General features: G+C 50.4%; 1 protein-coding gene across 6 annotated transcripts; it reads right to left on the bottom strand.

Annotated features, from left to right (window-relative positions):
- Positions 1-37,579: 37,579 nt before the first annotated feature.
- DDX3X (DEAD-box helicase 3 X-linked) lies at positions 37,580-143,334 on the bottom strand. Of its 6 annotated transcripts, XM_075335518.1 has the most exons (20): positions 143,005-143,334; positions 136,597-136,651; positions 136,443-136,493; positions 136,097-136,168; positions 133,584-133,697; positions 120,802-120,931; positions 120,449-120,475; positions 119,793-119,951; positions 119,524-119,623; positions 110,769-110,904; positions 110,214-110,299; positions 110,025-110,123; positions 109,793-109,953; positions 68,397-68,541; positions 67,948-68,092; positions 55,298-55,479; positions 55,097-55,214; positions 54,765-54,918; positions 54,431-54,552; positions 37,580-40,168 (listed from the first exon to the last, which is right to left on the bottom strand). In XM_075335518.1, the coding sequence occupies exons 1-20, from the start codon at positions 143,047-143,049 to the stop codon at positions 40,086-40,088; spliced, it is 2,184 nt and encodes a 727-aa protein (XP_075191633.1). In that variant the 5' UTR covers positions 143,050-143,334; the 3' UTR covers positions 37,580-40,085. The 6 variants fall into 6 exon arrangements, with proteins under 6 accessions (XP_075191633.1, XP_075191635.1, XP_075191636.1 ...); XM_075335520.1 differs by lacking the exon at positions 120,449-120,475 and having other exon boundaries at positions 143,005-143,333; XM_075335521.1 differs by lacking the exon at positions 136,097-136,168 and having other exon boundaries at positions 143,005-143,333.
- Positions 143,335-144,179: the final 845 nt, after the last annotated feature.

The raw sequence follows: 144,179 nt of genomic DNA, 5'->3' as shown, positions 1-144,179 counted from the left end.
AGACGGACGTGATGGAGGAGAGATGTCTGAGGGAGCGTATCCCGAGACAAAGGGTAGTTCTTTTCTCATCAGGTAGGAGAACTCTTGCTCATATTTTATTGATCAGCATTCCGAGGACCAATAGACACCTGGATCAGGATCAGAAATTACTTTTCCTTGTTGATGATCTATCTGCGACAAGATAAGAGTATCCAGTTGACCTGATGCTCTGAAAACATTCCGAATCAGAAGGAGCCTTGATCAGTATATTGTCCAGATATGGGATAACCAGGATCCTCCTGGCTCAGAGGATAGACATGACCACAGCCATGACCACAGCCATGATCTTTGTAAAGACATGCTAGGTCAAAGGGAAGATCCACAAACTGAAATGACGGTCTTGGACTGCAAAGCGAAGAAACCTCAGGTGGCCCGGAAAGATGAAAATGTGCAGGTAGACATCTTGAATATCCACTGAACAGAGGAATTAGTGGTGTTCTATTGAAGTTATCACCGAGCGAAGGGATTTCCATCATAAAGTGATGTACATGGACTTATGTGTTGAGGAGCTTGAGGTCCAAGTTTGATCGAATACAGCCAGCCTTCTTGAAAACAGCAAAGAGGTTTCTATAGAAACCTGTGAATCGCTCCTGGGTAGGAAAACGGATGATGACGTCTGCGTGGTGGAGAGCTATGATGGCTTTGAAAAATCCAGAGGCTAAGGATAGAGTCCTTGAAGGACAAGACTAGAAAAAACGATTTTGAGGGAAAGAGGAAAATTTTATTTTGTAACCAGAAGAGACGACCTCTCTGACCCAGGAATGGTTGACCATGGAGAGCCTGAAGTGAACTCTGTGTGGGAGCGCCCCATCATGCAGAGGACAACATGTTGGCTTCGGAGGATCTACCCTACTGAGCACATGGTCACCAAGAGAGAGCTGGTGTAAAAGCAGGCCTTTTATCCTGGAGTGATTGATCTATCATGAAAAGCTTGGAAACACCGATGGAAGAGATGTTGCGGAAAGAGCAAAACTGAAGGGTGACTTTCCTGGGGGATGAACAATTGGACTTGGGTTGAGGCAGCGAGGTGTGTATGCTGGCGGTGGCATCCAATATAAATGGATACAGCATTGCTCCAAAAAGATGTCACCCCTGGAATGGAAGACTGGGGGCAGATTTTTTTAGATGCTGAATTTGTATTACAAACTTTTAACCATAGGACCCTGCGAATGGCCATGATGTTGCTAGAGGCCACATCTTTACATCCGGTTGCATTGAGGGCCGCAGAGAGAAGATAATTCCTGCATGAGCAATCTGGTCTGCCAGGTCAGCTAGATCAGAAGGTGGGGTGTCAGCGAGAATGCCCTGATGTAGTTGCCTAAAAACTTGCAGAGACTCGCTTAGATACAGTGGTTTCAGACCATGCAATTTTTTTCAGAACCCATGACAGCACCACAGAGAGAGGGGTTCCACCCTTCAAGAACAGGAAACCTATTGAATAAAGGCCGGTACATTTCCCACGCATCAGTTGGATTACAGAGCATGAGAGGACCTTCAGATAGACATTGTTAACTTAAACTTACACCAAACACCCAATAGACTATGTTCACCTTGTCCATTATATTACATATATACATGTGTGTATCTCCCTTCTTTTTTTTTTCTTCTCCGTTTTAGAAACACCCCATACATGAAGGGAGGGAATATACGGATGCTGTCATTGGTTCCGAAAAAAAACACATTACTGGTAATAACGTATTTTTCCTACCACCCATGACAGCACCATGGAGAGAATTACAGACAATTTTTTAGGGAGGGACCACAGCCTGTAGGACCCTTCTGCTAAAAGTAAGATAAGAAGAGGAGGATAGGTCTAGCTGGTGGTGTTTATAGAAGGTAGAGGGCGAAGACCATGTTCTTGAATAACAAATGTGTTGGATGGAGACATCAGACTTCTCCGCCCAGGAGGTTGCCACGGCTCTTGTGGAATGAGCTTTCAATCCCTCCGGGACCGCCCTGCCTGCAGCCGCATAGGCTCAGCTAATGGCCTCTCTAATCCACCTATTTAGTGTAGATTTGGATGCTCTAAGTCCCTTCCCCTGGCCCTGAAAGGTAACAAATAAGAACCTATCTAGTCTCCAAGACTCCGTGGCCTCTAGGTATTTTATCAAGCATCTCCGGACATCTAGGGTATGTAGCTTGTCCTACTTCTGACTCCCGGGGCCATTGCAGAAGGATGGGAGAACCACCTCCTGAGACCTATGCAACTTGGATGCTACCTTAGGGAGATACACCTCAAAATGACCCTATCATGTAAAATCTGAGTGAAGGGAGGATCTGCCGACAAAGCCTTGATATCACTTACCCTACGGGCTGATATTAATGGGTTTTAAGGGAAAGCAGCTTAATTGGTGCCGCCGCTGCGGGTTCAAAGGGAGGCTTAGTCAGGGCTGACAGTACCAGATTTAGATCACACAGAAGCATTCTAGGTCTAACTATAGGCGTTGCCCTAGAGCGAGCCCTAATAAAGAAGGACACCCAGCGTTCATGTGCCAAATCATAATTATATAAAACCCCTAGTACTGACACCTGGACTTTTAGGGTGCTAGTGGAAAGCCCTAAATCTAGCCCTTTCTGCAGTAACGCTAACATGGAGCTGACAGGGACCCCTGGAGTAGACAAGAATCTATTTCAAGTTCTGGCACAGATATTGGTGGTTACTGGTTTTATACTCTGGAGCAGAGTTGAGACCAGATTAGGGGAAAAACCTTTACTCTCTAGCAATAACCTCTCAAATTCCATGCCGTTATATACAGGTTGGAAATTTGAGGATGTATGACTGGTTCCTTCGAGAGAAAATCCAGGATGTCCGGAAGCATCCACGGGTCGGAGATGCACATTCTTCTTAGCCAGGAAAACCATGGTCTTTTGGGCCAAAAGGGTGCTATCAGGATGACCCTTGCTCGATCTTCCCTGATCTTCCTCAGAACAGCTTGAATCAGTATCACTGGAGGGAAAGCATATGCCAGACTGAAGTCCCATCTGACTAGGAAGAAGTCTACTACATGGGGATACTCTCTGGGAACACTCTCTTTAGAGAACAGAATCTCCTTATCTTTCAGTTCTGCCTGTTTGAGAATAAGGATATCACTAGCTGACCCCACAAGTCCACTATTTGGGTAAACATGGATTGACTCAGAGCCCATTCCCCTTGTTTTAGCCAATTGCCGCTCAAAAAATCTACTTTGCAGTTTTCTCCTCCTTTGATGTGTAGGGCCGTCAGTGGCTGCAGGTGTTGCTCTGCCAGTTGAAATATATGGACAGTTGTCTCTTACAGGGCTCTGGAATGAGTTCCCTCTTGATGGTTGATGTAAGCCACTGTTACCGAATTGTCCAAGAGAATTTGCACATGGCACCCTACTATAAGGGCTAGAAAGCCTAACACCATGTGTTCTACTGCCATCAGTTCCGTTAGTTTTGAGGAGGCTGGTTTCTATCTCTCCGACCACTCCTCTTTAACTAGATGGTCCTGCAGATGAGCCTTCCAAACACTAGGCCTTGTGTCTGTAGTAACAACCTTTGAAACTGAATTCTTCCTGGCTAAACCCCTTGACAGATTTTCTGTGTTCTTCCACCAGAAAAGGGACTGAATTGTTGATGGTTTTAGCATTAACTCTGCTGATAATTGTCCATTTAGAGTCACTTCGCTTTCCAGAATATTCCACTGCAATTCTCTGGTAAGCATCTGAACCCAGGGAACTGCCGGGATGCATGAGGTTAGTGACCTCAGGAGAGACATGGCCCACCTGAGTGACATAAGAGGTGACGTAATTGCTCTCGAGACTTAGTTGTAGATATATAATACCTTGTCTTGTGGCAGACTACATTCCTGGGTGTTGGAATCTAGAATGAGCGCTAAGAACACTTGTACCCTGCGTGGCTCTAGTCTTGATTTTCTTAGGTTTAGTAGCCAACCCAGGTTCTCCATGGTGGTGCATACTTCTTTTATTTGGAGAATGTAATGATGATAATACATGTCCACTATTAGAAAATTGTCCAGGTATGGGATTAGTAGCGTGTTTCTCTCCCTTAGATGGGTGGTAACTTTCGCTATCAGCTTGGTGAAGACACGCAGAGCTACTGACAACCCGAAGGGGAGGGCTCTGTATTGGAAGTGTTGTATTCTTCCTTTGATGTATAGGGCCACTCTGAGGAATTTTTGCTATTCCTCATGTATAGGCACATGATAGTATGCATCCTTTATTCCAGGACGGCCATATAACATCCTGGAAATAGAATCATTTTTGTTGACCTCATTGTCTCAATTTTGAAGGTCTCCAATTTTATATATAAGAAAAATAAAAATAGAAGCTTGAAAGGGGCGCTGCGGACCAATACAAACCGGGGTTTTATTAAAAAATTGATGGATGATGAAACATGTGTAAGCACACAACGCGTTCCTCAGGAAGGGGACATTTGCATTGTGGGTCCGAGAAACGCGTTGTGTGCTTATACATGTTTCATCATCTAGCAATTTTTGAATAAAGCCCTGGTTTGTATTGGTCCGCAGCGCCTCTTTCAAGCTTCTATTTTTATTTTACATAGCTCTACACTTATCAGCAAGTGAGAGGCTTTGAGTGTAGCAGCGGCTCCAATTTAGCAAACCCATCGGACTTTACCTTACACGTCGGTTCATTAACTTAGGCTGTGTGCGTGTCTTGTTTCTGGCCTTAACAAAGCTGGTCACAGAGCTTTGAGAGATCCCACCCCCAGCTGTGAGAGCTGCACAAGTACTCCTTGGTTGGTTGAGTGTCAGCGCGTTCGTCTTGGGCTTTTCCTTAAACCTACGCCTGAGTGTGGGAGCTGCAGGAGAATTCCTCCGGACCCCCATGCTTACGACGCTGATACATTCCTGAGCTGACATCGCTTCCCTACCAGCTGGCCATTGCTTCACACGCTGACCGAAGTTGTGCAAGGGTACACAACTGTTGAGGGGAGACACTAGGGGTCTCTCAAGGTCTGACTGCTCTTTCAGATTATAATGTCATATGTCCACGGGTGGGGAGAAATAACAGACTTAAATCGGTTATGAGCTTCCTTTCATGACAGACACCAAAGGAATTCTGCTCATTTATTGTTACAAGGAAAATATATCTTTGTACCGTGTTAGCCAAAATATGTCGCTGTACAGTTGTGCGCGTTTCTTCAGAAGTGTCTTTTATTATAGCTCATTTATTGTTCACAAAACTTTTATAGTTCTAGATAAGAAAAGGGTGTAGACAAAATATAGTCCAATCAAGTATCGCAGGTCAGGCTCGGGGCATGTAGCAATTTGCATTGTCTCTATTGGATTGTTTGTTCCAAACTTTGGGTGTTTTCAATCTCCTTGTCACCTAAAGGCTGCTTTACATGTGTCGATTTCTTGTGCGATTGCATCTGCGATCGCACCCGCCCCCATCGTTTGTGCGGCATGGGGAATTTATTGCCCTTGACGTACAATGCTGTAACCCCCCGTCACACATACTTAACTTCCAAACGACCTCGCTGTGGGCGGTGAACATCCACTTCCTGAAGGGGGAGGGACGTTCGGCGTCACAGCGACGTCACACAGCGGCTGGCAAATAACAGCGGAGGGGCGGAGATGAGCGAGATGTAAACATCACGTCCACCTCCTTCCTTCAGCATTGCCGGCGGGACGCAGGTAAGCTGCAGTTCATCATTTCCGGGAGTGACATGTGCTGCCTCGGGAACAATGAACAACCGGACGTTTGATTTTTAGAAAATGAGCGACGTGTCAACGATGAACGAGAAGGTGAGTATTTCTGCTCGTTCACCGTCGCATGTAGCGTCGTTCACCGTCACACGCTACGATATCACTAACGATGCCGGATAAGCCTCACTTACGACGTGACCCCACCGACATCTCGTTAGATATATCGTAGCGTGTAAAAGCCCGCTTTAGGCGTTGTCCATGATGCAGGTGCCATCTTTGAGTTACATGTGCTGGCATTTTGTATTAAGGAAAATCACTGCATATATTTATATATGTGTTAGTAGAAAACAAAAGCATTCATAAATATGTATGTTAGGCTATATCAACTAAACTACATATTTGGGTCTGTGAAATGGCTGAATTAAGTATTTCAGGTTACTCAATACTTACCCTCAACACAACCACCATAGGTGAGCTGCTAACTATTGTGATTTTATATATGTTAAACGGATTTAACACAGGAGCGCCCTCCTTTATTTTTTTTCCACATTGTTTCTGATTTGATATGGCCCTTTAGGTTTATTATGGTCCTGAAGGACACATCTGTTTTTTTTTTTTTTTACTAAGAGAGGGGAATAATATCCCCTCCCCTGCTCCTGCACAGTGACATTTAGTAGGTCTGGAACCTCCACTTCTAATGCCTGTTTCTCCATCAGAGATGTACGGGGGGGATCATAGCACAAACCGCTGCAGCGGCAAGTTTTGAAATCCCAACTTTAGGCTGGACTTCACTAGAACAAGGATCCAGATGCTGGAAGACAGGAAGAAATAGGGAGAGTCTTCCCCCTACCTGGGGACGCCCATCACTAGAAAGATTTCTCCTCCTTTAGGGAAGGACCTTTAAACATGAGGCCTTGGTCTTTCCTTCCTCTGTCCATGTTCCATCTCCCCTAGTCTCTAGGGGGTCTTCTACGGGATCCTCTTCTTCTCAAAAAGGAACCTGGGTAAGTTGAAAGGGACATGCTTGGGAACCCTTTCTTCTTGTCTCAGGCCTTCTCCAAGATGTCATCCAATATGGGGCCGAACAGGAATTCCCCATCACAAGGAATGGAGCATAGTTTCGCTTTAGCCTGCATATCTCCCAGCTGGCATTTAAGCCAGAGAGCCCTACGAGCTGCGTTTGATAGCGCTGCTGATCTCGCTGGCAACCTCGATGAATCCGCTAACGCATCGGAAAGGAATGCCACACTTCAAAAGGATCCTGGACAGGATGTCCTCCCTGGTTACTTTTTTATGCAGTTTTTCGTCCAGGTGATTCAGCCAAACTGATAAGGACCTAGTGCACGTAGCAGCGATGGCCAGTTTTAGGACCTCTGCTGAAGCTTCCCAGGTCCTCTATAGGAAGCTTTCCACTCTCTTTTCCATCGGGTCCTTCAAGATTCCCAAACCCTCGAAGTGCAAGGTGGATCTTTTGGACGCTTTTGAGATAGCCACATCCAGCTTCGAAGAATTATTCCACTTTGTTGTGGTGGGCTAATTGAAGGGATATTTTCTCTTGAAGGACGATGGAAGAGGACCTCGCTTTTCCAGTTTCTTCCATTCAGTCTTGAAGAGGGAACTGATTTTCTCATTGATCAGGTAGACCCAATGCTTCTTCTGCTCAAGGCCTCCGAACATAACGTCCTCCACGGTCTAATGGGACTTTTCCTCCACTATGCCCATTGTGGACCTAACAGCTCTGACCAGCCTATCTGTATATTCTAGAGGGAAGCAGTGGCACACCCTGTATCGGTGTCAGAGGAAGAGGACTCACACTTCCCTTCCGACCTGTCTGATCCACTTGATAGAGGTGACAATTTTCCACGCATCCTCCTTCTTTTTCCTTCCTTCCCCTGAGATAGGGATTTAAGGGAGCTCTTCACCACAGATCTAATAATAGCCCTTAGATCAGAGGCGAAGAAAGGGGTTTCTTCACAGATTGTCTGCTGAATGCAAGACTGGCATAGACGCTCAGGCCAGGTGATGGGTAAGCCTTCCCTACAGATGGCGCACTCCCTGTGCTTAGTCTTTATAAGACTTTTCTTGGACCTCTCCTAAAAAAAACACTAAGAAAAAAAGAGAGGAATCCTTTAGAAGAAAGTTTCACATAGATCACTTACCAAAGAATATTGCTGATGGTACCGGATAAGGAGGATAAAATGGGTCGAGTGACGTGTTTCCACTGGAGGCAGTGGAATCAGTCTTCTTCCCCGGATCCTTTTTGCTGGAGCTGTGACTGTGTTGGCTGGTTTCATTTGCATTCCGCATCTACCACCCCTCAGAGCAGCTGCCATACTTACCACTTTGCGCCCGCTGCAGCTGGACCTTCTTCTGCTTTATATGGAGAGAGAGCAGCACAGCAATATTAAGAATAAGTAAAAGGATGCTCCATGCTAGTCAGTAGCTAAGCTAGCAGAGGGCAGAGGGGGCGGTTGCCCCGGGCCCCGTGCTCAGAGGGGGCCCACTAGGAGCTTACGACCTGTGAGTGCTGCAGGGGCAAAGCAGAAACTCTTGTCCAGATGATGAAAATACATGCTAGAGGTGCTGCCAGGACCTGCGATGATGTCGTGCCCATGTAACCGAGTGAGAGGAGCCACATTTGCCAGTCAGAAACCAAACATCAAACAACTGATTCCTGAAGGAGATGGGAGGTGTGAGCGGTAATGAGTTAAGAGGGATTGCAGGGTGAGTGGCATATGAGGGGTGCAGACTGTGACAAAATAGTGTGAAGGGGTGCAGGGTGTTTGAGATAGGGGTAAGTTGGGGTACAGGCTGGGTGACACATGGGGATGCAAGCAGGGCCAGCTACAGGTTTTTGTGAGCCCCGCGTGAAGGAGTCTCAGTGGGCCCCATCCTCACGTAGACCCACACATACAGATACGTACACATACAGGCATACGTACATATACATACATACCGTATTTTTCGGATGATAAGACGCACTTTTCCTACCAAAAATTTGGGAGGAAAATGAGAGGTGCATCTTAAAATCCGAATGTAGCTTATCGGGAGGTGGAGAGGGGTCAAAAAAGGCAGGGGCAATGCTATGCGGTGTGCTGCCAGCGCTGCTCTGTGCGTCAGGCAGCGCAGCTCTGCTCTGTGTGGCTCGCTCTGCATTGTGCGGCTCGTTTTGCAGCGCGGCTCTGCTCTGTGTGGCACGGCTCTGCTCAGTGCTGCACGGCTCTGCTCTGTGCACTGTGGCTCTGCTCTATGTTGGGGGCTTTGCTCTATGCGGGCTGTTCTGCTTGCCGCGGCTCTGCTCTGTGTGGCACGGTTCTGCTCTGTGCGGCATGGCTCTGCTCTATGTGGGGCAGCTCTGTTTGGTGCGAGGCTGTTCTGCTCGTTGCAGCTCTGCTCTGTGCGGGGCTCGGCTCTGTGTGGCTCGCTCTGCATTGTGCAACTCGCTCTGCGCAGTGCTGTTCTGCTCGCCACAGCTCTACTTTGTGTGTGGCTGCCTTATTGCTCAGTGTGGCGGGTGGTAGGGTACCGGCCATTCTAAAGATGTTGGCGGTGAGGGCTTCTTCAAATAATGGCCCCTAGAGTCGGCTCGTGCGCAGATGGAGCTCTCAGCTCAAGCTCTCATCTGCACACGCCCGGACTCCGGATGCTATTATTTGAAGAAGCTTTCACCGCCAACATCTTCAGGATGCCTTACCGCCGGCCACACAGAGAAGGCCGGCACCGAGCAGCCCCGCACAGATCAGCCCAGCACAGAGCAGCGCCTGTAGTGAGTATCTGGGCCCCCCTCTGTACCACTCACAGCATCGCCGTACTCCAGTACCGCCCCTTCCTCCTGTAACCCCTGCTCCTCTGCCAGCCCCCCTTCCTTGGTAAGGACAACATTTTTTTTTTTATCCCAAATTTGGGGAGCGTCTTTTAAAATGAAAAATACTATATTTTAAAGAGAAATTCAGAAAAATACATATAAACAGACATAAATCTATACCCAGTCATACACACATAGATACACATCATACATGAACACACAGACGCGTTACAGATATTATTAATTTTGTGAAGCCGGCAACAGCCTCATTCACCTTCCTCGCTTGTCTCCGTCCAGGTCCTCCTGGGCATGTGTCTGTGTTGCACTGCATGATGGTCGTTAATAACAGACGTGGCCGCGCACAGTGCAAACAGACTGCTGTATATACATGACAGGAAGGGCTAGGGCTACAGTATATACAACACAGAAAGGGCAAGGGCTACAGTATATATATCATAGGAAGGGCTAGGGCTAGAGTATATACATCACAGGAAGGGTTAGGGCTACAGTATATACATCACAAGAAGGGCTAGCACTACAGTATATACAGTTAGGTCCAGAAATATTTGGACAGTGACACAATTTTCGTGAGTTGGGCTCTGCATGCCACCACATTGGATTTGAAATGAAACCTCTACAACAGAATTCAAGTGCAGATTGTAACGTTTAATTTGAAGGTGTGAGGTAAATCCGGAGATATGACGATAAATCATGATATTCAAGTTATGTCAGGAAGCCCTCTCCTGGTGTCACCCCCCCTTTCCTTCACACAACTCCTTCAAGCAGAAAATTTACCACAGGGATAAACGGTTTGTTTAGCAGATAGGTGTCAAAGGAACTGGTCTGTGTTCCACTTACACCTCCAACAGCCATCTCCTGTGATATGGAGATTAGATGATGTGGGAACAATGGACACAGGATGACCCCCTGCCGTGACCCTGTGGTAGGGGCTGCTATCTAATTAGCAAGCTTGGAAGTATCCAGACAGAACGACTCCAGTAAAATATGGTTCATATCTCGCAAGCCATATTTCCGATAAATATGGCAACCATAAAAATGGTGTCTCTGCATGCGGACGATGCTGGCACACCTTTTTTATGGGAGTAGGACATTGGGAAGTACCCCAGGCGTGATATCAGCCAATGGGGAACTAGTAGACAAGTCATGAGTCCTCTCGTTCTGTAGCTAAATTCATAACTGTCACAATGAGAGCGTTGGCGTCCGCCTACGACGCTCCCAGGCAAAGTTATGGCCCATATTCCATGTTGTGGATATTGTCCATAACTCCAGCCAGGGGTGGAGCAGTGCTCCCTCTGAGGTCACTAAGGTAGGAGGGGACCTGGATTTGCCCAGGTTGATAACCCTACTTCGGCCATTTTCCAGGGTTCTTTCGCCGGGGGTCACGTGTAGGAAACATCTGTGGGAAAGATCCTAGAAACCTGGTCTACAGCGCCCCCCTGTGGCCAGACGCACAAGGTAACTGCTGGAACTGTGTATGCCTGTTTGTAAACCATGCTTTGATTGTAACTGTACTCTGACATAACTGTATATTCTGTAGATTCCCTATTGTATATATTGTAGTTCTAGTGTGCTTTAGGCTGATTAAATTATATAATTAATCTTGGGCTGTTCTGTTATCTCGATCTTGAATCCCACGTCTGTGTGTTCGGCTAATAGTTACCGTGAAGCGGTTGGTGGCAGCGAGTTGTGCCAAGGATTATTGTGGGGAGGCCAGTGAGATTCGGGGAGGTTTTATATATTCCGCCCGCGGAGGTCGGGGGAATATATACCCTACTCTCACCGGGGACCCTTCAATAATCGGCATAAGTAGTATAGCGGCCTCCTTGCTTATTGTCGGGCAATTCCATAATTGGCCTGACTATAAGAGGGGCGCTAGAGAGCGCGTCACGTGCTCTGTCTGTCGGTCGGGAGGTATAAAGGAGGGGTGACCCCCACTTGTTACCCCCCGATTGTGACGTACTGGTAGCCAGCGCGGGGGATTTCTGAGTGACCCCCCCGGTGGTTCGTGACATATTGGTGGCAAGCGGTGGGATCGAGATAATAGTGTGTGTGAGTGTGAGACCCATACTCCCAGACACTAAAGACTGCCTGCAGCAGCTGTGGCTGCTGGGGTCTTCAGACTAGCTCAACACTAGAGTGTCAGAGTGCAGATACTGTAAGGTGTGTGGGTGCATCAGGTGTCAGTTCTGTGTCAGTGACCAAAAGTCTGCAAGAATGGCTGATGGCACCAGGAGCAGAGCTATGCAACTGGCCAATGCTAAAGCAGGAGCCGAAGAGAGGGAGGACGGTGCTGTGGACAGTAATGAGGAGGTTGCCCACGAGTCCTCCAGGAGCTCGACGCCAGAAAACCGTTCTGCAGAGGACAGCGCACAACCTGGCAATTATGGACAAGATGAGGAGCAGCTCACCCAAGGGTCCTCAACGAGCCAGATGCCAGCCCTCCGCTCTGCAATGGACAGTGAATCACCAGGCTCCGCAGCGGGCCGCAGATCACCACGTGCCATTCCACCGAGCCTGGGAGGCTCGGATAGCCTTCTTCAAATGGCTATGGCCCTTCTCCAGGCTGGAGACCAGGAGGGCTACAAGGAACTCCTGGCAGAGCGCAGGGCAGAGCGGCAGGCAGCGCGTGAAGAGCGCCAGGCAGAGCGTGAGGCTGCGGAGCGACGGCAACAGGCAGACCGTGACCACCAGCTGCAGCTAGCTCAGCTCCGGCCCTCATCAGCCACACGTGACCTTCAAGACACCAAACTTCCAAAGGTCCGTGTTGAGGACTTCCCAGTGCTGGAGAAGGATGGAGACTTGGACTCTTTCTTGACTGCTTTTGAACGGACTTGCCTGCAGCACCATCTGGACAAGGACCAGTGGGCCAAATACCTGACCCCCCGTTTAAGGGGTAAGGCCCTGGATATCCTTGGGGACTTGCCTGCTGAGGCAGATCAGGGCTATGACACCATCAAGCGGGCCCTGATCCAACAGTACAACCTCACTCCAGAGTCCTACCGCAAGAAGTTACGGAGCCTACAGAAGGGACCAAAGGACTCCTGGGCTGACCACAGGCGGGCACTTGCCCGAGCTGCCGACCACTGGACCCAAGGCCTGCAGCTTTCCACCGGACCGGAGATCCTGGACTTGTTCATCACGGAGCAACTCTTGTGGAACTGCCCTGAGGATCTCCGCCAGTTCATCCGAGACCAGAAGCCAAAGGGGTCCACGGCTACAGCTGCCCTGGCCGATGACTACACCAACAATCGGGCTCCTGAGGCCAGGAGAGCAGCCACCAGCAGCACCTGGAGAGGGGGTAAGATGAATTCTGCGACTGCCCCACCTGCCCCTAGACTGCAGGGGGTGTCCCCCTCAACTCCCCTCTCCAGGCCCGTGGCAGAACCAAGACGGTGCCACCAGTGCAACTTACCTGGACACTTCAAGGCCATGTGCCCTCAGCGTCCCATGGCCCCGGCTCCGTCCCCGTCCCAAGGGCCGCCCAAGGTGTATTGTGTGGGTGGGGGTGGTGGTAGGTCCCTGGACAGCTTCCAACCTGTCACCGTCGGCCAGTCTGTGACCATAGGACTGCGAGACAGCGCCTCGGAGGTGACTCTGGTGCGGCCTGAGATGGTGTCCCCCCAAGACTTGATACCTGGAAAAACCCTCGCTGTCTCCGGGATTGGAGGCATTGACCCGGCGCTGCCTGTTGCTGGCATTTATGTGGACTGGGGCGCAGGGCGAGGGGTGAGGGAGGTAGGGGTAACTGATCGGATCCCTGCAAACGTGCTACTTGGGACAGATTTGGGGCAGATAACCTCCCAGTTTGGGCCCCCCCCAAGGGCTGAACCTTCAGCCAGTACTGACATGCCTCCGGACAATGTTGATGTGTTATCTATGAATGATGTAATGGAGGAGGGAGTGAGCTCTGATTTTTCTGCTTGCACAGACACAGCTGCAGCTGTGACAGGGGAGGGGGTCAGAGAAAGGTGTGACCATGCCTCTACAAGTGATCAGCCAGTGAGCTGGGATCTGCTGCCCTCTGCAGGGATAAGCAGAGAGCAGGGTGCTGCAGGGGGAGGACCAGTGTGTGGGGTGGGGGCTACCACAGCAAATGTGGGGTCCCCAGAGATTTCACAGCGGGGTTCTGTTGCTGCAGGGGGGGAACAGGCAGGTGAGATTGGGGCCGGTCCAGGAGCGGAAGTGCTCCCAGGTAAGATCTCGGTACATGGTTCCCCCACAACCGGGGTGTCAGGAAGCCAGGTAGGTCTGCCTGAACCGGCGACTTGGTCAGGAACGGAGGAGGAGCAGGCACGACCCACGGTCGCAGCGGCTGTGGCCGCTGTCACCCGCAGTGGGAGTGCTGGAAGCCAAGGGGCCTCCCGGAGGTCCGATAGCTCTTCCCCTTCTGACCAAGTGGCAGCCGAGTCAGGTGGAGGCCAGGACACAGGTCCCGGGGTACTGACCGAAGATGTGACAGTCTCGTCGATTCTGGCCACATCTAGTCAGGGGTTTCAGGCAGCGTTAGAAGCTGACGACAGCCTGAAAGCTCTAACGGAGCAGGCGGCACAGCCTCCCTCGGACTCGGACCCGGAGCGAGTGGTCTGGGACCAAGGACGGCTGTACCGGGTCACGGTCCAGCAGGGTTCACCGGAGGCGTGGCCCAGGGACCGACAGTTGGTGGTACCCTATCCGTTCCGGACGGAGTTGTTGCGGATCGCACATGAGATTCCGATGGCCGGACACCTAGGGATCGCTAAGACCAAGGCCAGGTTAAACCAGCATTTCTACTGGCCAAAAATGGGGGCCGATGTGGCTGCCTACTGCCGTTCGTGTGAAACCTGTCAGAGAGTGGGGAAGGCGGGGCCACACCCCAAAGCCCCACTGGTATCTCTGCCAATCATCGATGAGCCTTTCAGGAGGGTGGCTGTGGATCTGGTCGGCCCGCTGGCCATCCCCAGCAGCTCCGGGAAACGCTTCATACTGACGGTAGTGGACTATGCCACCCGGTACCCAGAAGCAGTGGCCTTGTCGTCCATTCGGGCTGACAAGGTGGCCACCGCATTGCTGGAGATTTTCTCCCGAGTGGGTTTTCCCCAGGAAATGCTCACTGACCGGGGGACCCAATTCATGTCCCAGCTGATGGAGGCCCTCTGTAAGCAAGTCCAGGTGCGACATCTGGTGGCCAGCCCGTACCATCCACAGACTAATGGCCTGTGCGAGCGGTTCAATGGCACCTTAAAGCAGATGCTTAAGATGTTGGTCGACTCCCATGGGCGTGACTGGGAGCGGTATCTCCCACACCTGTTATTTGCTTACCGGGAGGTTCCACAGGCCTCAACAGGATTCTCACCGTTTGAGCTCCTGTACGGGCGACGTGTGCGGGGCCCCCTGGCTCTGGTGAAAGAGGCTTGGGAAGGGGATTTGGCCACCCCTGGAGTGTCGGTTATCGAGTATGTCATGCGCTTCCGGGACAAAATGCAGGCCTTGACGCAACTGGTACACGACAATATGGCTCAAGCCCAGGCCGATCAGAAGCATTGGTACGACCAGAACGCTTGTGAGAGGACCTACCAAGTGGGTCAAAAGGTGTGGGTACTGGTCCCCGTACCACAGGACAAGCTTCAGGCAGCCTGGGAAGGCCCATACCTCGTGTACCAGCAGCTCAACCCTGTAACGTACCTGGTCACCCTGGACCCTGCCCGTGGAAGGCGGAAGCCCTTCCATGTGAACATGATGAAGGCACATCATGAGCGGGAGGCGTGTGCGCTCCCCGTGTGCAACCTGCCCGAGGAGGGAGAAGCGGAAACCCTCTTGGATATGCTAGCCCAGGTTAGGGCAGGCGGATCCATTGAGGATGTGGAGGTTGGCCACCAGCTCTTGGAAGACCAACGGTCCCAGCTGTGGGCCACCCTACACCCCTTCCGGGGGTTGTTTACCAACCAGCCCGGAAGGACTAACTTGGCTGTCCATCACGTGGACACTGGGGATCATCCCCCAATCCGGCGTTCAGCATACCGGGTCTCCCTGGAGGTGCAGCAACACATGCGCCAGGAGATTGACGAGATGCTGAAGCTGGGGGTGATCCAGGCATCCAACAGCGCTTGGGCCTCGCCTGTAGTCCTCGTCCCTAAGAAGGACCGAACCACTCGGTTCTGCGTGGACTACAGGGGGCTCAATGCTGTCACGGTCGCCGATGCGTACCCAATGCCACGCATCGATGACCTGCTCGATCAGTTGGCCGGGGCTCAGTACCTGACCATCATGGATCTGAGCCGGGGATATTGGCAGATCCCCCTGACTCGCAAGGCCAGGGAACGCTCTGCCTTTATTACCCCATTTGGACTGTACGAGTCCACGGTGATGCCATTCGGGATGAGGAATGCCCCTGCCACCTTCCAGCGGATGGTCAACACCCTGCTCAAGGGACTTGAAGGGTACGCGGCCGCGTACCTGGATGACATTGCCGTCTTCAGTCCCACCTGGGAAGATCACCTAGAGCATCTAGCACAGGTGCTCAGGCGGATCCACCAGGTAGGTTTGACCATCAAGCCGGGAAAGTGTCAGCTGGCCATGAGCGAGGTCCAGTACCTCGGTCACCGGGTAGGCGGGAGAACACTGAAGCCCGAGCCTGAGAAAGTGGAGGCCATCGCGTCCTGGCCCACCCCCAGGACCAAGAAGCAGGTGATGTCCTTCTTGGGGACCGCTGGGTACTATAGGAGGTTTGTTCCATGCTATAGTAGCCTGGCAAAGCCCTTGACGGACCTCACCAAGAAGAAGCTGCCCTCTGCAGTCGAATGGACAATGGACTGCGAGACAGCCTTCCGGGCCCTAAAGGACGCCCTGTCCAGCCCGCCCGTGCTACAGGCAGCCGACTTCACGCGGCCGTTTGTAGTACAGACCGACGCCAGTGACTTCGGCCTCGGTGCGGTGCTCAGCCAGGTGGACTCTGCGAGCCAAGAGCACCCAGTCTTGTACCTGAGCAGGAAGCTGTTACCAAGGGAAGTGGCCTATTCCACGATGGAAAAGGAGTGCCTGGCCATAGTGTGGGCCCTGCAGCGTCTGCAACCCTATCTATACGGGCGCCACTTCATCGTGGAGACGGACCACAATCCCCTCAGCTGGTTACACACTGTCTCCGGGACGAATGGCAGGTTGTTGCGATGGAGCCTGGCGCTCCAGCAATACAACTTCACCATTCGACACAAAAGGGGCCGTAACCACGGTAACGCAGACGGGCTGTCCCGACAAGGAGAGGTCGCGGACGGGCGCACGGGGGAACACTGGAGTGTGCTGCCCCCTAGCGCCCTCAAAAGGGGGGAGGTGTGAGGTAAATCCGGAGATATGACGATAAATCATGATATTCAAGTTATGTCAGGAAGCCCTCTCCTGGTGTCACCCCCCCTTTCCTTCACACAACTCCTTCAAGCAGAAAATTTACCACAGGGATAAACGGTTTGTTTAGCAGATAGGTGTCAAAGGAACTGGTCTGTGTTCCACTTACACCTCCAACAGCCATCTCCTGTGATATGGAGATTAGATGATGTGGGAACAATGGACACAGGATGACCCCCTGCCGTGACCCTGTGGTAGGGGCTGCTATCTAATTAGCAAGCTTGGAAGTATCCAGACAGAACGACTCCAGTAAAATATGGTTCATATCTCGCAAGCCATATTTCCGATAAATATGGCAACCATAAAAATGGTGTCTCTGCATGCGGACGATGCTGGCACACCTTTTTTATGGGAGTAGGACATTGGGAAGTACCCCAGGCGTGATATCAGCCAATGGGGAACTAGTAGACAAGTCATGAGTCCTCTCGTTCTGTAGCTAAATTCATAACTGTCACAATGAGAGCGTTGGCGTCCGCCTACGACGCTCCCAGGCAAAGTTATGGCCCATATTCCATGTTGTGGATATTGTCCATAACTCCAGCCAGGGGTGGAGCAGTGCTCCCTCTGAGGTCACTAAGGTAGGAGGGGACCTGGATTTGCCCAGGTTGATAACCCTACTTCGGCCATTTTCCAGGGTTCTTTCGCCGGGGGTCACGTGTAGGAAACATCTGTGGGAAAGATCCTAGAAACCTGGTCTACAGCGCCCCCCTGTGGCCAGACGCACAAGGTAACTGCTGGAACTGTGTATGCCTGTTTGTAAACCATGCTTTGATTGTAACTGTACTCTGACATAACTGTATATTCTGTAGATTCCCTATTGTATATATTGTAGTTCTAGTGTGCTTTAGGCTGATTAAATTATATAATTAATCTTGGGCTGTTCTGTTATCTCGATCTTGAATCCCACGTCTGTGTGTTCGGCTAATAGTTACCGTGAAGCGGTTGGTGGCAGCGAGTTGTGCCAAGGATTATTGTGGGGAGGCCAGTGAGATTCGGGGAGGTTTTATATATTCCGCCCGCGGAGGTCGGGGGAATATATACCCTACTCTCACCGGGGACCCTTCAATAATCGGCATAAGTAGTATAGCGGCCTCCTTGCTTATTGTCGGGCAATTCCATAATTGGCCTGACTATAAGAGGGGCGCTAGAGAGCGCGTCACGTGCTCTGTCTGTCGGTCGGGAGGTATAAAGGAGGGGTGACCCCCACTTGTTACCCCCCGATTGTGACGTACTGGTAGCCAGCGCGGGGGATTTCTGAGTGACCCCCCCGGTGGTTCGTGACAGAAGGTTTGAACAAAAATATCTGATAGAAATTGTAGGAATTGTACACATTTCTTTACAAACACTCCACATTTTAGGAGGTCAAAAGTAATTGGACAAATAAGCCAAACCCAAACAAAATATTTTTATTTTCAATATTTTGTTGCGAATCCTTTGGAGGCAATCACTGCCTTAAGTCTGGAACCCATGGACATCACCAAACGCTGGGTTTCCTCCTTCTTAATGCTTTGCCAGGCCTTTACAGCCGCAGCCTTCAGGTCTTGCTTGTTTGTGGGCCTTTCCGTCTTAAGTCTGGATTTGAGCAAGTGAAATGCATGCTCAATTGGGTTAAGATCTGGTGATTGACTTGGCCATTGCAGAATGTTCCACTTTTTTGCACTCATGAACTCCTGGGTAGCTTTGGCTGTATGCTTGGGGTCATTGTCCATCTGTACTATGAAGCGCCGTCCAATCAACTTTGTGGCATTTGGCTGAATCTGGGCTGAAAGTATATCCCGGTACACTTCAGAATTCATCCGGCTACTCTTGTCTGCTGTTATGTCATCAATAAACACAAGTGACCCAGTGCCATTGAAAGCCATGCATGCCCATGCCATCACGTTGCCTCCACCATGTTTTACAGAGGATGTGGTGTGCCTTGGATCATGTGCCGTTCCCTTTCTTCTCCAAACTTTTTTTTTCTTCCCATCATTCTGGTACAGGTTGATCTTGGTCTCATCTGTCCATAGAATACTTTTCCAGAACTGAGCTGGCTTCATGAGGTGTTTTTCAGCAAATTTAACTCTGGCCTGTCTATTTTTGGAATTGATGAATGGTTTGCATCTAGATGTGAACCCTTTGTATTTACTTTCATGGAGTCTTCTCTTTACTGTTGACTTAGAGACAGATACACCTACTTCACTGAGAGTGTTCTGGACTTCAGTTGATGTTGTGAACGGGTTCTTCTTCACCAAAGAAAGTATGCGGCGATCATCCACCACTGTTGTCATCCGTGGACGCCGAGGCCTTTTTGAGTTCCCAAGCTCACCAGTCAATTCCTTTTTTCTCAGAATGTACCCGACTGTTGATTTTGCTACTCCAAGCATGTCTGCTATCTCTCTGATGGTTTTTTTCTTTTTTTTCCAGCCTCAGGATGTTCTGCTTCACCTCAATTGAGAGTTCCTTAGACCGCATGTTGTCTGGTCACAGCAACAGCTTCCAAATGAAAAACCACACACCTGTAATCAACCCCAGACCTTTTAACTACTTCATTGATTACAGGTTAACGAGGGAGACGCCTTCCGAGTTAATTGCAGCCCTTAGAGTCCCTTGTCCAATTACTTTTGGTCTCTTGAAAAAGAGGAGGCTATGCATTACAGAGCTATGATTCCTAAACCCTTTCTCCGATTTGGATGTGAAAACTCTCATATTGCAACTGGGAGTGTGCACTTTCAGCCCATATTATTATTATAATTGTATTTCTGAACATGTTTTTGTAAACAGCTAAAATAACAAAACTTGTGTCACTGTCCAAATATTTCTGGACCTAACTGTATGCTGTGCTCAGTGTACTGGGGGATGATGGCTGGAGCTGCGCTGCGGCTCCTCTTCATATGTGGGACTGGAGCACACTGTGTGGTAGCTCCGCCCACAGATGAACTTCAATGCAGGAGGTGCACAGAGCATTCAACAGTGAATGCTGTGTGCCAGTGTGGATTAAAGGGCTGGCAACCGCACTATCCAGGATTCAGGATAGTGTGGCTCCCAACCCAAGCACTGCAGTCCCTGGAACTAAGCCCGGGGTCCGCAGGACTGAAGACGGCGAGTAGACCCCTCAGCTGTCCAGGGCTCCAGCATTTGCCCGGGTCTGCCAGATGCTGATGCCGCCCCTGAATGCAGGGTGTGTGGAATATGGGGGTTCAGGGTGTTTGAGAGAGGTGTAAGTTGGGATACATGCTGTGTGATATATAGGGATATGGGGTGCAGGGTCTCTGGGATATGGGGATGCAGTGTGTGGGATATGAGGGTACAGGCTGGGGTGAAGGGTTTGTGGGATATGGGGTGCAGGCTGTGTGGGATATGGGGTGCAGGCTGTGTGAGATATTGGGTTGCAGGGTGTGTGAGAGAGAGCACGACAAAGGAGGTAAAGATGAGGGACAAGGTAAGTGCTCCACCATGGAGCTGTAGATGCGAGGAACTTTTACTGTAAAGTGTGGGAGGGGGAATAGGAGTATTCACTCAGTATATAGAGTGACAGGACATTATGGGAGGCAGTAAGGACAGTGTGAGGGCACAGTATGAGAGGAGCAGTATACGAGGGACAATGTGAGGGCACATTGTGAAGGCTGTACAGAGTGAAAAGACAGCAGAGTATGGAGAGGGGGCCGTGTGGCAAGTGGCATGGAAGGTGTGGACAATGTGGAGGCCATTGTTTATATCACAGGTATATTATTTTGTATGGACAGCATATAGGGCATGGTTAATGAGGGGGGATGGTTTTATGGATATTTTTCATAAAGAAAGACAGTGTGGCGGCCATAATTCATGGTGGAGGGATGGTGCAGGGGTTGTAGCATATGAGAGACACAATGTGGAGGCCATGTATCATTAGGGGGACAGAGAGCACAGTGGGGGAAATATTTTTTCAGGTGCACAGTGTAATGGTTATTTAGTCCACAGTATGTGCGGATATTTTTTATTTAGATGTAATAATGACACTCATATTTTTTAGGGCATCATGTTGGGATATGTTGTGAAAAAACAGAGAAAATGGAAGTCTGTGGAAAGAAGCTGTATACATCCAAAGTCATCATGTTGTCTGAATCAGATGAAGAATAGAGTGAGACAAAGCCAATCAAAGAAGAAGTCACCAATACGGTACCTGGATCTAAGGGAGCATTTATACTGGACAATTCCTGCATTTAAAGGGAATATGTCACCAGGTTTTTGCTCCCCATTTGAGAGCAGCATAATGTATTGACTGAGACCCTAATTCCAGCGATGTGTCACTTACTGAGCTGTTTGAGGTCAATTTGATAAAATCAATGTTTTCTCTGCTGCAGCTATAGCAGTCATACAGAACTCATGAATATGCTGGACTACCTGCAGCATGCCAAGTAGTCCTGTAATGATGATCTACTGCTGATTAATCAGTAATTTTATCAAAACTACACTGAGCAGGTCAGTAAGTGACATCGCTGGGAATCAGGATCTCTGCCCCTATGTTATGCTGGTCTCAGATTAGAGGGCAAAAACCTGGTGACAGATTCCCTTTAAATGATAGTCGATTGTTTGGTTATATGAAGCAGATCGGCAGCTGTTTAATGGCCTGTGACTGCAGACTTGTGAATCCTCATAGCATGCACACAGTGCACTGTCAAGGTTTTCCAGTGCCGGTGGTGAGAGCGGCCATCATGTGAGCACAAGTGTGTGATTGGCATACTTCTAGCCACATCTACATGAGGCTTTAGTCTGACTTATTGGTAGGGTACGTGATCAATTTAAGTGCTTAGAACAGCATGATACCAGCTACGGTCCTGCCGCTACACTTAACCGTACCAGTCTGCGAATGCATGCTGCAATTTATTTTTTCCTCAGACCATTCGGTCCAAGGACAAAATCGAACATGTGCACTGCCTCATTTGATAACAGTGGTCTGAGTGTGATCCAATATTTTGTTGGATCGCACTTGGACCAAAAACACGGTTGTCTACACAAGCTATTAGGCTACGACACCATAGTTGTAAATATGGTTACCTGGTTAGGGGCCCACTCAGACATTTCGCCCCCTCTGAGCCGAACCCCTAGCTACGCCTCTGATGCTAGTGGAAGGTACATGTGCGGGTCCCTCCCTTCTATGGATTCTTCAATCATTTGAATAATTATTTCTACAGTGACATAGGTTGTTTTCTAGGAAGAATTACATCATTTCTGCACTTACATATTGTGTGGTTCTAAAGGATTTAGGTGTATATTTTATTATATTCACTTACTTTGCAGTGATGGTATTGGTCTCTATTTAATGTACCAAGGTTATACATGGTTTTACCTTTGTATTCATATGGTCATATGGAAAGGCACCCTGTGTTGCATTCTGGGCCATGGTGTGATTGTATTTCAGTTTTTTGGGCTAGGGACAATACTGTGGTGTTGTTCTTGGGGTTTTTTTTGGCATTTAAAGTGCTATTCCACTACACTTTTCACACTTCATTAAATGCAATCCCAAACTAACCATGATTGTTTATGTATAGGATTGTGTATGTCTACTGTATATCGACATATTTTTATTTATTTTGCGAGATACGACCATGGATTTTATTTTAAGTCCTATATTTTCATCTGTTTATTGCACTATTAATGTGACTACTAATTTTGGATCTGTAAGTTTACTATACATCGGGGTCGGGAACCTATGGCTTGAGAGCCAGATGTGGCTCTTTTGATGGCTGCATCTGGCTCGCAGACAAATCTTTAATAATAAAAAAATACCGTATTTTCCAGTTTGTAAGACGCACTTTTTTCCCCCAAAACTGGGGGGAAAAAATGGGAGTGCGTTTTACAAACTGCATATGGCTTTTTTTAATTCAATCTCGATGCGGGAGATTCAAAGCAGCCCGTTGGCAGATAAGTGGTCCTCGCTGCTGCGACACCCCACGAGCCTGCAGTATCGCCAATCCTCTGCTGTCGCACACTGAGCCACGACACCCCCTCTTCTGAACCCGCCGGCAGATCAATGGCGCCCGCCACTGTGTAAATCACTGATGTAATTTTCTGTGTCTCAAGAAGAGTTAAGGTGGTGTCACACATAGCGATACAGCAGCGATCACGACCAGCGATCTGACCTTATCAGGATCGCTGCTGCGTCGTTACATGGTCGCTGGTGAGCTGTCAAACAGGCAGATCTCACCAGCGACCAGCCACCAGCTAGCAGCGAACGCGTGGAAGCGTAACTAAGGTAAATATCGGGTAACCAAGGAAAGCACTTCTCTTGGTACCCGATATTTACATTAGTTACTAGCGTCCACCGCTCTCACGCTGCCAGTACCGGCTCCCTGTTCTCTGCACTCCTAGCCAGAGTACACATTGGGTTAATTACCCGATGTGTACTCCAGCTACGTGTGCAGGGAGCCGGCACTGGCAGCGTGAGAGCACACCGCTTAGCGCTGGCTCCCTGCACTCCTAGCCAGAGTACACATCGGGTTAATTACCCGATGTGTACTCCAGCTACATATGCAGGGAGCCGGCACTGACAGCGTGAGAGCGGCGGATGCTAGTAACTAAGGTAAATATCGGGTAACCAAGGAAAGGGCTTCTTGGTTACCCGATGTTTACCGTGGTTACAGCTTACCGCAGGCTGCCAGACGCCGGCTCCCTGCTCGCTTCAGTTCGTCGCTCTCTCGCTGTCATACACAGCGATGTGTGCTTCACAGCGGGAGAGCAACGTCCAAAAAATGAAGCAGCACATTCAGCAACGACCGGCAACCTCATAGCAGGGGCCAGGTCGTTGCTGGATGTCACACACAGCGACGGGACATCGCTGCTACGTCACAGAAAATGGTGACTTAGCAGCGACATCGTTGTCGTCGTCGTCGCAATGTGTGACACCACCTTTAGGCCCTGTGTGCACCCTTTGTTTTTCTGCTCCTTGCTTGTTATCTTGTTATAAGAGCTGACATCACCTCCTGTCATGCGCTTATCTCTCACTATGGAGACCACTCTGGACATCCTGAGGATCACTACACACTGGTAATCTCTTTTTTTTACCATGTATTTAAATTGTACTATATTGTTATTGCCTTTCCCTGTGCGTGTGGTGATACGCAAGGGATTTCCATGCCCCATTTTCCATCTTACTGCTCCTAGGTATTCACCAGGATTCTTATTTGCAACACATGTGGATGTTTTGTATTTTTCAGTGTTTTCCCAAAGTCCTTGCTCGCACTGCAATGTCAGCATATGCTGTGTGGGGTGCTCTGTTTTGGATTACCAGCCAAGGTGAAGCTGCCAGCTGTGGCCTGCAGGCTGCAGCCGTCTGCTTTACCTGAGCTGGCTACAAAAAAAAATAGGGGGGACCCCACGTCCTTTTTTTTTTAAATTATTTATTTTTTGGCTAAATATAAGGCTAAGCCTTTCATGTGGCACTAAAGGATGCAAGATTACAAAATGCTGGGGAATAGGACATTATATGTCTTTCTCATCTAAAAGTTTGTTTAAAAGAACTGAGAGTCCTCAGTGGTTGATACCTTTTAATGGCTAACTGAAAAGATGGTAATAATAGCAAGCTTTCGAGACTACTCAGGTCTCTTCATCAGGCTCAGTATAATACAAAATCTGAAGAGTCACATAGTTATACACAACAGGAGATAGAATAGAGCACTAAAGACGACAAGTTATGTGAAGCAGAACTATCACTATGGCAAGGGGGCAAACTGTTGTGGCCATAAATATTGCTGCAGTTCATAGATAAGCAGTGTGAAAGTTTTATTGTCCTCTGGTTGGGGTCTGGTCCGGGCTGTGATGCCCCCAGATGCTCTGAGGAACACATTTCTTAATTGATGTAAAAAGACATAAATCCATGCGACACATTCATTCCTGTTCTGAGTGTGTCAAAGGTCATGATAAGATTGTATTCCCAGACTCTCCTGTCTCTTTTGGACTTGAAATTTCCTTTCAATATCAGCAATTTCATGTCCATGATGCTGTGGTCTGGATTACAAAAATGTTTTGGCCACAGGTAGATCCTTTTTTCCCTAATTGTGTGGCGGTGAGAATTCATCCTTGTCCTGAGCTGTTGTCCTGTCTCCCCTACATACAGAACCCCAGTTGGACATTTGGTACATATAATCAAGTACACCACATTAGTTGTGGTGCAGTTGAAGGTACCTGGGATCTTGTAGCCCTGAAGTGATCTGGGAATTTTTATCTTGTCCGTTGTCAAAATAAATGGACAGGCCTTACATTTTTTCTGGTTGCATGGAAATGTTGCGGTTGTTGTTGGAGAGGACAGGGAGCTTCTGACAATCATGCTTCTTTGATTCGGGGGCTACCTAAAACAAAGAAGTGGGGGGTCTGGAAAAATAGATTTTAATCGGGTATCTTTTTGCAGTGATGGTTGTAGTTTCCGTGCAGCTCTTCTTAACACCTCCAGATTTGGATTGTAGATGATTACAAGAGGTACCCGGTTGTTTTCTTCTTTAGTTTTATAATGTAGGAGATGGTTTCTTGATATTCTGGTGGCTCTTGCAATCTGTTTTTCAATTGTTCTTGGGTGGTAGCCTTGATTCAAAAGGTCTTTCTGAGGCCCTCAAGGTGATTGTATCTATCTGTAGGGTTGGAACATATCCGATTGTACCTGATGGCCTGACAGTACACTAGAGTTTGTGTTTTGGATGACAGCTGTCCCATTTCAGGTATGTTGTACGGTCACAATTGGCTTCTTGTACAGGGATGTCTCTATTTCAGTTCTGTAGTTTAATGAAGGTGTCCAAAAAGTTGATCTCAGTGCAGGAGTAGTTGAGTGTTAGGTTGATGGTGGGATGAAACTGATTAAAGTGTTCATGGAAGGTCTTCAGCTGTTCCTCAGACTCTGTCCAGATGATTAAAATATCATCATTGTAACAGTAGTAGGCCAGAGGCCTGATAGAACAAGAGTATAAAAAGTCACTCAAGCTTGGCCATGAAAAGATTTGCATATTGTGGTGCCATTTTGCTTTCCCATTGCAGTCCGTCTCCTGTAGATATTTGTTATTGTCAAATGCAAAGTAATTATGGGTGAGGATGAATTTTGTAAGTTTCACCACAGAATCTGCATCAATTCCTGTATTTTCCAGGAAAACTTTACAAGCATTTAATCCATCCTGGTGTGGAATATTCGAGTACAAGGATTCCACATCCATGGTAGCAAGGACCTATTGCTGATAGTTTTTTTTTTCAATAGGTCAGTAGTGTCCTGGATGTAGCTGGTTGTATCCCTTACAAAGGGTTTAAGGATACCCTCTACCCATCCAGAGACTTGTTCAGTGAGGGTGCCCACACATGAAATGATGGGTCTTCCTGGATTTCCAGATTTGCAAAGTTTGGGAAGCATGTAGAATGTGCCTATTCTTGGACTCACCGGTATCAGTTCTTAAGAATATGTCAGGCAGACAAGCTGCCAACCTGTTAAGTTCCTTGTAATAATCCTGTGTAGGGTCAGACTGTAATTTTTTTATAGTAGCATGTGTCCATCAGTTGTCTGTGTGCTTCCTTCATGTAGACTGATTTGTTCATCATAACTATTGCACCCCCTTTGTCTGCAGGTTTAATGATTTCTTTGTTGGTTTTCAAAGATTTTATGGCCCTTCTCTCCTGGGCACTGATGTTGGATGGTTGCTTCCTGTGTGTGTCTAGGATAGTGGATTTTACTAAATGTCTGACAGTGTCTATATAGTTATCCAAATGAGGGTTGCGTCCAGGTGCAGGTGTCCAATCTGACCTTTTCTTGTTTGTCAAGATCTGTCTTCCTTCAGTCTGGGTGGATTCCGAATCCTCTGCATTGTTAAAATATTCCCTCAGGCGTAGTCTCTTGAAGTAATTTTCCATGTCACTGCAGAATTCAGTTTTGTCTAGAGCTTTAGTAGGACTTTATTGGGTTTATAATCAGAGATATTGATAACACAGTTAGATGCTTTTGTGTCTTGAATGTATTGGTTTATGGAATTAAAGACACTTCTGAAGCAACGCACACAACTGAACAGCGACATATCCCTGTTGAAATTCAGGTCCATACTATAATGCTTTGTGAAAGTATGTAGTGAAGACCATGTGGCTGCCTTGCAGATCTACTCGGGAGAAGTCCCTGCCTGTTCAGCCCAGTAGACAGAAGTAGCTCTGGTGGAATGTGCAGTAAATCCAGTCGGAGGTGACAGATGCTGGTTGAGGTAGACTTTTTAAATGGCTCACGCGATCCAGTTGGCTATAGTGCTTTTAGCCACCTTTTTGCCCTTATTCCAACTGAAGGGTAGGATGAATAGGTTGTGATCGGTACGCCAAGGCGCCGTCAGGTCTAGATAGTGTAACACTGTCCTGCGAACAGAACATCCAAAGAATGGAATACTTCCTCTCCTGGAGTTTGAGGATGCTGACAGAAGGAAGGAAGGAAGGAAGGAAGGAAGAACAATGGATTGAGAATGATGGAAGTCCGAGACCACCTTGGGAAGGTTCCAGCCGAAAGACAATGTGGTCATCTCTGATGGTCAAGTATGGTTGCCGGATGGATAATGCTTGAAGCTCCCCGACTCTCTGAGCAGAAGTAATTGCAACGAGAAATGCAGTCTTGTGAGAGAGAACGGATGCTACAGGATGACAGAGGTTCATACTGGACTTTCTCAGGCTCCTTAAGGACCACATTAAGGTCCCAGGATGGTGTGAGGACCCTCTGCTGTGGGAAAATCCTACTAGCATATACCATGAATCTGTGGATTCAGCGATGATTGGCTAGATTCGTATCGAAGACGGCACAGAGCTGACACCTGCACCTTCAAAGGGCTGGGTTTAAGGCCCAAGTGCAATCCACTCTGAAGGAAGTTGAGTATTTGAGCCATATTAGGCAGGAATGGGTCAGGAGGATGAGAACCACACCAGGAGGAAAATCTCATCCAGATTGCATTGTAAATACAATTAGTGACTGGCTTATGGTTCTTTTGTAGAGTAGCTACAACTTTTTCAGAAAGGCCCTGGGCCTTTAGTGCCTGGGCCTCAGAAGCAAGCCAGCCAATTTGAGCTTCATAGGATCCGGGTGGAATAGTGGACCCTGGCATAGTAAACTGGGGTTTGGACTCAGGCGGATCGGCCCATCGACTTCCAGAGCCATGATCAGCCTGTACCAACTCCTCCTTGGTCACAGAGGAGCTACTACTAGGATAGTTGTGATTCCATTCTCCCTGATCTTTTCGCAGGGTTCTTGCCAGAAGAGGGAAAGGCGGGAAGGCGTAGGCGAAACAAAAAAGGACCAAGGGAGGCAGAAAGTGTCCACCCCAATCACGTTGTCCGTGGATTCGGGGAGAAAAATGTTGCGACCTTTCGATTTCTCTCTGAAGGAAACGGGTCGATCTCCAGAGTCCCCCTCATTGCCACCAGAACACAGCTTGGTCCAGGCTCCATTCTCCTGGGTGAACATCCTGACAACTTAAAAAATCCGCTTGATGGTTTAGGGACCCTTTTAGGTGAGCCGCAAAGAGGGACTTTTGTGCCCAGAGAAAAATCCGGGAGGATACGGACCTCAGGGTGTCTGATTTTGTACTGCCCTGACGGCAGCGATGTGCCACCGTGATGACATTGTCAGAATAGACTAGGACGTGAGCATCCCTGACAAGATCCTGAGCTGCCAGGAGGGCTTCCTTGACTGCCTTCAGTTCCCGATACTGAAGGACTGGGAGCTAACGTAATTACTCCAGACACCTTGCAATGGGGTGTTGGCAACCATAGCCCCCCACCCCCTCTGACTGGCATCTGTGGTCAGGGTAACAAGAGGAGTCTTGGTCCATACAACCTGTACAAGCAGGTTGTTGGGATTCAACCATCAGAGAAGAGACGAGGTGAGTCCGACAGGTGAAATCTTTTGTTCAGTGAGGAAGTGAGTCTGTCCCAAATATGCCAGGATGTGATCCTGGAGACAACGAGAGTGGGCCTGAGCCCACATGACTGATTGAATGCAAGACGTCATTGAGCCCAGAGCCGACATCGCTGCTCAAAAGGGCGGACGTGCTTGCCAATGAAGAGCCGAAATTTTGGATAGAAGGGTCAACCTGTGATCTTCTGGGAGAAAAAAACTCAGGCAGGCGTCCTAACAATACCCCTAGAAAAAGTCGAGTGGAGGGTTGCAGCTGAGAATTCTTGAGATTGGGGATCCAGCCCAAGAATTGAAGAACGCTCAAAGACTTCTCCACATGGCTCTTGAGTGTCTGAGCAGAGGGAGCAATGAGAAGAAAGTCGTCCAAATATCGTACCAGAAAGACGCCTGAGACATCGATGAACGAAAAGACCGCTTCCTAGGAAGTCTTTGATCCGGAAGGGCCTTTCGATCAGTTGCCTTATCCAGAATATGAACCAGAGCTGGCCCAAATACTAAGTACCCTTTAAAGGGAGGAGAGCAGAGCCTCATTTTGGAAGTCGAGTCCCCACTCCAGGTTTTAAGCCACAAAGCTAGTCTGGCAGAATTGGATAATACTAAGGTCCTGGCTGCCAGGCGGACTGACTCTACAGAAGTATCCGCCAGGAAACTGGTAGCCTTCCTGAGTAAGGGATGGGAATCCAGTAGATCCTCCTTAGAGGCACCCTGGAAAACATGAGCTTCCAACTGGTCAAGCCACGTAAGTAGGAACCGGGAGACACAAGTGGAGGCAATGAAGGGAATTTTGTTTACTTACCGTAAATTCCTTTTCTTCTAGCTCCAATTGGGAGACCCAGACAATCGGGTGTATAGCTACTGCCTCCGGAGGCCACACAAAGTACTACACTTAAAAGTGTAAGGCCCCTCCCCTTCTGGCTATACACCCCCCCGTGGGATCACGGGCTCCTCAGTTTTAGTGCAAAAGCAAGAAGGAGGAAAGCCAATAACTGTTTTAAATACAAATTCAACCCGAGAAACAACCTCGGAGAACTGAACTGTTCAACATGAACAACATGTGCACCCGAAAAAAAACAAACTTCCTAAGAAAACAGGGCGGGTGCTGGGTCTCCCAATTGGAGCTAGAAGAAAAGGAATTTACGGTAAGTAAACAAAATTCCCTTCTTCTTTGTCGCTCCTAATTGGGAGACCCAGACAATCGGGACGTCCAAAAGCAGTCCCTGGGTGGGTAAAAGAATACCTCGTGATAGGGCCGTCAAACAGCCCTTTCCTACAGGTGAGCCACCGCCGCCTGAAGGACTTGTCTACCTAGGCCGGCATCCGCCGAAGCGTAGGTATGCACCTGATAATGCTTGGTAAAAGTGTGCAGACTCGACCAGGTAGCCGCCTGGCACACCTGCTGAGCCGTAGCCTGGTGCCGTAATGCCCAGGACGCACCCACGGCTCTGGTAGAATGGGCCTTCAGTCCTGATGGAATCGGAAGCCCAGCAGAACGGTAGGTGTGAAGAATTGGTTCCTTGATCCAACGCGCAAGGGTGGATTTGGAAGCTTGCGACCCTTTACGCTGACCAGCGACAAGGACGAAGAGTGCATCCGAGCGGCGCAGAGGCGCCGTGCGGGAAATGTAGATCCTGAGTGCTCTCACCAGATCCAATAAATGCAAACCTTTTTCAAATTGGTGAACTGGATGCGGACACAAAGACGGTAAAGTGATATCTTGATTGAGATGAAAGGAAGATACCACCTTGGGAAGAAATTCTGGAATTGGACGCAGAACTACCTTGTCCTGGTGAAACACCAGGAATGGAGATCTGCATGATAACGCCGCCAGCTCGGACACTCTCCGAAGAGACGTGACCGCCACTAGAAAGGCCACTTTCTGTGAAAGACGAGAAAGGGAAACCTCCTTCATAGGCTCGAAAGGCGGCTTTTGGAGAGCAATTAGAACCTTGTTCAGGTCCCAGGGCTCCAACGGCCGCTTGTAAGGGGGGACGATATGACAAACCCCTTGCAGGAACGTGCGTACCTGAGGAAGTCGCGCCAGGCGTTTCTGAAAAAATACGGATAGCGCGGAGACTTGACCCTTAAGGGAGCCAAGCGACAAACCTTTTTCCAACCCAGACTGCAGGAAGGAAAGAAAAGTAGGCAATGCAAAAGGCCAGGGAGAAACTCCCTGAGCAGAGCACCAAGATAGGAATATCCTCCACGTCCTGTGGTAGATCTTGGCGGAGGATGGCTTCCTAGCCTGTCTCATGGTGGCAACCACTTCATGAGATAAACCTGAGGCCGCTAGGATCCAGGACTCAATGGCCACACAGTCAGGTTCAGGGCCGCAGAATTCAGATGGAAAAACGGCCCTTGAGACAGCAAGTCTGGACGGTCTGGTAGTGCCCACGGATGGCCTACCGTGAGGTGCCACAGATCCGGGTACCACGACCTCCTTGGCCAGTCTGGAGCGACGAGAATGGCGCGGCGGCAGTCGGACCTGATTTTGCGGAGCACTCTGGGCAACAATGCCAGAGGTGGGAACACATACGGTAGCCGGAACTGCGACCAATCTTGAACTAAGGCGTCTGCCGCCAGAGCTCGGTGATCGTGAGACCGTGCCATGAAAACCGGGACCTTGTTGTTGTGCCGTGACGCCATCAGGTCGACGTCCGGCATCCCCCAGCGGCGACAGATCTCCTGAAACACGTCCGGGTGAAGAGACCATTCCCCTGCGTCCATGCCCTGGCGACTGAGAAAGTCTGCTTCCCAGTTTTCTACGCCTGGGATGTGAACTGCGGATATGGTGGATGCCGTGTCTTCCACCCACGTCAGAATCCACCGGACTTCCTGGAAGGCTTGCCGACTGCGTGTTCCCCCTTGGTGGTTGATGTATGCCACCGCTGTGGAGTTGTCCGACTGAATTCGGATCTGCTTGCCTTCCAGCCACTGTTGGAAGGCTTGTAGGGCAAGATAGACTGCTCTGATCTCCAGAACATTGATCTGAAGGGTGGACTCTTTCCGAGTCCACGTACCTTGAGCCCTGTGGTGGAGAAACACTGCTCCCCACCCTGATAGACTCGCATCTGTCGTGACCACCGCCCAGGATGGGGGTAGGAACGACTTTCCTTTTGACAATGAGGTGGGAAGAAGCCACCACCGGAGAGATTCCTTGGCTGCCTGAGAGAGGGAGACCTCCCTGTCGAGGGACGTCGACTTCCCGTCCCATTGGCGGAGAATGTCCCATTGTAGTGGACGCAGATGAAACTGCGCAAAAGGAACTGCTTCCATTGCTGCTACCATCTTCCCTAGGAAGTGCATGAGGCGCCTCAAGGGGTGCGACTGGCCCTGAAGGAGAGATTGCACCCCTATCTGTAGCGAGCACTGTTTGTCCAGTGGAAGTTTCACTATCGCTGAGAGAGTATGAAACTCCATGCCAAGATATGTTAGTGATTGGGTCGGGGTTAGATTTGACTTTGAAAAGTTGATAATCCACCCGAAACTCTGGAGAGTCTTCAGTGCCACGTTCAGGCTGTGTTGGCATGCCTCTTGAGAGGGTGCCTTGATAAGTAGATCGTCCAAATACGGGATCACGGAGTGACCTTGCGAGTGCAGGACTGCTACTACTGCTGCCATGACCTTGGTGAAGACCCGAGGGGCTGTCGCCAGCCCGAAAGGTAGAGCTACGAACTGCAGGTGTTCGCTTCCTATAACGAAGCGTAGAAAACGCTGATGCTCTGGCGCAATTGGCACGTGGAGATAAGCATCCTTGATGTCTATTGATGCTAGGAAATCTCCTTGAGACATTGAGGCGATAACGGAGCGGAGAGATTCCATCCGGAACCTCCTGGTTTTTACGCGTTTGTTGAGCAGCTTTAGATCCAGGACGGGACGGAACGACCCGTCTTTCTTTGGCACCACAAACAAATTGGAGTAAAAACCGTGACCTTGTTCCTGAAGAGGAACAGAAGTCACCACTCCTTCCGCCTTTAGAGCGGACACCGCTTGTAGCAGAGCATCGGCTCGGTCGGGCGGTGGGGAAGTTCTGAAGAAGCGAGTTGGAGGACGAGAGCTGAACTCTATCCTGTACCCGTGAGACAGAATGTCTCTCACCCAACGGTCTTTGACCTGTGACAGCCAAATGTCGCCAAAGCGGGAGAGCCTGCCACCGACCAAGGATGCGGAGAGAGGAGGCTGAGAGTCATGAGGAAGCCGTCTTGGTAACGGTTCTTCCGGCTGGCTTTTTTGGGCGTGATTGAGTCCGCCAAGAATCTGAGCCCCTCTGATCCTTTTGAGTCCTTTTGGACGAGTAGAATTGGGACCTGCCTGAGCCTCGAAAGGACCGAAAACCAGACTGTCCCCTCCTCTGTTGGGGTTTGTTTTGTCTGGGCTGAGGTAAGGATGAATCCTTACCCTTGGAGTGTTTAATGATTTCATCCAAACGCTCACCAAACAATCGGTCACGAGAAAAAGGCAAACTGGTTAAGCACTTCTTGGAAGAAGAATCTGCCTTCCATTCTCTCAACCACAGGGCTCTGCGTAAAACCACAGAGTTGGCTGACGCCACCGCCGTACGGCTCGTAGAGTCTAGGACAGCATTAATCGCGTAAGACGCGAATGCAGACATTTGAGAGGTCAAGGGTGCCACCTGCGGAGCAGATGTACGTGTGACCGTGTCGACCTGTGTAAGGCCAGCTGAAATAGCTTGGAGTGCCCATACGGCTGCGAATGCTGGCGCCAACGACGCTCCAATCGCTTCATAGATGGATTTTAACCAGAGCTCCATCTGTCTGTCAGTGGCATCTTTAAGTGCCGCCCCATCTTCCACTGCAACTAGAGATCTGGCTGCAAGCCTGGAGATTGGAGGGTCCACCTTGGGACACTGTGTCCAGCCCTTGACCACGTCAGGGGGAAAAGGATAGCGTGTATCTTTAAGCCGTTTGGAAAAACGCTTATCTGGATAAGCGTGGTGTTTCTGGATTGCGTCTCTAAAGTCAGAGTGGTCCAGAAAAGTGCTTAATTTACGCTTGGGATACCTGAAATGGAATTTCTCCTGCTGTGAAGCTGCCTCCTCCGCAAGAGGAGCTGGTGGAGAAATATCTAACATCTTATTGATGGACGCTATAAGATCATTCACTATGGCGTCACCATCCGGGGTATCTAGATTGAGAGCGGCCCCAGCATCAGACTCCTGATCAGTTACATCCGCCTCATCACACAGAGAGTCGTCCCGCTGGGACCCTGACCAGTGTGATGAAGTTGAGGGTCGCTCATAGCGAGCCCGCTTAGGTTGTCTGGGACTGTCGTCCGAGTCAGAGCCGTCACCCTGGGGTGCATGTGACACCCCCGGAGCTAGGAAGTGGTCCAGCTGAGGGGGACAAGGTGGCAATGAATCAACAGTGCCCATGGTCTGAGTTACTGGTCTAGACTGCAATGTTTCAAGAATTTTAGACATAGTCAGACAATCTGTCAGCAAAAGCTGCAAACTCCGTCCCTGTCACCTGGACAGCATTCACAGGTGGTTCTCCCTGGGTCACCTCTAGCAGCGGCCCCGGCTGAGCAATTGCCACAGGGGCCGAGCACTGCACACAATGGGGGTCAGTGGAACCTGCCGGTAGAGTAGCCCCACATGCGGTACAAGCAGCATATAAAGTCCGTGCCTTGGCACTTTTGCTTTTTGCGGACGACATGCTGTTGTCTCCTTGAGAAATCTAAGGAGGGTATATAGCAGAAAATCACCAGCGACCGTACAGTGTAAAGTATTGCCAGCACAAAATACAAAGTACACTATGGCACAAGTGGGGGAGAGCCCTTGAGGGCTGCTTACCGCCCGCTGAAAAGCGGGTGTGAGGTCGTAGAATCCCTTGTCTGAGTCTCCCCGTCTCCCCTCTGCAGCTCAGCGTGCAGGCAGGAATGGCTGCCGGCATCCTGTGAAGAGGGGCGGACCGTGGGCGTCACAAACAAAAGTGCGGGAAACTGCGTCCCACTGTGCCTAGTGTGAGGGCTGGAGTATGTAAAACAGACTCCAGCTCTTAGCGCTGCTGGTCTGTACAGCGTCCCGCCCTCCTCCTGACTGGCAGGTCTGGGGGCAGGAACGATACGAACTAGGCCGCAAAAGCCGGGGACTGTAGTAATCTAGCGCGGCCGTCATATATGCACGGCCAGCGCGGAAGTCCCCGGCGCACCACAAATCCCAGCCGCGACGCAGTAAAAACTGACCCCCGCGGCCGGATCGGCCGATCGTACTAAGTCACCTCACTCAGCAGAGCTGTAGTGAGTAACGGCACCAGCGCAGCAGCGCGGTTTACCCCGGCGCACTAACACACCCAGCAATGCTGCAGTGTGCGTGCGATAAGCACGGGGACACGGAGTACCTTGATGGAGCAGGGTCGTGTCCCTGAGGAAACTCCGCTCCGTATCCAGCAGATCCTCCAGGGGCTGTGGATGGAGCACGGCCTCAGTGCCCGGAGACCGGTAAAGTCCCACTTCACCCAGAGCCCTAATGGGGATGGGGAAGGAATCAGCATGTGGGCTCCAGCCTCCGTACCCGCAATGGGTACCTCAACCTTAACACCGCCGACAGAAAGTGGGGTGAGAAGGGAGCATGCTGGGGGCCCTAGTATGGGCCCTCTTTTCTTCCATCCGACATAGTCAGCAGCTGCTGCTGACTAAACAGTGGAGCTATGCGTGGATGTCTGGCCTCCTTCGCACAAAGCATAAAACTGAGGAGCCCGTGATCCCACGGGGGGGTGTATAGCCAGAAGGGGAGGGGCCTTACACTTTTAAGTGTAGTACTTTGTGTGGCCTCCGGAGGCAGTAGCTATACAGCCGATTGTCTGGGTCTCCCAATTAGGAGCGACAAAGAAATTTGCCTGTATGGTGGAAGAGGCCGCCTCCCAAGATTTTTTTTCATGAGGCTCTCGATTTTGCGGTCCATATGGTCCCTAAGCTGGGAAGTATCCTCAAAAGGGAGTGGTGTCCTTAGCGACCCTGGCTACCTGCACATCTACCTTAGGGACCTCCCAGTGCATTTCATTGGACTCTAGGGGAAACTTGCGTCTGATGTCACTCCTGAACCAGTTCTCAGGAAATTCCTATTCCTGAGAAATTAGATCCAAAATATTGGCATGGACCAGAAACCCGACTTGTTTAGTCGATTTCAGGCCAGCAAATATTTCATCCTGGACAGACGTAAGGACCTGCTCTTCTTCCAAACCCATATCGCTCCGAACTGCCACAGTAAGATCTCCCAAATCATCTGAGGGAAATAGCTTTGATTGGTCCGTCCTCCTGGAGAAAGAAGTTTCATCGGGTCCATCAGAAGTGGAATCGTGGGCATCCTCATGATCTGACGGGGTTATTTGGAGCTTCCTTTTCTTAGGGGAGGAAGGACCAGCACCAGGGAGGGAGGCTAGTGAGGCTTGAATGTTCCGCTTCACTATGGACCGCAGCTCATCTACCAGGGAAGGCTGTTCAGCCCTAACAATCTGGTCTATACACAGCTGGCAGATCTTTTTGTCCCAGACCTGAGGGAGTTTGTTTTTTTTTTTTTAGCACAAACTGGGCATTTTTTTTTATCTTTTCAAACTTAGGGGCCAGTTTGTCCTCCTGGGAAAAAGCACAGCAAAAGGAGCCATCAGTACCAGCCTACATATAACGCATAAGGGACCCACCCCTACCCCCCCAGACTTACTGCGGGCAGGGGGAACACTGGGCTCTGCAGATGCAGGGGAAGACATAACCGCGGAGCACAGCAGAATTCCTTACCGTGGTTCCGATGCCTTCAGGACAGCCTTTTATGTGGAAACGGCTACCCCCCCTCCCCCCCAGTGATAGGGAAATGTTCCCCGCATCGGTCCCTGGACAGGGTGCCAAAAACGTTAGAGAGTCCAGCACGATGTCCCTGCCACCGGAAACGCTCACCTCCAGGGGGAGCATGTGACCCGGAGGTCCGGCCCGCCGCAGCACTTCCAGGTCGCACAGGCCAGTGTGCATACAGGAGGCAGCTGGCGGGCTCATGGAGGTCATCGGTCGGGGAGCTCACAGCCCGCATCGCCCCATAGGGGGTCCGGAAGGCTGGAGTGGCAGTTCCCCACCGAGGTGAGGGAAGCAGCAGGAGGAGAAGCAGAGTCCGACCACCGCTGCCTGGCTGTAAAGGTTAAAAAAAAATAAAAAAAAAATAAAAAAAAAAATGTATGCTGCAGCTAGTCTGCCACCACAGCATAGGAAAAAAAAAAAATAAAGTAAAAAAAAAACAAAAACCAACAAAACCTTCTCCATGCCCCATGGGGACAGGAAAGACACTGGCTAATGGGAGGTGGAAGGGCCCTTTTAACCTCTCATGTGCGTGGTGAGACAACATCCTATGCTGTCGTGGAAGGGACTAGAGAAAAAACCCTGCAATGTAGGCACAGCAAATGTGAAATCTCACTTTGCTGGGGAAGGAAATGCAGTTTTGGTACAAAAAAACGTGCAAAAATGCAGCAAAAAAACCCCAAAAAAAATGCATGTTGCGCATTTAGCTTAAGACTTGCAACTTGAATTGTACTCATTTAGATGAATAGTTTTGTAGCTGAAAATTTACTGTATAGAGAGAACAAAACAATAAAAAAAAACCTAAATGGACGTACTCAGACAGACTTACACCTCAGCAAAAAAAAAACAAAAACGTTTTGTCATATTTTAAAGAGACCAATTAACACTATATACAGTTTATTCAAAGGGGAAAATAGCTCTTAACATATTTGACAAAGTGGTTCATTTGCTGAGATGCAAGTCAGTCAATTGAAGTTTTAGATATTTTATTGTGGGGGTGGTTAAGGAAAGCAATGAGACATTTATTGTTTGCCATTCAACTTTTATTTTAATAAAATCAGTAATGCACAGCACATGCAGTGCCAAGCATCTATACTAGTACAATAAGCAAAATCTAAACTAATGCGACTTGAGGGTCAATCTTGACATTTAGCAAGTTCAAATCCATTCTTTGCATATAAATGTGTGAACCTTATTCTTGTTAAAAAGGTATTGCCAAAGTTACTTGCTAATATGTAATCATTGAGGACACAAGTCACCAATTTTCAGTATGACAAAGATAAACCACATGTTTGAGGATTGCAATGTGCCAGACATTCACTGAAATTTAAAAAAAAAAAAAAAAAAACAAAAACAAAAAAACAAACTGAAAATAAAAAAGGAAAAGAAAAAAAAATATATAACCACACAACTAAACAAAACTCACGCAACAAACATCTGAGAATCTGGACACTTCACATCAGTGTTTCGAAGTGTTTCATTAATATCTTAAGACAAGTGTATCAAAACCTTGGCATGTTTAAATTTCAAGTTGCCAATTTTATTTTAATTACACCAGAACGTTATGGCCGCTCAGCCAATACTGGGTCTGCTTAATTTGACTTAAGAGTTTAATATGACTTAACATTAAAAGCTCACACTACCCCGAAATATATAATTTCACGCATACGTTGACATTCAACATTCAAGTGCCAGTGTTTTTGTACTGTCTTTTGGTCAAGTTTCTTTAAGCTTTCAAAGAATCACTTAGGCTTACAAAAATAAATATTTGTCAAAATGTTCAATAAATATTACACAAAACTAGCAGCAAAAAGTATCTAGAAATCCATTGTGTGCAAAATAGTTGCTTCCCCATCTATCACTCCCATGGTCCCAAATAAGTCTCAATCCTGCCCTAGACTCCAAGCAGTGTTTTTGCCATTGCAAAGAGACAAAAATAAGATTTGAGGTTAAAGGACACGTACACAAGACTTATATAAAAAATTCTCTGAATGTGCAATAAAAGAAGTTTTGTATAAAGTTATGGGCAAAAATGTACAAGGGCCACCTATATTTTAAATAGCACCATAACAATTACCTCAATACTGTCAAGTGCACCTACAAAAAGACTTGGAGCAAGGCACAAAACACTTGTAAAATCTATTGCACGTTAGATTTTTATTTTTTTTTTGCCATTCCTCTACCACCAGAGTTGTTTAAATTTAACTAGGTATAGTTAGCTAAATTTCAAGTGGCAGAGGTGTAAAAGGTGGGAATTACTCTTTGGCCAGATTTAGCATTGACATACTAAATACAATGGAAACCTATGCAACTAAAACTGACTAAACTGCACACGTCAGCAGATTTTACACCTTGTGCAGTCATGTACATTTGTTCCACCAAAGATCTTAAAAAGATTTCAATTTACTCATCTGGAGCCATTTTACAAAGTCTACAGTAAGCCAAGTATGTTTATAACCTCTCAGCGCAGCTTGAACAGAGTAATGTGAATCTGCGTTAAAATAAAGCCTGCTGCATAATTCTTCCTGTTCATTCCCTCTTGACCAAAAAACATTAACACTAGCATGCGTTATTAGACCAAAATCAGCCAGGCCTGTCACAGAACCACAAACTGCTGTGGTCAGCCATTCTGCCAGTTTTTATATTTTTTTTCACGACAGGCTTAAAAATTAATTTAAATGATGATACCTCCTAAAAACCTATTTCAAGTTTCAGATAGTTTAACGTTCCCTGTAATGTTCGGCCCATAGCTGGCTAGCTCACAAGTTACTCTTCTTGCCTAAACATTGTTAAAGGAATTGCTGTATTGCGCTCTCTGAAAAACAATGCCTAACGTGTACGAACATACTCATACACCTATGTGACTGGAATGGCTTATTATAAAGACTTCAGGTTCTAAGTACCTTTCCAGGATAGAGTGAGCAAATCAGAACTTAACTTCGTACAGTTTGCCACATTAGAAGCCATTCTGATATGCGTTAAGGTTTTGTTGCCTCAAGGAGGCAAACTTAACAGAAACCCTAATGCGGGCTGACTGCACGAGTTTTTCCCTTGTAATATTAAATGCATGGATGAAACGATTCCTGTTTTGAGTTGTATCACACCTGTGTGCCAAGGTTTGATTTCGCCCAAGTTCAATAAATTTATTTTCTTATAACAATTTATAGCTTGAGCAATACTGAGCCAACAGGACATCAAAATAAAAAGTTGTCTAAAGTTAAAGGCACAGTACATTAACAAACAAATTTATCCTCAGTCAAAAATAAATGCAGTTGTTGGGAAAGGGGTGGACTTGGAATTAATCCAACACTACAGCAATGAAATCTTCCAACACCATCAGAGTAGGTCTTTATTTCCTATTGTGTGTTTTCTTCATGGCCCAGAGCTCCCTTGAAAAAGAAAATTCAGTGGAGAATCACAGCTGGTAATGTACAAGTTCTTGAAGCTACACAAGGTATAGTCTGGCTAAAGTTACATGTGGTTTCCATATTAGCTTGTTTGGTTGAGTCTTTTTTGCTGTAGAGGATTTAGTTGCCCCACCAGTCAACTTGGGAGCTGCCACCGTAGTTTCCACCATAACCATCACTGTTATAGAAGCCACCATATCCACCTGTGATCAGAAAGATGCAACGTTAAATAAGAACCTATTCTTATTCTACACATACAAATGCAGCCATCGCTTCACACATTTGTTTGCAAACTACCAAGACATAGCCATAAAGATGTATATTCATTAAAAAGGAACCGGTCCTAACAAAATCGCCATTAACTTACAGATATGGGATTAATCTGCAGAATAAGGCTATGTGCGCACGTTGCGTTTTTTTCATGAGTTTCCGCAGCCTTTTGAACTGCAGCGTTTTGATTTCAAAGCAAAGTCTATGGGAAGTCGGCATATTGTGTGCGCACTATGCGTCCAAAAAACGCATTTTTTTGTGAGAAGAAGAAGGGAATTTTGTTACTTACCGTAAATTCCTTTTCTTCTAGCTCCTATTGGGAGACCCAGACGATTGACGATTGGGTGTATAGCTACTGCCTCCGGAGGCCACACAAAGCATTACACTAAAAAGTGTAAGGCCCCTCCCCTTCTGGCTATACACCCCCAGTGGGATCACTGGCTCACCAGTTTTAGTGCAAAAGCAAGAAGGAGGAAAGCCAATAACTTGGTTAAACAAATTCACTCCGAGTAACATCGGAGAACTGAAAAACCGTTCAACATGAACAACATGTGTACCCGAAAAAAACCAAAAATCCCGAAGGACAACAGGGCGGGTGCTGGGTCTCCCAATAGGAGCTAGAAGAAAAGGAATTTACAGTAAGTAACAAAATTCCCTTCTTCTTCGGCGCTCCATTGGGAGACCCAGACGATTGGGACGTCCAAAAGCTGTCCCTGGGTGGGTAAAGAAATACCTTATGTTAGAGCTGCGAAGACAGCCCTCCCCTACGGGGAGGCAACTGCCGCCTGCAGGACTCTTCTACCTAGGCTGGCGTCCGCCGAAGCATAGGTATGCACCTGATAATGTTTGGTGAAAGTGTGCAGACTCGACCAGGTAGCTGCCTGGCACACCTGTTGAGCCGTAGCCTGGTGTCGCAATGCCCAGGACGCACCCACGGCTCTGGTAGAATGGGCCTTCAGCCCTGATGGAACCGGAAGCCCAGCAGAACGGTAGGCTTCAAGAATTGGTTCTTTGATCCATCGAGCCAGGGTGGCTTTGGAAGCCTGCGACCCTTTGCGCTTACCAGCGACAAGGACAAAGAGTGCATCGGAGCGGCGCAGGGGCGCCGTGCGGGAAATGTAGATTCTGAGTGCTCTCACCAGATCTAACAAATGTAAATCCTTCTCATACCGATGAACTGCATGAGGACAAAAAGAAGGCAAAGAGATATCCTGATTAAGATGAAAAGAGGATACCACCTTCGGGAGAAACTCCTGAATGGGGCGCAGCACTACCTTGTCCTGGTGGAAGACCAGGAAAGGAGCCTTGGATGACAGCGCTGCTAGCTCAGACACTCTCCGAAGAGATGTGATCGCTACCAGAAAAGCCACTTTCTGTGATAGTCTAGAAAGTGAAACCTCCCTCAGAGGCTCGAAGGGCGGCTTCTGGAGGGCAACTAGTACCCTGTTCAGATCCCATGGATCTAACGGCCGCTTGTACGGGGGTACAATATGACAAACCCCCTGCAGGAACGTGCGCACCTTAGGAAGTCGTGCTAGACGCTTTTTAAAAAAGACGGATAGCGCCGAGACTTGCCCTTTAAGGGAGCCGAGCGACAAACCTTTTTCTAACCCAGATTGCAGGAAAGAAAGAAAGGTAGGCAATGCAAAAGGCCAGGGAGACACTCCCTGAGCAGAGCACCAGGATAAGAATATCCTCCACGTTCTGTGGTAGATCTTAGCGGACGTGGGCTTCCTAGCCTGTCTCATGGTGGCAACGACCCCTTGGGATAATCCTGAAGACCCTAGGATCCAGGGCTCAATGGCCACACAGTCAGGTTCAGGGCCGCAGAATTCCGACGGAAAAAACGGCCCTTGGGACAGTAAGTCTGGTCGGTCTGGTAGTGCCCACGGTTGGCCGACCGTGAGATGCCACAGATCCGGATACCACGCCCTCCTTGGCCAGTCTGGGGCGACGAGTATGACGCGGCTGCAGTCGGATCTGATCTTGCGTAGCACTCTGGGCAAGAGTGCCAGAGGTGGAAACACATAAGGGAGCCGGAACTGCGACCAATCTTGTACTAAGGCGTCTGCCGCCAGAGCTCTGTGATCGCGAGACCGTGCTATGAAGGTTGGGACCTTGTTGTTGTGCCTGGACGCCATTAGGTCGACGTCCGGCCTTCCCCAGCGGCTACAGATTTCCTGAAACACGTCCGGGTGAAGGGACCATTCCCCTGCGTCCATGCCCTGGCGGCTGAGGAAGTCTGCTTCCCAGTTTTCTACGCCGGGGATGTGAACTGCGGATACGGTGGAGGCCGTGGCTTCCACCCACATCAGAATCCGCCGGACTTCCTGGAAGGCTTGCCGACTGCGTGTCCCTCCTTGGTGATTGATGTATGCCACCGCTGTGGAGTTGTCCGACTGAATTCGGATCTGCTTTCCTTCCAGCCACTGCTGGAAGGCTAGTAGGGCAAGATACACTGCTCTGATTTCCAGAACATGGATCTGAAGGGTGGACTCCTGCTGAGTCCACGTACCCTGAGCCCTGTGGTGGAGAAAAACTGCTCCCCACCCTGACAGACTCGCGTCTGTCGTGACTACCGCCCAAGACGGTGGTAGGAAGGATCTTCCCTGTGATAATGAGGTGGGAAGAAGCCACCATTGCAGAGAGTCCTTGGCCGTCTGTGAAAGGGATACTTTCCTGTTCAGGGATGTTGACTTCCCGTCCCATTGGCGGAGAATGTCCCAATAAAGAGGACGCAGATGAAACTGCGCAAACGGAACCGCCTCCATTGCCGCCACCATCTTCCCGAGGAAGTGCATGAGGCGTCTTAAGGAGTGCGACTGACCTTGACGGAGAGTCTGCACCCCAGTCTGTAGTGACCGCTGCTTGTCCAGCGGAAGCTTCACTAGCGCTGAGAGGGTATGAAACTCCATGCCAAGATACGTTAGTGATTGGGTCGGTCACAGGTTTGACTTTGAGAAGTTGATGATCCACCCGAACGTCTGGAGAGTCTCCAGCGCAACATTCAGGCTGAGTTGGCATGCCTCTTGAGAGGGTGCCTTGACAAGTAGATCGTCCAAGTAAGGGATCACAGAGTGTCCCTGTGAGTGCAAGACTGCTACCACTGCCGCCATGACCTTGGTGAACACCCGTGGGGCTGTCGCCAGACCGAATGGCAGAGCTACGAACTGAAGATGGTCGTCTCCCATCACGAAACGTAGAAAACATTGGTGCTCTGTAGCAATCGGCACGTGGAGATAAGCATCTTTGATGTCTATTGATGCTAGGAAATATCCTTGAGACATTGAGGCAATGACGGAGCGGAGGGTTTCATCCGGAACCGCCTGGCCTCCACGTGCTTGTTGAGCAGTTTTAGGTCCAGAACGGAACGGAAAGAGCCATCCTTTTTTGGCACCACAACCAGATTGGAAGAAAACCGTGTCTTGTTCCTGAAGAGGAACAGTGATTACCACTCCTTCTGCCTGCAGAAGAGCATCGGCTCGGTGGGGAGGTGGGGACGTTCTGAAGAATCGAGTCGGAGGACGAGAACAGAACTCTGTCCTGTGCACGTGGGCACAATGTCCCTCACCCACCGGTCTGTGACCTGTGGCAGCTAAATGTCGCCAAAGGCGAGCGAGTCTGCCATCAACCGCGGATGCGGAGAGATGAGAGAGCTGAGAGTCATGAGGAGACCGCCTTGGTAGCGGTTCCTCCGGCTGCCTTCCTTGGGCGTGATTGAGCCCCCGGAAGCTGAGCCCCTCTGAGGCTTTTCAGCTCTTTTGGACGAGGACAATTGGGACCTGCCCGAGCTTGGGAAGGACCGAAACCTCGACTGTCCTTCCAGGACAGCATTAATAGGGTAAGTCGCAATGCAGACATTGCGAGGTTACGGACGCCCCTGCGGCACAAATGTACATATGCTCAAGACCAGCTGTGCAAGAACAGCTGAAAAGCTTAGGGTCCCCATACGGCTGTAAATGCCGGAGCAACCGACACGCCGATAGCCTCATAGACAGATTTCAACCAGAATCCATCTGTCTGGCATCTTTAAGTGAAGTCCCATCTCCACTGCAACTATGGATCTAGCCGCAAGCCTGGAGATTGGAGAATCCACCTTTGGACCCTGGGTCCCGCGCTTGACCACGTCAGGGGGAAAGAAGGGAATTTTGTTACTTACCGTAAATTCCTTTTCTTCTAGCTCTTATTGGGAGACCCAGACGATTGGGTGTATAGCACTGCCTCCGGAGGCCACACAAAGCAATTACACTAAAAAGTGTAAGGCCCCTCCCCTTCTGGCTATACACCCCCAGTGGGATCACTGGCTCACCAGTTTTAGTGCAAAAGCAAGAAGGAGGAAAGCCAATAACTGGTTTAAACAAATTCTCTCCGAGTAACATCGGAGAACTGAAAACCGTTCAACATGAACAACATGTGTACCCGCAAACAAACCAACAATCCCGAAGGACAACAGGGCGGGTGCTGGGTCTCCCAATAAGAGCTAGAAGAAAAGGAATTTACGGTAAGTAACAAAATTCCCTTCTTCTTCGGCGCTCTATTGGGAGACCCAGACGATTGGGACGTCCAAAAGCTGTCCCTGGGTGGGTAAAGAAATACCTCATGTTAGAGCTGCAAGACAGCCCTCCCCTACGGGGAGGCAACTGCCGCCTGCAGGACTCTTCTACCTAGGCTGGCGTCCGCCGAAGCATAGGTATGCACCTGATAATGTTTGGTGAAAGTGTGCAGACTCGACCAGGTAGCTGCCTGGCACACCTGTTGAGCCGTAGCCTGGTGTCGCAATGCCCAGGACGCACCCACGGCTCTGGTAGAATGGGCCTTCAGCCCTGATGGAACCTGAAGCCCCGCAGAACGGTAGGCTTCAAGAATTGGTTCTTGGATCCATCGAGCCAGGGTGGCCTTAGAAGCCTGCGACCCTTTGCGCTTACCAGCGACAAGGACAAAGAGTGCATCCGAACGGCGCAGGGGCGCTGTGCGGGAAATGTAGATTCTGAGTGCTCTCACCAGATCTAACAAATGTAAATCCTTCTCATACCGATGAACTGCATGAGGACAAAACGAAGGCAAAAAGATATCCTGATTAAGATGAAAAGAGGATACCACCTTCGGGAGAAACTCCTGAATGGGGCGCAGCACTACCTTGTCCTGGTGGAAGACCAGGAAGGGAGCCTTGGAAGACAACGCTGCTAGCTCAGACACTCTCCGAAGAGATGTGATCGCTACCAGAAAAGCCACTTTCTGTGAAAGTCTAGAAAGTGAAACCTCCTTCAGAGGCTCGAAGGGCGGCTTCTGGAGGGCAACTAGTACCCTGTTCAGATCCCATGGATCTAACGGCCGCTTGTACGGGGGAACTATATGGCAAACCCCCTGTAGGAACGTGCGCACCTTAGAAAGTCGTGCTAGACGCTTCTGAAAAAAGACGGATAGCGCCGAGACTTGCCCTTTAAGGGAGCCGAGCGACAAACCTTTTTCTAACCCAGATTGGAGGAAAGAAAGAAGGGTAGGTAATGCAAATGGCCAGGGAGACACTCTCTGAGCAGAGCACCAGGATAAGAATATCCTCCACGTTCTGTGGTAGATCTTAGCAGACGTGGGCTTCCTAGCCTGTCTCATGGTGGCAACGACCCCTTGGGATAAGCCTGAAGACGCTAGGATCCAGGACTCAATGGCCACGCAGTCAGGTTGAGGGCCGCAGAATTCCGATGGAAAAACGGCCCTTGGGACAGTAAGTCTGGTCGGTCTGGTAGTGCCCACGGTTGGCCGACCGTGAGATGCCACAGATCCGGATACCACGCCCTCCTCGGCCAGTCTGGAGCGACGAGTATGACGCGGCTGCAGTCGGATCTGATCTTGCGTAGCACTCTGGGCAAGAGTGCCAGAGGTGGAAACACATAAGGGAGCCGGAACTGCGACCAATCTTGCACTAGGGCGTCTGCTGCTAGAGCTCTTTGATCGCGAGACCGTGCCATGAATGTTGGGACCTTGTTGTTGTGCCGGGACGCCATTAGGTCGACGTCCGGCCTTCCCCATCGGCGACAGATTTCCTGAAACACGTCCGGGTGAAGGGACCATTCCCCCGCGTCCATGCCCTGGCGACTGAGGAAGTCTGCTTCCCAGTTTTCTACGCCGGGGATGTGAACTGCGGATATGGTGGAGGCCGTGGCTTCCACCCACATCATAATGCGCCGGACTTCCTGGAAGGCTTGCCGACTGCGAGTCCCTCCTTGGTGATTGATGTATGCCACCGCTGTGGAGTTGTCCGATTGAATTCGGATCTGCTTCCCTTCCAGCCACTGCTGGAAGGCTAGTAGGGCAAGAAACACTGCTCTGATTTCCAGAACATTGATCTGAAGGGTGGACTCCTGCTGAGTCCACGTACCCTGAGCCCTGTGGTGGAGAAACACTGCTCCCCACCCTGACAGACTCGCGTCTGTCGTGACCACCGCCCAGGACGGTGGTAGGAAGGATCTTCCCTGTGATAATGAGGTGGACAGGAGCCACCACTGCAGAGAGTCCTTGGCCGTCTGGGAAAGGGAGACTTTCCTGTCCAGGGATGTCGACTTCCCGTCCCATTGGCGGAGAATGTCCCATTGAAGTGGACGCAGATGAAACTGCGCAAACGGAACCGCCTCTATTGCCGCCACCATCTTCCCGAGGAAGTGCATGAGGCGTCTTAAGGAGTGCGACTGACTTTGAAGGAGAGCCTGCACCCCTGTCAGTAGTGACCGCTGCTTGCTCAGCGGAAGCTTCACTATCGCTGAGAGAGTATGAAACTCCATGCCAAGATACGTTAGTGATTGGGTCGGTGACAGATTTGACTTTGGGAAGTTGATGATCCACCCGAACGCCTGGAGAGTCTCCAGTGCAAAATTCAGGCTGAGTTGGCATGCCTCCTGAGAGGGTGCCTTGACCAGTAGATCGTCCAAGTAAGGGATCACAGAGTGTCCGTGAGAGTGCAAGACTGCTACCACTGCTGCCATGATCTTGGTGAACACCCGGGGGGCTGTCGCCAGACCAAATGGCAGAGCCACGAACTGAAGATGTTCGTCTCCTATGACGAAGCGCAGAAAGCGTTGGTGTTCCGTAGCAATCGGCACGTGGAGATAAGCATCTTTGATGTCTATTGATGCTAGGAAATCTCCTTGGGACATTGAGGCAATGACTGAGCGGAGGGATTCCATCCGGAACCGCCTGGCGTTCACATGCTTGTTGAGCAGTTTTAGGTCCAGAACAGGACGGAAGGAGCCGTCCTTTTTTGGAACCACAAAGAGATTGGAGTAAAATCCTCGCCCCCGTTCTAGAGGGGGGACAGGGATCACGACTCCTTCTGCTCTTAGAGAGTCCACCGCCTGCAGCAGGGCATCTGCTCGGTTGGGGTGTGGGGAGGTTCTGAAGAACCGAAGTGGAGGCCGAGAACTGAACTCGATTCTGTACCCGAGAGACAAAATGTCTGTTACCCACCGGTCTTTGACCTGAGACAGCCAAATGTCGCAAAAGCGGGAGAGCCTGCCACCGACCGAGGATGCGGAGGGAGGAGGCCGAAAGTCATGAGGCAGCCGCCTTGGAAGCGGTTCCTCCATTTGCTTTCCTGGGGCGTGAGTGAGCCCGCCAGGAATCTGAGCTCCCTTGTCCTTTCTGAGTCCCTTTGGACGAGGAGAATTGGGGCTTGCCCGAGCCTCGAAAGGACCGAAACCTCGACTGCCACTTTTTCTGTTGAGGTTTACTTGCTCTGGGCTGTGGTAAGGAAGAGTCCTTACCCTTGGACTGTTTTATGATTTCAGCCAATGGCTCACCAAACAGTCTGTCTCTAGATAATGGCAAGCTGGTTAAGCATTTTTTGGAACCAGCATCTGCTTTCCAGTCCTTTAACCATAAGGCTCTGCGCAAAACCACAGAATTGGCGGCCGCCATAGAGGTACGGCTCTAAGATTCTAGGACAGCATTGATAGCATAAGTCGCAAACGCAGACATTTGCGAAGTTAGGGACGCCACCTGTGGCACTGCTGGATGTATGATAGCATCCACCTGTGCTAAACCAGCTGAAATAGCTTGGAGTGCCCACACGGCCGCGAATGCTGGAGCAAACGACGCGCCGATAGCTTCATAGACAGATTTCAACCAAAGGTCCATCTGTCTGTCGTTGGCATCTTTAAGTGAAGCGCCATCCTCTACTGCGACTATGGATCTAGCCGCAAGCTTGGAAATTGGGGGATCAACCTTTGGGCACTGGGTCCAGCGTTTGGCCACTTCAGCGGGAAAAGGATAACGGGTATCCTTAGAACGTTTAGAGAAACGCTTGTCTGGATGAGCGTCGTGCTTCTGGATAGATTCTCTGAAGTCAGAGTGGTCCAAAAAAGCACTTAATTTACGCTTGGGATATAGGAAATGGAACTTCTCCTGCTGTGCAGCTGCCTCCTCTGCTGAAGGAGCTGGGGGAGAAATATCCAACAGTCTATTAATCGCCGATATAAGGTCATTAACCATGGCGTCACCCTCAGGGGCATCCAGATTGAGAGGGGCCTCAGGATTAGAATCCTGATCACCGTCCTCAGTCTCATCACAGAGAGATTCTTCTCTCTGAGACCCTGAGCAGTGTGATGACGTGGAGGGTCTTTCCCAGCGAGCTCGCTTAGGCTGCCTGGGACTGTCATCTGAGTCAGAGACTTCAGCTTGTGATGCTTGAGACCCCCTTGAAGTACGGATTAGTTCCAACTGAGGGGGACCAGAGAGCATAGCCACAGCAGTGTCCATGGTCTGAGGAACTGGCCTGGCCTGCAAGGTCTCCAGGATTGTTGTCATAGCCTCAGACATTTTATCAGCAAACACTGCAAAGTCTGTCCCCGTCACCGGGGCAGGGCTCACAGGCGTCTCTGCCTGGGCTACCACCACAATAGGCTCTGGCTGACGAAGTGCCACTGGGACTGAACATTGCACACAATGTGAATCATTGGAGCCTGCCGGTAGATCAGCCCCACATGCAGCACAAACAGTGCACACAGCCCGTGCCTTGGCAGCCTTGCGTTTTGCGGATGACATGTTGCTGCCTCCTCAGAGCAGTACAGGGTGTCCAGCCAAGAAGCGACCTACAGTGCAAATATATATATATATATATATATATATATATATGGTACCAAGACAAAAGTACACTATATATCACTGAGGCACTAGTGGGGCCAGCACTACTGTGCAGCTTACCGCCCGCTTAGGAGCGGTGTGTGGTCGCCAGAAATCCTTCTAGTCTGGGTCTCCCAGAGCCTGCTGCCTCTCCCCAGCCAGATCGCATGTGTAATGGCTGCCGGCGTCCTTGTGGAGAGGGGGGGCGGGCCCTTGGCGTACACCGACGAAGAGCGGGAAGTCTGCTTCCCCTTGTGCCTAGTGAGAGGGCTGGAGCATGTAAATAAAGCTCCAGCCCTCGGCGCTGCCTATTGAGCAGCGTCTCTCCCCTACCCTGATTGACAGGGTGGGGGCGGGAACGAAGCGGCGCTAGGCCGCAGAAGCCGGGGGCTAAAGTTAGAAGCGCCGCCGCCGTAAAAGCGCGGTCGGCGCAAAGCCCCCGGCGCACCACAAGTCGCAGCTGCGCCGCCGCTCCAGGAGCGGTCGGCGCAGTAGTTCCCAATACACAACGTCACTCAGCAAAGCTGCAGTGACCTAACCCCCAGCGTACAGCGCCACTGTCCCCGGCGCACTACAACGCTCAGCAAGCCCTGAGAGTGTCCGTGCCTGCCGGGGACACAGAGTACCTGAAAGTTGCAGGGCCTTGTCCCTGAACGGCACTCCCGCTCCACATCCAGCAGGTTCTATGGGTCTGTGGATGGAGCCGGCAAGATCCCACTTCCACAGAGCCCTAAGGGGATGTGGAAGGAAAGCAGCATGTGGGCTCCAGCCTCCGTACCAGCAATAGGTACCTCAACCTTACAAGCACCAACCGCGGGTGAGAAGGGAGCATGCTGGGGGCCCCATATGGGCCCTCTTTTCTTCCATCCGATAGAGCCAGCAGCTACTGCTGACTACAAACAGTGGAGCTATGCGTGGATGTCTGACCTCCTTCGCACAAAGCAGAAAACTGGTGAGCCAGTGATCCCACTGGGGGTGTATAGCCAGAAGGGGAGGGGCCTTACACTTTTTAGTGTAATTGCTTTGTGTGGCCTCCGGAGGCAGTGCTATACACCCAATCGTCTGGGTCTCCCAATAGAGCGCCGAAGAAAGGATAACGTGTATCCTTAATACGTTTGGAGAAAACGCTTATCTGGTAAGCGTGGTGTTCCTGGACTGCTTCTCTGAAGTCAGCGTGGCCAGAAAAATACTCAATATACGTTTGAGCTACTGAAATGGGACTTCTCCTGCTGTGAAGCTGACTCCTCCGCTGGGGGAGCTGAGGGAGAAAGATCCAACATTCCATTGATGGACGCTATAGGATCATTCCTTATGGCGTCACCATCCGGTGTATCCGGATTGAGAGCGGTGTCAGGATCAAAGTCCTGATGAGCTACGTCTGCCTCATCATACAGAGAGCCTCCTGGGACCCCCCCCCCGGAGCACCGATTTTATTCCCAATGAGGGTGGCCAGGGAGCAATGATCCAGATTGCCCATGGCCTGTCCGGACTGCAAGTCTCTATCCCATTGCAACTTCATCCCTGTCCTTGGACAGGGTTGACAGGTGGTTCCTTTGGCCACGTCTAGTAGAGACCCCGGCTGACCAAGTGCTCCAGGGGAGCATTGCACACAATGGGGTTCAGTGCCGTGGAACAGTATCACATGCAGTAAAAACAGCATCGAAAGCCTGTGTTGCTTATATGCTGCTGCCGACTAGCCATCTAGGATATAGAGCCAAGAATGGCGACCGTACAGTGCAATGTATAGCATACAAGCATAAAGTACAAATGAACACTGCAGCACATGCAATACAAGCAGCATAGAAAGCCTGTGCCTTGGCACCCCTGCTTTTCTGCTGCTGTAGACTAGCCATCTAGGGGAATATAGCCCAGAATATCGACCATACAGTGCAATGTATAGCATACAAGCATAAGTACAAATGAACACTGCAACCCCTGCAATACAAGCAGCATAGAAAAAACCTGTGCCTCAGCACCCTTGCTTTTCTGCTGCTGTAGTCTAGTCATTCTAGGCGAAAATAGCCCAGACTAGCGACCGTACAGTGCAGTGTATAGCATACAAGCATAAATACACATGAACACTTCAGTACATGCAATACAAGCAGCATAGAAAGCCTGTGCCTTAGCACCCCTGCTTTCCTGCTGCTGATGTGTCGCCATCTAAGAGGGCATATAGCCAAAAATAGCGACCTATGCAGTGTAAGCATAAAAATACAAATGGACAACTGCGGTATTTAGTGGGGGTCAGCACTTCAGGTGCCGCTTACCGCCCGCCTATAAGCGGGTGTGTGGTCGCCCTAGTCCTGTGCCTGGTTGCCCAGAGTCCGATCTCTCAGCTCGGACTGCAGGAATGGCTGCCGGCGTCCTTCTCCAGCTCGTGTGAGTAGGGGCGGGCCGTGGGCGTGCCCCCAAGTCAGAGCGGGAAACCGGCGTCCCACAGTGTCCAGTGAGAGGGCTGGAGCATGTAAATAAGGCTCCAGCCCTCGGCGCTGCTGATTGTACAGCGTCTCTCCCCTACCCTGATTGACAGGGTGGGGGCGGGAACGAAGCGGAGCTAGGCCGCAAAAGCCGGGGACTGGATTTATAAGCGCCGCCGCCGTAAAAGCGCGGTCGGCGCTAAGTCCCCGGCGCACTACAAGTCCCAGCCGCGCCGCCGCTCCCGGAGCGTCCGGCGCGGTAGTTCCCCATACATAAAGTCACTCAGCTAGGCTGCAGTGACTGTAACCCTTTACTGTCCCCGGCGCACTAGCACACCCAGCAAGTCTGGAGTGTGCTGTGCCTGTGTGTACGGGGACACAGAGTACCTGAATGGTGCAGGGCCATGTCCCTGAACGGTACCCAGCTCCGTATCCAGCAGGTTCAATGGGTCTGTGGATGGAGCCCGGCCTCAGGGCTTTGGGGCCGGTAAGATCCCACTTCCTCAGAGCCCCTCAGGGGGATGGGGAAGGAAAAACAGCATGTGGGCTCCAGCCGCCGTACCAGCAATAGGTACCTCAACCTTACAAACCACAAGCGGGGTGAGAAGGGAGCATGCTGGGGGCCCTATATGGGCCCTCTTTTCTTCCATCCGATATAGTCAGCAGCTACTGCTGACTAAACAGTGGAGCTATGCGTGGATGTCTGACCTCCTTCGCACAAAGCAGAAAACTGGTGAGCCAGTGATCCCACTGGGGGTGTATAGCCAGAAGGGGAGGGGCCTTACACTTTTTAGTGTAATGCTTTGTGTGGCCTCCGGAGGCAGTAGCTATACACCCAATCGTCAATCGTCTGGGTCTCCCAATGGAGCGCCGAAGAAAAAAAAATTTGTCTAAATCTTTGCCTTTGAAGAAGCAACATGGCAAATTATTTTGAGCGTTTTGGTAACATTGAAGTCAATGAGAATTATCAAAACGCATCCTAAAAGAAATTTCTAGCGTTTTAAATGCTTTTTTGATGCTAAACACCTGCTTTTTTTGTCAAAATCAAAGCATGCGATTTTGGCATAGTGAGGTCAAGAGGTTTCCATTTGCCCTCACATCCATTCAGACTTTAAAAAAAAAAAAAAAAAAAAAATATGAGTCAAACAATTTTACTTTATTTTGAACATAATTATTGAATCTCAATAATCATTTTCGGTAAATCATCATTATAGTGTATGATTTAAAGGTCTTTATTTTTTTTCCTACTGTTTGAATGTTCAAACTTTAGTTGTATTGAATTGTATTGAAAACACATCTGAATTTAAGCATTGAAAATGCATGTAAAACGTGGAAAAACGCTATAAAAACGCATGCGTATTTCCTGCGTTTTTGTGGTCAAAACCAAATTTGACAATGACAAATTCTGCCAGAGAATGCGTTCATTTCTGCAAGGTACTGGACACAACGTGTGCACATAGCCTAATAGTGTTCTGACGCCGTGAAATGATTATTCCTCCTGGCAGTCTCAGGCTCTCAGTCAGAGGCACGACAGACAGTTTCATTCACTGCTCTGCACATAGTGAGGCGGCTGTAACCAGACCACAGCACTGACTGACAGGCAGCTCACCATTGCATCAGTAGAGAGCCGGATGTCAGTCAGTGCGGGGGTGTGGTTACAGCTGCTCCTCACCCTTTACTAAGTGGTGACAAACCGCACCAGCAGCGCCTCTGACAAAGCCCGAGGCTGTCAGGAAGCACAATGATCTCAGTGCACTGGCCATATAGCAATACAACACTTATCCTGCAGATTAATAGCCTTTTTTACTGACAGGTTCATTTATAGTGATTAAAGCCATTCTGCTCTGAAGACTGCACCATATCTCTTCAACAATTCACCTGAAACATTGTACAAAACAGAAGCATTAAAAAGGGAAGCTCAGCCCAATTCACAGGCCGCATGCATGAGACACTGGTTGCATGATTTCAGAGATATAATATATATTATAGATAGAAATAATCAAATTGTCTCTCCAGTAAAGGAGACAAACTCTAGCACAGCGCCACCTATTGGAAGTAGCGATCCTAAAAGTCACAAGTGGATTTTTGACAATCCTTTGCAATATGACTCAGGATATATAAGCCAGATCAGAATCCCAATTTGCACATATTATAGATAGAGCACTCTGAAATGTGGTTAAAAAAAAAAAAAAAAAGTTTTTCAATAGCTGCTGTGGACAGAACAATATGGGAAACTAGTCTTGATAGGCAGGGAGAAGTTCCTAGGGACTTTTGTTTCCCTTGCGGTAATCGAGCTCTACTGACACAAGCTTGCAGGGAGAGACCTGTCACTCAAGGGTGCAGGTGAGTAGAAGCCACTCATTTGAGTGTAGTTTGTAGCTCAGGTGGGTCCATTATAGTCACTGAACTAGCATTTTCTCTGAATCGCCGCAGAATTTAGGAGTTAAACATATATGGCTGAAATAATGCAGCCAGTGTCTGATGCGTGCTGCCCGTCACTCAGGTAGCACGTATCAGCTGTCAGGTTGCCTTTATGGTTTTCATCATTGCTTGTGAGAATTAAAAGGACATAAAAAGTTTAACCTGTATAGTGTATGTTAATATACAAGTAAAGCACTGCAGATGTTGTGATTATGTACAAAAGATAACTAAACATTAACAACTCACCGCCTCCAAAACCACGGCTACCACCATGGCCACTGCTTCGACCTCCTCGACTGCTGCCAAAACCGCTGCTAGCACTGCTACTCTGCCTATAATCTCGGGCCCCAAATCCTCCACTAAATCGACTGGAAAGTAAAGAGGGAGGAAAAAACTAAATATTAGGACAATTCAGACGTCTGTGGAACTCAAGAGTCTATAGACCCAAACTTAACAGGCTCATTGGAATTTTGTGCATCATTTCATATTTCTTTTGCATTTGGGTTGGACCACATCCAGACTGTACATAGTGCGCATATCACGGACGTTTGAGCTCAGCATAACACAATACCCTTTTTACCTTTTCGACCGTCCTCTGCTACTACTCTTGTGATGCTGCTCGTAGGCCATGTTCTCCAGCCAAGAAGGTACGTCTTGTTTAGCCTCTACCAATAGGTCCAGTAAATCCTTTGTTATATTAATGTTCTTTTCATTGAAAAAGGATGTTGCAAGGCCTATTGGGGATGGGGGGAGAGAAAAAAAAAAAAAAAAAGTCAGTGAAGCAGGAGGGATTGGATTAGGGATTGGATTAGGGATTGGATTAGGGATTGGATTAGGGATTGGATTAGGGATTGGATTAGGGATTGGATTAGGGATTGGATTAGGAGATCATTGAAGAACAGTGCCACTCACCAAGATTACCCACACGTCCTGTACGGCCTATTCTATGTACATACTCCTCAATGTCACTAGGCAGGTCAAAGTTTATAACATGCTTGACATTGGAAATATCAAGACCTCTTGCTGCTACCTACAACAGACAAATGAAAAACAGTTTGTACACAAGCAGTACTAAACTGGGATAGGACATTCTACACAAATAAAAATGCTTACTGCAGTTGCTACAAGAATTGGGCTTTTTCCAGAGCGGAATTGGTGAAGAGCTTCTTCTCGATCTCTTTGAGATCTGTCACCGTGGATGCTTGTACAAGCATATCCTTCATGATAAAGGAAGTCCTCAAGGGCATCTGCACCCTTTTTAGTTTCTACAAAAACCAACGTTAATGATTCTTTGCCTGAAATACAAGGTGATGCGTCAGTGAACCAACAGAACCGGCCTGTATGACGATGTACAAGGGACTGCTGATAAGTCTTTGGCTTTGTAATTTTTTTTTTGTTTCTATGGTAACAAATGTTACATCACATGAAAGACTTGTGTCCAATATATATTTTCAAAATTGTGTTTGGTGCTTATGGCAACACTGTTCTACGCACACGGGAAAAAGAGTTTTGTTACTTACCGTAAATTATTTTTCTTATAGTTCCGTATTGGGAGACCCAGACAATGGGTGTTTAGCTTCTGCCTCCGGAGGACACACAAAGTACTACACTTAAAAGTGTAGCTCCTCCCTCTGAGCTTATACACCCCCTGGTAGCCAGTCCTAGCCAGTTTAGTGCAAAAGCTGAAAGAGAATAGCCACCCACAAGTAGAACAGAGCAAGAGCCGGAACAACCGGAGACTCTGTCCACGACAACAGCCGGTGATAACACACGGAACAAGAAAATTGCCAACAGGCAACAGGGAGGGTGCTGGGTCTCCCATGTCGGAACTATAAGAAAAAGAATTTACGGTAAGTAACAAAATTCTCTTTTTCTTTATCGTTCCTTTGGGAGACCAAGACCATGGGACGTTCCAAAGCTGTCCCTGGGTGGGAAATAAACAGAAAAACTAAGAAGTAGGCGGAGCCTAACTTCACAAGTGGGCGACAGCCGCCTGAAGGATGCGTCTGCCCAAGCTCGCATCTGCCGAAGCATGAGCATGCGCTTGGTAGTGCTTCGAAAAGGTATGCAGGCTAGTCCAAGTGGCAGCCTGACAGACTTGTTGAATCGTAGCCTGGTGCCTAAAAGCCCAAGAGGCACCGACAGCTCTGGTCGAGTGTGCTTTGATCCCCGGCGGGGGAGTCACCCGAGTACTCTGGTAGGCGTCCAAAATGGTCGATCTAATCCAACGGGCCAAGGTCGGCTTAGAAGCAGAGTGACCCTTGCGCCGCCCTGTGGTTAGCACAAAAAGAGAGGTGCACCGCCTAAGCGCAGCGGTGCGAGCCACATAAATCCGGAGAGCACGCACCAGATCTAGAGTATGCAGCGCTTTCTCAAAGCGATGAACAGGGGCCGGACAGAAGGAAGGCAAGGAAATATCCTGGTTAAGGTGGAAGGGAGAGACCACCTTAGGAAGAAAGTCCGGGGTCGGACGGAGAACTACCTTGTCTTGGTGAAAAACCAAAAACAGGTGACTCCGAGGAGAGTGCAGCCAAATCAGAGACTCTCCTGAGAGAAGTTATGGCAACTAGAAAGGCCACCTTCTGAGAAAGACGATACAAAGAAACCTCCCTAAGAGGCTCAAAGGGGGGTTTCTGCAATACCGTGAGGACCAAGTTAAGGTCCCAGGGATCCAAGGGCCGCCGATAAGGCGGAATGATGTGAGACGCACCTTGCATGAAGGTGCGGATTTGAGCCAGCCGGGCGATACGCCGCTGGAACAGCACTGATAGAGCTGAGACTTGTCCCTTGAGAGAGTTAAGGGACAGTACTAGCTGCAGACCGGACTGTAAAAAAAAAAAAAAAAAAAAAAAGACAGAAGGGTCGGCAACGAGAATGGCCAGAAGAGCGACACCAGGACAGGAAAATTTTCCAAGTCCTGTGATAGATCTTGACGGAGGAAGACTTACGGGCCAGAGTCATAGTGGAGATGACTTCAGGAGGAATACCAGAAGCCGTCAAAATCCAGGACTCAAGAGCCACGCTGTCAATTTGAGTGCCGCAGAATTCAGGCGGAAAAACGGACCTTGCGAGAGCAGGTCTGGACGGTCCGGAAGATGCCACGGCATCTCCACGTCAGTTGGAGCAGGTCCGGATACCAAGCTCGCCTGGGCCAGTCCGGTGCAATGAGGATGACTCGACGGCCCTCCATTCTGATCTTGCGCAAGACTCTGGGCAAGAGAGCTAGAGGGGGAAACACGTAGGACAGGCGAAACTGGGACCAGTCTTGAACCAGAGCGTCCGCGGCGAAGGCCTGAGGATCGTTTGAGCGAGCCACGTAAACCGGAACCTTGTTGTTGTGACGGAATGCCATTAGGTCCACGTCCAGAGTGCCCCATTTGCGGCAGATTGACTGAAACACTGCCGGGTGCAGGGACCACTCGCCACCGTCCACGGATTGACGGCGGAGATAATCTGCCTCCCAGTTTTCTACACCAGGGATATGGACTGCGGATATGGTGGACTTGGAGTCCTCCGCCCATTGAAGGATGCGTTGGACCTCCAACATTGCCAGGAGGCTGCGTGTCCCACCTTGGTGATTGATGTAGGCAACCGCTGTCGCGTTGTCTGACTGGACTCGAATGTGCCTGCCCGCCAACAGGTGGTGAAAGGCTAGGAGAGCTAGAAGCACAGCTCTGGTTTCCAGCACATTGATTGAAAGGGCTGACTCGGACGGAGTCCAAGTGCCCTGAGCTCTGTGGTGGAGATGTACCGCTCCCCAGCCGGATAGGCTGGCATCCGTGGTGAGAATCACCCAGGACGGAGCCAGGAAGGAGCGCCCTTGGGACAGGGAAAGGGGTTGAAGCCACCACTGAAGAGAGCTCCTGGTCCGTGGCGACAGAGCCACTAACCTCTGTAAGGAGGAAGGCCGCTTGTCCCAACAGCGGAGGATGTCCAGCTGCAGAGGACGCAGATGGAACTGGGCAAAGGGAACCGCCTCCATGGAAGCCACCATTTGACCCAGCACCTGCATCAGGCGCCTGAGGGAATAACGGCGGGGCCTCAGGAAAGAGCGCTAGCCTGAGAGACTGCTGTTTGATTAAGGGCAACTTCACAAGTGCCGGCAAAGTCTCGAACTGCATCCCTAGGTACGCGAGACTCTGGGTCGGAGTCAGAGTGGATTTGGGAAGATTGACAATCCACCCGAATTGGGCTAGGGTGGCGAGAGTGAGCGAAACACTCCGCTGACAGTCTGCGCTGGATGGACCCTTGAGCAGAAGGTCGTCCAGGTAAGGGAGCACTGCCAACCCCTGGAGGTGCAGGACCGCAATCACTGCCGCCATGACCTTGGTGAACACCCGAGGGGCCGTGGCTAACCCGAAGGGGAGAGCCACGAATTGGAAATGAGCCTCTCCTATCGCAAAACGTAACCAACGCTGATGTGACACTGCGATTGGCACATGTAGATAGGCATCTCTGATGTCGATGGACGCCAGGAACTCTCCTTGGGTCATAGAGGCAATGACTGATCGCAGGGACTCCATGCGAAAATGCCGCACCCGAACATGCTTGTTGAGAAGCTTGAGATCCAGGATGGGCCGGAAGGTACCGTCCTTTTTTGGAACTAGGAAGAGATTTGAGTAAAAACCTCTGAACTGTTCCTGAACGGGAACTGGGACAATCACTCAGTTTGCCTGCAAGGACGCCACGGCCTGCGAGAAGGCGGCGGCCTTTGAGCAGGGGGGAGCTGAGAGAAAAAAATCTGTTTGGAGGGCTGGAAGAGAATTCTATCCTGTAGCCGTGAGATATGATGTCTCTCACCCACTGATTGGAGACTTGCTTTAACCAAGCGTCGCCAAAGTGGGAGAGCCTGCCACCGACTAAGGACGTGGTTGGAGCAAGCTGAGAGTCATGAGGAAGCTGCCTTAGTGGCAGAACCTCCTGCGGTCTTCTGCGGACGCGCTTTTGGGCGCCAGTTGGATTTCTGATCCTTGGCTGAGTTAGCGGACCAGGCGGAAGGCTTAGAGGATGACCAGTTGGAGGAACTAAAGGAACGAAACCTCGATTTATTCCTACCCTGGGTGGGTTTCCTGGTCTTGGTTTGTGGCATGGAAGTACTCTTCCCGCCAGTAGCTTCTTTAATGATTTCATCCAGCTGTTCACCAAACAGCCGTGAACCAGCAAAAGGGAGCCCAGCAAGAAACTTCTTGAAAGCAGCATCTGCCTTCCACTCTCGAAGCCACAAAATCCTGCGGATAACAAGAGAATTAGCTGAAGCCACCGCAGTGCGGTGAGCAGCCTCTAGCATGGCAGACATGGCATAAGATGAAAAAGCTGAAGCCTGAGCAGTTAAGGTAACCATCTCAGGCATAGATTCCTTGGTGAGGGAATGCATCTCCTCTAGAGAAGCAGAGATGGCTTTGAGAGCCCACACTGCTGCAAAAGTCGGGGAAAACGCGGCCCCCACAGCTTCATACACAAATTTGGCCAGAAGGTCAATCTGACGGTCAGTGGAATCCTTAAGTGAGGTGCCGTCAGCCACCGACACAACGGTCCGGGCTGAGAGCCTAGACACCGGAGGGTCTACCTTTGGGGAGTGAGACCACTCCTTGAGCACCTCAGGTGGAAATGGAAACCGGTCATCAGAACCACGCTTTGGAAAGCGTTTGTCAGGGCAGGCCCTGGGTTTGGTCACAGCGGTCTGAAAACTGGAGTGGTTAAAGAACACACACTCTTCGGCGAGGTAAACTGATGTTTTTCTGCCAAAGAGAGTTGCTCCTCTGACACTGGCGGATTGAGATCCAGCACAGAATTAATAGAAGCAATCAAATCACTAAGGTCCGAGTCACCCTCAGAGAAATCGATGGGATACATAGCCTCCGAGCCCCCAGTGAGGGCATCCTCCTCATCTTGAGTCAGCTCTTGAGACAGAGCCGTGGGATGGGGAGGGGGAGGAAACCCTGCGCCTTCTCTTAGAAGGACGGGGTCTGGGATCAGATGATGAATCCTCCGTGCGCTCTGATGGACGGAGGTCAGAGGATAGGAGTCCTCTGTCAAGAGTATTAGAGGCACCCTGTGAGGGGGGCTGATGCATATTCATCAAAGTACTGGACAAAAGTCCCATGGACTCAGCAAATGACTGGGATATGGACCTAGAAAAGGACTTTACCCAGGCCGGAGGTTCAGTCACAGGTGCAGCAGCAGCAGCATGAGAGACCACTGGGGGTGAGACTCCAGGCTGTGGCACCGCCAAGTTAGAGCAACCATCAGTGTGGATAAATGCTCGGCTCAGGCAGCAAGCGCTTACATGCAGCATAAAGCTTTGGAGCCTTGCTCCTTGCTGCTGGAGTGGGGGCTTTGCAGAGAATGAACCCCAGGGAGAATATACAGAGGTCCACAACCGGAGAGAGTCTGTGGCTTACCAGACCGCTGAGCGCGGTGTTGTGTGCCCTCCAGATCCCGAAGCCCGGTCCCCCAGTGCGCAGCACCTCAGCAGAGATGCAGAATGCAGGATGTCCCAGAGCAGAGTGAACTCTGCCTGAGAAATGGGGCTTGCCTATAAAAGCGGGAACTGGAGGGCTATAGAGACCTGCAGGGAAGGAGGGACGCCCCAGCAGTGGGGAGTGTCCCTCCCCTGTGTAGAACGGACGCCGGGAGGAGCCGAACCTGTCCCTCTGCATGAGTGACATGCGAGGGCAGGAAAACAAAACTAGGCCTCCGGCGAAGCCGGGGCCTAAATTTAAATCGGCGAGGCCGACAAGCAGGCACCATCGGCGCGGTTCTCTGGCAAAAGCTGGAGAACCCGCCGGAAAAGTTAAAACAAATCATATACAGCATACTCTCCCCATACAATAAAGAACCGGGACCCCCAACATAAACATCTCAGGTACTTAGCTGCTGAGACGCAGGGCCATGTCCCTGGGGATGAGTGCTCCGGTCCAACAGAATCCTCAAGGGGCTGTGGATGGAGACCAGACTCCTGCCAGGCATGGAGACCGTGCTGGCTCCCACTTCAAGCCAGAGCCCAGAAGGGATGGTGAAGGAGCGCGGCATGTAAGGCTTCAGCCTTGTAAATCAACCTTAACAACACCGCCGACACAGTGGGGTGAGAAGGGACATGCCGGGAGTCCAGACATGGACCCGCTTTTCTTCAAACTCTTTCCAAAAGTCAAACAAATCAGATGAGAATGTATGTGTGGATGTATGACCTCCTGAACACAAAGCGATAAACTGGCTACCAGGGGGTGTATAAGCTCAGAGGGAGGAGCTACACTTTTAAGTGTAGTACTTTGTGTGTCCTCCGGAGGCAGAAGCTAAACACCCATGGTCTGGGTCTCCCAAAGGAACGATAAAGAAGAAGGGAATTTTGTTACTTACCGTAAATTCCTTTTCTTCTAGCTCCTATTGGGAGACCCAGACGATTGGGTGTATAGCACTGCCTCCGGAGGCCACACAAAGCATTACACTAAAAAGTGTAAGGCCCCTCCCCTTCTGGCTATACACCCCCAGTGGGATCACTGGCTCACCAGTTTTAGTGCAAAAGCAAGAAGGAGGAAAGCCAAGAACTGGTTTAAACAAATTCACTCCGAAGTAACATCGGAGAACTGAAAACCAGTCAACATGAACAACATGTGTACCCGAAAAACAACCAAAAATCCCGAAGGACAACAGGGCGGGTGCTGGGTCTCCCAATAGGAGCTAGAAGAAAAGGAATTTACAGTAAGTAACAAAATTCCCTTCTTCTTCGGCGCTCCATTGGGAGACCCAGACGATTGGGACGTCCAAAAGCTGTCCCTGGGTGGGTAAAGAAATACCTCATGTTAGAGCTGCAAAGACAGCCCTCCCCTACGGGGAGGCAACTGCCGCCTGCAGGACTCTTCTACCTAGGCTGGCGTCCGCCGAAGCATAGGCATGCACCTGATAATGTTTGGTGAAAGTGTGCAGACTCGACCAGGTAGCTGCCTGGCACACCTGTTGAGCCGTAGCCTGGTGTCGTAATGCCCAGGACGCACCCACGGCTCTGGTAGAATGGGCCTTCAGCCCTGATGGAACCGGAAGCCCAGCAGAACGGTAGGCTTCAAGAATTGGTTCTTTGATCCATCGAGCCAGGGTGGCTTTGGAAGCCTGCGACCCTTTGCGCTTACCAGCGACAAGGACAAAGAGTGCATCCGAGCGGCGCAGGGGCGCCGTGCGGGAAATGTAGATTCTGAGTGCTCTCACCAGATCCAACAAATGTAAATCCTTTTCATACCGATGAACTGCATGCAGATAAAAGGAAGGCAAGGAGATATCCTGATTAAGATGAAAAGAGGATACCACCTTAGGGAGAAACTCCTGAATGGGGCGCAGCACTACCTTGTCCTGGTGGAACACCAGGAAAGGAGCTTTGGATGACAGCGCTGCTAGTTCAGACACTCTCCGAAGAGACGTGACCGCTACCAGAAAGGCCACTTTCTGTGAGAGTCGAGAAAGTGACACATCCCTCAGAGGCTCGAAGGGCGGCTTCTGGAGAGTAACAAGGACCTTGTTTAGATCCCACGGATCTAACGGCCGCCTGTACGGAGGTACGATATGACAAACCCCCTGCAGGAACGTGCGCACCTGAGAAAGTCGTGCTAGACGCTTCTGAAAAAACACGGATAGGGCCGAGACTTGCCCTTTAAGGGAGCCGAGCGACAAGCCCTTTTCCAACCCAGATTGCAGGAAGGAAAGAAAGACAGGTAACGCGAATGGCCAGGGAGATACTCCTTGTGCAGAGCACCAGGATAAGAAAATCTTCCACGTTCTGTGGTATATCTTAGCAGAAGTGGACTTCCTAGCCTGTCTCATGGTGGCAACGACCCCTTGGGATAATCCTGAAGACGCTAGGATCCAGGACTCAATGGCCACACAGTCAGGTTCAGGGCCGCAGAATTCCGATGGAAAAACGGCCCTTGGGACAGTAAGTCTGGACGGTCTGGTAGTGCCCACGGTTGGCCGACCGTGAGATGCCACAGATCCGGGTACCACGACCTCCTCGGCCAGTCTGGGGCGACGAGTATGACGCGGCCGCAATCGGATCTGATCTTGCGTAACACTCTGGGCAAGAGTGCCAGAGGTGGAAACACATAAGGGAGCCGGAACTGCGACCAATCTTGCACTAAGGCGTCTGCCGCCAGAGCTCATTGATCGCGAGACCGCGCTATGAAGGTCGGGACCTTGTTGTTGTGCCGAGACGCCATTAGGTCGACGTCCGGCACCCCCCAGCGGCGGCAGATTTCCTGAAACACGTCCGGGTGAAGGGACCATTCCCCTGCGTCCATGCCCTGGCGACTGAGGAAGTCTGCTTCCCAGTTTTCTACGCCCGGGATGTGAACTGCTGATATGGTGGAAGCTCTTTCCTCTACCCACATGAGAATTCGCCTGACTTCCTGGAAGGCTTGCCGACTGCGTGTCCCTCCTTGGTGGTTGATGTATGCCACCGCTGTGGAGTTGTCCGACTGAATTCGGATCTGCTTTCCTTCCAGTCACTGCTGGAAGGCTAATAGGGCAAGATACACTGCCCTGATTTCCAGAACATTGATCTGAAGGGTGGACTCCTGCTGAGTCCACGTCCCTTGAGCCCTGTGGTGGAGAAAAACTGCTCCCCACCCTGACAGACTCGCGTCTGTCGTGACCACTGCCCAGGATGGGGGCAGGAATGATCTTCCCTGCGTTAATGAGGTGGGAAGGAGCCACCATAGCAGAGAATCCTTGGCCGTCTGAGAAAGGGAGACTTTCCTGTCTAGGGAAGTTGTCTTCCCGTCCCACTGGCGGAGAATGTCCCATTGAAGTGGACGCAGATGAAACTGCGCGAACGGGACTGCCTCCATTGCTGCCACCATCTTCCCTAGGAAGTGCATGAGGCGCCTTAAGGGGTGCGACTGACCCTGAAGGAGAGACTGCACCCCTGTCCGTAGAGACCGCTGCTTGTCCAGCGGAAGCTTCACTATCGCTGAGAGAGTATGAAACTCCATGCCAAGATACGTTAGTGATTGAGTCGGTGCCAGGTTTGACTTTGAAAAGTTGATGATCCACCCGAAAGTCTGGAGAGTCTCCAGCGCAACATTCAGGCTGTGTTGGCATGCCTCTTGAGAGGGTGCTTTGACAAGTAGATCGTCTAAGTAAGGGATCACCGAATGACCCTGAGAATGCAAGACTGCTACCACTGCCGCCATGACCTTGGTGAAAACCCGTGGGGCTGTCGCCAGACCAAACGGCAGAGCTACGAACTGGAGATGGTCGTCTCCTATCACGAAACGTAGGAAACGTTGGTGCTCTGTAGCAATCGGCACGTGGAGATAAGCATCTTTGATGTCTATTGATGCAAGGAAATCTCCTTGAGACATTGAGGCAATGACAGAGCGGAGGGATTCCATCCGGAACCGCCTGGCGTTCACATGCTTGTTGAGCAGCTTTAGGTCCAGAACAGGACGGAACGAGCCGTCCTTTTTTGGAACCACGAAGAGATTGGAGTAAAAACCTTGCCCTTGTTCCTGCAGAGGAACAGGGATCACCACTCCTTCTGCTTTTAGTGAGCACACCGCCTGCAGAAGGGCATCTGCTCGGTCGGGATGTGGGGAGGTTCTGAAGAACCGAGGCGGAGGACGAGAACTGAATTCTATCCTGTACCCGTGAGACAAAATGTCTGCTACCCACCGGTCTTTGACCTGTGGCAGCCAAATGTCGCAAAAGCGGGAGAGCCTGCCACCGACCGAGGATGCGGAGGGCTGAGGCCGAAAGTCATGAGGCAGCCGCCTTGGAAGCGGTTCCTCCGGTTGCTTTCTTGGGGCGTGACTGAGCCCGCCAGGAATCTGAGCTCCTTTGCTCCTTCTGAGTCCCTTTGCACGATGAGAAATGGGTCTTGCTGGAGCCTCGAAAGGACCGAAACCTCGACTGCCACTTCCTCTGTTGAGGTTTGCTTGATCTGGGCTGGGGTAAGGAGGAGTCCTTACCCTTGGATTGCTTAATGATTTCAGCCAATTGTTCACCAAACAGTCTATCTACAGATAGCGGCAAGCTGGTTAAACATTTTTTGGAAGCAGAATCCGCTTTCCATTCCTTTAACCACAAGGCTCTGCGCAAGACAACAGAGTTGGCAGACGCAATTGAGGTACGGCTTGTAGAGTCCAGGACAGCGTTGATAGCGTAAGTCGCAAACGCAGACATTTGCGAGGTTAGGGACGCTACTCGCGGCACTGCTGGACATATGATAGAGTCCACCTGTGCCAGGCCAGCTGAAATAGCTTGGAGTGCCCACACGGCCGCGAATGCTGGAGCAAACGACGCGCCAATAGCTTCATAGACAGACTTTAACCAAAAGGTCCATCTGTCTGTCATTGGCATCTTTAAGTGAAGCCCCATCTTCCACTGCAACTATGGATCTAGCTGCAAGCCTGGAGATTGGGGGATCCACCTTTGGACACTGGGTCCAGCGTTTGACCACGTCAGGGGGAAAGGGATAACGTGTATCCTTAAGACGTTTGGAGAAACGCTTATCTGGGTAGGCATGGTGTTTCTGGACTGATTCTCTGAAGTCAGCGTGGTCCAGAAAAGTACTCAGTTTAGGCTTGGGATACCTGAAATGGAACTTCTCCTGCTGTGCAGCTGCCTCCTCTGCAGAAGGGGCTGGGGGAGAAATATCCAACAGTCTATTGATGGCCGCTATAAGGTCATTTACCATGGCGTCACCAATCAGGAGTATCCAGATTGAGAGCGGTTTCAGGATTAGACTCCTGATCACCCTCCTCTGTCTCATCATGTAGAGACTCTTCTCGCTGAGACCCTGATCCGCGTGATGACGTGGGGGGGTCTCTCCCAGCGAGCACGCTTAGGCTGCCTGGGACTGTCATCTGAATCAGAGCCGTCAGGCTGAGATGCCTGGGACCCCCTTGAAGCACGGATTAACTCCAACAACGCCTGTCCCCTTCCCTGATTGACAGGGAGGGGGCGGGAACGAAGCGGAGCTAGGCCGCAAAAGCCGGGGACTAGATTTATAAGCTCCGCCGTCGTAAAAGCACGGTCGGCGCTAAGTCCCCGGCGCACTACAAGTCCCAGCCGCGCCGCCGCTCCCGGAGCGGCCGGCGCGGTAGTTCCCAACACAAAGTCACTCAGCCAAGCTGCAGTGACTCAAACCCCAGCGCGCAGCGCTACTGTCCCCGGCGCACTAGCACACCCAGCAAGTCTGGAGTGTGCGCGGCCAGTCCATAGGGGGACACAGAGTACCTGAATGTTGCAGGGCCTTGTCCCTGAACGGTACCCCGGCTCCTTATCCAGCAGGTTCAATGGGTCTGTGGACGGAGCCCGGCCTCAGGGCTTGGAGGCCGGTAAGATCCCACTTCCTCAGAGCCCCTCAGGGGGATGGGGAAGGAAAACAGCATGTGGGCTCCCGCCTCCGTACCCGCAATGGGTACCTCAACCTTACAAACCGCAAGTGGGGTGAGAAGGGAGCATGCTGGGGGCCCTAGTATGGGCCCTCTTTTCTTCCATCCGACAGTCAGCAGCTGCTGCTGACTAAACAGTGGAGCTATGCGTGGATGTCTGACCTCCTTCGCACAAAGCAGAAAACTGGTGAGCCAGTGATCCCACTGGGGGTGTATAGCCAGAAGGGGAGGGGCCTTACACTTTTTAGTGTAATGCTTTGTGTGGCCTCCGGAGGCAGTGCTATACACCCAATCGTCTGGGTCTCCCAATGGAGCGCCGAAGAAAACAATATGGTGGAGTCTAATGCAATATTCACAGCAACTGAGAGCAGACAATCCGCAAAGGATATTCATGGTGATATGTTGCAGGCATTGGGGGCTCAGTGCCCTTCATATTCAATAGTTAAGAATTGGGTTGCCAAGTTTAAAATGGTCCACTGCAGCACCAATGACGAGGAACAAGAGGAGTTGTTGTTCCGGAGATTGTTGATGCTGTGCACAACCTCATACTGGAGAATCGACAAATTTCAGCTAAAGCAATAACAGACATCATGGGGATTTCCCGTGAACGTGTTTGTGTCATTATCCATAAACATTTGGACATGATGAAGCTATCTGCAAAGTGGGTCCCCAAATGTTTGGCAACAGATCAGAGAAGCACGAGAGTGATAACGTCCCGATCCATTTGTCAGCGTTTCCGGACTGATAAGAACTTCCTAGATAGTCATTATGGATGAGACCTCACAGTGGTTCTCCCCATCCAAAGAAGTTCATGGTGCAAAAATCAACCACTAAGGTGATGATGTCTGTTTTGTGATAAGGAGGGCGTGCTGCTATTGGACTACCTTCAAAAGGGTTCCACCATCAATGCAAGGTATTACACTTAACTTTTGGACCAATTGAAGGTCAAAAGGCACGGTAAGCTGTCCAAAGGAATCTTGTTCCTGCAAGACAACGCTTCCACTCACACTGCACAAGCGCCCATGGCAAAACTGGCAGAGCTGGGCTTCCAGCTGGTTGACTAACCACCTTATTCACAGGATCTAGCTCCCTCCGACTATCAACTGTTTCCAAACCTGAAGAAACACCTCAAGGGTACAAAATTTCACACCATTTCTGATTCCATGGCTGCTGCAGATGCCTGGTTTGAGGCCCAACCGAAATCCTTTTTGCTAGACTTACAGAACTTGGAATACTGATGTAAGAAGTGGAGAGTATGTGGAATAAATGTAAAGTTTCATCATTCGCTCTCGCTTCTTTGTAGGTAAAGCCAAAGACTTATCAGCAGCCCCTTGTAGAAATTAAATAGTAGGTTTGTTTGAAATTTCAGGACTAGTAGTTTACCAGTTGCATTAAGAAGATCCAAAAGAAAGGATCGCTTATCCAGCTCCTCCACCCAGACCACTTTTTGTGTAATGTTTTCAGAAGTGGAGCCCACTCTGCCTACAGCCAGGAAAATGTATTCATCCAGAAAGTCTCTTGCAAGAATCTGGAGTGGGAAAACAAAAATATAAAAATAATTAAATTATATATATATTTAATATTTATTTATTATATATATATATATATATATATATATATATATATATATATATATATATATATATATATATATATATATATATATATATATATATATATATATATATATATATATATATATATATATATATTAAATATATATATATATATATATTAAATATATATATTAAATATATATATATATATATATATATATTAAATATATAACATACATACATAGCCATGGTATTTTGTTTTGTTTTTGTCTGTACCTGAATTTCTTTGGGGAAGGTAGCACTGAACATCATAGTCTGCCGAACGCCCTTAGGTGGCATGGTGTCTTGCTCAACAATTCGTCGAATTTGGGGCTCAAATCCCATATCAAGCATTCTATCTGCTTCATCCAACACAAGATATCTAGATTTAAAAAAAAAAAAAAACCAACAGTAACCATTAATTTTAGCATATAGTCTACTGAAAAAACAAAAATTGAGCGCGGTGAAAAATAAATTTTTCTATAAAGGGAATTTTGTTTACTTACCGTAAATTCCTTTTCTTCTAGCTCCTATTGGGAGACCCAGACAATTGGGTGTATAGCTTCTGCCTCCGGAGGCCACACAAAGTATTACACTTTAAAAAGTGTAACCCCTCCCCTCTGCCTATACACCCTCCTGTGGATCACGGGCTTCTCAGTTTTGGTGCAAAAGCAGGAAGGAGAAAACTTATAAATTGGTCTAGGGTAAATGCAATCCGAAGGATGTTCGTAGAACTGCAAACCATGAACCAAAAGAACAATTCAACATGAACATGTGTACACAAAAAAAACAACCAGCCCGAAGTGTACAGGGGCGGGTGCTGGGTCTCCCAATAGGAGCTAGAAGAAAAGGAATTTACGGTAAGTAAACAAAATTCCGTTCTTCTTTGTCGCTCCATTGGGAGACCCAGACAATTGGGCCGTCCAAGAGCAGTCCCTGGGTGGGTAAAAGAATACCTCAATAAAAAGAGCCGAAAAAAAAACGGCCCCCTCTTACAGGTGGGCAACCGCCGCCTGAAGGACTCGCCTACCTTGACTGGCGTCTGCCGAAGCATAGGTATGCACCTGATAGTGTTTCGTGAAAGTGTGCAGACTAGACCACGTAGCTGCCTGACACACCTGCTGAGCAGTCGCCCGGTGCCGCAATGCCCAGGACGCACCCACGGCTCTGGTAGAATGGGCTTTCAGCCCTGAAGGAAGCGGAAGCCCAGAAGAACGGTAGGCTTCGAGAATCGGTTCTTTGATCCAACGAGCCAAGGTTGACTTGGAAGCCTGCGAGCCCTTACGCTGGCCAGCGACAAGGACAAAGAGTGCATCTGAACGACGCAGGGGCGCCGTGCGAGACACGTAGAGCCGGAGTGCTCTCACAAGATCCAAAGAGTGCAAATCCTTTTCACACTGGTGAATTGGATTGGGGCAAAATGAAGGCAAGGAGATATCCTGATTGAGATGAAAAGGGGATACCACCTTAGGGAGAAATTCCGGGACCGGACGCAGAACCACCTTCTCCTGGTGAAACACCAGGAAGGGGGCTTTGCATGACAGCGCTGCAAGCTCAGACACTCTCCGAAGTGATGTGACTGCCACTAGGACGGCCACCTTCTGCGAAAGACGTGATAGAGAGACATCCCGCAGCGGCTCGAAAGTTGGTTTCTGAAGAGCCGTTAGCACCCTGTTAAGATCCCAGGGTTCCAGCGGACGCTTGTAAGGTGGGACTATGTGGCAAACTCCCTGCAGGAACGTGCGGACCTGCGGAAGCCTGGCTAGGCGCTTTTGAAAAAAAAACACGGAGAGCGCCGATACTTGGCCCTTGAGAGAGCCAAGTGACAAACCCTTGTCCATTCCGGATTGAAGGAATGAAAGAAAAGTGGGTAAGGCAAATGGCCATGGAGTAAAACCGTTATTAGCGCACCAGGATAGGAAGATTTGCCAGGACCTATAATAGATCTTGGCGGACGTAGGCTTCCTGGCCTGTCTCATGGTGGCAATGACATCCTGAGATAACCCTGAAGACGCTAGGAGCCAGGACTCAATGGCCACACAGTCAGGTTGAGGGCCACAGAATTCAGATGGAAAAACGGGCCTTGTGACAGCAAGTCTGGGCGGTCTGGAAGCGCCCACGGTTGACCCACCGTGAGATGCCACAGATCCGGGTACCACGACCGCCTCGGCCAATCTGGAGCGACGAGAATGGCGCGACGGCAGTCGGACCTGATCTTGCGTAACACTCTGGGCAGCATCGCCAGAGGAGGAAACCCATAAGGCAGTTGAAACTGCGACCAATCCTGAACTAACACGTCCGCCGCCAGAGCTCTGTGATCCTGAGACCGTGCCATGAATGCCGGGACTTTGTTGTTGTGCCGTGACGCCATGAGATCGACGTCGGGCATTCCCCAGCGGCGACAGATCTCTCGAAACACGTCTGGGTGCAGAGACCATTCCCCCGCGTCCATGCCCTGACGACTGAGAAAATCTGCTTCCCAGTTTTCTACGCCCGGGATGTGAACTGCGGAGATGGTGGAAGCTGTGGCATCCACCCACTGCAGAATCCGTCGGACTTCCTGGAAGGCTTGACGACTGCGAGTGCCGCCTTGGTGGTTGATGTATGCGACGGCAGTGGCGTTGTCCGACAGGATACGGATCTGCCTGCCCGCCAGCCACCGATGAAAAGCCAATAGGGCTAGATACACTGCCCTTATCTCCAGAATATTGATCTGAAGGGATGACTATCGGAGTCCAGGTTCCCTGAGCCCTGTGGTGGAGAAAAAAAAACCGCTCCCCACCCTGACAGGCTCGCGTCCGTGGTGACCACAGCCCAGGTTGGGGGTAGGAAGGATTTTCCCTGCAACAGAGTTGGGAAGGAGCCACCACTGAAGTGACGTCTTGGTTGCAAGGGAAAGAGACGTTCCTGTCGAGGGAAGCCGAACTCCTGTCCCATTTGCGGAGAATGTCCCATTGGAGTGGCCGAAAATGGAATTGCGCGAACGGGACTGCCTCTATAGCTGCCACCATCTTCCCCAGGAAGTGCATGAGGCGCCTTAAGGGGTGTGACTGACTCCGAAGAAGGGATTGCACCCCTGCCTGCAGAGAAAGCTGTTTGTCTCTCGGAAACTTGACTAACGCTTGCTGGGTATGAAACTCCATCCCAAGGTACGTCAGTGATTGGGTCGGTGTCAACTTGGATTTCGGGAAGTTGATGATCCACCCGAACCGCTGGAGAGTCGCCAGAGCGACAGATAGACTTTGTTGACACGCCACCCGAGACGGGGCCCTGACTAGGAGATCGTCCAAGTAGGGAATGAAGGGAATTTTGTTTACTTACCGTAAATTCCTTTTCTTCTAGCTCCAATTGGGAGACCCAGACAATTGGGTGTATAGCTTCTGCCTCCGGAGGCCACACAAAGTATTACACTTTAAAAAGTGTAAACCCCTCCCCTCTGCCTATACACCCCCCGTGCATCACGGGCTCCTCAGTTTTAGTGCAAAAGCAAGAAGGAGGAAAGCTAATAAATTGGTTTAAAGTAACTTCAATCCGAAGAAATTTCGGAGAACTGAAACCATTCAACATGAACAACATGTGTACACGAAAAAACAACAGCCCGAAGGGAACAGGGCGGGTGCTGGGTCTCCCAATTGGAGCTAGAAGAAAAGGAATTTACGGTAAGTAAACAAAAGAAGGGAATTTTGTTACTTACCGTAAATTCCTTTTCTTCTAGCTCTTATTGGGAGACCCAGACGATTGGGGTATAGCTACTGCCCTCTGGAGGCCACACAAAGTACTACATTAAAAGTGCAAGGCCCCTCCCCCTCTGGCTATACCCCCCCCGTGGTATCACGGGTTCTCCAGTTTTAGTGCCAAAGCAAGAAGGAGGAAGCCAATAACTGGTTTAAACAAATTAACTCCGAATAACATCGGAGAACTGAAAAACCGTTCAACATGAACAACATGTGTACCCGCAAACAACAAAAAAACATCCCGAAGGACAACAGGGCGGGTGCTGGGTCTCCCAATAAGAGCTAGAAGAAAAGGAATTTACGGTAAGTAACAAAATTCCCTTCTTCTTCAGCGCTCTATTGGGAGACCCAGACGATTGGGACGTCCAAAAGCTGTCCCTGGGTGGGTAAAGAAATACCTCATGTTAGAGCTGCAAAACAGCCCTCCCCTACGGGGGTGTCACTGCCGCCTGCAGGACTCTTCTACCTAAGCTGGCATCCGCCGAAGCATAGGTATGCACCTGATAATGCTTGGTGAAAGTGTGCAGACTGGACCAGGTAGCTGCCTGGCACACCTGTTGAGCCGAAGCCTGGTGACGTAATGCCCAGGACGCACCCACGGCTCTGGTTGAGTGGGCTTTTAGCCCTGAAGGAACCGGAAGCCCCGCAGAAGGTAGGCCTCTAGAATTGGTTCTTTGATCCATCGAGCCAGGGTGGCTTTAGAAGCCTGCAACCCCTTGCGCGGACCAGCGACAAGGACAAAAAGTGCATCGGCACGGCGCATGGGCGCCGTGCGGGAAATGTAGATTCTGAGTGCTCTCACCAGATCTAGCAAACGTAAGTCCTTTTCATACCGGTGAACCGGATGAGGACAAAACGAAGGCAAGGATATATCCTGATTAAGATGAAAAGAGGATACGACTTTAGGGAGAAACTCCGGAATAGGGCGCAGCACTACCTTGTCCTGGTGGAACACCAGGAAGGGAGCCTTGGATGACAGAGCTGCCAGCTCAGACACTCGCCGAAGCGATGTGATCGCAACAAGAAACGCCACTTTCTGTGACAGCCGAGAAAAGGAAACTTCCTTCAGAGGCTCGAAGGGCGGCTTCTGGAGAGCAACTAGTACCCTGTTCAGATCCCATGGATCTAACGGCCGCTTGTACGGGGGCACAATATGACAGACCCCCTGCAGGAACGTGCGCACCTTAGAAAGACGTGCTAGACGCTTCTGAAAAAACACGGATAGTGCCGAAACTTGCCCTTTAAGGGAGCTGAGCGACAAGCCCTTTTCTAACCCCGATTGCAGGAAGGAAAGAAACTTGGGCAATGCAAATGGCCAGGGAGACACTCCCTGAGCAGAGCACCAGGATAAGAAAATCTTCCACGTTCTGTGGTAGATCTTAGCCGAATTCGACTTTCTAGCTTGTCTCATTGTGGCAACGACTCCTTGAGATAATCCTGCAGATGCTAGGATCCAGGACTCAATGGCCACACAGTCAGGTTCAGGGCCGCAGAATTCTGATGGAAAAACGGCCCTTGGGACAGTAAGTCTGGTCGGTCTGGCAGTGACCACGGTCGACCGATCGTGAGATGCCACAGATCCGGATACCACGACCTCCTCGGCCAGTCTGGAGCGACGAGTATGATGCGGCTGCACTCGGATCTGATCTTGCGTAGCACTCTGGGCAAGAGCGCCAGAGGCGGAAACACGTATGGGAGCTGAAACTGCGACCAATCTTGAACCAAGGCGTCTGCCGCCAGAGCTCTTTGATCGCGCGACCTCGCCATGAATGCCGGGACCTTGTTGTTGTGCCGGGATGCCATTAGGTCGACGTCCGGCACTCCCCAGCGGCGACAGATTTCCTGAAACACGTCCGGGTGAAGAGACCATTCCCCTGCGTCCATGCCCTGGCGACTGAGGAAGTCTGCTTCCCAGTTTTCTACGCCTGGGATGTGAACCGCGGATATGGTGGATGCTCTGTCCTCCACCCACATTAGAATGCGCCGGACTTCTTGGAAGGCTTGCCGACTGCGCGTCCCTCCTTGGTGGTTGATGTATGCCACCGCTGTGGAGTTGTCCGATTGGATTCGGATCTGCTTTCCTTCCAGCCACTGTTGGAAGGCCAGTAGAGCAAGATACACTGCTCTGATCTCCAGAACATTGATCTGAAGGGTGGACTCCTGCGGAGTCCACGTCCCCTGAGCCCTGTGGTGGAGAAATACTGCTCCCCACCCTGACAGACTCGCATCTGTCGTGACTACTGCCCAGGATGGGGGCAGGAAGGATCTTCCCTGTGACAATGAGGTGGGAAGGAGCCACCATTGTAGGGAGTCCTTGGCCGTCTGGGAAAGCGAGACTTTCCTGTCCAGGGACGTTGACTTCCCGTCCCATTGGCGGAGAATGTCCCATTGAAGTGGGCGCAGATGAAACTGCGCAAAGGGAACTGCTTCCATGGCTGCCACCATCTTCCCTAGGAAATGCATGAGGCGCCGCAAGGGATGCAACTGGCCCTGCAGAAGAGATTGCACCCCTGTCTGTAGTGACCGCTGCTTGTTCAGCGGAAGCTTCACTATCGCTGCTAGAGTATGAAACTCCATGCCAAGATACGTTAGTGATTGAGTCGGTGATAGGATCGACTTTGGAAAGTTGATGATCCATCCGAAAGACTGTAGGGTCTCCAGCGTAGCATTCAGGCTGTGCTGACATGCCTCTTGAGAGGGAGCTTTGACCAATAAATCGTCTAGGTAAGGGATCACCGAGTGTCCCTGAGAGTGCAAGACTGCTACCACCGCCGCCATGACCTTGGTGAAGACCCGTGGGGCTGTTGCCAGACCAAATGGCAGAGCTACGAACTGAAAATGGTCGTCTCCTATCACAAAACGTAGAAAACGTTGATGTTCTGTAGCAATTGGCACGTGGAGATAAGCATCTTTGATGTCTATTGAGGCAAGGAAGTCTCCTCTGGACATTGAGGCAATGACAGAACGCAGGGTTTCCATCCGGAACTTCCTGGCGTGCACATGTTTGTTGAGCCGTTTTAGGTCCAGAACAGGACGGAACGAGCCGTCCTTTTTTGGAACCACAAAGAGATTGGAGTAAAACCCTTGCCCTTGTTCCTGAGGAGGGACTGGGATCACCACTCCTTCCGCTCTTAGGGAGCCCACCGCCTGCAGCAGAGCATCTGCTCGGTCTGGATGTGGGGAGGTTCTGAAGAACCGAGCTGGAGGACGAGAATTGAACTCGATTCTGTACCCGCGAGACAAAATGTCCGTCACCCACCGGTCTTTGACCTGTGACATCCAAATGCCGGAAAAGCGGGAGAGCCTGCCCCCGACCGGCGATGCGGAGGGAGGGGGCTGGAAGTCATGAGGTAGCCGCTTTGGAAGCGGTACCTCCATTTGCTTTCTTGGGGCGCGTGTGAGCCCGCCACGAATCTGAGTTTCTTTGCGTCCTCTGAGTCCCTTTGGACGAGGTAAATGGTGTCTTGCCCGAACCTCGAAAGGACTGAAACCTCTGCTGCCACTTTTTCTGCTGAGGTTTGGTTGTTCTGGGTTGTGGTAAAGAGGAGTCTTTACCCTTAGACTGCTTAATGATATCAGCCAATGGCTCGCCAAACAGTCTATCTCTAGATAAAGGCAAACTGGTTAAACATTTTTTGGAACCAGCATCTGCTTTCCAGTCCTTTAACCACAAGGCTCTGCGCAAAACTACCGAATTGGCGGACGCCATTGAGGTGCGACTGGTAGATTCTAGGACCGCATTGATAGCGTAAGACGCAAACGCCGACATCTGCGTGGTAAGGTGCGCCACTTGCGGCACTGCTGGATGTATGATAGCATCCACTTTTGCTAAGCCAGCTGAAATAGCCTGGAGTGCCCATACGGCTGCGAATGCCGGAGCAAACGACGCGCCGATAGCTTCATAGACAGATTTTAACCAAAGGTCCATCTGTCTGTCATTGGCATCTTTAAGTGAAGCGCCATCCTCCACTGCAACTATGGACCTAGCTGCGAGTTTGGAAATCGGGGGGTCTACCTTTGGACACTGTGTCCAGCGCTTGACCACCTCAGGGGGGAAAGGGAAACGCGTATCTTTAGATCGTTTAGAGAAACGCCTTTCTGGGTGAGCGTCGTGCTTCTGGATTGATTCTCTGAAGTCAGCGTGATCCAACAAAGCACTCAATTTACGCTTGGGATAAAGGAAACGAAACTTCTCCTGCTCCGCAGCCGCCTCTTCTGCTGAAGGGGCTGGGGGAGAAATATCCAACAGCCTATTGATGGCTGAGATAAGGTCGTTTACCATGGCATCCCCATCAGGGGTATCCAGGTTGAGAGGGGTTCCAGGAATGGATTCCTGATCACTCTCATCAGACACATCACAGGGAGACTGATTGCGCTGAGACCCTGAGCAGTGTGATGACGTCGAGGGTCTTTCCCAGCGAGCTCGCTTAGGGTGGCTGGGGCTATCATCTGACTCATAATCCTCGGCCTGTGAAGCCGGGGACTCCCCTGTGGGCTGGATTAATTCCAAGTGAGGGGGACCTGAGGACAGAGGCCTCGCCGTGCCCAAAGACTGAGCCCCATGCATAGATTGCAAGGTTTCAAGTATTTTTGCCATAGAGACAGACATATTATCAGCAAAAACTGCAAAGTCTGTCCCTGTCACCGGGGCAGGACTTACAGGCGTCTCAGCCTGGGTCACTCTCCCTCCTGACTCCGGCTGGCGAAGCAGCACCGGGTCGGAGCATTGCACACAATGGGGGTCATCGGAGCCTGCTGGTAGATTAGCCCCACATGCAGCACACGCAGTATACACAGCCCTAGCCTTGGCAGCCTTGCGTTTTGAGGATGGCATGTTGTTGCTTCCACAGAGTGATCTGGGAGATGCAGCCAGAAGCGACCTTACAGTGCAAGAAATACAATATCTCTATATCCTACACAGTACACCGATACACCGTGAGGCACTAGAGGGACCAGCACAGAAAAATCGCTTACCGCCCGCTTAAAAAGCGGGTGTGTGGTCGCCAGATAGCCCCTAGTCCAGGTCTCCCAGAGCCTTGCGTCCTTCCTCCAGCCAGACTGCATGTAATGGCTGCCGGCGTCCTGAGAGAGAAGGGGGGCGGGCCCTGGGCGTTCCTGGCTAAGAGCGGGAAGCCTGCTTCCCTCTGTGCCTAGTGTGAGGGCTGGAGCATGTAAATCAGGCTCCAGCCCTCGTCGCTGCTAGCGAACAGCGTCTCTCCCCTACCCTGAATGACAGGGTGGGGGCGGGAACAAATCGGAGCTGCCGGCGTCCTAGGCCCAAAAAGCCGGGGACTCAATTTATAACCGCCGCCGCCGTAAAAGCGCGGACGGCGGATCCCCGGCGCACCACAAGTCACAGCAGCGCCGCCCGGTCCAGAGGGGGTCGGCGCTGCGTTCCCATACACAAACAATCCCCCAGTAATCTGTAGGGACACTAGCTCCAACGTTGCGGTCCCCGGCGCACTACAACACCCAGCCAGCCCGGAGTGTGTCTGTGCCTGCCGGGGACACAGAGTACCTGTATGATGCAGGGCCTGTCCCTGATCGTACTCCTGCTCCGTCTCCATCAGGTTCTAATGGGTCTGTGGATGGAGCCCGGCATCAGAGCTGAGAGGCCGGCAGGATCCCACTTCCACAGAGCCCTACCAGGGGATGTGGAAGGAAAACAGCATGTCAGGCTCCAGCCCTGTACCAGCAATAGGTACCTCAACCTTACAACACCATCCAGGGGTGAGAAGGGAGCATGCTGGGGACACTATATGTGTCCTCTTTTCTTCCATCCGAAATAGTCAGCAGCTACTGCTGACTAAAATCTGCGGAGCTATGCATGGAATGTCTGACCTCCTTCGCACACAAAGCTAAAACTGGAGAACCCGTGATACCACGGGGGGGGTATAGCCAGAGGGGGAGGGGCCTTGCACTTTTAATGTAGTGCTTTGTGTGGCCTCCAGAGGGCAGTAGCTATACCCCAATCGTCTGGGTCTCCCAATAGAGCGCTGAAGAAATTCCCTTCTTCTTTGTCGCTCCATTGGGAGACCCAGACAATTGGGACGTCCAAAAGCTGTCCCTGGGTGGGTAAAGAAGGGAATTTTGTTACTTACCGTAAATTCCTTTTCTTCTAGCTCTTATTGGGAGACCCAGACTATTGGTGTATAGCACTGCCTCCGGAGGCCACACAAAGCAATTACACTAAAAAGTGTAAGGCCCCTCCCCTTCTGGCTATACACCCCCAGTGGGATCACTGGCTCACCAGTTTTAGTGCAAAAGCAAGAAGGAGGAAAGCCAATAACTGGTTTAAACAAATTCTCTCCGAGTAACATCGGAGAACTGAAAACCGTTCAACATGAACAACATGTGTACCCGCAAACAAACCAAAAATCCCGAAGGACAACAGGGCGGGTGCTGGGTCTCCCAATAAGAGCTAGAAGAAAAGGAATTTACGGTAAGTAACAAAATTCCCTTCTTCTTCGGCGCTCTATTGGGAGACCCAGACGATTGGGACGTCCAAAAGCTGTCCCTGGGTGGGTAAAGAAATACCTCATGTTAGAGCTGCAAGACAGCCCTCCCCTACGGGGAGGCAACTGCCGCCTGCAGGACTCTTCTACCTAGGCTGGCGTCCGCCGAAGCATAGGTATGCACCTGATAATGTTTGGTGAAAGTGTGCAGACTCGACCAGGTAGCTGCCTGGCACACCTGTTGAGCCGTAGCCTGGTGTCGTAATGCCCAGGATGCACCCACGGCTCTGGTAGAATGGGCCTTCAGCCCTGATGGAACCGGAAGCCCAGCAGAACGGTAGGCTTCAAGAATTGGTTCTTTGATCCATCGAGCCAGGGTGGCCTTAGAAGCCTGCGACCCTTTGCGCTTACCAGCGACAAGGACAAAGAGTGCATCCGAACGGCGCAAGGGCGCCGTGCGGGAAATGTAGATTCTGAGTGCTCTCACCAGATCTAACAAATGTAAATCTTTCTCATACCGATGAACTGCATGAGGACAAAACGAAGGCAAAGAGATATCCTGATTAAGATGAAAAGAGGATACCACCTTCGGGAGAAACTCCTGAATAGGGCGCAGCACAACCTTGTCCTGGTGGAAGACCAGGAAGGGAGCCTTGGAAGACAACGCTGCTAGCTCAGACACTCTCCGAAGAGATGTGATCGCTACCAGAAAAGCCACTTTCTGTGATAGTCTAGAAAGTGAAACCTCCCTCAGAGGCTCGAAGGGCGGCTTCTGGAGGGCAACTAGTACCCTGTTCAGATCCCATGGATCTAACGGCCGCTTGTACGGGGGAACGATATGGCAAACCCCCTGTAGGAACGTACGCACCTTAGAAAGTCGTGCTAGACGCTTCTGAAAAAAGACGGATAGCGCCGAGACTTGTCCTTTAAGGGAGCCAAGCGACAAACCTTTTTCTAACCCAGATTGCAGGAAAGAAAGAAAGGTAGGCAATGCAAATGGCCAGGGAGACACTCCCTGAGCAGAGCACCAGGATAAGAATATCCTCCACGTTCTGTGGTAGATCTTAGCAGACGTGGGCTTCCTAGCCTGTCTCATGGTGGCAACGACCCCTTGGGATAAGCCTGAAGACTCTAGGATCCAGGACTCAATGGCCACACAGTCAGGTTCAGGGCCGCAGAATTCCGATGGAAAAACGGCCCTTGGGACAGTAAGTCTGGTCGGTCTGGGAGTGCCCACGGTTGGCCGACCGTGAGCTGCCACAGATCCGGATACCTCGCCCTCCTCGGCCAGTCTGGGGCGACAAGTATGACGCGGCTGCAATCGGATCTGATCTTGCGTAGCACTCTGGGCAAGAGTGCCAGAGGTGGAAACACATAAGGGAGCCGGAACTGCAACCAATCTTGCACTAGGGCGTCTGCCGCCAGCGCTCTTTGATCGCGAGACCGTGCCATGAAGGTTGGGACCTTGTTGTTGTGCCGTGACGCCATTAGGTCGACGTCCGGCACCCCCCAGCGGCGACAGATTTCCTGAAACACGTCTGGGTGAAGGGACCATTCCCCTGCGTCCATGCCCTGGCGACTGAGGAAGTCTGCTTCCCAGTTTTCTACGCCGGGGATGTGAACTGCGGATATGGTGGAGGCTGTGGCTTCCACCCACATCAGAATCCGCCGGACTTCCTGGAAGGCTTGCCGACTGCGTGTCACCCCTTGGTGGTTGATGTATGCCACCGCTGTGGAGTTGTCCGACTGAATTCGGATCTGCCTTCCTTCCAGCCACTGCTGGAAGGCTAGTAGGGCAAGATACACTGCTCTGATTTCCAGAACATTGATCTGAAGGGTGGACTCCTGCTGAGTCCACGTACCCTGAGCCCTGTGGTGGAGAAAGACTGCTCCCCACCCTGACAGACTCGCGTCTGTCGTGACCACCGCCCAAGACGGTGGTAGGAAGGATCTTCCCTGTGATAATGAGGTGGGAAGAAGCCACCACTGCAGAGAGTCTTTGGCCGTCTGGGAAAGGGAGACTTTCCTGTCCAGGGATGTTGACTTCCCGTCCCATTGGCGGAGAATGTCCCATTGAAGTGGACGCAGATGAAACTGCGCAAACGGAACCGCCTCTATTGCCGCCACCATCTTCCCGAGGAAGTGCATGAGGCGTCTTAAGGAGTGCGACTGACTTTGAAGGAGAGCCTGCACCCCAGTCTGTAGAGACCGCTGCTTGTCCAGCGGAAGCTTCACTATCGCTGAGAGAGTATGAAACTCCATGCCAAGATACGTTAGTGATTGGGTCGGTGACAGATTTGACTTTGGGAAGTTGATGATCCACCCAAACGCCTGGAGAGTCTCCAGTGCAACATTCAGGCTGAGTTGGCATGCCTCTTGAGAGGGTGCCTTGACCAGTAGATCGTCCAAGTAAGGGATCACAGAGTGTCCGTGAGAGTGCAAGACTGCTACCACTGCCGCCATGATCTTGGTGAACACCCGAGGGGCTGTCGCCAGACCAAATGGCAGAGCTACCAACTGAAGATGGTCGTCTCCTATCACGAAGCGTAGAAAGCGTTGGTGCTCTGTAGCAATCGGCACGTGGAGATAAGCATCTTTGATGTCTATTGATGCTAAGAAATCTCCTTGAGACATTGAGGCAATGACTGAGCGGAGGGATTCCATCCGGAACCGCCTGGCGTTCACATGCTTGTTGAGCAGTTTTAGGTCCAGAACAGGACGGAAGGAGCCGTCCTTTTTTGGAACCACAAAGAGATTGGAGTAAAATCCTCGCCCCCGTTCCTGAGGGGGGACAGGGATCACGACTCCTTCTGCTCTTAGAGAGTCCACCGCCTGCAGCAGGGCATCTGCTCGGTTGGGGTGTGGGGAGGTTCTGAAGAACCGAAGTGGAGGCCGAGAACTGAACTCGATTCTGTACCCGCGAGACAGAATGTCTCTTACCCACCGGTCTTTGACCTGTGACAGCCAAATGTCGCAAAAGCGGGAGAGCCTGCCACCGACCGAGGATGCGGAGGGAGGAGGCCGAAAGTCATGAGGTAGCCGCTTTGGAAGCGGTTCCTCCATTTGCTTTCCTGGGGCGTGAGTGAGCCCGCCAGGAATCTGAGCTCCCTTGTTCTTTCTGAGTCCTTTTGGACGAGGAGAATTGGGCCTTGCCCGAGCCTCGAAAGGACCGAAACCTCGACTGCCACTTTTTCTGTTGAGGTTTACTTGCTCTGGGCTGTGGTAAGGAAGAGTCCTTACCCTTGGACTGTTTTATGATTTCAGCCAATGGCTCACCAAACAGTCTGTCTCTAGATAATGGCAAGCTGGTTAAGCATTTTTTGGAACCAGCATCTGCTTTCCAGTCCTTTAACCACAAGGCTCTGCGCAAAACCACAGAATTGGCGGACGCCATAGCGGTACGGCTCGTAGATTCTAGGACAGCATTGATAGCATAGGTCGCAAACGCAGACATTTGCGAAGTTAGGGACGCCACTTGCGGCACTGCTGGATGTATGATAGCATCCACCTGTGCTAAACCAGCTGAAATAGCTTGGAGTGCCCACACGGCCGCGAATGCTGGAGCAAACGACGCGCCGATAGCTTCATAGACAGATTTCAACCAAAGGTCCATCTGTCTGTCGTTGGCATCTTTAAGTGAAGCGCCATCCTCTACTGCGACTATGGATCTAGCCGCAAGCTTGGAAATTGGGGGATCCACTTTTGGACACTGGGTCCAGCGTTTGGCCACTTCAGAGGGAAAAGGATAACGGGTATCCTTAGAACGTTTAGAAAAACGCTTGTCTGGATGAGCGTCGTGTTTCTGGATCGATTCTCTGAAGTCAGAGTGGTCCAAAAAAGCACTTAATTTACGCTTGGGATATAGGAAATGGAACTTCTCCTGCTGTGCAGCTGCCTCCTCTGCAGAAGGGGCTGGGGGAGAAATATCCAACAGTCTATTAATTGCCGATATAAGGTCATTAACCCATGGCGTCACCATCAGGGGCATCCAGATTGAGAGGGGCCTCAGGATTAGAATCCTGATCACCGTCCTCAGTCTCATCACAGAGAGACTCTTCTCGCTGAGACCCTGAGCAGTGTGATGACGTGGAGGGTCTTTCCCAGCGAGCTCGCTTAGGCTGCCTGGGACTGTCATCTGAGTCAGAGACTTCAGCCTGTGATGCTTGAGACCCCCTTGAAGTACGGATTAGTTCCAACTGAGGGGGACCGGAGAGCATAGACACAGCAGTGTCCATGGTCTGAGTAACTGGCCTGGACTGCAAGGTCTCCAGGATTTTTGTCATAGTCACAGACATTTTATCAGCAAAAACTGCAAAGTCTGTCCCCGTCACCGGGGCAGGGTTCACAGGCGTCTCTGCCTGGGCCACTACCACCATAGGCTCTGGCTGACGAAGTGCCACTGGGACTGAACATTGCACACAATGAGAGTCGTTGGAGCCTGCTGGTAGATTAGCCCCACATGCAGTACAAACAGTGTACACAGCCTGTGCCTTGGCACCCTTGCGTTTTGCGGATGACATGTTGCTGCCTCCTCAGAGCAGTACAGGGTGTCCAGCCAAGAAGCGACCTTACAGTGCAACTATATATATATATATATATGGTACCAAGAAAAAAGTACACTAATATAACACTGAGGCACTAGTGGGGCCAGCACTAAAGTGCAGCTTACCGCCCGCTTAGGAGCGGGTGTGTGGTCGCCGAAATCCCTTTAGTCTGGGTCTCCCAGAGCCTGCTGCCTTTCCCCAGCCAGACCGCATGTGTAATGGCTGCCGGCGTCCTTGTGGAGAGGGGGGGGCGGGCCCTGGGCGTATACAGACGAAGAGCGGGAAGCCTGCTTCCCACTGTGCCTAGTGAGAGGGCTGGAGCATGTAAATAAGGCTCCAGCCCTCGGCGCTGCCAATTGAGCAGCGTCTCTCCCCTACCCTGATTGACAGGGTGGGGGCGGGAACGAAGCGGCGCTAGGCCGCAGAAGCCGGGGGCTAAAGTTAGAAGCGCCGCCGCCGTAAAAGCGCGGTCGGCGCAAAGTCCCCGGCGCACCACAAGTCGCAGCTGCGCCGCCGCTCCAGTAGCGGTCGGCGCAGTAGTTCCCAACATGTAACGTCACTCAGCAAAGCTGCAGTGACCTAACCCCAGAGCACCGCGCTACTGTCCCCGGCGCACTATAACGCTCAGCAAGCCTTGAGAGTGTCCGTGCCTGCCGGGGACACAGAGTACCTGAAAGTTGCAGGGCCTTGTCCCTGAACGGCACTCCCGCTCCAAATCCAGCAGGTTCTCTGGGTCTGTGGATGGAGCCCGGCCCCAGGGCTTGGGGGCCGGCAAGATCCCACTTCCACAGAGCCCTCCAGGGGATGTGGAAGGAAAGAAGGGAATTTTGTTACTTACCGTAAATTCCTTTTCTTCTAGCTCTTATTGGGAGACCCAGACGATTGGGGTATAGCTACTGCCCTCCGGAGGCCACACAAAGCACTACACTAAAAAGTGCAAGGCCCCTCCCCTTCTGGCTATACCCCCCCGTGGTATCACGGGTTCTCCAGTTTTAGTGCCAAAGCAAGAAGGAGGAAGCCAATAACTGGTTTAAACAAATTAACTCCGAATAACGTCGGAGAACTGAAAAACCGTTCAACATGAACAACATGTGTACCCGCAAACAACAAAAAAATCCCGAAGGACAACAGGGCGGGTGCTGGGTCTCCCAATAAGAGCTAGAAGAAAAGGAATTTACGGTAAGTAACAAAATTCCCTTCTTCTTCAGCGCTCTATTGGGAGACCCAGACGATTGGGACGTCCAAAAGCTGTCCTTGGGTGGGTAAAGAGATACCTCATGTTAGAGCTGCAAAACAGCCCTCCCCTACGGGGATGTCACTGCCGCCTGCAGGACTCTTCTACCTAAGCTGGCATCCGCCGAAGCATAGGTATGCACCTGATAATGTTTGGTGAAAGTGTGCAGACTCGACCAGGTAGCTGCCTGGCACACCTGTTGAGCCGAAGCCTGGTGTCGTAATGCCCAGGACGCACCCACGGCTCTGGTTGAGTGGGCTTTTAGCCCTGAAGGAACCGGAAGCCCCGCAGAACGGTAGGCCTCTAGAATTGGTTCTTTGATCCATCGAGCCAGGGTGGCTTTAGAAGCCTGCAACCCCTTGCGCGGACCAGCGACAAGGACAAAAAGTGCATCGGAACGGCGCATGGGCGCCGTGCGGGAAATGTAGATTCTGAGTGCTCTCACCAGATCCAGCAAACGTAAGTCCTTTTCATACCGGTGAACCGGATGAGGACAAAAGGAAGGCAAGGATATATCCTGATTAAGATGAAACGAGGAGACGACCTTAGGGAGAAACTCCGGAATGGGGCGCAGCACTACCTTGTCCTGGTGGAACACCAGGAAGGGAGCCTTGGATGACAGAGCTGCCAGCTCCGACCCTCGCCGAAGCGATGTGATCGCAACAAGAAACGCCACTTTCTGTGACAGGCGAGAAAAGGAAACTTCCTTCAGAGGCTCGAAAGGCGGCTTCTGGAGAGCAACTAGAACCCTGTTCAGATCCCATGGATCTAACGGCCGCTTGTACGGGGGCACAATATGACAGACCCCCTGCAGGAACGTGCGCACCTTAGGAAGACGTGCTAGACGCTTCTGAAAAAACACGGATAGTGCCGATACTTGCCCTTTAAGGGAGCTGAGCGACAAGCCCTTTTCTAACCCCGATTGCAGGAAAGAAAGAAAAGTGGGCAATGCAAATGGCCAGGGAGACACTCCCTGAGCGGAACACCAGGATAAGAAAATCTTCCACGTTCTGTGGTAGATCTTAGCAGAAGTCGACTTTCTAGCCTGTCTCATTGTGGCTACAACTCCTTGGGATAATCCTGCAGACGCTAGGATCCAGGACTCAATGGCCACACAGTCAGGTTCAGGGCCGCAGAATTCTGATGGAAAAACGGCCCTTGGAACAGTAAGTCTGGTCGGTCTGGCAGTGACCACGGTCGACCGACCGTGAGATGCCACAGATCCGGATACCACGATCTCCTCGGCCAGTCTGGGGCGACGAGTATGACGCGGCTGCAATCGGATCTGATCTTGCGTAACACTCTGGGCAAGAGTGCCAGAGGTGGGAAGACGTATGGGAGCCGGAACTGCGACCAATCTTGAACTAATGCGTCTGCCGCCAGAGCTCTTTGATCGCGCGACCTCGCCATGAATGCCGGGACCTTGTTGTTGTGCCGGGACGCCATTAGGTCGACGTCCGGCACTCCCCATCGGCGACAGATTTCCTGAAACACGTCCGGGTGAAGGGACCACTCCCCTGCGTCCATGCCCTGGCGACTGAGGAAGTCTGCTTCCCAATTTTCTACGCCTGGGATGTGAACCGCGGATATGGTGGATGCTGTGTCCTCCACCCACATTAGAATGCGCCGGACTTCTTGGAATGCTTGCCGACTGCGCGTCCCTCCTTGGTGGTTGATGTATGCCACCGCTGTGGAGTTGTCCGACTGGATTCGGATCTGCTTTCCTTCCAGCCACTGTTGGAAGGCCAGTAGGGCAAGATACACTGCCCTGATTTCCAGAACATTGATCTGAAGGGTGGACTCCTGCGGAGTCCACGTCCCCTGGGCCCTGTGGTGGAGAAACACTGCTCCCCACCCTGACAGACTCGCATCTGTCGTGACCACTGCCCAGGATGGGGGCAGGAAGGATCTTCCCTGAGACAATGAGGTGGGAAGGAGCCACCATTGTAGAGAGTCCTTGGCCGTCTGGGAAAGAGAGACTTTCCTGTCCAGGGACGTTGACTTCCCGTCCCATTGGCGGAGAATGTCCCATTGAAGTGGGCGCAGATGAAACTGCGCAAAGGGAACTGCTTCCATGGCTGCCACCATCTTCCCGAGGAAGTGCATGAGGCGCCGTAAGGGGTGCGACTGGCCTTGAAGGAGGGATTGCACCCCTGTCTGTAGGGACCGCTGCTTGTTCAGCGGAAGCTTCACTCTCGCTGCTCGAGTATGAAACTCCATGCCAAGATACGTTAGCGACTGTGACGGTGACAGATTCGACTTTGGAAAGTTGATGATCCATCCGAACGTCTGTAGAGTCTCCAGCGTAGCATGTAGACTGAGTTGGCATGCCTCTTGAGAGGCTGCCTTGACAAGTAGATCGTCTAGGTAAGGGATCACCGAGTGTCCCTGAGAGTGCAAGACTGCTACCACCGCCGCCATGACCTTGGTGAAGACCCGGGGGGCTGTCGCCAGACCAAATGGCAGAGCTACGAACTGAAGATGGTCGTTTCCTATCACAAAACGTAGAAAACGTTGATGTTCTGTAGCAATTGGCACGTGGAGATAAGCATCTTTGATGTCTATTGAGGCAAGGAAGTCTCCTTGAGACATTGAGGCAACGACAGAGCGGAGGGTTTCCATCCGGAACCGTCTGGCGTGCACATGTTTGTTGAGCAGCTTTAGATCCAGAACAGGACGGAACGAGCCGTCCTTTTTTGGAACCACAAAGAGATTGGAGTAAAACCCTCGCCCTTGTTCCTGAGGCGGTACAGGAACCACTACTCCTTCCGCTCTTAGGGAGTCCACCGCCTGCAGCAGGGCATCTGCTCGGTCTGGATGTGGGGAGGTTCTGAAGAACCGAGCTGGAGGACGAGAACTGAACTCGATTCTGTACCCGCGAGACAAAATGTTTGTCACCCACCGGTCTTTGACCTGTGACATCCAAATGTCGGAAAAGCGGGAGAGCCTGCCCCCGACCGGAGATGCGGAGGGGGGGGGCTGGAAGTCATGAGGTAGCCGCTTTGGAAGCGGTTCCTCCATTTGCTTTCTTGGGGCGTGCGTGAGCCCGCCAGGAATCTGAGACTCTTTGCGTCCTCTGAGTCCCTTTGGACGAGGAGAATTGTGTCTTGCCCGAACCTCGAAAGGACTGAAACCTCTGCTGCCATTTTTTCTGCTGAGGTTTGCTTGATCTGGGCTGGGGTAAGGAAGAGTCTTTACCCTTGGACTGTTTAATGATGTCAGCCAATGGCTCGCCAAACAGTCTATCTCTAGATAAAGGCAAGCTGGTTAAACATTTTTTGGAACCAGCATCTGCTTTCCAGTCCTTTAACCACAAGGCTCTGCGCAAAACTACCGAATTGGCGGACGCCATTGAGGTGCGGCTGGTAGATTCTAGGACCGCATTGATAGCGTAAGACGCAAACGCAGACATCTGCGAGGTAAGGGACGCCACTTGTGGCACTGCTGGATGTATGATAGCATCCACTTTTGCTAAACCAGCTGAAATAGCTTGGAGTGCCCATACGGCTGCGAATGCTGGAGCAAACGACGCGCCGATAGCTTCATAGACAGATTTTAACCAAAGGTCCATCTGTCTGTCATTGGCATCCTTAAGTGAAGCGCCATCCTCCACTGCAACTATGGATCTAGCTGCAAGTTTGGAAATCGGGGGGTCTACTTTTGGACACTGGGTCCAGCGCTTGACCACATCAGGGGGGAAAGGAAAACGTGTATCCTTAGAACGTTTAGAGAAACGCCTTTCTGGATGAGCGTCGTGTTTCTGGATTGACTCTCTGAAGTCAGAGTGATCCAAGAAAGCACTCAATTTACGCTTGGGATAGAGGAAACGAAACTTCTCCTGCTCTGCAGCTGCCTCCTCTGCAGAAGGGGCTGGGGGAGAAATATCCAACAGTCTATTGATGGCTGAGATAAGCTCGTTTACCATGGCGTCCCCATCCGGGGTATCCAGGTTGAGAGGGGTTCCAGGAGTGGATTCCTGATCACTCTCTTCAGACGCATCACAGGGCGACTGATTGCGCTGAGACCCTGAGCAGTGTGATGACGTTGAGGGTCTTTCCCAGCGAGCTCGCTTAGGGTGGCTGGGGCTATCATCTGAGTCATAATACTCAGCCTGGGAAGCCGGGGACCCCCTTGCAGTCTGGATTAATTCCAACTGAGGGGGATTAGAGGACAGAGACCTCGCCGTGTCCATAGACTGAGCCCCAGTCATGGATTGCAAAGTTTCAAGGATTTTTGCCATAGTCACAGACATTCCATCAGCAAAAACTGCAAAGTCTGTCCCTGACACCGGGGCAGGACTTACAAGCGTCTCAGCCTGGGTCACTACCCCTCCGGACTCCGGCTGGCGAAGCAGCACCGGATCTGAGCATTGCACACAATGGGGGTCTTTGGAACCTGCTGGTAGAGCAGCCCCGCATGCAGCACACGCAGTGTACACAGCCCTAGCCTTGGCAGCCTTGCGTTTTGTGGATGACATGTTGCTGCCTCCTCAGAGCGATCTGGGGTATCCAGCCAGGAAGCGACCTCACAGTGCAAGAAATAAATAAATAAATATATATATCTGGTGACACAGTACACCAATGCACACTGAGGCACTAGAGGGGCCAGCTGAAATGCCGCTTACCGCCCGCTTAAGAGCGGGTGTGTGGTCTCCAAAAGCCCCCTAGTCCAGGTCTCCCAGAGCCTTGCGTCCTTCCTCTAGCCAGACTGCATGTAATGGCTGCCGGCGTCCTGGGAGAGGAGGGGGGGCGGGCCCTGGGCGTTCCTGACTAAGAGCGGGAAGCCTGCTTCCCTCAGTGCCTAGTGAGAGGGCTGGAGCATGTAAATCAGGCTCCAGCCCTCGTCGCTGCTGCGAAACAGCGTCTCTCCCCTACCCTGATTGACAGGGTGGGGGCGGGAACGAAGCGGAGCTAGGCCGCAAAAGCCGGGGACTGGATTTATAAACGCCGCCGCCGTAAAAGCGCGGTCGGCGTGTCCCCGGCGCACTACAAGTCACAGCAGCGCCGCCGGTCCAGTGGGGGTCGGCGCTGCGTTCCCACAACACAAAAGTCCCCCAGTAAACTGCAGGAACACCAACTCAATCGTTACGGTCCCCGGCGCACTACAACACCCAGCCAGCCCGGAGTGTGTCTGTGCCTGCCGGGGACACAGAGTACCTGTATGATGCAGGGCCTTGTCCCTGATTGTACTCCTGCTCCGTATCCATCAGGTGCTATGGGTCTGTGGATGGAGCCCGGCGTCAGAGCTTAGAGGCCGGCAGGATCCCACTTCCACAGAGCCCTACAAGGGGATGTGGAAGGAAAACAGCATGTGGGGCTCCAGCCCCTGTACCAGCAATAGGTACCTCAACCTTACAACACCATCCACGGGTGAGAAGGGAGCATGCTGGGGGCCCTATATGGGCCCTCTTTTCTTCCATCCGAAATAGTCAGCAGCTACTGCTGACTAAAATCTGTGGAGCCATGCGTGGATGTCTGACCTCCTTCGCACAAAGCTTGAAAACTGGAGAACCCGTGATACCACGGGGGGGTATAGCCAGAAGGGGAGGGGCCTTGCACTTTTTAGTGTAGTGCTTTGTGTGGCCTCCGGAGGGCAGTAGCTATACCCCAATCGTCTGGGTCTCCCAATAGAGCGCTGAAGAAACAGCATGTGGGCTCCAGCCTCTGTACCAACAATAGGTACCTCAACCTTACAAGCACCACCGCGGGTGAGAAGGGAGCATGCTGGGGGCCCCATATGGGCCCTCTTTTCTTCCATCCGATATAGCCAGCAGCTACTGCTGACTACAAACAGTGGAGCTATGCGTGGATGTCTGACCTCCTTCGCACAAAGCAGAAAACTGGTGAGCCAGTGATCCCACTGGGGGTGTATAGCCAGAAGGGGAGGGGCCTTACACTTTTTAGTGTAATTGCTTTGTGTGGCCTCCGGAGGCAGTGCTATACACCAATCGTCTGGGTCTCCCAATAGAGCGCCGAAGAAATAAAACCTCGTAATGGAGCCGTAAAACGGCCCGTTCCTACAGGTGGACAACCGCCGCCTGAAGGACTCGTCTACATAGGCTGGCATCCGCCGAAGCATAGGTATGCACCTGATAGTACTTGGTGAAAGTGTGCAGGCTCGACCAGGTAGCCGCCTGGCACACCTGCTGAGCCGTAGCCTGGTGCCGCAAAGCCCAGGACGCACCCACGGCTCTGGTAGAATGGGCCTTCAGCCCTGAGGGAACCGGAAGTCCAGAAGAACGGTAGGCTTCGAGAATTGGTTCCTTGATCCACCGAGCCAGGGTGGATTTGGAAGCCTGTGACCCCTTACGCTGACCAGCGACAAGGACAAAGAGTGCCTCCGAGCGGCGCAGGGGCGCCGTACGGGAAATGTAGATTCTGAGCGCTCTCACCAGATCTAACAAATGCAAATCCCTTTCACATTGATGAACTGGATGAGGACAAAAAGAAGGTAAGGAGATATCCTGATTGAGATGAAAGGTGGATACCACCTTAGGAAGAAATTCCGGAACCGGGCGCAGCACCACCTTGTCCTGGTGAAACACCAGGAAAGGAGCCTTGCATGACAGCGCTGCTAGCTCAGACACTCTCCGAAGTGATGTGACTGCTACTAGGAAGACCACCTTCTGCGAAAGGCGAGAAAGAGAAATATCCTTCAAAGGCTCGAAAGGTGGCTTCTGAAGGGCCATCAGAACCCTGTTCAGATCCCAGGGTTCTAACGGCCGCCTGTAAGGAGGGACAATGTGACAAACCCCCTGCAGGAACGTGCGTACCTGAGAAAGCCTGGCAAGACGCTTCTGAAAGAACACAGAGCGCTGAAACTTGTCCCTTAAGGGAGCCGAGCGACAAACCTTTTTCCAATCCTGATTGAAGAAAGGAAAGAAAAGTGGGCAAGGCAAATGGCCAGGGAGAAAACCCCTGATCAGAGCACCAAGATAAGAATATCTTCCACGTCCTGTGGTAGATCTTGGCAGACGTTGGTTTCCTGGCCTGTCTCATAGTGGCAAAGACCTCTTGAGATAACCCTGAAGACGCTAGGATCCAGGACTCAATGGCCACACAGTCAGGTTGAGGGCCGCAGAATTCAGATGGAAAAACGGCCCTTGAGACAGCAAGTCTGGTCGGTCTGGTAGTGCCCACGGTTGGCCCACCGTGAGATGCCACAGATCCGGGTACCACGACCTCCTCGGCCAGTCTGGAGCGACGAGAATGGTGCGGCGGCAGTCTGACCTGATCTTGCGTAACACTCTGGACAACAGTGCCAGAGGTGGAACCACATAAGGGAGTTGAAACTGCGACCAATCCTGAACTAAGGCGTCTGCCGCCAGAGCTCTGTGATCGTGAGATTCTGCCATGAATGCCGGGACCTTGTTGTTGTGCCGGGACGCCATTAGGTCGACGTCCGGCATCCCCCAGCGGCAACAGATCTCCTGAAACACGTCCGGGTGAAGGGACCATTCCCCTGCGTCCATGCCCTGGCGACTGAGAAAGTCTGCTTCCCAGTTTTCTACGCCCGGGATGTGAACTGCGGATATGGTGGAGGCCGTGGCTTCCACCCACATCAAAATCCGCCGGACTTCCTGGAAGGCTTGCCGACTGCGTGTTCCGCCTTGGTGGTTGATGCAAGCCACCGCTGTGGAGTTGTCCGACTGAATTCGGATCTGCTTGCCTTCCAGCCACTGCTGGAACGCTTTTAGGGCAAGATACACTGCCCTGATCTCCAGAACATTGATCTGAAGGGAGGACTCTTGCTGAGTCCACGTACCCTGAGCCCTGTGGTGGAGAAAAACTGCTCCCCACCCTGACAGACTCGCGTCCGTCGTGACCACCGCCCAGGATGGGGGTAGGAAGGATTTCCCCTTTGACAATGAAGTGGGAAGAAGCCACCACCGAAGGGAAGCTTTGGCTGCCTGAGAGAGGGAGACGTTCCTGTCGAGGGACGTCGACTTCCTGTCCCATTTGCGTAGGATGTCCCATTGAAGAGGGCGCAGGTGAAACTGCGCGAAAGGGACTGCCTCCATTGCTGCCACCATCTTCCCTAGGAAGTGCATGAGGCGCCTCAAGGGGTGTGACTGACCTTGAAGGAGAGATTGCAACCCTGTCTGCAGTGACCGCTGTTTGTTCAGCGGAAGCATCACCATCGCTGAGAGGGTATGAAACTCCATGCCAAGATATGTCAGCGATTGGGCCGGTGTCAGATTTGACTTTGGAAAATTGATGATCCACCCGAAACTCTGGAGAGTCTCCAGAGTAGCGTTGAGGCTGTGTTGGCATGCCTCTTGAGAGGGTGCCTTGACCAGCAGATCGTCTAAGTAAGGGATCACCGAGTGTCCCTGAGAGTGGAGGACCGCTACTACTGTAGCCATGACCTTGGTGAAAACCCGTGGGGCTGTCGCCAGGCCGAAAGGCAGTGCCACGAACTGAAGGTGTTCGTCTCCTATGGCGAAGCGCAGGAAGCGCTGATGCTCTGGAGCAATCGGTACGTGGAGATAAGCATCTTTGATATCGATCGATGCAAGGAAATCTCCTTGGGACATTGAGGCGATGACGGAGCGGAGGGATTCCATCCGGAACCGCCTGGTCTTTACGTGTTTGTTGAGCAGTTTTAGGTCCAGGACAGGACGGAAAGACCCGTCCTTCTTTGGAACCACAAACAGGTTGGAGTAAAAACCGTGACCCTGTTGCTGAAGAGGAACCGGGACCACCACTCCTTCTGCCTTCAGAGTGCCCACCGCCTGGAGAAGAGCATCGGCTCGCTCGGGAGGCGGAGATGTTCTGAAGAATCGAGTCGGAGGACGAGAGCTGAACTCTATCCTGTAACCGTGAGACAGAATGTCTCTCACCCAACGGTCTTTTACCAGTGGCAGCCAGGTGTCGCAAAAGCGGGAGAGCCTGCCACCGACCGAGGATGCGGTGTGAGGAGGTCGAAAGTCATGAGGAAGCCGCCTTGGTAGCGGTACCTCCGGCGGTCTTTTTAGGACGTGACTTAGACCGCCATGAATCGGAGTTCCTCTGATCCTTCTGAGGCCTTTTGGACGAGGAGAATTGGGACCTGCCCGCGCCCCGAAAGGACCGAAACCTCGACTGTCCCCTCCTCTGTTGGGGTATGTTTGGTTTGGCCTGGGGTAAGGATGTATCCTTTCCCTTGGATTGTTTGATGATTTCATCCAATCGCTCACTAAACAAGCGGTCGCCAGAAAATGGCAAACTGGTTAAGCACTTTTTGGAAGCAGAATCTGCCTTCCATTCCCGTAGCCACAAGGCCCTGCAAATTGCCACCGAATTGGCGGATGCAACCGCCGTACGGCTCGCAGAGTCCAGGACAGCATTAATAGCGTAGGACGCAAATGCCGACGTCTGAGAGGTTAAGGACGCCACTTGCGGCGCAGACGTACGTGTGACTGCGTCAATTTGCGCTTGACCCGCTGAGATAGCTTGGAGTGCCCATACGGCTGCGAATGCTGGAGCAAAAGACGCGCCGATAGCTTCATAGATGGATTTCAACCAGAGCTCCATCTGTCTGTCAGTGGCATCTTTGAGTGAAGCCCCATCTTCCACTGCAACTATGGATCTAGCCGCCAGTCTGGAGATTGGCGGATCCACCTTGGGACACTGAGCCCAGCCCTTGACCACGTCAGGGGGGGGGAAGGGATAACGTGTATCCTTAAGGCGCTTGGAAAAACGCTTATCTGGGCAAGCTCGGTGTTTCTGGACTGCCTCCCTGAAGTCAGAGTGGTCCAGAAGAAGGGAATTTTGTTACGTACCGTAAATTCCTTTTCTTCTAGCTCTTATTGGGAGACCCAGACGATTGGGTGTATAGCACTGCCTCCGGAGGCCACACAAAGCAATTACACTAAAAAGTGTAAGGCCCCTCCCCTTCTGGCTATACACCCCCAGTGGGATCACTGGCTCACCAGTTTTAGTGCAAAAGCAAGAAGGAGGAAAGCCAATAACTGGTTTAAACAAATTCTCTCCGAGTAACATCGGAGAACTGAAAACCGTTCAACATGAACAACATGTGTACCCGCAAACAAACCAACAATCCCGAAGGACAACAGGGCGGGTGCTGGGTCTCCCAATAAGAGCTAGAAGAAAAGGAATTTACGGTAAGTAACAAAATTCCCTTCTTCTTCGTCGCTCTATTGGGAGACCCAGACGATTGGGACGTCCAAAAGCTGTCCCTGGGTGGGTAAAGAAATACCTCATGTTAGAGCTGCAAGACAGCCCTCCCCTACGGGGAGGCAACTGCCGCCTGCAGGACTCTTCTACCTAGGCTGGCGTCCGCCGAAGCATAGGTATGCACCTGATAATGTTTGGTGAAAGTGTGCAGACTCGACCAGGTAGCTGCCTGGCACACCTGTTGAGCCGTAGCCTGGTGTCGTAATGCCCAGGATGCACCCACGGCTCTGGTAGAATGGGCCTTCAGCCCTGATGGAACCGGAAGCCCAGCAGAACGGTAGGCTTCAAGAATTGGTTCTTTGATCCATCGAGCCAGGGTGGCTTTAGAAGCCTGCGACCCTTTGCGCTTACCAGCGACAAGGACAAAGAGTGCATCCGAACGGCGCAAGGGCGCCGTGCGGGAAATGTAGATTCTGAGTGCTCTCACCAGATCTAACAAATGTAAATCCTTCTCATACCGATGAACTGCATGAGGACAAAACGAAGGCAAAGAGATATCCTGATTAAGATGAAAAGAGGATACCACCTTCGGGAGAAACTCCTGAATAGGACGCAGCACAACCTTGTCCTGGTGGAAGACCAGGAAGGGAGCCTTGGATGACAGCGCTGCTAGCTCAGACACTCTCCGAAGAGATGTGATCGCTACCAGAAAAGCCACTTTCTGTGATAGTCTAGAAAGTGAAACCTCCTTCAGAGGCTCGAAGGGCGGCTTCTGGAGGGCAACTAGTACCCTGTTCAGATCCCACGGATCTAACGGCCGCTTGTACGGGGGTACGATATGGCAAAACCCCCTGTAGGAACGTGCGCACCTTAGGAAGGCGTGCCAAACGCCTCTGAAAAAAGACGGATAGCGCCGAGACCTGACCTTTAAGGGAGCCGAGCGACAAACCTTTTTCTAACTCAGATTGCAGGAAAGAAAGAAAGGTAGGCAATGCAAATGGCCAGGGAGACACTCCCTGAGCAGAGCACCAGGATAAAAATATCCTCCACGTTGTGTGGTAGATCTTAGCGGACGTGGGCTTCCTAGCCTGTCTCATGGTGGCAACGACACCTTGGGATAATCCTGAAGACGCTAGGATCCAGGACTCAATGGCCACACAGTCAGGTTCAGGGCCGCAGAATTCCGATGGAAAAACGGCCCTTGGGACAGTAAGTCTGGTCGGTCTGGTAGTGCCCACGGTTGGCCGACCGTGAGATGCCACAGATCCGGATACCACGCCCTCCTCGGCCAGTCTGGGGCGACAAGTATGACGCGGCTGCAATCGGATCTGATCTTGCGTAGCACTCTGGGCAAGAGTGCCAGAGGTGGAAACACATAAGGGAGCCGGAACTGCGACCAATCTTGCACTAGGGCGTCTGCCGCCAGCGCTCTTTGATCGCGAGACCGTGCCATGAAGGTTGGGACCTTGTTGTTGTGCCGTGACGCCATTAGGTCGACGTCCGGCACCCCCCAGCGGCGACAGATTTCCTGAAACACGTCTGGGTGAAGGGACCATTCCCCTGCGTCCATGCCCTGGCGACTGAGGAAGTCTGCTTCCCAGTTTTCTACGCCGGGGATGTGAACCGCGGATATGGTGGAGACTGTGGCTTCCACCCACATCAGAATCCGCCGGACTTCCTGGAAGGCTTGCCGACTGCGTGTCCCCCCTTGGTGGTTGATGTATGCCACCGCTGTGGAGTTGTCCGACTGAATTCGGATCTGCCTTCCTTCCAGCCACTGCTGGAAGGCTAGTAGGGCAAGATACACTGCTCTGATTTCCAGAACATTGATCTGAAGGGTGGACTCCTGCTGAGACCACGTACCCTGAGCCCTGTGGTGGAGAAAGACTGCTCCCCACCCTGACAGACTCGCATCTGTCGTGACCACCGCCCAAGACGGTGGTAGGAAGGATCTTCCCTGTGATAATGAGGTGGGAAGAAGCCACCACTGCAGAGAGTCTTTGGCCGTCTGGGAAAGGGAGACTTTCCTGTCCAGGGATGTTGACTTCCCGTCCCATTGGCGGAGAATGTCCCATTGAAGTGGGCGCAGATGAAACTGCGCAAACGGAACCGCCTCTATTGCCGCCACCATCTTCCCGAGGAAGTGCATGAGGCGTCTTAAGGAGTGCGGCTGACTTTGAAGGAGAGCCTGCACCCCAGTCTGTAGAGACCGCTGCTTGTCCAGCGGAAGCGTCACTATCGCTGAGAGAGTATGAAACTCCATGCCAAGATACGTTAGTGATTGGGTCGGTGACAGATTTGACTTTGGGAAGTTGATGATCCACCCGAACGCCTGGAGAGTCTCCAGTGCAACATTCAGGCTGAGTTGGCATGCCTCTTGAGAGGGTGCCTTGACCAGTAGATCGTCCAAGTAAGGGATCACAGAGTGTCCGTGAGAGTGCAAGACTGCTACCACTGCCGCCATGATCTTGGTGAACACCCGAGGGGCTGTCGCCAGACCAAATGGCAGAGCTACGAACTGAAGATGGTCGTCTCCTATCACGAAGCGTAGAAAGCATTGGTGCTCTGTAGCAATCGGCACGTGGAGATAAGCATCTTTGATGTCTATTGATGCTAGGAAATCTCCTTGAGACATTGAGGCAATGACTGAGCGGAGGGATTCCATCCGAAACCGCCTGGCGTTCACATGCTTGTTGAGCAGTTTTAGGTCCAGAACAGGACGGAAGGAGCCGTCCTTTTTTGGAACCACAAAGAGATTGGAGTAAAATCCTCGCCCCCGTTCGTGAGGGGGGACAGGGATCACGACTCCTTCTGCTCTTAGAGAGTCCACCGCCTGCAGCAGGGCATCTGCTCGGTTGGGGTGTGGGGAGGTTCTGAAGAACCGAAGTGGAGGCCGAGAACTGAACTCGATTCTGTACCCGCGAGACAGAATGTCTGTTACCCACCGGTCTTTGACCTGTGACAGCCAAATGTCGCAAAAGCGGGAGAGCCTGCCACCGACTGAGGATGCGGAGGGAGGAGGCCGAAAGTCATGAGGTAGCCGCTTTGGAAGCGGTTCCTCCATTTGTTTTCCTGGGGCGTGAGTGAGCCCGCCAGGAATCTGAGCTCCCTTGTTCTTTCTGAGTCCTTTTGGACGAGGAGAATTGGGCCTTGCCCGAGCCTCGAAAGGACCGAAACCTCGACTGCCACTTTTTCTGTTGAGGTTTACTTGCTCTGGGCTGTGGTAAGGAAGAGTCCTTACCCTTGGACTGTTTTATGATTTCAGCCAATGGCTCACCAAACAGTCTGTCTCTAGATAATGGCAAGCTGGTTAAGCATTTTTTGGAACCAGCATCTGCTTTCCAGTCCTTTAACCACAAGGCTCTGCGCAAAACCACAGAATTGGCGGACGCCATAGCGGTACGGCTCGTAGATTCTAGGACAGCATTGATAGCATAGGTCGCAAACGCAGACATTTGCGAAGTTAGGGACGCCACTTGCGGCACTGCTGGATGTATGAAAGCATCCACCTGTGCTAAACCAGCTGAAATAGCTTGGAGTGCCCACACGGCCGCGAATGCTGGAGCAAACGACGCGCCGATAGATTCATAGACAGATTTCAACCAAAGGTCCATCTGTCTGTCGTTGGCATCTTTAAGTGAAGCGCCATCCTCTACTGCGACTATGGATCTAGCCGCAAGCTTGGAAATTGGGGGATCCACCTTTGGACACTGGGTCCAGCGTTTGGCCACCTCAGAGGGAAAAGGATAACGGGTATCCTTAGAACGTTTAGAGAAACGCTTGTCTGGATGAGCGTCGTGTTTCTGGATTGATTCTCTGAAGTCAGAGTGGTCCAAAAAAGCACTTAATTTACGCTTGGGATACAGGAAATGGAACTTCTCCTGCTGTGCAGCTGCCTCCTCTGCAGAAGGGGCTGGGGGAGAAATATCCAACAGCCTATTAATTGCCGATATAAGGTCATTAACCATGGCGTCACCATCAGGGGCATCCAGATTGAGAGGGGCCTCAGGATTAGAATCCTGGTCACCGTCCTCAGTCTCATCACAGAGAGACTCTTGTCGCTGAGACCCTGAACAGTGTGAAGACGTGGAGGGTCTTTCCCAGCGAGCTCGCTTAGGCTGCCTGGGACTGTCATCTGAGTCAGAGACTTCAGCCTGTGATGCTTGAGACCCCCCTGAAGTACGGATTAGTTCCAACTGAGGGGGACCGGAGAGCATAGACACAGCAGTGTCCATGGTCTGAGCAACTGGCCTGGACTGCAAGGTCTCCAGGATTTTTGCCATAGTCACAGACATTTTATCAGCAAAAACTGCAAAGTCTGTCCCCGTCACCGGGGCAGGGTTCACAGGCGCCTCTGCCTGGGCTACCACCACAATAGGCTCTGGCTGACGAAGTGCCACTGGGACTGAACATTGCACACAATGAGAGTCGTTGGAGCCTGCTGGTAGATTAGCCCCACATGCAGTACAAACAGTGCACACAGCCTGTGCCTTGGCACCCTTGCGTTTTGCGGATGACATGTTGCTGCCTCCTCAGAGCAGTACAGGGTGTCCAGCCAAGAAGCGACCTTACAGTGCACTATATAAATATATATATATGGTACCAAGAAAAAAGTACACTAATATAACACTGAGGCACTAGAGGGGCCAGCACTACTGTGCTGCTTACCGCCCGCTTAGGAGCGGTGTGTGGACGCCAGAAATCCCTCTAGTCTGGGTCTCCCAGAGCCTGCTGCCTTTCCCCAGCCAGACCGCATGTGTAATGGCTGCCGGCGTCCTTGTGGAGAGGGGGGGGCGGGCCCTGGGCGTACACCGACGAAGAGCGGGAAGTCTGCTTCCCCCTGTGCCTAGTGAGAGGGCTGGAGCATGTAAATAAAGCTCCAGCCCTCGGCGCTGTTAATTGAGCAGCGTCTCTCCCCTACCCTGATTGACAGGGTGGGGGCGGGAACGAAGCGGCACTAGGCCGCAGAAGCCGGGGACTAAAGTTAGAAGCGCCGCCGCCGTAAAAGCGCGGTCGGCGCAAAGTCCCCGGCGCACTACAAGTCGCAGCTGCGCCGCCGCTCCAGGAGCGGTCGGCGCAGTAGTTCCCAACATGAAACGTCACTCAGCAAAGCTGCAGTGACCTAACCCCGGCGCACTATAACGCTCAGCAAGCCTGAGAGTGTCCGTGCCTGCCGGGGACACAGAGTACCTGAAAGTTGCAGGGCCTTGTCCCTGAACGGCACTCCCGCTCCAAATCCAGCAGGTTCTCTGGGTCTGTGGATGGAGCCCGGCCCCAGGGCTTGGGGGCCGGCAGGATCCCACTTCCACAGAGCCCTCCAGGGGATGTGGAAGGAAAACAGCATGTGGGCTCCAGCCTCTGTACCAGCAATAGGTACCTCAACCTTACAAGCACCACCGCGGGTGAGAAGGGAGCATGCTGGGGGCCCCATATGGGCCCTCTTTTCTTCCATCCGATATAGCCAGCAGCTACTGCTGACTACAAACAGTGGAGCTATGCGTGGATGTCTGACCTCCTTCGCACAAAGCAGAAAACTGGTGAGCCAGTGATCCCACTGGGGGTGTATAGCCAGAAGGGGAGGGGCCTTACACTTTTTAGTGTAATTGCTTTGTGTGGCCTCCGGAGGCAGTGCTATACACCAATCGTCTGGGTCTCCCAATAGAGCGACGAAGAAAACCGTATCTTGTTCCTGAGGAGGAACAGGGATTACCACTCCTTGTGCCTGCAGAAGAGCATCGGCTCGGTCGGGAGGTGAGGAATTTCTGAAGATCTAGCCGGAGGACGAGAACAGAACTCTATCCTGTACACGTGAGACAAAATGTCTCTCACCCACCGGTCTTTGACCTGTGGCAGCTAAATGTCGCCAAAGCGGGAGAGTCTGCCACCGACCGCGGATGCGGAGAGAGAGGGCTGAACGTCATGAGGAAACCGCCTTGGTAGCGGTTCCTCCGGCTGCCTTCCTTGGGCGTGATTGAGCCCGCCAGGAATCTGCGCCTCTCTGAGCCTTTTGAGTCCCTTTGGACGAGGACAATTGGGACCTGCCCGAGCCTGGGAAGGACCGAAACCTCGACTGTCCCTTCCTCTGTTGGGTGTTGTTTGATCTGGGCTGGTGTAAGGAAGGGTCCTTACCCTTGGACTGTTTAATGATTTCATCCAATCGCTCACCAAACAGTCTGTCACCAGATAATGGCAAACTGGTTAAGCACTTTTTTGGAAGCAGAATCTGCATTCCATTCCCTCAACCACAAGGCTCTGCGTACAAACCACGGAGTTGGCGGACGCCACTGACGTACGGCTCGTAGAGTGCAGGACAGCATTAATAGCGGAAGTCGCAATGCAGACATTGCGAGGTTAAGGACGCCATCTGCGGCACAGATGTACATGTGACAGTGTCCACGTGCGCAAGACCAGCTGAAATAGCTTGGAATGCCCATACGGCTGCGAATGCCGGAGCAACCGACACGCCGATAGCTTCATAGACAGAATTCAACCAGAGGACCATCTGTCTGTCAATGGCATCTTTAAGTGAAGTCCCATCTTCCACTGCAACTATGGATCTAGCCGCAAGCCTGGAGATTGGGGGATCCACCTTTTGACACTGGGTCCAGCGCTTGACTACGTCAGGGGGAAAAAGGATAACGTGTATCCTTAATACGATTGGAGCACGCTTATCTGGATAAGTGTGGTGTTTCCGGATTGCTTCTCTGAAGACAGAGTGGCCAGAAAAGTACTCAATATACGCTTGAGATACTGAAAAGGGATTTCTCCTGCTGTGAAGCTGACTCCTCCACCGGAGGAGCTGAGGGAGAAATATCCAACATTCCATTGATGGACGCTAGAAGATCATTCACTATGGCGTCACCATCCGGTGTATCCGGATTGAGAGCGGTCTCAGGATCAGAGTCCTGATCAGCTACGTCTGCCTCATCATACAGAGAGTCCTGCTGGGACCCTAACCAGTGATGAAGCAGAGTGCCGCTCCCAGCGAGCTCGCTTAGGCTGTCTGGGACTGTCGTCCGTGTCAGAGCCTGCGCCCTGGGATGCATGGGACCCCCCCGGAGCACTGATTTGTTCCAAATGAGGGCGGCCAGGGAGCATTGTATCAACATTGCCCATGGTCCGTCTGGACTGCAAAGTCTCTAAGATGTTAGTCACAGTCACAGACAATCTATCAGCCGAAACTGCAACTCCGTCCCTGTCCCTGGATAGGGTTCACCGGTGGTTTCTTTGGCCACCTCTAGCAGAGACCCCGGCTGACCAAGTGATACAGGGAAGCATTGCACACCATGGGGACAGTGGAACCTGCCGTGTGGAACAGTATCACGTGCAATACAAGCAGCATAGAAAGCCTGTGCCTTGGCACCCTTGCTTTTTTTGCTGCTGTTGTCTAGCCATCTAGAAGTATATAGCCAAGAATAGCGACCGTACAGTGCAATATATAGCATACAAGCAGAAAGTACAAATGAACACTTCAGCACATGCAGTACAAGCAGCATAGAAAACCTGTGCCTTAGCACCCTTGCTTTTTTGCTGCTGTTGTCTAGCCATCTAGGAGTATATAGCCAAGAATAGCGACCGTACAGTGCAGTGTATAGCATACCAGCAGGAAGTACAAATGAACACTTCAGCACATGCAATACAAGCAGCCTAGAAAGCCTGTGCCCTAGCACCCTTACATTTGCTGCTGTAGTCTAGCCATCTAGGCATAAAGTACAAATGGTATTAGTGGGGTCAGCACTTCAGGTGCCGCTTACCGCCCGCACAAAAGCGGGTGTGTGGTCGCCCGAATCCTGTGACTGGTTGCCCAGAGCTTGTCTCCCTTCTCCAGCCCAGACTGCGTGCAGGAATGGCTGCCGGCGTCTTGTGAAGAGGGGCGGGCCGTGGGCGTGCCCCAGACAAGAGCGGGAAACTGGCGTCCCACTGTGTCCAGTGAAGGGGGCTGGAGAATGCAAAGCAGACTCCAGCTCTCGGCGCTGACTTTCTGTACAGCGTCCCGCCCCTCCCCTGACTGACAGGGCTGGGGGCGGGAACGAAGCGAAAACTAGGCCGCAAAGCCGGGGACTCGAGTAATAAGCGCGGCCGTCCTTGTGCACGGCCAGCGCGGAAGTCCCCGGCGCACCACAAGTCCCAGCCGCGCCACAGTGTAAAACACCCCGCAACGGCCGGCGCGGCAGTTTCTAACACATAAATTCACTCAGCTAAGCTGCAGTGAATAATAGCACAAGCGCTCCGCGCTGTTGTCCCCGGCGCACTAGCACTCCCAGCAATGCTGGTGTGTGTGTGCGCGATGTGTACGGGGACACAGAGTACCTTAATGTAGCAGGGCCCTGTCCCTGACGATACCCAGCTCCATATCCAGCAGGTTCTCCGGGTCTGTGGATGGAGCCCGGTCTCAGTGCCTGGAGACCGGTAAGATCCCACTTCACCCAGAGCCCTGAGGGGGGATGGGGAAGGAAAACAGCATGTGGGCTCCAGCCTCCGTACCCGCAATGGGTACCTCAACCTTAACAAACACCGCCGACAAAAGTGGGGTGAGAAGGGAGCATGCTGGGGGCCCCATATGGGCCCACTTTTCTTCCAACCGACATAGTCAGCAGCTGCTGCTGACTAAAAACAGTGGAGCTATGCGTGGATGTCTGACCTCCTTCGCACAAAGCATAAAAACTGAAGCAGCCCGTGATCCCACGGGGGGTGTATATGCAGAAGGGGAGGGGCCTTACACTTTTTAGTGTAATACTTTGTGTGGCCTCCGGAGGCAGTAGCTATACACCCAATCGTCTGGGTCTCCCAATGGAGCGCCGAAGAAAATAAATAATTTATACAATAAGTTTAAAATATAAAATTATATATTACTGGGCTGAGAATCATATGTGTCCCTGCTATGTAACGTGTAGTCGCAGTTTGCGACAGTGCAAGGAACATGGTCTGATCATACCATCACATCTCCTGAGCTGGGAGGACATAAGTATAGATATTCAGCACATGATTGCCACTATTCTATGAGTGAAAGTTTTTAAAAACTACCTTAAAAAAAAAATGATCCCTTGCTGTGCTAGCTGTAAACTCTTGCTTCCTCCCCTGTCCACTACATATTACATTAATGGGGGCAGAGGTTTTTTTTTGTTTTTAAACACATCCAAATTGTAGAAAATTAATAAGTAGATCTGGTGATTAAAATAGTCTGAAATTAACTTTGTGGGAAAATCCCTTTAATGCCAATTTTGTAGCTGTGGCATATAAAGAAGGGAATTTTGTTACTTACCGTAAATTCCTTTTCTTCTAGCTCTTATTGGGAGACCCAGACGATTGGGTGTATAGCACTGCCTCCGGAGGCCACACAAAGCAATTACACTAAAAAGTGTAAGGCCCCTCCCCTTCTGGCTATACACCCCCAGTGGGATCACTGGCTCACCAGTTTTAGTGCAAAAGCAAGAAGGAGGAAAGCCAATAACTGGTTTAAACAAATTCTCTCCGAGTAACATCGGAGAACTGAAAACCGTTCAACATGAACAACATGTGTACCCGCAAACAAACCAAAAATCCCGAAGGACAACAGGGCAGGTGCTGGGTCTCCCAATAAGAGCTAGAAGAAAAGGAATTTACGGTAAGTAACAAAATTCCCTTCTTCTTCGGCGCTCTATTGGGAGACCCAGACGATTGGGACGTCCAAAAGCTGTCCCTGGGTGGGTAAAGAAATACCTCATGTTAGAGCTGCAAGACAGCCCTCCCCTACGGGGAGGCAACTGCCGCCTGCAGGACTCTTCTACCTAGGCTGGCGTCCGCCGAAGCATAGGTATGCACCTGATAATGTTTGGTGAAAGTGTGCAGACTCGACCAGGTAGCTGCCTGGCACACCTGTTGAGCCGTAGCCTGGTGTCGCAATGCCCAGGACGCACCCACGGCTCTGGTAGAATGGGCCTTCAGCCCTGATGGAACCGGAAGCCCAGCAGAACGGTAGGCTTCAAGAATTGGTTCTTTGATCCATCGAGCCAGGGTGGCCTTAGAAGCCTGCGACCCTTTGCGCTTACCAGCGACAAGGACAAAGAGTGCATCCGAACGGCGCAGGGGCGCCGTGCGGGAAATGTAGATTCTGAGTGCTCTCACCAGATCTAACAAATGTAAATCCTTCTCATATCGATGAACTGCATGAGGACAAAACGAAGGCAAAGAGATATCCCGATTAAGATGAAAAGAGGATACCACCTTCGGGAGAAACTCCTGAATGGGGCGCAGCACTACCTTGTCCTGGTGGAAGACCAGGAAGGGAGCCTTGGAAGACAGCGCTGCTAGCTCAGACACTCTCCGAAGAGATGTGATCGATACCAGAAAAGCCACTTTCTGTGATAGTCTAGAAAGTGAAACCTCCCTCAGAGGCTCGAAGGGCGGCTTCTGGAGGGCAACTAGTACCCTGTTCAGATCCCATGGATCTAACGGCCGCTTGTACGGGGGAACGATATGGCAAACCCCCTGTAGGAACGTGCGCACCTTAGAAAGTCGTGCTAGACGCTTCTGAAAAAAGACGGATAGCGCCGAGACTTGTCCTTTAAGGGAGCCGAGCGACAAACCTTTTTCTAACCCAGATTGCAGGAAAGAAAGAAAGGTAGGCAATGCAAATGGCCAGGGAGACACTCCCTGAGCAGAGCACCAGGATAAGAATATCCTCCACGTTCTGTGGTAGATCTTAGCAGACGTGGGTTTCCTAGCCTGTCTCATGGTGGCAACGACCCCTTGGGGTAAGCCTGAAGACGCTAGGATCCAGGACTCAATGGCCACACAGTCAGGTTCAGGGCCGCAGAATTCCGATGGAAAAAAGGCCCTTGGGACAGTAAGTCTGGTCGGTCTGGTAGTGCCCACGGTTGGCCGACCGTGAGATGCCACAGATCCGGATACCACGCCCTCCTCGGCCAGTCTGGAGCGACGAGTATGACGCGGCTGCAGTCGGATCTGATCTTGCGTAGCACTCTGGGCAAGAGTGCCAGAGGTGGAAACACATAAGGGAGCCGGAACTGCGACCAATCTTGCACTAGGGCGTCTGCTGCTAGAGCTCTTTGATCGCGAGACCGTGCCATGAAGGTTGGGACCTTGTTGTTGTGCCGGGACGCCATTAGGTCGACGTCCGGCCTTCCCCATCGGCGACAGATTTCCTGAAACACGTCCGGGTGAAGGGACCATTCCCCTGCGTCCATGCCCTGGCGACTGAGGAAGTCTGCTTCCCAGTTTTCTACGCCGGGGATGTGAACCGCGGATATGGTGGAGGCCGTGGCTTCCACCCACATCATAATCCGCCGGACTTCCTGGAAGGCTTGCCGACTGCGTGTCCCCCCTTGGTGATTGATGTATGCCACCGCTGTGGAGTTGTCCGATTGAATTCGGATCTGCTTCCCTTCCAGCCACTGTTGGAAGGCTAGTAGGGCAAGATACACTGCTCTGATTTCCAGAACATTGATCTGAAGGGTGGACTCCTGCTGAGTCCACGTACCCTGAGCCCTGTGGTGGAGAAACACTGCTCCCCACCCTGACAGACTCGCGTCTGTCGTGACCACCGCCCAGGACGGTGGTAGGAAGGATCTTCCCTGTGATAATGAGGTGGAAAGGAGCCACCACTGCAGAGAGTCCTTGGCCGTCTGGGAAAGGGAGACTTTCCTGTCCAGGGATGTTGACTTCCCGTCCCATTGGCGGAGAATGTCCCATTGAAGTGGACGCAGATGAAACTGCGCAAACGGAACCGCCTCTATTGCCGCCACCATCTTCCCGAGGAAGTGCATGAGGCGTCTTAAGGAGTGCGACTGACTTTGAAGGAGAGCCTGCACCCCAGTCTGTAGAGACCGCTGCTTGTCCAGCGGAAGCTTCACTATCGCTGAGAGAGTATGAAACTCCATGCCAAGATACGTTAGTGATTGGGTCGGTGACAGATTTGACTTTGGGAAGTTGATGATCCACCCGAACGCCTGGAGAGTCTCCAGTGCAACATTCAGGCTGAGTTGGCATGCCTCTTGAGAGGGTGCCTTGACCAGTAGATCGTCCAAGTAAGGGATCACAGAGTGTCCGTGAGAGTGCAAGACTGCTACCACTGCCGCCATGATCTTGGTGAACACCCGAGGGGCTGTCGCCAGACCAAATGGCAGAGCTACGAACTGAAGATGGTCGTCTCCTATCACGAAGCGTAGAAAGCGTTGGTGCTCTGTAGCAATCGGCACGTGGAGATAAGCATCTTTGATGTCTATTGATGCTAGGAAATCTCCTTGAGACATTGAGGCAATGACTGAGCGGAGGGATTCCATCCGGAACCGCCTGGCGTTCACATGCTTGTTGAGCAGTTTTAGGTCCAGAACAGGACGGAAGGAGCCGTCCTTTTTTGGAACGACAAAGAGATTGGAGTAAAATCCTCGCCCCCGTTCCTGAGGGGGGACAGGGATCACGACTCCTTCTGCTCTTAGAGAGTCCACTGCCTGCAGCAGGGCATCTGCTCGGTTGGGGTGTGGGGAGGTTCTGAAGAACCGAAGTGGAGGCCGAGAACTGAACTCGATTCTGTACCCGCGAGACAAAATGTCTGTTACCCACCGGTCTTTGACCTGTGACAGCCAAATGTCGCAAAAGCGGGAGAGCCTGCCACCGACCGAGGATGCGGAGGGAGGAGGCCGAAAGTCATGAGGTAGCCGCTTTGGAAGCGGTTCCTCCATTTGCTTTCCTGGGGCGTGAGTGAGCCCGCCAGGAATCTGAGCTCCCTTGTTCTTTCTGAGTCCTTTTGGACGAGGAGAATTGGGCCTTGCCCGAGCCTCGAAAGGAGCGAAACCTCGACTGCCACTTTTTCTGTTGAGGTTTACTTGCTCTGGGCTGTGGTAAGGAAGAGTCCTTACCCTTGGACTGTTTTATGATTTCAGCCAATGGCTCACCAAACAGTCTGTCTCTAGATAATGGCAAGCTGGTTAAGCATTTTTTGGAACAAGCATCTGCTTTCCAGTCCTTTAACCACAAGGCTCTGCGCAAAACCACAGAATTGGCGGACGCCATAGCGGTACGGCTCGTAGATTCTAGGACAGCATTGATAGCATAGGTCGCAAACGCAGACATTTGCGAAGTTAGGGACGCCACCTGCGGTACTGCTGGATGTATGATAGCATCCACCTGTGCTAAACCAGCTGAAATAGCTTGGAGTGCCCACACGGCCGCGAATGCTGGAGCAAACGACGCGCCGATAGCTTCATAGACAGATTTCAACCAAAGGTCCATCTGTCTGTCGTTGGCATCTTTAAGTGAAGCGCCATCCTCTACTGCGACTATGGATCTAGCCGCAAGCTTGGAAATTGGGGGATCCACCTTTGGACACTGGGTCCAGCGTTTGGCCACCTCAGAGGGAAAAGGATAACGGGTATCCTTAGAACGTTTAGAGAAACGCTTGTCTGGATGAGCGTCGTGTTTCTGGATTGATTCTCTGAAGTCAGAGTGGTCCAAAAAAGCACTTAATTTACGCTTGGGATACAGGAAATGGAACTTCTCCTGCTGTGCAGCTGCCTCCTCTGCTGAAGGAGCTGGGGGAGAAATATCCAACAGTCTATTAATTGCCGATATAAGGTCATTAACCATGGCGTCACCATCAGGGGCATCCAGATTGAGAGGGGCCTCAGGATTAGAATCCTGATCACCGTCCTCAGTCTCATCACAGAGAGACTCTTCTCGCTGAGACCCTGAGCAGTGTGATGACGTCGAGGGTCTTTCCCAGCGAGCTCGCTTAGGCTGCCTGGGACTGTCATCTGAGTCAGAGACTTCAGCCTGTGATGCTTGAGACCCCCTTGAAGTACGGATTAGTTCCAACTGAGGGGGACCGGGGAACATAGGCACAGCAGTGTCCATGGTCTGAGTAACTGGCCTGGACTGCAAGGTCTCCAGGATTTTTGTCATAGTCACAGACATTTTATCGGCAAAAACTGCAAAGTCTGTCCCCGTCACCGGGGCAGGGTTCACAGGCGTCTCTGCCTGGGCCACTACCACCATAGGCTCTGGCTGACGAAGTGCCACTGGGACTGAACATTGCACACAATGAGAGTCGTTGGAGCCTGCTGGTAGATTAGCCCCACATGCAGTACAAACAGTGTACACAGCCTGTGCCTTGGCACCCTTGCGTTTTGCGGATGACATGTTGCTGCCTCCTCAGAGCAGTACAGGGTGTCCAGCCAAGAAGCGACCTTACAGTGCAACTAATATATATATATATATATATATATATATATATATATATATATATATATATATATGGTACCAAGAAAAAAGTACACTAATATAACACTGAGGCACTAGTGGGGCCAGCACTAATGTGCTGCTTACCGCCCGCTTAGGAGCGGGTGTGTGGTCGCCGAAATCCCTTTAGTCTGGGTCTCCCAGAGCCTGCTGCCTTTCCCCAGCCAGACTGCATGTGTAATGGCTGCCGGCGTCCTTGTGGAGAGGGGGGGCGGGCCCTGGGCGTATACAGACGAAGAGCGGGAAGCCTGCTTCCCACTGTGCCTAGTGAGAGGGCTGGAGCATGTAAATAAAGCTCCAGCCCTCGGCGCTGCCAATTGAGCAGCGTCTCTCCCCTACCCTGATTGACAGGGAGGGGGCGGGAACGAAGCGGCGCTAGGCCGCAGAAGCCGGGGGCTAAAGTTAGAAGCGCCGCCGCCGTAAAAGCGCGGTCGGCGCAAAGTCCCCGGCGCACCACAAGTCGCAGCTGCGCCGCCGCTCCAGGAGCGGTCGGCGCAGTAGTTCCCAACATGTAACGTCACTCAGCAAGGCTGCAGTGACCTAACCCCAGCGCACAGCGCTACTGTCCCCGGCGCACTATAACGCTCAGCAAGCCTTGAGAGTGTCCGTGCCTGCCGGGGACACAGAGTACCTGAAAGTTGCAGGGCCTTGTCCCTGAACGGCACTCCCGCTCCAAATCCAGCAGGTTCTCTGGGTCTGTGGATGGAGCCCGGCCCCAGGGCTTGGGGGCCGGCAAGATCCCACTTCCACAGAGCCCTCCAGGGGATGTGGAAGGAAAACAGCATGTGGGCTCCAGCCTCTGTACCAGCAATAGGTACCTCAACCTTACAAGCACCACCGCGGGTGAGAAGGGAGCATGCTGGGGGCCCCATATGGGCCCTCTTTTCTTCCAACCGATATAGCCAGCAGCTACTGCTGACTACAAACAGTGGAGCTATGCGTGGATGTCTGACCTCCTTCGCACAAAGCAGAAAACTGGTGAGCCAGTGATCCCACTGGGGGTGTATAGCCAGAAGGGGAGGGGCCTTACACTTTTTAGTGTAATTGCTTTGTGTGGCCTCCGGAGGCAGTGCTATACACCCAATCGTCTGGGTCTCCCAATAGAGCGCCGAAGAAAAGTTCATCTGTCATGATACTTCAGTATTATAATACAGTGGACACCTATAGTACATAGATAAAGATCAGCATTTCTGCCTGATCCATGCACCCTCGGCAATAAAGTTATGCACATGTAGCCAAGATGATATCCACTGACAGCAAGTCGATCCTAAGATAAACAAAAATAACGCATTATAAAAAAGGAACAGACATACTTGCAACAGTCCAATCCAATCTTTCCACGTTCCATCATATCAACTAGACGACCCGGTGTGGCTACAAGCAGGTGGCAACCTCGTTCCAAGTCCCTAATTTGCTGGCCAATGTCTGCACCACCATATACAACACATGGTCGTACTCTGGACCTATAGGCAAACTACAAAAAAATAAATAAATAAATGGTTGATCAATCAAGGCAAAGGAAGAAAAAGTAGCAAATGGGCATACCTTCCTGGCTTCTTCATAGATTTGTACAGCCAGTTCTCTAGTTGGAGCCAAGACAAGGGACAATGGAAACTGTTTGCGCCTTCCATATCTCCCATTATCCTATAAAAGTAAATACAATTAACAAAAGAAAAAGAAAAGAAAAAAAAAAAAAGTGGGATTTCACTCCAAGGCAAAAACTATTACATTTACCTTTATGTGTTTCATGGCTTCACCTGGGCCATCTGCATATATCTGACTTAAGATAGGGAGCAAAAAAGCTGCAGTTTTGCCAGAACCTGAAAGCAGAAGATTCCCAATATAAAATTAAAGTACACCCCTCATTTCACCCAAAGAATTAAAAAAAAAAAACAAAAACACACACACACACACACACACACACACACACACACACACACACACACACAAAAATGCAGCCAGGCATAACTTAGGTACATAGTAAAACACGGAACACTACACATGAGCAATTTTGGTGAAAGTAGCACTTTGGAATACACAGCATTGAGTTTTAAAGCATAGTATTACCTGGAAGCGTCAAAGTCATACAAAATAAATGCTCAAAATATTTCAAACATAAATGCTATTTTTTTTTTTTTAGAAGTGAAACTAGTTTGCATGACTTTTGCCACTTTTAGTGGCTTAAAACGTACACCCAATGGGGACAGTAATGATCATGTCTGCGAGACAGTATGGAAGGAATAGCGCTATGCAAGTGACTAAAATAAACATTAAAGTATTAAAGCTTACCTGTCTGTGCACAAGCCATCAGATCTCGCTTTTCTATAATAATTGGAATGGCATGCTTTTGCACTGGGGTGGGTCGTGTGTAACGTGTGAGCTGAATATTTCCCATTATTATCTCTCCCATGTTGACATCGTGAAACTGTTAGGAGTAGGAGGGAAAAAGTAAATAAATAAAAAACTTATTACGATGCAGTGTTACAAAAAAAAAAAAATGCAGAATGCAGAGAGTTAGGCCTAAGACACACGGCATGAAAATCGGACCGAGTGGAGTGCGGTAAAACATTGCATTCCACTCGGACCAACATTAGCCTATGTGCCAGCACCCAGAGCGATTATTTTCTCGGCCCCAATTGAACCGAGAAAACACTCGCAGCATGCTGCGATGATTGTAATGCGAGACTCTCTCTCGTACCCATTGAAGCTATGGGGCGGGAGAAAGATCGCACTGCACTCACAATTACACCGGTGTACCGCGAGTGCAGGGCGAGAATGGTAATAGCCAGCTACGGAGGAGAGAGGGAGATAAATCCCTCCCTCTCCTCAGTGCCGGCCTGTCCCCCGCAGCTGAGGTCCGATCGCATGATCGGACCTCAGTCTCAGTGACATTCACATGACACTCTGCTCCTGCTGTGCTGCCAGCGTGAGCAAAGTGTCATACGAGGATCACATTAGTCTCCGTGTGGCTCCGGCCTTCGTTCACGCAGGTGAGACGTTTTACAGCATGAAAAAGTGTATAATATATATATACACAGTTAGGTCCAGAAATATTTGGACAGTGACACAAGTTTTGTTATTTTAGCTGTTTACAAAAACATGTTCAGAAATACAATTATATATATAATATGGGCTGAAAGTGCACACTCCCAGCTGCAATATGAGACTTTTCACATCCAAATCGGAGAAAGGGTTTAGGAATCATAGCTCTGTAATGCATAGCCTCCTCTTTTTCAAGGGACCAAAAGTAATTGGACAAGGGACTCTAAGGGCTGCAATTAACTCTGAAGGCGTCTCCCTCGTTAACCTGTAATCAATGAAGTAGTTAAAAGGTCTGGGGTTGATTACAGGTGTGTGGTTTTGCATTTGGAAGCTGTTGCTGTGACCAGACAACATGCGGTCTAAGGAACTCTCAATTGAGATGAAGCAGAACATCCTGAGGCTGAAAAAAAGAAAAAATCCATCAGAGAGATAGCAGACATGCTTGGAGTAGCAAAATCAACAGTCGGGTACATTCTGAGAAAAAAGGAATTGACTGGTGAGCTTGGGAACTCAAAAAGGCCTGGGCGTCCACGGATGACAACAGTGGTGGATGATCGCCGCATACTTTCTTTGGTGAAGAAGAACCCGTTCACAACATCAACTGAAGTCCAGAACACTCTCAGTGAAGTAGGTGTATCTGTCTCTAAGTCAACAGTAAAGAGAAGACTCCATGAAAGTAAATACAAAGGGTTCACATCTAGATGCAAACCATTCATCAATTCCAAAAATAGACAGGCCAGAGTTAAATTTGCTGAAAAACACCTCATGAAGCCAGCTCAGTCTGGAAAAGTATTCTATGGACAGATGAGACAAAGATCAACCTGTACCAGAATGATGGGAAGAAAAAAGTTTGGAGAAGAAAGGGAACGGCACATGATCCAAGGCACACCACATCCTCTGTAAAACATGGTGGAGGCAACGTGATGGCATGGGCATGCATGGCTTTCAATGGCACTGGGTCATTTGTGTTTATTGATGACATAACAGCAGACAAGAGTAGCCAGATGAATTCTGAAGTGTACCGGGATATACTTTCAGCCCAGATTCAACCAAATGCCGCAAAGTTGATCGGACGGCGCTTCATAGAACAGATGGACAACGACCCCAAGAATACAGCCAAAGCTACCCAGGAGTTCATGAGTGCAAAAAGAAGGGAATTTTGTTACTTACCGTAAATTCCTTTTCTTCTAGCTCTTATTGGGAGACCCAGACGATTGGGTGTATAGCACTGCCTCCGGAGGCCACACAAAGCAATTACACTAAAAAGTGTAAGGCCCCTCCCCTTCTGGCTATACACCCCCAGTGGGATCACTGGCTCACCAGTTTTAGTGCAAAAGCAAGAAGGAGGAAAGCCAATAACTGGTTTAAACAAATTCACTCCGAGTAACATCGGAGAACTGAAAACCGTTCAACATGAACAACATGTGTACCCGCAAACAAACCAAAAATCCCGAAGGACAACAGGGCGGGTGCTGGGTCTCCCAATAAGAGCTAGAAGAAAAGGAATTTACGGTAAGTAACAAAATTCCCTTCTTCGGCGCTCTATTGGGAGACCCAGACGATTGGGACGTCCAAAAGCTGTCCCTGGGTGGGTAAAGAAATACCTCATGTTAGAGCTGCAAGACAGCCCTCCCCTACGGGGAGGCAACTGCCGCCTGCAGGACTCTTCTACCTAGGCTGGCGTCCGCCGAAGCATAGGTATGCACCTGATAATGTTTGGTGAAAGTGTGCAGACTCGACCAGGTAGCTGCCTGGCACACCTGTTGAGCCGTAGCCTGGTGTCGCAATGCCCAGGACGCACCCACGGCTCTGGTAGAATGGGCCTTCAGCCCTGATGGAACCTGAAGCCCCGCAGAACGGTAGGCTTCAAGAATTGGTTATTGGATCCATCGAGCCAGGGTGGCCTTAGAAGCCTGCGACCCTTTGCGCTTACCAGCGACAAGGACAAAGAGTGCATCCGAACGGCGCAGGGGCGCTGTGCGGGAAATGTAGATTCTGAGTGCTCTCACCAGATCTAACAAATGTAAATCCTTCTCATACCGATGAACTGCATGAGGACAAAACGAAGGCAAAAAGATATCCTGATTAAGATGAAAAGAGGATACCACCTTCGGGAGAAACTCCTGAATGGGGCGCAGCACTACCTTGTCCTGGTGGAAGACCAGGAAGGGAGCCTTGGAAGACAATGCTGCTAGCTCAGACACTCTCCGAAGAGATGTGATCGCTACCAGAAAAGCCACTTTCTGTGAAAGTCTAGAAAGTGAAACCTCCTTCAGAGGCTCGAAGGGCGGCTTCTGGAGGGCAACTAGTACCCTGTTCAGATCCCATGGATCTAACGGCCGCTTGTACGGGGGAACTATATGGCAAACCCCCTGTAGGAACGTGCGCACCTTAGAAAGTCGTGCTAGACGCTTCTGAAAAAAGACGGATAGCGCCGAGACTTGCCCTTTAAGGGAGCCGAGCGACAAACCTTTTTCTAACCCAGATTGGAGGAAAGAAAGAAGGGTAGGTAATGCAAATGGCCAGGGAGACACTCTCTGAGCAGAGCACCAGGATAAGAATATCCTCCACGTTCTGTGGTAGATCTTAGCAGACGTGGGCTTCCTAGCCTGTCTCATGGTGGCAACGACCCCTTGGGATAAGCCTGAAGACGCTAGGATCCAGGACTCAATGGCCACGCAGTCAGGTTGAGGGCCGCAGAATTCCGATGGAAAAACGGCCCTTGGGACAGTAAGTCTGGTCGGTCTGGTAGTGCCCACGGTTGGCCGACCGTGAGATGCCACAGATCCGGATACCACGCCCTCCTCGGCCAGTCTGGAGCGACGAGTATGACGCGGCTGCAGTCGGATCTGATCTTGCGTAGCACTCTGGGCAAGAGTGCCAGAGGTGGAAACACGTAAGGGAGCCGGAACTGCGACCAATCTTGCACTAGGGCGTCTGCTGCTAGAGCTCTTTGATCGCGAGACCGTGCCATGAATGTTGGGACCTTGTTGTTGTGCCGGGACGCCATTAGGTCGACGTCCGGCCTTCCCCATCGGCGACAGATTTCCTGAAACACGTCCGGGTGAAGGGACCATTCCCCTGCGTCCATGCCCTGGCGACTGAGGAAGTCTGCTTCCCAGTTTTCTACGCCGGGGATGTGAACTGCGGATATGGTGGAGGCCGTGGCTTCCACCCACATCATAATGCGCCGGACTTCCTGGAAGGCTTGCCGACTGCGAGTCCCTCCTTGGTGATTGATGTATGCCACCGCTGTGGAGTTGTCCGATTGAATTCGGATCTGCTTCCCTTCCAGCCACTGCTGGAAGGCTAGTAGGGCAAGAAACACTGCTCTGATTTCCAGAACATTGATCTGAAGGGTGGACTCCTGCTGAGTCCACGTACCCTGAGCCCTGTGGTGGAGAAACACTGCTCCCCACCCTGACACACTCGCGTCTGTTGTGACCACCGCCCAGGACGGTGGTAGGAAGGATCTTCCCTGTGATAATGAGGTGGACAGGAGCCACCACTGCAGAGAGTCCTTGGCCGTCTGGGAAAGGGAGACTTTCCTGTCCAGGGATGTCGACTTCCCGTCCCATTGGCGGAGAATGTCCCATTGAAGTGGACGCAGATGAAACTGCGCAAACGGAACCGCCTCTATTGCCGCCACCATCTTCCCGAGGAAGTGCATGAGGCGTCTTAAGGAGTGCGACTGACTTTGAAGGAGAGCCTGCACCCCTGTCTGTAGTGACCGCTGCTTGCTCAGCGGAAGCTTCACTATCGCTGAGAGAGTATGAAACTCCATGCCAAGATACGTTAGTGATTGGGTCGGTGACAGATTTGACTTTGGGAAGTTGATGATCCACCCGAACGCCTGGAGAGTCTCCAGTGCAAAATTCAGGCTGAGTTGGCATGCCTCCTGAGAGGGTGCCTTGACCAGTAGATCGTCCAAGTAAGGGATCACAGAGTGTCCGTGAGAGTGCAAGACTGCTACCACTGCTGCCATGATCTTGGTGAACACCCGGGGGGCTGTCGCCAGACCAAATGGCAGAGCCACGAACTGAAGATGTTCGTCTCCTATCACGAAGCGCAGAAAGCGTTGGTGTTCCGTAGCAATCGGCACGTGGAGATAAGCATCTTTGATGTCTATTGATGCTAGGAAATCTCCTTGGGACATTGAGGCAATGACTGAGCGGAGGGATTCCATCCGGAACCGCCTGGCGTTCACATGCTTGTTGAGCAGTTTTAGGTCCAGAACAGGACGGAAGGAGCCGTCCTTTTTTGGAACCACAAAGAGATTGGAGTAAAATCCTCGCCCCCGTTCCTGAGGGGGGACAGGGATCACGACTCCTCCTGCTCTTAGAGAGTCCACCGCCTGCAGCAGGGCATCTGCTCGGTTGGGGTGTGGGGAGGTTCTGAAGAACCGAAGTGGAGGCCGAGAACTGAACTCGATTCTGTACCCGCGAGACAAAATGTCTGTTACCCACCGGTCTTTGACCTGAGACAGCCAAATGTCGCAAAAGCGGGAGAGCCTGCCACCGACCGAGGATGCGGAGGGAGGAGGCCGAAAGTCATGAGGTAGCCGCCTTGGAAGCGGTTCCTCCATTTGCTTTCCTGGGGCGTGAGTGAGCCCGCCAGGAATCTGAGCTCCCTTGTCCTTTCTGAGTCCCTTTGGACGAGGAGAATTGGGGCTTGCCCGAGCCTCGAAAGGACCGAAACCTCGACTGCCACTTTTTCTGTTGAGGTTTACTTGCTCTGGGCTGTGGTAAGGAAGAGTCCTTACCCTTGGACTGTTTTATGATTTCAGCCAATGGCTCACCAAACAGTCTGTCTCTAGATAATGGCAAGCTGGTTAAGCATTTTTTGGAACCAGCATCTGCTTTCCAGTCCTTTAACCATAAGGCTCTGCGCAAAACCACAGAATTGGCGGCCGCCATAGAGGTACGGCTCGTAGATTCTAGGACAGCATTGATAGCATAAGTCGCAAACGCAGACATTTGCGAAGTTAGGGACGCCACCTGTGGCACTGCTGGATGTATGATAGCATCCACCTGTGCTAAACCAGCTGAAATAGCTTGGAGTGCCCACACGGCCGCGAATGCTGGAGCAAACGACGCGCCGATAGCTTCATAGACAGATTTCAACCAAAGGTCCATCTGTCTGTCGTTGGCATCTTTAAGTGAAGCGCCATCCTCTACTGCGACTATGGATCTAGCCGCAAGCTTGGAAATTGGGGGATCCACCTTTGGGCACTGGGTCCAGCGTTTGGCTACTTCAGAGGGAAAAGGATAACGGGTATCCTTAGAACGTTTAGAGAAACGCTTGTCTGGGTGAGCGTCGTGCTTCTGGATCGATTCTCTGAAGTCAGAGTGGTCCAAAAAAGCACTTAATTTACGCTTGGGATACAGGAAATGGAACTTCTCCTGCTGTGCAGCTGCCTCCTCTGCTGAAGGAGCTGGAGGAGAAATATCCAACAGTCTATTAATTGCCGATATAAGGTCATTAACCATGGCGTCACCCTCAGGGGCATCCAGATTGAGAGGGGCCTCAGGATTAGAATCCTGATCACCGTCCTCAGTCTCATCACAGAGAGATTCTTCTCGCTGAGACCCTGAGCAGTGTGATGACGTGGAGGGTCTTTCCCAGCGAGCTCGCTTAGGCTGCCTGGGACTGTCATCTGAGTCAGAGACTTCAGCTTGTGATGCTTGAGACCCCCTTGAAGTACGGATTAGTTCCAACTGAGGGGGACCAGAGAGCATAGCCACAGCAGTGTCCATGGTCTGAGGAACTGGCCTGGCCTGCAAGGTCTCCAGGATTTTTGTCATAGCCTCAGACATTTTATCAGCAAACACTGCAAAGTCTGTCCCCGTCACCGGGGCAGGGTTCACAGGCGTCTCTGCCTGGGCTACCACCACAATAGGCTCTGGCTGACGAAGTGCCACTGGGACTGAACATTGCACACAATGTGAATCATTGGAGCCTGCCGGTAGATCAGCCCCACATGCAGTACAAACAGTGCACACAGCCCGTGCCTTGGCAGCCTTGCGTTTTGCGGATGACATGTTGCTGCCTCCTCAGAGCAGTACAGGGTGTCCAGCCAAGAAGCGACCTACAGTGCAACTATATATATATATATATATATATATATATATATATATATATATATATATATATATATGGTACCAAGACAAAAGTACACTATATATCACTGAGGCACTAGTGGGGCCAGCACTACTGTGCAGCTTACCGCCCGCTTAGGAGCGGTGTGTGGTCGCCAGAAATCCCTCTAGTCTGGGTCTCCCAGAGCCTGCTGCCTCTCCCCAGCCAGATCGCATGTGTAATGGCTGCCGGCGTCCTTGTGGAGAGGGGGGGCGGGCCCTGGGCGTACACCGACGAAGAGCGGGAAGTCTGCTTCCCCTTGTGCCTAGTGAGAGGGCTGGAGCATGTAAATAAAGCTCCAGCCCTCGGCGCTGCCTATTGAGCAGCGTCTCTCCCCTACCCTGATTGACAGGGTGGGGGCGGGAACGAAGCGGCGCTAGGCCGCAGAAGCCGGGGGCTAAAGTTAGAAGCGCCGCCGCCGTAAAAGCGCGGTCGGCGCAAAGCCCCCGGCGCACCACAAGTCGCAGCTGCGCCGCCGCTCCAGGAGCGGTCGGCGCAGTAGTTCCCAATACACAACGTCACTCAGCAAAGCTGCAGTGACCTAACCCCCAGCGTACAGCGCCACTGTCCCCGGCGCACTACAACGCTCAGCAAGCCCTGAGAGTGTCCGTGCCTGCCGGGGACACAGAGTACCTGAAAGTTGCAGGGCCTTGTCCCTGAACGGCACTCCCGCTCCACATCCAGCAGGTTCTATGGGTCTGTGGATGGAGCCCGGCCCCAGGGCTTGGGGGCCGGCAAGATCCCACTTCCACAGAGCCCTCCAGGGGATGTGGAAGGAAAACAGCATGTGGGCTCCAGCCTCTGTACCAGCAATAGGTACCTCAACCTTACAAGCACCACCGCGGGTGAGAAGGGAGCATGCTGGGGGCCCCATATGGGCCCTCTTTTCTTCCAACCGATATAGCCAGCAGCTACTGCTGACTACAAACAGTGGAGCTATGCGTGGATGTCTGACCTCCTTCGCACAAAGCAGAAAACTGGTGAGCCAGTGATCCCACTGGGGGTGTATAGCCAGAAGGGGAGGGGCCTTATACTTTTTAGTGTAATTGCTTTGTGTGGCCTCCGGAGGCAGTGCTATACACCCAATCGTCTGGGTCTCCCAATAGAGCGCCGAAGAAAGTGGAACATTCTGCAATGGCCAAGTCAATCACCAGATCTTAACCCAATTGAGCATGAATTTCACTTGCTCAAATCCAGACTTAAGACGGAAAGACCCACAAACAAGCAAGACCTGAAGGCTGCGGCTGTAAAGGCCTGGCAAAGCATTAAGAAGGAGGAAACCCAGCGTTTGGTGATGTCCATGGGTTCCAGACTTAAGGCAGTGATTGCCTCCAAAGGATTCGCAACAAAATATTGAAAATAAAAATATTTTGTTTGGGTTTGGTTTATTTGTCCAATTACTTTTGACCTCCTAAAATGTGGAGTGTTTGTAAAGAAATGTGTACAATTCCTACAATTTCTATCAGATATTTTTGTTCAAACCTTCAAATTAAACGTTACAATCTGCACTTGAATTCTGTTGTAGAGGTTTCATTTCAAATCCAATGTGGTGGCATGCAGAGCCCAACTCGCGAAAATTGTGTCACTGTCCAAATATTTCTGGACCTAACTGTATATTTATATATATATTTATATATATATATATATATATATATATATATATATATATATATATATATATATATATATATATATATATATATATATATATATATATATATATATATATATATATATATATATATATATATAAAAATAAAATATTTAAATAAAAAGGGACAACAGGTGACTAGTTGGGGGTAGAGGAAACCCTGGTACATGAGGCATATTTCCAATATTTCCAGCACATAGAAGTAATACGTACGCTTTCTATGTGTGGAGGACAGTTTGTGCCTGTTGCTTCAACTGGAATGTCATCATACTTCTCAAAGTTTATGCCAGTATTACTTCCAGAGAAGAGCTCCCTAAGGGAAGACACAGAAGATCGATCAGTGGGACCCCCCCCCACACAAAAAAAAAATAAATAAATAAATAAAATAAATAATAATAATAATAATAATAATAATAATAATAATAATAATAATAATAATAAATACACAGAACAAAATAAAGTCCTTTACATTAAATACTCACTGTTCTATGCGATCATTTGGGGCAAGAGGCTTTGACCAATCATCTTCATCATTTCGCTCATCTGTCCAACGGCTGCTGCCACGATCAAATCTACCAAAACCACCTCTGTCACTACGATTTCCCATGCCATCATAGCCATCTGTACGTCGATCATCAGATCTATATGTAAGTGCACACAAAAAATAAAAATAAAAAAAAAAGTTTGCATCCACTCAAACGTTTCTTAGAATAAGATATAAATTACGCAGATTTCAAAGTTTGTAAGACAAAACTAAATAAAAATCGTGTGGCAGGGAAAACTGAAGGCTTTAGTGCTAACGTGCTAATAAATCAGTTATAGTTGTAGAGTAAGGGGTGGGCTCTCCTTCATACACTGCAGACAGACGTTCTGTGGTGCAGAGAAAGCTTACCTGAGGCGCAATGGGTCCTTTACCAGTTTAGGCTCTGGTTGCCAGGGTGTGAACAGCGCACAGGACTACCCCTCAGGTTTATTGGATGTGGAAAGTGATCTCACCTTACTTGTGTGCACAAAACACAAGGCGTTTAACAACCTTATCATTTAGCCCCCCCAACTTTAAAGATTAAGCTGCAAACACATACAAATGGGTGCCTCTTAAGAAATAAAATGAAAATAGCCTAGATATGTTTAAAATTACCTGCCCCTAGTGGAAACCGGTTCATAACTAAAAAAAGCACAAAGCTGCATTTGTTTCATAAGGAACTTGAATTTTATGTTTATTATTATTTAGGTTTCTTCTACATTTCAGATCCAACCTTACACTACTGACTTACAACCCCAAACATAAGAAATTTACTCCAGTCATTCACTCACCACAGTATACTAGAAAATACTGCAGTACTATTAAGAATACCTCTGTTTCCCAGTCACCACAATCATACTAGGTTGTGTACAGGTTGCATAGTAGTTGTATTTGGGGCATTAAGTATTATTGTCACTCAAACCAACCAAGCAAGAATAACTGCATACAAGACATAGCACAGGACTTACCTCCGTGCACCACTGCCCCCCCTGTCATTAAATAAACTTGGTCTGCCACGGTCACTCCTTGAACCAAAACTGCTGTAAGCATCTTTGTCTCTACCAGAATTCCACCCAGCGTTATCCCGGTCATAAAATCCTAAAAGGCGAAAAGCACAAAAAATGAGAAACAGCAGTTTACGAAAGAAACACCTCAGACAAGCAATAGAGGTTCGAACACCCGAAGTGAAAGATACAAAATTTACCAAAAAGTAAAAATCAGAAGAAAATAATTCTTTATCAGTGAGTACAAAAAAGAAACAAAACCGCTCACCACTGCAGCGACAAGCCTGAATATATCCTCCTGTTAGTCCCCTTTGGTCCGGCACGGATTACGGCAGCAAGCCGAGAAGATAATGGAAGAAAGCAGTGGAAAAATCCAGCTGGACTCCAAAGGGATAAATAAAAATGCTTCTTTATTTATATCAACTCGATTAAAAATATATATCCATTTCTCAAGTAAAGACACCGGCTTGTTCACACTGATGCATGGCAGATGTATACTACTACGCGTTTCGGCGGAACGCCTTCCTCAGGTCAAGCCGGTGTCTTTACTTGAGAAATGGATATATATTTTTAATCGAGTTGATATAAATAAAGAAGCATTTTTATTTATCCCTTTGGAGTCCAGCTGGATTTTTCCACTGCTTTCTTCCTTTATCAGTGAGTGTCCCTTTTAGTGGCATCGAAGTCTGTCTAAAATAAGAAAGTGTGTACAGTAGTATTGTTTATTCATAAGAATGTGGGAAAGCATGAAATGTCTGTTGTATCCCTTATCAAGGATTCTAGGCTTCTAGTTCAGATGAACCTGTGCTGCACTTTAAATACATGCTTTGTAGCGACCCTTCTCTACAGAAGCCAGGAGTTGGGGGTTTGGCTTACCCACTCCACAGCCTGGATAAGCAGCAAGATAACCGATTATGAGTGCAATACGACAGACGTATCTTTAACCCCTTAACGACCGCGGGCCGTAAAATTACGTTCTTGCGGTCATAATGTTACTGCCCGCGGTCCTCCGGCGGCAGCATGCCGTGATCGGCACACATCTCAGCTGATTTTCACAGCTGAGATGTGTGCCTGCTAGGCACAAGCAGAATCGTTATCTGCTCGTGCCGTTCAACCCCTTATATGGCGCTGTCAATATGTGACAGCACCATTATAAGCGCGATCGCGGTAAACATTTACTTACCGCCCGATACCGGAAGTCACGTGACGCGATCACGTGACGCGATCACGTGACTCCCGATAGTTGTCATGGTAGCACAGGGTCATGTGATGACTCCTGTACTACACCTGACTTGCTTTCACTTTCGCTGTGCCAGCGGCACAGCAAAAGAGAAAGAGTGCGTATCTGCTGTTTACAGTCTTGTAGCTGTGATCAGCAGATACTGCAGAGCGATCGGAATGCTAGGGGGACTAGTAAAATAAAAATAAAAATATAAAACCTAAAAGTTCAAATCACCCCCCATTGAAAATTAAAGGGTTAAGAAAATAAAAAAATATACATACACACATTTGGTATCGCCGCGTTCAGAAACGCCCGATCAAAATATAAAATCAATTAATCTGATCAGTAAACGGCGTAGCGGCAAAAAAAATTCCAAACGCCAAAATGATGTTTTTTTGTCGCCACAACTTTTGCGCAAAATGCAATAAGAGGCGATCAAAACGTAGCATCTGCGCAAAAATGGTACCGTTAAAAACGTCAGCTCGAGACGCAAAAAATAAGCCGTCATTGATCCATAGATCCCAAAAGAAGGGAATTTTGTTACTTACCGTAAATTCCTTTTCTTCTAGCTCCAATTGGGAGACCCAGACGATTGGGTGTATAGCTACTGCCTCCGGAGGCCACACAAAGTATTACACTAAAAAGTGTAAGGCCCCTCCCCTTCTGCATATACACCCCCCGTGGGATCACGGGCTGCTTCAGTTTTAGTGCAAAAGCAAGAAGGAGGAAAGCCAATAACCGGTTAAACAATTCAATCCGAAGGAACATCGGGGAACTGAAACCATTCAACATGAACAACATGTGTACCCGAACAACCAAAAATCCCGAAGGAACAGGGGCGGGTGCTGGGACTCCCAATTGGAGCTAGAAGAAAAGGAATTTACGGTAAGTAACAAAATTCCCTTCTTCGGCGCTCCATTGGGAGACCCAGACGATTGGGACGTCCAAAAGCAGTCCCTGGGTGGGTAAATTAATACCTCAAGTTTGGACTGTAAAAACAGCCCTTCCCTACATGGAGGCAACCGCCGCCTGCAGGACTCTTCTACTTAGGCTGGCATCCGCCTAAGCGTAGGCATGCACCTGATAACGCTTGGTGAAGGTGTGCAGACTCGCCCAGGTAGCCGCCTGGCACACCTGCTGAGCCGTAGCCTGGTGCCGTAATGCCCAGGACGCACCCACGGCTCTGGTAGAATGGGCCTTCAGCCCTGATGGAACCGGAGGCCCAGCAGAACGGTAGGCTTCAAGAATTGGTTCCTTGATCCATCGAGCCAGGGTGGATTTGTAAGCCTGCGACCCTTTGCGCTGACCAGCGACAAGTACAAAGAGTGCATCCGAGCGGCGCAGGGGCGCCGTGCGGGAAAAGTAGATTCTGAGCGCTCTCATCAGATCCAACAAATGCAAATCCAATTCATATCGATGAACTGGATGAGGACAAAAGGAAGGTAAGGAGATATCCTGACTGAGATGAAAGGGGGATACCACCTTAGGGAGAAACCCCGGAATCAGGCGCAGCACTACCTTGTCTTGGTGAAACACCAGGAAGGGAGCTTTGGATGACCGCGCTGCTAGCTCGGACACTCTCTGAAGAGATGTGACCGCTACCAAAAAGGCCACTTTCTGTGAAAGTCGAGAAAGTGAAACATCCCTCAGAGGCTCAAAGGGCGGCTCCTGGAGAGCAATTAGTACCCTGTTCAGATCCCATGGGTCTAACGGCCTCTTGTACGGAGGGACAATGTGACAAACCCCCTGCAGGAACGTGCGTACCTGAGGAAGTCGTACTATGCGCTTCTGAAAGAATACAGACAGCGCTGGGACTCGTCCGTTAAAGGGAGCCGAGCGACAAACCTTTTCCCAAACCAGATTGCAGGAAGGAAGGAAAAGTAGGCAATGCAAATGTCCAGGGAGACACTCCCTGAGCAGAGCACTAAGATAAGAATATCTTCCACGTCTTGTGGTAGATCTTGGCAGACGTCGGCTTCCTAGCCCGTCTCATGGTGGCAATGACGTCTTGAGATAATCCTGAAGACGCTAGGATCCAGGACTCAATGGCCACACAGTTAGGTTCAGGGCCGTAGAATTCAGATGGAAAAAACGGCCCTTGGGACAGTAAGTCTGGCCGGTCTGGTAGTGCCCACGGTTGGCCGACCGTGAGATGCCACAGATGCGGGTACCACGACCTCCTCGGCCAGTCTGGGGCGACGAGGATGGCGCGGCGGCAATCGGAGCTGATCTTGCGTAGCCCTCTGGCAACAGTGCCAGAGGGGGAAACACATAGGGTAGCTGGACCTGCGACCAATCCTGAACTAAGGCGCCTGCCGCCAGAGCTCTTTGATCGTGAGACCGCGCCATGAAAATCGGGCCCTTGTTGTTGTGCCGAGACGCCATTAGGTCGACGTCCGGCCTCCCCCAGCGGCTACAGATTTCTTGAAACCCGTCCGGGTGCAGAGACCATTCCCCTGCGTCCATGCCCTGGCGACTGAGGAAGTCTGCTTCCCAGTTTTCTACGCCCGGGATGTGAACTGCGGATATGGTGTATGCTCTGTCTTCCACCCACATCAGAATCCGCCGGACTTCCTGGGAGGCTTGCCGACTGCTTGTTCCGCCTTGGTGGTTGATGTATGCCACCGCTGCGAAGTTGTCCGACTGAATTCGGATCTGTTTGTCTTCCAGCCTCTGCTGGAAGGCTTGCAGGGCAAGATACCCTGCCCAGATGTCCAGAACATTGATCTGAAGGGTGGACTCCTCTGAAGAGAGTCCTTGCCCGTCTGAGAAAGGGGTACGTTCCTGTCTAGGGACGTCGACTTCCCATCCCATTGGCGAAGAATGTCCTATAGAAGTGGACGCAGATGAAAACTGCGCGAAAGGGACTGCCTCTGCATGAGGCGTCTTAAGGGGTGTGACTGGCCTTGAAGGAGAGACTGCACCCCCGTCTGTAGTGAACGCCGTATGTCCAGCGGGAGCTGCACTATCGCTGAGAGAGTGTGAAGCTCCATGCCAAGATATGTCAGCGATTGGGTCGGTGTCAGATTTAACTTTGAAAAGTTTATGATCCACCCGAAACTCTGGAGAGTCTCCAGCGCCACGTTCAGGCTGTGTTGGCATGCCTCTTGAGAGGGTGCCTTGACAAGTAGATTGTCCAAGTAAGGGATCACAGAGTGACCCTGAGAGTGCAGGACTGCTCCCACTGCTGCCATGAACTTGGTGAAAATCCGTGGGGCTGTCGCCAGACCGAAGGGCAGGGCTACGAACTGAAGATGCTCGTCTTCAATAACGAATCGTAGCCAACACCGGTGCTCTGGAGCAATCGGCACGTGGAGATAAGCATCCTGATGTCTATTGACGCTAGGAAATCTCCTTGAGACATTGAGGCAATGACGGAGCGGAGGGATTCCATCCGGAAACGCCTGGTTTTCACGTGCTTGTTGAGCAGTTTTAGGTCCAAAACGGAACGGAAAGAGCCGTCCTTTTTTGGTACCACAACCAGATTGGAGTAAAAACCGTATCTTGTTCCTGAGGAGGAACAGGGATTACCACTCCTTGTGCCTGCAGAAGAGCATCGGCTCGGTCGGGAGGTGAGGAATTTCTGAAGACCTAGCCGGAGGACGAGAACAGAACTCTATCCTGTACACGTGAGACAAAATGTCTCTCACCCACCGGTCTTTGACCTGTGGCAGCTAAATGTCGCCAAAGCGGGAGAGTCTGCCACCGACCGCGGATGCGGAGAGAGAGGGCTGAACGTCATGAGGAAACCGCCTTGGTAGCGGTTCCTCCGGCTGCCTTCCTTGGGCGTGATTGAGCCCGCCAGGAATCTGCGCCTCTCTGAGCCTTTTGGACGAGGACAATTGGGACCTGCCCGAGCCTGGGAAGGACCGAAACCTCGACTGTCCCTTCCTCTGTTGGGTGTTGTTTGATCTGGGCTGGTGTAAGGAAGGGTCCTTACCCTTGGACTGTTTAATGATTTCATCCAATCGCTCACCAAACAGTCTGTCACCAGATAATGGCAAACTGGTTAAGCACTTTTTTGGAAGCAGAATCTGCATTCCATTCCCTCAACCACAAGGCTCTGCGTACAAACCACGGAGTTGGCGGACGCCACTGACGTACGGCTCGTAGAGTGCAGGACCGCATTAATAGCGGAAGTCGCAATGCAGACATTGCGAGGTTAAGGACGCCATCTGCGGCACAGATGTACATGTGACAGTGTCCACGTGCGCAAGACCAGCTGAAATAGCTTGGAATGCCCATACGGCTGCGAATGCCGGAGCAACCGACACGCCGATAGCTTCATAGACAGAATTCAACCAGAGGACCATCTGTCTGTCAATTGGCATCTTTAAGTGAAGTCCCATCTTCCACTGCAACTATGGATCTAGCCGCAAGCCTGGAGATTGGGGGATCCACCTTTTGACACTGGGTCCAGCGCTTGACCACGTCAGGGGGAAAAAGGATAACGTGTATCCTTAATACGATTGGAGCACGCTTATCTGGATAAGTGTGGTGTTTCCGGATTGCTTCTCTGAAGACAGAGTGGCCAGAAAAGTACTCAATATACGCTTGAGATACTGAAAAGGGATTTCTCCTGCTGTGAAGCTGACTCCTCCACCGGAGGAGCTGAGGGAGAAATATCCAACATTCCATTGATGGACGCTAGAAGATCATTCACTATGGCGTCACCATCCGGTGTATCCGGATTGAGAGCGGTCTCAGGATCAGAGTCCTGATCAGCTACGTCTGCCTCATCATACAGAGAGTCCTGCTGGGACCCTAACCAGTGATGAAGCAGAGTGCCGCTCCCAGCGAGCTCGCTTAGGCTGTCTGGGACTGTCGTCCGTGTCAGAGCCTGCGCCCTGGGATGCATGGGACCCCCCCGGAGCACTGATTTGTTCCAAATGAGGGTGGCCAGGGAGCATTGTATCAACATTGCCCATGGTCCGTCTGGACTGCAAAGTCTCTAAGATGTTAGTCACAGTCACAGACAATCTATCAGCCGAAACTGCAACTCCGTCCCTGTCCCTGGACAGGGTTCACCGGTGGTTTCTTTGGCCACCTCTAGCAGAGACCCCGGCTGACCAAGTGATACAGGGAAGCATTGCACACCATGGGGACAGTGGAACCTGCCGTGTGGAACAGTATCACGTGCAGTACAAGCAGCATAGAAAGCCTGTGCCTTGGCACCCTTGCTTTTTTGCTGCTGTTGTCTAGCCATCTAGAAGTATATAGCCAAGAATAGCGACCGTACAGTGCAATGTATAGCATACAAGCAGAAAGTACAAATGAACACTTCAGCACATGCAATACAAGCAGCCTAGAAAGCCTGTGCCCTAGCACCCTTGCTTTTTGCTGCTGTAGTCTAGCCATCTAGGCATAAAGTACAAATGGTATTAGTGGGGTCAGCACTTCAGGTGCCGCTTACCGCCCGCACAAAAGCGGGTGTGTGGTCGCCCGAATCCTGTGACTGGTTGCCCAGAGCTTGTCTCCCTTCTCCAGCCCAGACTGCGTGCAGGAATGGCTGCCGGCGTCTTGTGAAGAGGGGCGGGCCGTGGGCGTGCCCCAGACAAGAGCGGGAAACTGGCGTCCCACTGTGTCCAGTGAAGGGGGCTGGAGAATGCAAAGCAGACTCCAGCTCTCGGCGCTGACTTTCTGTACAGCGTCCCGCCCCTCCCCTGACTGACAGGGCTGGGGGGCGGGAACGAAGCGAAAACTAGGCCGCAAAGCCGGGGACTCGAGTAATAAGCGCGGCCCGTCCTTGTGCACGGCCAGCGCGGAAGTCCCCGGCGCACCACAAGTCCCAGCCGCGCCACAGTGTAAAACACCCCGCAACGGCCGGCGCGGCAGTTTCTAACACATAAATTCAGTCAGCTAAGCTGCAGTGAATAATAGCACAAGCGCTCCGCGCTGTTGTCCCCCGGCGCACTAGCACTCCCAGCAATGCTGGTGTGTGTGTGCGCGATGTGTACGGGGACACAGAGTACCTTAATGTAGCAGGGCCCTGTCCCTGACGATACCCAGCTCCATATCCAGCAGTTTCTCCGGGTCTGTGGATGGAGCCCGGTCTCAGTGCCTGGAGACCGGTAAGATCCCACTTCACCCAGAGCCCTGAGGGGGGATGGGGAAGGAAAACAGCATGTGGGCTCCAGCCTCCGTACCCGCAATGGGTACCTCAACCTTAACAAACACCGCCGACAAAAGTGGGGTGAGAAGGGAGCATGCTGGGGGCCCCATATGGGCCCACTTTTCTTCCAACCGACATAGTCAGCAGCTGCTGCTGACTAAAAACAGTGGAGCTATGCGTGGATGTCTGACCTCCTTCGCACAAAGCATAAAACTGAAGCAGCCCGTGATCCCACGGGGGGTGTATATGCAGAAGGGGAGGGGCCTTACACTTTTTAGTGTAATACTTTGTGTGGCCTCCGGAGGCAGTAGCTATACACCCAATCGTCTGGGTCTCCCAATGGAGCGCCGAAGAAAATGAGAACGCTACGGGTCACGGAATATGGAGTAAAACGTGCGCCACTATTTTTTTTTAACCCCTTATATAAAAGTAAACCTATACATGTTTGGTGTCTACGAACTCGCACTGACCTGAGGCATCACACCCACACATCAGTTTTACCATATAGTGAACACTGAATAAAATCTCAAAAACCATAGTGCTATCGCACTTTTTTTGCACTTTTTCAGCATTTGGAATTTTTTTGCCGTTTTCTAGTACACTATATGGTAAAACTGTTTCATTTAAAAGTACAGCTCGTTCCGCAAAAAATGAGCCCTCACATGACCATATTGACTGAAAAATAAAAAAAGCGGTTACATCTCAGAAAAAGAATGGCGAAAAAAAAACGGAAAGCGAAAAATTGACCGGTCGTGAAGGGGGTTAATGGGCAATTTTCACTAGGTGTGAACGTCTGGACAATTAAACTGTCAGTAGGCTCAACTCTCCTAAGCCATCCATACGAGCACACGCAGGTCACAGAAAGTTAACCCCTTCACACCTGGGCGTTTTTTTTCCCTCCTGTCCTTTTGAGCTGTAACTTTTATTTTCCGTCAATCTTGCCATATAAGGACTATTTTTTGCAGGACGAGCTGTACTTTTAAATGAAAACTAAGTTTTACCATTTAGTGTAATGGAAAACAGCAAAAAAAAAAAAGTGGCGCACACCCGTAACGTTCTCATTTTTTGGAATCTATGGCTCAGTAATGCTTTATGTTTGCGTCTTGAGCTGACGTTTTTAATGGTACCATTTTTGCGCAGATGCTACATTTTAATCGCCTGTTATTGCATTTTGCAGCCAGCAAAATACTTAATTTTAGCGTTTGGAATTTTTTTTTTACTGATCAGATTAATTGATTTTATATTTTGATAGATCGGGCATTTCTGAACGCAGCGATACCAAAATGTGTATATTTTTCATTTTTTAACCCTTTAATTTTCAATGGGCCAAATGGGGTGGGGTGATTTGAACTTTGTTTTAAAACTTTTACTTTTTTTTTTATTTTACTAACCCCCTTTGGGGACTCACAAAGATCAGTAGTCTGATCGCTCTTCCATGTCTCCAGATCACAGCTATACAGAGGTGAGGTCTGGAGAAAAGCAGCTCTCCTTACAAACGGCAGTCTGCCGGCAACGAGAGAAAGTGACTCATGATAGCTACAGGAGTCATCACATGACCCTGTGCTACCATGGCAACCCCCGGATGTCATGTGGCCGCTGATGGCGCTGGGTAAGTTATGCTTATGGCAGCGCGCGGATACATCTCGCTGTCAGAATTTGACAGCGAAATGTAAGGGGTTAATAGCCGTGGGTGGAACGCGATTCCATTCACACCTGGCAGAAATCAGCTGGTATGTGTGTAGATCGCCGCAGACTGCCCACGGCAAGGTTTAACCTCATGATTCATGACGTACCCAGTAAGTCATGTGTTGTGAAGAGGTTAAATAAAATGATACCTTAATATCTGCAATCAAATGTCCTATTCCAGAGAAATTCACATTTTCATATGTAAAGCTGCCAAGATTTATGGGCTGTACACAGACATGTAATGACAGCAGGGCTGTGGAGTCGGAGTCGGAGTCGTGGAGTCGGAGCTCATTTTGGTGGAGTCGGAGTCGGAATAAAATGCACCGACTCCGACTCCTAAAATATATAATAAATTGGGGACAGGAGTGCAATGCAGAATGTGCTGAATATTTTACTAAATAATAACATTTAGTATAATGCTTATATTTAAGTGAAAAATTTATTGTAGTACAATGTGAACATCAGACATTTAATTGTTTTTATGATACAATAATCAAGATATTTGGATAGAACATAAAATATTTATTGGAATACAACTTTAGAACACAAAAAACTAATAAATTGTAAATATGTAATATATATATATATATATATATATATATATATATATATATATATATATATTATATATATATATATACACACACACACACACACACACAGTGTATATACACACACAAGATATATATGTAATCTACTGTATATTACATAGTGTATTACATATTTACAATTTATTACAGTTTTTTGTGTTCTAAAGTTGTATTCCAATAAATATATTTTATGTTCTGTCCAAATATCTTGATTATCGTATCATAAAAATTATTAAATGTCTGATGTTCACATACACATATTCATGTACTACAATAAATTTTTCACCTAACTAAGCAATATATGTAGGAGTCGGAGTCGGAGTCGGAGCCGGTGCAAGAGAATTTGAGGAGTCGGAGTCGGAGTCGAAGGTTTGGCTTACCGACTCCACAGCCCTGAATGACAGAGTCTGAAAACGCTGCAGAGCCATGCATGATTAGAACTAATACTGTACAGTAGAGAAGAACTTTGCATCTGCTCAGCTGTACATGATAACTTCAGCCGTTTATCTCAGACAGCGGAGAGTGGGGGGGGGGGGGGGGATCGGTGCAGTACAGCCGAGCTAAAAGCACTGAGAAGAACTAGAAAGTTCTGCTGTACAGAACTGGCCGCCTGTGAGATAAAAAGCAAAGGGTTCGTTGTACTGATGCATAGCTCTGACAGCATTGTGAAGGGAAAGCTGCAGTTACAAATATATATGTAATGAGAATGTTATAACCAACAGTGCAGAAGTGAAATCACAATCAGCTCTGCGGGGAGAGCAAGAAAGCAAAGTGTAAGGGTATGTGCGCACTAGACGTTTTTTTCACGCTGCGTTTTTATGTGCGTTTGTCTAAAAAAACGCACCCGCGGCTAAAAAACGCGGCAAAAACGCATGCGTTTTTGCCGCGATTTGGTGCGTTTTTTGCTGCGTTTTTACTCACTGCGTTTTTAATCAGTGCACAATGCCATTAAAGATTGTTGATGAAAAAAAAAAAGGTCTGATGTCATTTCCTTCTTCAAAATGTTCATTGTATGCAGGAGAGCAGACAGCTGCAGAACTAGTGTATGCAGGAGAGCAGACAGCAGCTGGAGAACTACAAGGCTCAGCATCCTCCATCCACTAGTGTATGCAGGAGAGCAGACAGCAGCTGCAGAACCACAAAGCTCAGCATCCTCCATCCAGGACTGTATGCAGTTTTTTGCCCAAAAAGAAAAAAAAATGACGTGGGCTTCGCCATATTTTTGTATGCTAGCCAGGTACAGCAGGCAGGTACGGGCTGCCCCCAACCCCCAGCTGCCTATTTGTACCCGGCTGGGAACCAAAAATATAGAGAAGCGTTTTTTTTTAATTATTTCATGAAATAATTAAAAAAAAAAAAAATTAACGTGGGCTTCGCCTATTTTTTGAGTCCAGCCGGGTACAACTAGGCAGCTGGGGATTGGAATCCACAGTGCAGGGTGCCCATGCTTTCTGGGCACCCCCACTGCGAATTGCAGTCCGCAGCCACCCCAGAAAATGGCGCTTTCATAGAAGCGCCATCTTCTGGCGCTGTATCCAACTCTTCTAGCTGCCCTGGTGACGGGTGGCTAGCTAGGTAATAATTGAGTTAGGGCTAGCTGTATATTATCAGCTAGCCCTAAGCCCGAAATTCATGGTGTCACGCCAATATTAGACATGGCCACCATGAATTTCTAGTAATGATAAAAAAAAAAAAACAAAAACACAACACACAGAAAAATATTTTTATTAGAAATAAAACACAACACAATTAGTGACTCCATCTTTATTGAAATAAACCCCCCTCCGCAGTAATCCTGGGTCAGGGTCCCGCGCCGTCCAATCAGGATCCAATATCATCTGATCGGTTTGCTGGAAGGCAAAGCGATCAGATGATGTGTCAGGATCAAGTGCCTGAATCCCATCACACATCAGCTGATTGTATAAAAGCCGATTATACAATCAGCTGATGCATCAGTAGAGAAAAAAAAAAAAAAAAAAAAAAAATACTCACTTATGTGCTGTGCTGATTACCGGCAGCTCCTGGAGCGATCGATTGGACAGGAGTCTGATCCCGTCCGATCGCTGCAGCAGCTGCCGGTGATCAGCTGATGAAGTCCCCTGACGGCAGGATCAGCTGATAGCCGGCCGAGCGCGAAGAAGCCGGCGAGACTACGATCAGCTGATGCGTCAGGTGATCAGCGCCAGGTCCTGCAAGCAAGGTCCTGCCCCGGGGAGACTGCACACAGCCAGAGCGGCGGTACCGGGAGGAGATGGGAGCGGGCATGGCACCGGGACCCTGCGGACAGGTGAGTATATGACTTTTTTTTTCTACTGTTCACTTTGGTTTTCGCCGCTGCCTCCACCTCCCGCCCAGACATGGCGCCGCACGGAGCTGACATGCACAGGACGGGAGGTGGACGCAGCGGTGACGGTACCGGGAGGATTCCTGCTTCTGTGTTTACCAACAGAAGGAATCCTCTTCCTGTACACGTCACTGTAGTGCCCACCCCTTGCGTTTATAGCTGCGTTTTTAGTCATAGAAACGCGGCTATATGCGTTTTTCATTGCGTTTTTAACATCTCATTGAATTCAATGAGTGAAAAACGCAGTGGAAAACGCAGAAATAATTGACATGCTGCGTTTTTGTGGTCACCACAAAAACGCAGCTAAAAAAAAAAAAAACGCTGTGTGCGGACAGCACTTATGAAAACCCATTGACATTGCTGGGGAAGCAATGTCACTGCGTTTTCAGCACAAAAACGCGGTAAAAACCGCCGCTAAAAACGCGGCAAAAACGCCTAGTGCGCACAAGGCCTAAGTTTCTATGTTTCACACTAGTCACGCCAAGCAGATTCTCAGGGAGAGCAATGCTCAGCCCACAGATCTTAACAGCTCATTTACATAAGAAAAATGTGTCTCTGGAATAAGACATCAGACTGCAAATATCAAGGTATTATTTTATTCAGCTTCCTATGACCTGCATGTCTATACAGACGGCTTACAAGTGTTGATCCTACAGACTGACTAATAAAGCATTATTACCGCAACAAACCCAAGCACTAGAGTAAAACTACAAAAGAAATCTGTGTTGTGCAATCATTGCATTTTGTGAACATTAAAGACTGTTAACTGGAAATAACCACAGGACTGGTTACCTCTATCAGTACGACCAGAGCCTCTAGCTCCATATCCGTTCATGCGACCATCACGGTCATCATGAGTCCCGTTCACATAGCCATTTCCTCCACGAGCAGCGTCCCAGCCTCCATCTTGTTGAATGAAGAAAGTCATTTAAATTGGTGTTAACAGAAAACTGCACATAGCTGGCAAATGGTGTTCAGGTTACACTGCTGTGTGGACAATCACCCAAACCAACCATTTAAGACTAGTGTCTAAAAGCAAGCTAAAGCAAGCTGACAAACCCCAGTGTAATGCATGTTACATGCACATTAGTGAATTATTTTAGAGCTGCCAGATTCCCACAAGTGAAGTAGATTTCATTACACCAATTATGTAATGCCAAGAACATGGAGATCACAATTTAGGCAATCTAAGTCCCATCAAACAAGCCTGCATTGGAGTCTGTATAATGGAGAACTAAAACTTCACACCAAGGCTAGTGTCACACATCCGGCTTTTCGTCGGTTTGCTGGTTCTGGCGCACGCCAGTACAGTGTATACAGTACAATGGCAGCGCTGTAACTTCCAGGTCACATGACAACATGTACACCAGTGACTATGGAAGGGGAATACATGGAATAGCAGAAACTGCTGTGTGAATACTGACATGAAAAATTCAATAGCTATTTGTAAGAATGAAATGTGAAAAATGGAACCTGCATTACTGCCATGAATATATGAATAAAGAGAAATTTAGCTACTGAATTGATCAATGCAGAAGAGCCCCAACACTACGCCAAAGTATTTCTCTACGTTGGGGTCCCTAACTTGTGTGTGTCCTGAATTTTTCATGTCAGTATTCACACAGCAGTTTCTGCTATTCCATGTATTCCCCTTCCATAGTCACTGGTGTGCATACCTTATCTCCCCATAGTGATGTTTTTTAGGTTTTTTGCACCCAGTTCAGACATAGAATGGAGTTCCAAACGTTATTCCTTAACATGACAACATGTGACCGGAGCGTGTCACGCTGCCACTGCACTGTATACACTGTACTGGCGAGCGCCAGAACCAGCAAACCGTCGAAAAGCCGGATGTGTGAAACTAGCCTAAGGGAGAGTCAGAAATACATTATCAAAAAGTTGCCATTTTCAAATTCATTGGTTAATTGTAGTTTTACTCACAAAACGGCAAGAACCATTATTTAATTTAAAAGGGAACCTGAAAGCTGCCCCCAGTCCGCCTAAACCACCACCGACTGTATTGCACCCTTCTCCTACATTCTAAATAGCCCTTTGTTAATTTGCAACAGCAAAATAAAATGTGAAATGGTCTTCAAACCGAGTGCTTGCACACTGTAAAGCAGTTTTTTTGACCATTTAGAGATAGAGTTGAGCGAGTAGCTAACTATTCATACTCACTATACTCATGGCAAGTACTGTCTACTACTTGCAAATTCATTCTGAATAGCGTGTGCAATGCAAATCAATGGGGAATACTCACAAAGTAAGGAGTAACCCGAATGCCGCACTATTCTTGCGAGTAGCGAATAGTGCGGAATTTGGGTTACTTGTTACATTGAGAGTATTCCTCAATGACTTGCACTGCAGACGCTATTCAGAACGAATATGCAAGTATTAGACAGTAGTCGTTATGAGTATAGCAAGTATGAATAGTTAGGTACTCGCTCAACTCTAGTTGGAGGGAATGCAGGGGAGTGATGGATGGATGATGTCCCCATAATCATCATAGCTAGTTGTGTAAGCATGCCCCTCTAGGCATCAGCGACATGATGTGTGAGCGACGTTGCCGCAGATTTGTCAGAAATCTGTCATCTGGCTGTGTCCTGAATCACTGCTGCCTGCCTGGGCAAGCACAGAGCACCGATGAAGCCAGGGATCGTATACCAGACTTCACTGCGCATTCGCAGGGAGGCAGAATCTAGCCCGCATGCGCAAAATGTGCAAGAGCCAGGAGGGACACTGCTCTTGTAAAGTCATGTCATGCACATTAACAGGGACATACTTGCACAATGAGAGGGAGGATTATGTCCAAGGAAATCAATGCCACTCAGCCCCAGCCCCACTCCTGACTAGTCACTCACCGATTTACATAGCGTGAGTGCAAGGTGTAAGGTGGCAAAAAGGTGCTTAGTACCATGTAGAAAAAGGATGCAATACAGTCACAGTGACGGTTAAGGGGGGGGCTAGGGCAGCTGTCACGTTCCTTTTCAATACAGATATTTGGCCGCAGCGGCTTCACGTAGACTCACCCCAAGGCCTCATTCACAATAGCATTTTAGAGTGAAGGAAACTGCCATTGAGAATAGCCCTAACAGAGCATAAATGCAGGCTCAAAATATTGGTAAACTAACCATTCGTTAATTGGGCCACAAAGCCATGTGGCACTGTTACAGTATCTTAGGAGTGTGCAGAAGACAGACTAATTTAATTAGGATTCCACTGCAATTCACAGGCAGCTCAATGGCTAGCTTATGCAGTCAAAGCTATTGTGCAGCCAACACACCAAGACAGGTAACCAACCGTACCATTCCTTTGGGACCACCAATCACCGTAGCCCTTATACACATCTACTGCTGGATACTGACACCTTGGGTAACCTACACGATAATACATCTTTCAGAACATTCTACAACCCATTTAGCATTTATAGACAGCTAAATAAGCAGTGAAAGTGTTAGTTTTGTGTCTGAAACTGAGCACAAACCCTGAGGAGTTATTTTGAGAATGTTACATCCCATCTATTGCAGATCGATGAGACCTGCATAACAATGTGTATGCAAAATACATAAAAGGCCACTGCGATGGCATTTGAGGTGCTTTACACATTAATTTTGAGATTGCACTGCCCATGGTAACACAAACTGCACTTACCATGTCTTGAAGCTTCTTTGTTTCTTAGGTGAGGAGGAATGTAACGGCCTTCTAAAAGATTAAAGAAGGTAGAAAAAAAAAAAAAATCAAGGAAAGGGGAAAAAACAAACAAAAAAACACTACTACTGCATGAATAAATGGTGAGTGTACTTACTAGTTGTGGAGCCACCACTTTCAGCGTCAGCTGAATTCAAGTCTAGCCCAGCAAACTGATAAAGAGAAAGGACAGGTTACCTAAATATAGTCAGAATTAAAGCCTTAAAAAAGGAGAACCTCGAGATTTTACTTAAGACCACCGTACAAGTAGTGAATGCAGAGTTGTGTGACAGTACTACGTTACATCCTCTATCTGGTACACACGGTACATTGCACTATACATGGTGTAACCAGGACATCTTCTGGCTACAGATGGTACTGCATTCAAGGAAACCAGCAAGACATTAGGAAAGACAAAATGGAGACGTGCCAACAATAGACACTTTAGTGGGGTTACCACCTTGCCAAATACCATAGCGATTGAACAGCATGTGACGTTCTGTGGGTGGAGTAACGATCTTGTTACAAAATAAGAAGACCCACCAGTGCCTACGATGTGCTGCCCAAAATACACCAGACTGCTCAATTAAAATATTCTTACAATCTGCAAAGACGTCCCACAAGATTTCATAGAACAATCCAGATACGGAAGCACAATAAACTGAGCACTCGTAGGCTAAGCAGATCACAGAGACACTCTCCACATTAGCATTCAGCCTAAAGAAACGGAAACTAGACAACATCCTGGATGTGTGAAACAATAACTATCCAGGTCAGCCCGCTTACAGGTCTGTCACCAAATCCTACAATACAAGCAGCATGCTTTATTACATGGATCTGGGACCCGATGAAGCTGGACTGCTTTGCAAAAGGATTATATAGGCATTCAAAAATTGATTTTCAAACTAAGAACACCAGCCTCATCAGGTCAAATCAATCTATGTTTAATAAAATATGTCATTTCTGTTTTCTAAAAGAATATATTACAGGAGTCTACAAATTTCTGTTAAAGGCTGATTAAATGTAAATTCCAGTCTAAGGCTATGTGCGCACGTGTGCGTATTACATGTAGTTACGCTGCGCTTTATAGCGCAGCGTAACTGCATGCGTCCTGCGTCCCCTGCATAATCTATGGAGATTGTGCAGGGGCCGTGCGCACGTGGCGTCTTAGAGCGCAGCGCTTTGGCTGCTGCCTGAAGCGCGCGTTCTAAGAAGTGACATGTCACTTCTTCCGTGCGCTTTGCCGGCAGCTCCTGCACTGTCTATGGCAGGAGCTGCAGGCAGAGCGCACGTTCTCTGCCGGCACCATGCGCTTCAGAACGGAGCTTTTCAGCTGCGCTCTGAAGCGCACCTTTTAGGTGCCGTGCAGAGCGCACACAGCCTTATATATTTTTGGTATATCCTTTGGTTATGCCATTAATTGCTGATTGATATGAATTCCGCTTGTGGGATTTAGTTACCTACTTACATAGCACTATTAAACTACTTCACGCCCACAGTGAATTTTCGTTTTTCCCCCTTCTCCCCCCCCCCCCCCCCCCCAAAGAGCCATAACTTTATTTTTCTGTCAATATTGCCATACGAGGGCTTTTTTTTTCCTGCGGGACATGTTGCACTTTTGCATGAAACCATTAGTTTTACCATAGTTGTCCTGGAAAACCGGAGAGGGGGGGGGGGGGTTGGAAACAACTTTCCAAGAAGTTTGTTGCCATTTTCCCGAGACAAGCAGCGTTCTACATTTTAGGGAATTGGGGCTCAGTGACAGCTTATTTTTTGCACCTTGAGCCAACGTTTATAATTGTATCATTTTTGAGTACATGTGGATTATTTGATCGCCAGTTATAGCGATGTTGCAGCGACAAAAAAAAAAAAAAAAAAAAAAAAAAGAAAAAAAGTGATTGTTTTTTCCTCACAATGCCGTTTAAGCTGCTTTCACACCTCCGGTTTCTGCAATGCGGCACAATCCGGCACTTTGCAGGAAAATCGCAACCGGTTTTTTTTTGCCGGTTGCGTTTTTTCTGCATAGACTTTAATTAGTGCCGCATTGTGCCGCATGGGCTCCCGTTCGGTCCGGTTTTTGCCGCATGCGGCAGATTTAGCCGATGCGGCGGCCGGAACGTTGCCTGGCACGTTTTTTCGTGCGGCAAAAAAAAAAAACACCGCATCGCGCCGCATTCGACCGATGCGGCGCATTTTTCAATGCATGCCTATGGCGGCCGGATGCGGCAATAACCGCATCCGGCCGCCGCATGCGGTTTTTGCCACTGCGCATGCTCAGTAGTATGCCGCAAGCGGCAAAAACCGGACTGGCCGCAAAGGAAAAACTTAAGCAAAGGATGCGGTGTGTTCACCGCATCCGTTGCATAGCTTGCACAGCTGGATTGAGCCGCAGAGCTCAAGCCGGATGTGTGAAAGCAGCCTTACCGATAATTTATTGATTTTATATCTTGATAGATCAGGAATTTCTGAACTCCGCGATAGCGAATGTGTAGTTTTATATTATTAGTTTTATTCTTAATGGGACAAAAGGGGGGGGGGGGGGATTTTCTTTTTGTTTAAACACTGATTTTAGTGGCCTCCATAGGGGACTTCATGACTGCGCAGTCCAATAGCTTCTCCTGATCACAGCAATGCTGAAACATCGCACTGATCATGAGAAATGCTGTGTTACTGTGAGTGCCAGAGCTCTGCAAACGTTCACAGGAAACACGACATGGTAGCGACAGGGGTCATGTGACCCCCGCAGTACCATGATAACCCATTGGCTCCCCGTGATCGTGACAAGGGGCTGCCGACGGCGGTGGGGGAACAGCGTGGTTCCTGCCGGAGCGCTTCCTGACTGAGTGATCTAAAAAGGGGCCCTTACTGCATGCGTCCTGCGTAATCTATGAAGATTGTGCATGAGACGTGCGCACGTGGCGTATTAGAGCGCAGCGATTCGACTGCTGCCCGAAGCACACGTTCTAAGAAGTGACATGTCACTTCTTTCCTGCGCTCTGCCTGCAGGTCCCGCTCTGTCTATGGGAGGGGCTGTAGTCAGAGCACATGAAATAGTTTTGTTTTTTTTTCATTATGGACTGTTTCTGCAGCGATTTGAAGCGCACGTGTACTGTTCAAATCGCTGCAGAAATTTCTGCAGGGACAGTGCTCAACGTGCGCATATAGCCTTAGTCGCACATGTCTTCTGGTCAGACGACATGTGCGGGGGATGACTGGCCTCGCCACACTAGCCCTCGACCAAGGACGTATATGTACGTCCAAGGAGGTCAATTCAACAGCACTTTACAGACGGGATTGCATATCTCAAGGATGGGGGTGATTGCTCAGTTTACCGAGGTTGCAAAACAAATAGGGTGTCCCTGCAACTAGATGTACGCCACTAGTGTGAGAATAAGGGCTACTGCTCCTTTAAAGGGAGGAATGCCAAAAACTCTTCTCAAAAAAAAAAAAAAATTGAATTAAATAGCTTGTACTACTCCCGGAGCCTCCTGGTTCTGCTGCCCTTTTCAGTTTTGCGATGCATCACTCAGTTACAGAGAAATTTACATTTGTATATTTTGGAGCGCAGTATGTGAAATGTCTGCTCTGGATGTTTCCTCAGCTAGTCTTGCCTCATCTGCATATTACACTGCAGATGGAAAAAAAAAAAATAAAAAAAAACACTAAACCATTCAAGTATCACTGACACCTAAAGGATGTTGCATGTCCTGCTATGGTATCGGTTTTGTATTGCTGAGCAGATTGATTCATGGGACCTAGGTCAGCGATACCTGGCAACTAGAAGGGAGATCCGCAAATCTGTCCTTCCAGCATCCCCAGCTTCGCATTTCATTTGTTGGGCCTGGTGCAACTTCCATCTGCGATATGACAGCTAATAAAACGCAGCAACGAAAGCTTCTTGCCCACCTGCCAGGTACCACTGAGCGGAGTCCCACAAATCGATCTGCTAACTTATAGTTATGGGCCTAACAGATTTTTATTTAAAAAGGTAATGAACACAGTTGTAAGTTCACCCTGACATGCACGGCCAAGAGTCTGGTGATATCTATACACAATGGATGATCAAATGGCCAATGCTTATCCAACATGTGCAGGTACAATAACTTTGTCAGGTAAAGGTGCAGAGAACGCACTTCTGACATCATCCTATTAAAGGGAACCTGTCACCACTTTTGTGGCCTATAAGGCTGGTTTCACACTACGTTTATTTAACATGCGTCAGGAACTTTTTTTGCTGCAAAAGCGGATCCTGCTTTTACAGCAAAAAACGCATGCAAACGCATCTGTTATTTTGCAGGATCCTGTCACTGGATGTTTAGGGGCGGGCATTGGAGTCATGTGATCAGGAGTGAGGGGAACTAGACTGGGAGCCGGCTTCTGACAGCTGCAGACGCTGGTAACCAAGGTAAACATCGGCCTTGGATACCCGATATTTATCTTGGTTACGAGTGTCTGCAGCTGCTAGGAGCCGGGCTGCCTGCACACGTAACCAACGTAAACATCGGGTAACTAAGAGAAGTGGTTACCCGATATTTACCTTGGTTACGAGTGTCCGCAGCTCTCAGGTGGGAGAGAGAGGAAGGGGAGGAAGGGGGAAAGACAGAGATAGAGAGAGAGAGGGTGAGGGAGGGAGGAGGAGAGAGACAGATCACGCGAGACTGGTTCTGGGCATGCTCAGTACAAAAGCAGGATCCTGTCTATCAGCACGCCAGCGTTCACCTGCGTTTGCGTGCTGTTTAGTCAAGATCCGGTGACATGCAGTATTTTGACGCAGCTCAAAAACGCTACAAGTAGCGTTTTTGAAAGATGTTAAAAAACTGCAAGTCGCTGGATCCTCACTATAACGCACGCAAACGCAGGTGAACGGATGTTAACGCGAGTCCATTGCAAATGTATTGGAATGAAAACGCATTTGCACTGGATCCGCTTTTCCGCTAAAAAAACGTTATGGACGGATGTTAAATAAACGTAGTGTGAAACCAGCCTAAGCTGCGGCCAGCACCACCGGGCTCTTATATACAGCATTCTAACATGCTGTATATAACAGCCCAGGCCAGGGGTATAACATAAAAAACACTTTATAATGCTTACCTAACTGTTACACGGTTGGCCATATGGGAGTGTCCGGTGTCGGCGCCTCCTCTTTCGGCCATCTTCGTCCTCTTTCTGAAGCCTGGGTGCATGACGCATCTACGTCAAACACTCGCCGGTCCTGCGCAGGTGCACTACAATACTTTGAATGCCAGAGAGTGTGGATGATGGAAGCGTCATGCACCGCAGCCAGAGAAGGACGAAAATGGCCGAAAGAGGCGGCGCCGACACCGGAGACACCCATAAGGCCCACAGTGCGACCGTTAAGTATTATAAAGTGTTTATGTTATAGCCCTGGCCTCGGCTCTTATATACAGCATGTTAGAATGCTGTATATTAGAGCCCGGTGGTGGTGACCGCAGCTTATAGGCCGAAAAAAGTGGTGACAGATTCTCTTTAAAACACAAATCAAGCCTGTCCCTGCCTAAAAGCCTACCTTAAATTGGGGAAAACAAACAAGAGGGATGTGTATGTCAGCAAATTCTAGTGTCTCAATACATCGCTTGAGGAAGAGGCCACAGTTGCCCTGCGGTGACACAATGGTGCTCCAGTAGATTGGGGAAGTTGCCAGCTGAGGCCCCCGGACTGACTGCTAGTTAGGCCACAGAGTGGGACCCACTGGCACATTTGTGTCACATCACCAAGCGAGGGGAAAAGTTTGCTGATGTCGGCGCTGGGTCACCAAGCCCAGTGAAAGGATTGCTGATGTCTGCACCAGGTTACCAAGCCCGGTGAAAGATTTGTGGATGCCGGGTCACCGGGAGAAGTTTGTAGATATCTTCCATTCGGTCCATTCTGGAGTCACATGCCTTATCCATTGCTCCTGTAATTAGCCTCTTCTGGTGATTACTCTGTGTCCCCTGTATCACATCTACACTTCTGCTGCCAACTTGGTGGCCCATAAAGGACACTTGGCATGTGATGGTGTAAGGGTCAGCCATGGAACAGGAATCCCGGGGAACCAGAGGTGCCAGCCTAGTGCCCCCAGCCACGTGTTCAGGGGCTGTTTACAGGGGCCTACAGGCCGCACTCGGCCCCGTCACACAGGATCGCTCAGCCCCCCTCCCCCTCTCCTCTCACAAAAGGCCGCCATTGTGAGGATGCGACAAGCAGGCCTGGCCCTTCACCTCACAGGCCGGGATCCCGGGAGTGCGCGGCCGGATGGGGGAGGAGGGAGTGCCCGCACACGGGCCGTGCTCCCGGGTGAGTCATCGCCACAGACTTCCGCGAATCACACACCCGGCCCGGGTGACGCACCGGAGCACAGGGCCCATCCGCCTAATACACGGCGAGTGCTGTCCCGCCGGCCGGGAGCGATCCACCCCCACAGGCGCGGCAGGGAGCGCGCGTTATGTAAGTGCGCACTCAGGCTCCGGCGCCGCACTAGGCCGCCATTGTCTGCCCGCCGCACTTCCCCCCACGGGCACGGACTTACCTGCTGGTCTAGACCGTGAACATTTTCGACGGCCACATGACTCATAACTAAACGATAAGAAGGCCGGGATCCCTCGAGCAGGAAATGGGTCGGTGTTTGCTGACAGGAAGGTAACGGGAGTGACGAACACAGCGGCCGCCTCACAATTCTCGAACTTGGTGACGTAAGAAAAAAAAAATAAAGATATAAAAAAAAAAACAGAATTTGTCGCTAGTACTTCACACTAAGGCTGATTACTGGCGACGCGAACAGTGCGAGAAGCTGCTCCCAACTGAACGCCCTGGAAAACTGGGCCGACTTATTAAATACAGACGATGTGCGAGTGACGTCAATACGTACGTGGCCGGCGTTCTGGTGGAGGCGGGGTCTGAGAGGCGCGCTCCCGAGTGAGGGCCGAGGCTCGTCTGTCCTGCGAGCAGCGCTTGTCTCCGGGCAGCCTACACACACGTGCGCCTATCACAGGCAAGGACGAGGCCCCGCGAAGCATCGCGAGAGTTTCCCTCGGCTACATCGTGAGGGACGCGGGAGTGTGTGTGCAGGCCGGGTTCTCGAATATGCCGGCTCAGCGTGGAGGTCGGGTTTTACCAGCCCGACTCTATCTATGGCGTCCTGAGGGAGTATCCGTGCTGCGAGACACGGACACTCCAGCAGGACAATGACGGGCCTTCACTCGGGATGGACGCTTGTTTTCTCAGTGAACATTGTCCCCTTTTTTTATAATGGTTTGGTCCATGATGTATGTATGGCTGACAAACACTGTATACACGTTTCCTGGTGTTCCATCCTATATATCCTGGACCGAACCATCTAAAAGGAGGGGGCGATGTCTACTGAGGACTCCCCCTGCTCTGTACGGTTAGCGCCATTGATTGTGCATTGGGACCACAAGGTGGCTGGAAAATGCAAATACAATTTACACATCACCACCGTGTGCAGCCGTGTGGCACAAAGTCTCCGACTAGCTGGGATTGGACAGAAATGACTTATGTGCGTGTGGAAATGTGGTCACCGTGTGCCGCCGTCATCTTGTCACTGGTTTCACATGAGACCGCTCAGCTGAGTCGAACGGCCACGGCTTTTCAGGTGCGACCCGCTGTACTGAAAGCCGCAACATGTGAACACTGCCTTAGGCCATGTGCACATTGAGTATTGGAGGTTTTTACCTCAGTATTTGT

The sequence above is a fragment of the Anomaloglossus baeobatrachus genome, chromosome 2 (assembly GCF_048569485.1).
Source record: "Anomaloglossus baeobatrachus isolate aAnoBae1 chromosome 2, aAnoBae1.hap1, whole genome shotgun sequence".
Classification (NCBI taxonomy): domain Eukaryota; kingdom Metazoa; phylum Chordata; class Amphibia; order Anura; family Aromobatidae; genus Anomaloglossus; species Anomaloglossus baeobatrachus.
This window is presented reverse-complemented; position numbering and strand designations above follow the sequence as displayed.

What these genes read in the sequence shown, in the direction of transcription:
- DDX3X (XM_075335518.1), bottom strand. Translation starts at nt 143,049, where the DNA reads ATGAGTCATGTGGCCGTCGAAAATGTTCACGGTCTAGACCAGCAG. An exon ending in CCGGTTTCCACTAGGGGCAG is followed by an intron (nt 119,952 to 120,448) that starts GTAATTTTAAAC and finishes ACTTACATATAG; the next exon opens with ATCTGATGATCGACGTACAG. An exon ending in TAGCCGTGGTTTTGGAGGCG is followed by an intron (nt 40,169 to 54,430) that starts GTGAGTTGTTAA and finishes TTCTGATCACAG; the next exon opens with GTGGATATGGTGGCTTCTAT.